Genomic DNA, 132,267 nt, shown 5'->3' with positions numbered 1-132,267 from the left:
TGACATCTTTATTGTACAGAATACCATGTCTACAATATACGATACAGTGTTTTGAGTGATGACTGATATGATGTAGATAATATTGACGTCAAGGCAACCAGTGTAACTCCTGCAGAAGTGGCGTGATATGTGCACGACACTTCAAACACGTCAGATAAGAAACTGTTTATCCCCTGCTTAGCGGACTGCTTGGTTAAAACAAAGCTGAGAATAGATTTCAGCTGGTAGGGTGTCGACGAGAAAAGAAAGACCGTCACATAGTGGGAGAGGGCAATGCTAAAGGGGCTTTTGCAATTACTGAGAGACAGCGGGAAGTTTCTCATGTTTACGGCAGCGGGAGTGCTGGAAACAAGAGAGTCAGTGCAGAGAGATGGTCGCGGCCGGTTTCACAGTTCTCGTAGAATTCTGATTTCTTCCAAAATACCCAAGGAGAGTATATTCATGTCCTTCCACCTCTAGACAATTTGTTTTTAAATCGGGACGCCCTACTCCTACAATACCCATGTACTTTAGGAATCTTCTATGGGAGTCGAACTCGCAGCGCACCGTACCTACTCTTCCCATAAGGAACTCGGCACAATCCTCTTTGGAAACAAGTATCAACTGTTAACAGCCCATTGATGTGAAAACTGTGTCAGGGTAGTAGCAAGGCAGTTTTAACAAACTTTCGTTGGTCTCGTGACAGATCGGGCAATCAGACCATCAGAACATAATTTATGAATATTTGTTTCGTCGGCGGTAACGCACACTATGAAAACATTTGTCAGTTATATCAAATATTGAATGACCAAATATCGTCCCCTCAGATAACAGCCTCGTTGCCAATGAAAACATAGGATTTGGAAAAACATTATCGGTTTTTGTATGGCATCAAAGTCCTAGACAAATACATATGATTGACCTATCTATGGTAGGCATACTGTTAGTAGCACGACAAAAGTTTATGCTTGAGTCTTTCATTGTTGGGACCTGTATTAGCTTTACAGTATATAGCGTCCAAATACTTTCTTGGTTGCTATACCCATACATACAAATATTCAAAATCTGCCAAGGGTTTTAAAAAAATCCCCTTGTATTGTAAAGTGCCGTGTCACTACAACCTAAGGGTCGACAAAATCGCCATGTTCATCTAATTAAAATCGACCAAAGACGCTTGGTTGTAAGTCTATCACAGACAGTAAGTGGTTCCAATGTTTTTGCTAACTTCAGGCCCGGGTCATAATCTATGTCGATGGATGATTTTTTATATACACAGTTCAATTGGTTATCACTCGAGGCCTTTTTCCCTCATAGCGGATTAATATCAACACATCATCTGCATTCTCTATCCTGCACTAGACTGGTCATAACACACGTAAAGTGTCATTCGGTAACAATTTGGTGACTGAAGCGATGTTCATTAGTGAAATGTGAGGGAATCATTTGTTAAGTGTCAGCCCCGAGCCCCATCAGATCAAATTTAAGGTGTATCTATAGGGAAAGCGATTTTTGTGTAGACTTTCCCTAATTGCTAATTGACAGATAAAGAATTGAAAGAGCAAGACGATGGTAACTATAGGTCACAGTCGTAACCTAATATGCCATTCGAAATTGGAATTATGATAGTAGAGTCTTGAGATTCTAAAAGACAAACGACAACGATAATGCATTGAAGTAGCATTTGTGGAGGGTGCACACTTTAGTACAGCTTTTCAGCTTTACAAAATAGGTTAAAAATTTCTCCATCGTTGACAATCAAACACAATCACGGCGTTGATTATTTCGCAATGAAATAAAAATTGTATGGTTTTTATCCAAGTGGTTGCAATGTGGTTCTTCACCATGGTCGGCCTCATATACGAATTGGTCACCTAAAGCTTTTTAAGATTCAATATACTTTGACATGCTAAACATTAAAGACTTCCTAAAATCATCATATCCATTTAGAAAGAGCTTCATATCGGCATCATGATCTTTGGCTTCAGTCTTTCCTTTGTAATGTCTTTTTGTGCAAATGTGATCAACTACAGGAAGTGAAATCGCTAACACCGATGCAAACAACAAGGCTGATCCTGACAGCCAATGTTCTGTCTTTTCCAAGAAAGTGTTTTATCACGACTGACTTCTATATAAAGAACCCTCTGCTACATATAACGTAGAAGTCAGATAAATTACGCTATACATGCAGGAAGGAAACACACATCCGAACGCTCTGGAGACTGCGTGTGCATCCCTCACATGACTGTCTAGCTCGGTGCCACATGGTTTGCCTCTCTGTATGCCTTGCGGGCGTATACATGTGTTTCTCTGTAACCAAACATTCTATTTTAACCTTTGCCTCCTAGGAAATTGAACCCGGGACGCCTGAACGAACGACCATCTTTCTAACCACCACAACATGCGGAATATTCCTGAACTTGACACTGTGTGTCTAACTATGTATTAAACCTGAATACTATAAATGGCATTAAAATAACAACTGTATGGTATTAAATGGTATAGATGTGTACTAGATGTGTTATGAAATATTAGCTAATGCCATTTATCACAAACATATAAAATACACTCACTGAGGCTGACTACTGTGCAGAGAAAAGTTTCAACTGAAGTTTGATATTATTCGTTTGTCATGGTTGTCGGGAAAGGGACTGCGAGATTAGCTCTTCAACTTCTAGGAAACATTTCACATGAAAAGACGATGTCTATGAAGTTTGACAAGATTCGATTGCATGTGATAATTAGCAAAGGCATTGGCAGATGTTTAACAGGTGTTAAAGTGTTGAAAACTGATTTTCAAATACTTTACCGCAAGAATGTGTGACACTGATTCTATTCAAATTTAATGAATGAAACAATAATATCTCCGTGTGACTCTATTGTTCTATGGTTCGATTTTACTCGGTTGCTTACATGCATTCTGTATGGACTTTATGGAGTTTTGAATGTTAGGTTGGTTGATTCAGGTTTCGTTCCTATGTCATTGTCTTCCGCTTTAGACTTTCCCTGACAACATCCGAGTTTGCCAAGTTTATTTATCATTGGAAGGAAAGCTGCTAACATGGATCCGAGCAACCACAATGATCCTGATAACCAATAAAATCCATCGTATATACCTGAAGAATCGCGCATCCAACCTACAGGGAGAAAATATGATACTGTATGGCATGTATATGTCAAAAATTTGTGTCTTTTCTAATTGGCATTACCATTTACTTGTACAATTATTTGCAAAAAGTTTCATTCCCAGACGAAGGCTAACACATTTTTTCATAATGAAAAGACCTGTCCCTTTGCGTATTTTCTGTAAAAAAGGGGATATCTACGACAAATTGAATTACAACAGAAATTTGAATATAATGATTTTTAGTGTTTTGGTTTCTCTGTCAGAAACACGCCAACTGCGGGTTGTCTATTTAGAGCCGCCATAATTACATGACCAGGATGCTTTTAAGAATGCACTAGTACTTTGTCTGGATTAAGGTAGAATGCGCTTCAGGACCAGTTATTCGTACTCTTAGACTTTTACAATATGTTTTTCGTTTGCCACTTGGGGGGCTTATTTCAAAACTTATGGATTAGATATAGCCTTCACTGGCTTCGTTTGCGAAAATCATGGGGAAGATCACTTTTCCCCATCCCACAGAGTTGATACAGGAATAATTGCCTTTTTGAATTCCAAACAAAATCTTATGTATTTCTCTAGGTCCAATCTGCGTTTTATCTTTGATTTCCGAAGAGAATGGTTGAAAGTTCCGTGGAGGAAAGTTTGAGCAAAAGTGTAGTCTTTCACTGTCCTTAATAAAATGTGTTAAAATTGGTCCAGAGAAAGTGATTTATATGGGGCACAGGTTGAACTAGATGATAACTTGCGCCATTACAAAAGAATTTAGTCAAATGTTTACAAACTGGTTTACCCAGCTTAGTGGTAATAAATGGCTACACTATCTCTGGGAAAATGCACCAGTTGCTAAAGCAAGTAAGACTTAAAGCAGTCCTCAAATGTGTTTATAATTTTAAAATAAACGCTACGCATGCATGGCGTCATTCATAGCTTGTTCCATCGTTCGAAATATTGTGCGACTCGTCTGCAAACTTTACCTCCCAACGGCCCGATGAAGAGAGAAAGTATTCCAAGAACATGGACTAGTAAACACATCGCTTGCCCTACTCTCTCATCTCCAAGGAAGTGCTTTATCACAATTGGCCTGAACACAAAGTATCCTCCATTACATATACCGTAAACTGCAAGCAAGATGACTTGTGCTACATTGTGAAGATAAGAAAATAACAAAAAAAACATATAAGTACTGCAAGGTAAAAAGTCAAAGCTGTGCTGTCGTTCCTTTCTGACTACGGCAGAAATGACAACCTTTTTTGGGAAACTCGATGAGAAGACAGGAAATGTAAAATGTGGTTGGGAATTACGCGATGGAGAGTTGCAATCTCTAAGAGTTTGTTGGTAATTAAATACAAGGTAACAAGGCTATTTATTATGTCTTATGATGGTGTAAATAAAAATCACTGAGAATACGTATAGAAGGAATTTGTCTTTTTATTCTTAATTGAAATACATGTAGGCCTATATGTTGACAAAATAGCGCAACATTGGCACTACATTTGCAATACTCTTTTACTTGACAAGAAATAAACAGTTTGCCACTCTTTTTCCCTATCTATTCATTTATATTGGAAAACATGTCATTACCGCTGCTATATTCTATCGGCAAAGCAGTTCGGCCAATAATCCAAAAGATACTGATACTGATATTTAGTACGAATACTTACATGTAAAGGATCTTGCGTATATACTGATAATTAGTGAAACCCCACATGCAAATATGACGACTGCATAAGTTATGGACGGATTAAGACATCATATCTGACCTGCCGCGCCGAAACAAGGTCGCCCAATTAACTGTACCAATCCCATGACGGCCGGTATGTATGCGCCAAAACTGTCTGCTATACCAAAATCACGGGCACGTCTTACCTTCAAGCAAGAACAAATTGCGAGAAGTAATGTGACAAAACAAATTATTTAGGATATTCGGACGATTTGTAGCTGTAATTATTAATCTCTACTTGTGTGAGGGTGTAAGTAACCGTAGGAAACTGCAGTTTAAGAAAAATTTCGCAGCATGAAACAACAGCAAATTTGTTTGTGTAGCTACTACTTACAAGATGCACTGCAGTTGAATTGGTTCCAAAGACTTGTCCTATGCCAATAATGCAAAATGTTATGAAAACGGGTTCTTGAAATAAAGAGATGTCGTATATTGATAAAAAATACGATTTAAAACACCGAGCAAATGTTGTTTTTGGTTTTTGAAGCACGGTCTTGCTCGTCTCTCTTATCATCTCATATGATTCCGTAGAATCTTCATCCTTTGAGTCGTTTTCTTCAGTGATAAAAATCTTCTTGTTGCAAACCTCGTCCTTCTGTGACCTTTGTAAACCCATGTCAGGTGATCTGTGCTTTGCACTTTGCCGATTTGCTCCTAGAGGTCGCATGAGGGCTCCTGCCACGCATAGGTGTAAAGTAAACGCTGACATAATTAGAAGCATTCCTCTCCAGCCATACCGATCCACCATCATTTGAGTAACGACGGATAAAACAAACTGACCTGCACCTGATCCCGCCATGGCCAGTCCAATAGCGATGGGGAATCGCTTCTTGAAATGTATGCTGACGATTTCTATACAGGTCACATAAGCTAGACCCATTCCTGCTCCTAGAGTGTAAAAAGAGAGCTTTGTATACAGTAATTGATTTTCTTATGAGAATTTAAAAAACATAGTTTTATGTATCTTAATTGGTTGAATGTAGGAATCACAGGAGAAAAGGCATGACAAGGTATGACAATTATAGTTATACAGACTTATTGAGAATAATTCGAGAGGTGGATGGCCATTTGTAGTATGGCAAGACAGGAAGTAGTTACTGAATATTATTGAATTTGCTTTTAATGTAATACGCCTCTCTACAGCCTACCTGTACCACTGCGATTGGAAATGTAGTGTCTTGAAAATCTGTGAGACAAATCTTAAACCGTTTAAATAAAAAAATTGAATATTTTTTAAATCAAGCGTTTGTTTTTCATACACTCTATTAAGTACAAGGACGAAGTTGTTCCTTCCCTATAATGAGCTTGCACATTCGTGTAGTGGCCCTACTTAAGTATTGTAGGATTTCATGTTTATGGCTGCATATACTGCACATATCATTTCTTTTTCAATTGTATTTTGCTGATCTATCCAAAGACGATAACTGAGTTTTATCGTATAACCAGCGATATTCATATGTCCATAAAGTGTTGCACTAAATTTAGATTTTTCACTATCAATGGTGCCATTTTTGTGAATTTAACCAGAAAATAAAATATTAAAAGATAAATAGAATGTTGTTTTTTTAATTGAGAGCGACAACCGAATCGTACCATTGCTTTACAGCTGTCCACTACATTTACAGATATATCTCGCGGGCAAGGGATATTTACTTCCTGCACCACAAGTAATCCTAACTTCAGCTATAAATAAATTTGAATTAAAAATGACCAATGCTATTGTATTTCCATTTTCAAACAGGAAATGACTCGTCACTGATCCCGATATGTTCTGGCAAGGCAAGGTAGTAAAGTGCAGAACTATTCCGGCAAACACAATATGTAACCTTTTTGGAGATATGAATATTCAATGTTACCTGTTAAGACTCCGTAAGTGAAGTACAACTGGTATACGTGTATTGTGAACCCACTTGTAAGAATCCCTAGTGATGTTAAAACACCAGCAGCCATAACAGTTTTTCTGTGTCCAAATCTTTTTGAAAAGGCCACTCCATAACTTGTCGATATTACGAAGGCGACATCAAATATCCCTGAGATCCATGCTACAAATGGTTCAAACGTATCGAATAGAAATATTAAAGTGAAATCTGACAACGTGACAACAATACCCAGGTATAGATAATTTTTTACCAACTTTAATGAAGCATTTATCATACATATATACATACATACATACATACATACATACATACTATACATACATACATACATACATACATACATACATACATACATACATACATACATACATACATACATACATACATACATACATACATACATACATACATACATACATACATACATACATGCATACATGCATGCATGCATGCATGCATGCATGCGTGCGTGCATGCATACATACATACATACATACATACATACATACATACGTAATACATACATATATATATATATATATATATATATTGTTATGTAGGTCATTTCCCCACACTCATCATGACCTGAGTTCAATTAGTCTAGAACATTCTCAAGGTCACTGCCCTTGATGACCTCACAACCTTGAATTCAATTAGTCATGTTTGGAATGTTCTGGAAAGTTGATTAGTTGTGTAAGGGAGATAATTTTAGAACTGTAATTAGCATGTCAATAAAAGTTCTAGATTGTTCTTATATGCCTTTATAAAAGGGACGTGCACAGCTTCCAGTCAGACTTTTGGGATCGTGTCTCTTGTGTGTTACTAAACTCCAGCAGTAGTCATTCTCAAGACTTTTCAAGACCTTCACTGTCAACGCTGGATTTATACTGTGGACTTTGTGCAGCTTCAAGCCTGCAAGCCAAAGGACTGTTCATTCATCCGACTGACTGTTACAACTCTGAGACTGGAGCTTTGCCGTCCCAGCTGAGATAAGTAGTCTGTACACTCTTAAAGCTTGTACTCTATCCCTGACTTAGCAATTAGTTTTATTTTTGTAATAAATTTTGCTTAAACGTTAACTGCTGAGTTCACCCTTTTGTTCGTTTTCTCTGCACGTAACAAATTGGGGGCTCGTCCGGGAGACGAATATTTTGAGCCGTTTGACAACATTTTGACATCTTTTCAAAACTACTTTACACTGTGAACTCAGCGAAATTCAATCATGGCGGAATTCAAGCCAGACGAATTTATGGATGACCTTGATCAGGACACATTTAATTCCCTCAGAAAAGACAACCTCATAGCACTGTCAAATTTCCTTAAAGTAGATGTCAAAAGATCTATGCGCAAGCGAGAAATTCAGTTCAAGATTGCAAAACATTTAGTTAATTCTGGCCATTTTGAGGAGTCTGCCTTAAAAGATTATGAGCCTGAGTCTTCCTTCGAACTCAAAAAATTAGAATTAGAAATACAGGCAGATTTGGAGCTTAAGAAATTGGAATTAGAAAAGGAAAAATTGCAAATGGAAGAAAGGGAAAGGCAGGAAAAATTACAAATGAAAGACAAAGAATTACAAATGAAAGACAAAGAATTACAAATGGAAGAAAGACAGAGAGAAAAGGAGAGAGAATTGGAAGAACATCGACTACAGTTAGAAATGAGACGTTTAGAGCTTGGACAATCAGGAAAATTCTTCCCTTCAGACAAGTTTGACATCACTAAGCATTTCAGGTTAGTTCCCCCTTTCCAAGAAAAGGATGTTGATAAATATTTCCTTCATTTTGAGAAAATTGCTCAGAGTCTGAATTGGCCTAAGGAGTCCTGGTCTATGCTTTTGCAGAGTGCTTTGGTGGGTAAAGCCAGGGAAATTTATATTCAGTTGTCAGTAGAGCAGGCTTCAAATTATGATTCTGGGAAGGAATTAATTCTCAAGGGCCATAAGTTGGTGCCTGAAGCTTACCGTCAGAAATTTTGGGATTGTGAGAAGGTGAAGGATCAAACTTATGTTGAATTTGCTCGAACAAATAAACAACAGTTTGATCGTTGGTTTTCTTCCGAGAAGGTCAGTCAGAATTGTGAAAAAAATTAAGACAACTTGTTTTGATTGAGGAATTTAAAAGGTGCATTCGGAGTGACATCAAGACATTTATCAGTGAACAAAAGGCAGATACGTTGGAGGTTGCTGCACGTTTAGGCGATGATTATTCATTGACCCATAAATCTTGATTTCTCAGCAAACCATTCCAGTCCTTTTCATACAGAAACAATGCAGGGAAATTTAACTCCTCCTTTTCATCCAAGAATTTCTCAAAGGAGAGTAGAAAATCAAATGACAACAGTTCACAAAATTCAAGTAACACTCCCACATCATCAGATCCAAGTCTCAATCTCCTTCTGACAAACAGTTCGGTACACTTTCTTGTAATTATTGTAAGAAAGACGGCCATTTAATGTCAGAGTGTTTCAAATTGAAAAGAAAACGTGAAGGTCAAAGTGGTCAAAGTGGATCTAAGCCAACCGGCTTTATTTCTTCATCAACTCAATTAGAGTCTAATAATGTGTGCAACACATTTTCTGAGGTTAAATCCCTCTCATCCCCAATAATGAGGTCAAGGTCAATTCTTCTCAAGATAGCATTATGGGTATTTTCGAACCATTTATTCACGATGGTTTTATATCACTTTCTAGTGATTTTTCTTCCGCTACCCCTGTCAAAATTTTAAGAGATACCGGGGCTTCCCGTCTCTTTTGTTGGCAGATACCCTGCCGTTTTCTGAAAAGTCATTTCAGGTTCTAAAGTTCTTATTAAGGGGGTAGATTGTAATGACTACATTCCTGTTCCTCTCCATAATGTCTATTTGTCTTCGGACTTTGTTCTGGACCTGTGGCTGTAGGTATTAGGCCTTTTTTGCCTTTTGAAGGGATTCACCTTCTTCTTGGAAACGACCTTGCTGGGGACAAGGTCATTACTAATCCACTTGTGACTGATAATCCTAGTTTAGATCAGGATCCAGAGCCAATTGAACAAGAGATACCCGATTTATTTCCTTCATGTGCCATTACTCGAGCCATGTCAAAGAAAACTTCCGAGAATCAAATACTCTCAAAAATAATGTCACAGATGTTGACTTAAAGACACCTTTCTCAGTCAGGTGTTTGACACGGATCATTCCGTTATCCCTCGTGGATTTGAAACTTCCAGTAAAACTTCTGCTGACCAAAGTCAGACATTTTCTAGATCAAATCTCATTGCAGAACAACACAAAGACCCAGATATTTTGTCTTTGTTTGACAGGGTAGATGATGAAGGTAAAACTTCAGATAGCTCTGTTTCCTATTATACAAAATCTGGTATTCTCATGCGTAAATGGAGACCTCCAGATGTCTTGGTTGATGACGATTGGGCTATAAAACATCAAATTGTTGTTCCAAAGCCCTATCGTGCTGAAATATTGCGCCTAGCCCATGAAACCCCCTGGGCTGGTCATTTGGGAGTAAGGAAAACTTATCACAAAATTCTCAGTCACTTTTATTGGCCTAATCTCAGGCAGGATGTAGCACATTTCTGTAAAACCTGTCACACATGTCAAATGGTAGGAAAGCCAAATCAGACCATTCCAAAGGCCCTTTACAGCCAATTCCTGCATTTCAAGAACCATTTAGTAGGATACTAATAGACTGTGTTGGGCCCTACCAAAAACAAGATCAGGAAATGAGTACATGCTGACAATTATGTGTACATCAACTCGGTTCCCAGAAGCCATACCACTGAGAAATATAAAGACAAAGACTATAGTGAGAGCTTTAGTCAAATTTTCACTTTATTCGGCCTCCCTAAATGTGTCCAGTCCGATCAAGGCTCCAACTTTATGTCTGGTATTTTTCAACAAGTAATGGATCAGCTAGGCATTAAACAGTATAGGTCATCCGCCTATCATCCAGAAAGTCAGGGTGCTCTTGAGCGATTTCATCAAACTTTGAAAAACATGGTTAGGACCTACTGTTTTGACACAGAGAAGCAGTGGGATGAAGGAATTCATTTTTTGCTCTTTGCTGTTAGAGAGTCAATTCAAGAGTCTCTTCGTTTTAGCCCATTTGAGCTTGTATTTGGACATACAGTCCGTGGCCCACTTAAGCTCGTTAAAGAGAAATTCCTATCAGACGATGATGATTGTCTGAATATTTTGCAATATGTCTCAGATTTTCGTACGAAACTCTCTAAAGCATGTGAATTAGCCAGAGAAAATCTTGAGTCATCTCAGCAGTCAATGAAAATCAAATTGATAAAAGCACCTCAAAACGGAAGTTTGAACCAGGTCAAAAAGTTCTTGTTCTACTTCCAATTCCTGGCAAACCACTCCATGCTCGTTACTTTGGGCCATATCTAATCGATAAGAAATTGAGTGATTTAAATTACATCATAATAACACCTGACAGGCGAAAACAAAAACAGCTATGTCACATAAATATGCTTAAGCCATATTTGGATAGGGATAATCCTACTAAAACACAGCCTGTCAGTGCAGTCAGTTCAAGACATTATGAAGATAGCGATACTGAAACTGACTTGTGTTAAAATACTCTAAATTCAAAGCAGGGCTCGGTCAAACTTTAGAATTCAGAAATCCTGGAGAATCTGGAGTCTACAAAGTTGGCACACCTCCAGCCGTCACAACTAAACATGTGAAAGAACTGCTCCATGAATATAAACACCTGTTCCAAGATATTCCAACCAGGACAAACGTCATCTATCACGATGTTGATGTTGGGGACAGTAAGCCTGTAAAACAACGTCCATACAGACTGAATCCAACGAAAGCAAAATATCTCCAGGAAGAAGTCAAATACCTGCTGGACAATGACTTTATTGAACCCAGTAAAAGTAACTGGAGTTCGCCGTGCATACTTGTTCCCAAATCAGATCACAGTTATCGTATGTGCACGGACTTTAGGAAGGTCAACACTTTAACAAAGACAGACACTTTCCCAATCCCGAGGATTGATGACTGCATCGACCGAGTGGGAAAAGCCAAGTATGTGACGAAATTTGACCTACTGAAGGGATTTTGGCAAGTCCCTCTGACAGATCGTGCTCGTGAAATATCGCCTTTGTTACGCCAGACGGATTGTTCCAGTACAAGGTGATGCCATTTGGAATGAAGAACTCTCCGGCAACGTTCCAACGGATGATCAACGACGTCATATCCGGGCTAGACGGGTGTGCAGCTTACGTTGACGACGTCATTCTGTATAGTGACACCTGGGAGGAACACATCAAGCTCATGCGGAAGTTCTTTGAGAGACTGAGTAAAGCAATGTTGACTGTCAACCTTGCCAAATCTGAGTTTGTATGGGCAAGGGTAACTTACCTCGGACATACTGTAGGACAGGGTGAGGTAAAACCTGTTGATGCCAAAATCAGTGCCATTTCAAGTTTTCCCATACCAAACTGCAAACGACAACTGATGCGCTTTCTCGGTATGGCTGGTTACTACAGAAAATTCTGTCCAAATTTCTCCACAATTACTGAGCCTTTGACTAACTTACTTAAAAAGAAAGTAAAGTTTGTTTGGTCAGAGCAATGCCAACAGGCATTTGATACACTTAAAGCCATACTGCAAAGTGCCCCAGTGTTGTCTGCACCAGATTTCACTTTGCCATTCAAATTAGCTGTAGATGCTAGTGATACGGCTGCTGGTGCTGTTTTATTGCAAGAGGATAGTCATGGTATAGATCATCCTGTTTGCTATTTTTCACGCAAATTTAACAAATCCCAGAGAAACTACTCTACAATTGAAAAAGAGTGTTTATCTTTGATATTAGCTTTACAGCATTTTGAAGTTTATGTTACTTCTTCAAATCAGCCAATAGTGGTTTATATTGATCACAACCCTCTTGTTTTTCTGCAGAAATTCAAAGGCAAAAATCAGAGATTGCTAAGATGGAGTTTAATGTTACAGGAGTTTAATCTTGATATTAGACATATCAAGGCAGAGACAATTTAATTGCAGACTGTCTCTCTCGTATTTAGAACTTATTGTTGTTCACACTTTTAAGATTACATTTGTAAAAGAAAGATTTTTCATTGAAAAATTTTCTTTTTTTGAAGAGGGGGTGTGTTATGTAGGTCATTTCCCCCACACTCATCATGACCTGAGTTCAATTAGTCTAGAACATTCTCAAGGTCACTGCCCTTGATGACCTCACAACCTTGAATTCAATTAGTCATGTTTGGAATGTTCTGGAAAGTTGATTAGTTGTGTAAGGGAGATAATTTTAGAACAGTAATTAGCATGTCAATAAAAGTTCTAGATTGTTCTTATATGCCTTTATAAAAGGGACGTGCACAGCTTCCAGTCAGACTTTGGGATCGTGTCTCTTGTGTGTTACTAAACTCCAGCAGTAGTCATTCTCAAGACTTTTCAAGACCTTCACTGTCAACGCTGGATTTATACTGTGAACTTTGTGCAGCTTCAAGCCTGCAAGCCAAAGGACTGTTCATTCATCCGACTGACTGTTACAACTCTGAGACTGGAGCTTTGCCGTCCCAGCTGAGATAAGTAGTCTGTACACTCTTAAAGCTTGTACTCTATCCCTGACTTAGCAATTAGTTTTATTTTTGTAATAAATTTTGTTTAAACGTTAACTGCTGAGTTCACCCTTTTGTTCGTTTTCTCTGCACGTAACAATATATATATATATATATATATATATATATATATATATATATATAACACAAAATTACTTCAAGTACAAAGTAATGATATCTGTTACTTAAGTTTCATGCATCCTGCAATCATCAGACAGAAGAATTTCCCACAAGGACATCTGCATAATTCGATATATATATATATATATATATATATATATATATATATATATATATATATATATATATATATATATATATATATATACACCTATTGACAGTATTATGAAATCACACAACAGACGGGTCACCAAGCGCAATGATAACAAACTCATTGACGTATGTAAATGCTGCATCAAGACCAATTGCCCACTCCAGGGGGCTTGCCAGTCTAAACCTATAATCTATAAAGCTAATGTTATAAGCGATGCCAATGAGACGAAACATTACATCGGTCTAACTGACAACACATTTAAAATACGCTACGCAAATCATGTCAAATCTTTCCGAAGTAAGGCATACGCCAACAGCACAGAATTATCAAAATATGGGCAAACCGTTTAATATATCATGGTCAACCATATCGACTGCAAGTAGTTACTCAAATGTGTCAAATCAATGCAAACTTTGTCTTACAGTATTCATAATCAATGCAGATAAGTCCAGCATTTTAAACACGACACGAAAACAAATGTTACGTGTCAAATTTCAATCCAACCCACCACACCAAATGGTTTGACCCAACCTGATATTGTATGTAAGCATCTGAAGCAAATTTCATACAATAAAATCTACCAATCTGACGATCGCGTGTATGCGTAAAACTCGAGTAATTGGTACCAAACATACTTGATATGTTCTCATATTTAATGTATATATATATATAATATGTACGTTTTTTAGCATAATTTTTTAGCATAATTTGATTGTTTTTACATTTTAAGTTTGTCATGTTTTGCTGGTATTTTTATCAATTTTAAATGTGTAAAGCGCACTGAGACGTATGTGTAGTGTGCTTTAAAGAAATAAATATTATTATATATATATATATATATATATATATATATATATATATATATATATATATATATATATATATATATATTATATATATATATATATACCTTCAAAAGCGCTTCTCTACATGCAATCGATCCGTAACAAAATTACGAGAACAGCCTGGAATTTTTAAAGCTTATTTGTCTTTGAAAGACGCGGTCTTTGAAATCGTGGTCAATTATTGACAAAGCATCCGATTCGAGTTACCCTGACATAAGCAAGCGATGGAATTTTTGTACAACAGAAACGCTACATATATCAATGATGACAAATCAACGCTGTTAAACAAATGCCATATATATACATGATGAGCTGTGTCGGTAAAGAGGCTTAAGATAATACCGTTTATATCGGAACCATACCTGTAACAGCTTTTGATTCTCCGAATGCGTCCAAAAACGCTACATACAGCACCGAAAAGGAATTCACTAATCCTGCACTGATGACAAATCCTATGAATGATGCAAAGACAATCACCCATCCCCATCCACCGTCTGGGGGAACTCCTTTGGCCGCTTCCATTTCTTTTAAAAGCTGTGTGACTATAGTAAAACAGAAACATGACACAATAGATGTATCAAGTAAAAGATAAAATAAAGTTTAGAAACAGTGTTTTACTTGTAACATGCAATATCTGGCTAATAGAGTATTTTACGTTCATGTAGATATAGGTTGTGCTCGATATCAAGATATTCAAGCTAACTGAAAGACCAAAAGAGCCCGATTATTGTCGAAGAGGAAAATGTAGAAAGATTGTATATTAGAATCGGTGTGAGATCCATATTGAAGAGAAAAGAAATTAATACAACCTTTGATATAAATATTAAAAATAGGAAATGGATATGCTCACGTGTTTTACAACAGGTTCATTAATAGTAGTACCTTCAAAGAACAATAAGATATATGTTATCACTATATGTAACAGGTTTTTTTTTAACTTCGCACAGTACTCTTAGAATTTAATCACTAATTACAAAACTTTATTTAACATGCAAATGAGCTGTTAATTAACTTGACACTGCTAAATGCTTCATGGGACAATTAGATATCAATCAGATCAACATTTGTAGCACGTTTTATTTAATTTAGTGCTGTAATTTTAGAGTAATGTCACTAATTACAAAGTTCATTAAATATGCAAATAAACCCTAAATTAACTTGACACTGTTCAATGATTCATAGCACAAGTAAATATTTATCAAATCAGTTTCTGCAGCACGTTTCACAAAAATTTGCGCCGTAATTTCAGAATTGTATAACTAATTACAAAGTTTATTAAATATGCAAATGAACCCTTAATTAACTTTACACTACTAAATGCTTTACAACACAGTAAGATATCTGTCAGATCAGTATATGCAGCAGTTTTCATGACGTTTGATGCTGTTATTTCGGAGTTATATGACTAATTATAAGACTTCATGAAATATGCAAATGAGCTAATTATTAACTTGACACTGCTCAATGCTTCTCAGTACAATTGGATATTTATCAGATAAACATCTGTAGCAAGTTTCATCAAATTTAACGCTGTAATTTTGGAGTAATATCACTAATTACAAAGTTCATTAAATATGCAAATGAACCCTTATTAATTTCACACTACTAAATGCTTTACACTACAGTTAGATATCAGTCAGATCAGTATCTGCAGCAGATTTCATCACATTTGGTGAAGTTATATCGGAGTTATATGACTAATTACAAAACTTCATAAAATATGCAAATGAGCTATTTTTTACTTGACACTGCCAAATGCTTCTAAGTATAATTAGATATATATCAGATCAATATTTGTTGCAAGTATCATCAAGTTTCGTGCAGGAATTTCAGAGTTATCTCACTAATAACAAAAGTTCATTAAATATACAAATGAGAAGATAATTGACATGACACTCACACTAACAGTCTCATCATAATGTTCTGAGACTGTCATCTGTGAAAAGTTTCATGAAATTTGGTGCAGTATTTTTTGATATATGTCTACACTGTCATTACCGTCTCCATAGGGAAACCATTGTACGGAAAAAAAAACAATATTGCATAACTTCATTAATATGCAAGCCACACTAACCAAAATCTAATCAGTTCTTGCAAGTAGCATATAGTACCTGGTACCAAATCTGACTTGAATCCGTTTAGCATTTTTGAGTTGTCGTGTAAACAGACAGACAGACAGACAGACAGACAGACAGACAGACAGACAGACAGACAGACACACACACACACACACAGACAGACACACACACACACGGACAGACAGACAAACATCGCTCATCGCTATGACATTAGCCCACGTGTTTACACACGTGAGCTAAAAATAGGAAATGGCTAAACGGCTGCTTGGTAATATTAAGTCACTGCAATTTATTTTTGATAGTCGTTTCAAATCATTTGCAATCTATATGCAAGTGTCTGATTTCACATGAACCCGGTACACATTCGAAACAATATCCTAAAGTTTTCATTACTCATACCGTCGTTGAATCAAGTTATTACGATTATCTGCTATTAACAATTTACAGTGCCCAGAATATATATTCCACTTTTTAGAGTATGAAGACCTGAATCTTAAAGTTTCATTGGATTATTCTATTCACCCGCAAAAATATCTTACGTACGTCATAAAAGTATTATCAACATGGCATACTGGGTTTTCAGTACACACCTACCCAGTCTCTTATCATCTGTTTGAACTCGTACGGAAAAGGTTGGCGTCAACCTATTAAAATCTGGTTTGAAGGATGGCCTACGTATGCGTACAGTGAAGCGACTAACAGGTAATGGGGTAAATGGAGCAAACAAACGATAAGCAGAAGTGAGCATGTCGCCATATCTACACTTTATTTTATTTAGATTAGGTACGCGTGTGACGTCGATTATATTCGCATAATTGTTCAGGAGTAACCTTACTTTATGGCGTGTATATAGGTATATAGATCTGTGAACTTAGCGTAATCCTATGGACTGTACGATGATATGAAAGGTATTTGTTTGATATCAGATTTTGACGTTTCAAATACTAAAGGCTCTACTCGATCGATCAACTCAGTATTTCGTATACTCTGATTTTCTTGGTTCGAAATAGATGTACATACCTGAACGGTCAAATTCATCCTATAAACCGATGGCGGCTGATGCATTGTTTCCAGTGACTCCAGTGACCGTACATGAAATCAACAAGATTTGAGGTTATGCATGCTTTCTTTAAACACAATATAATCAGCCTCTGCTCAGTTGCAGGAACCAGTTAACGTGATATTGATCGTCCTTCTTCCAATCGTCCAAGTGGAATATGTCCCAAAGGTCGAAAGATTAAAATCAAGACCGCATGCTGAGTACAAAAGCTTTATAATGAGGTCATACCATAGAGAGGCACCGCCCCTTTTTAACTTCAATAATACACTGAAAAGATGGAATGATAAGAATAGTGATACACAGAGTATGTCGCTAGCCTGCCATTAATTATTCAGTAGGGAAAAACAGAATATTCAAGCATGCAATACACACACAAAAACACCCCTCCCTTACTTCCTTCCACTCTCTCTCTCTCTCTCTCTCTCTCTCTCTCTCTCTCTCTCTCTCTCTCTCTCTCTCTCTCTCTCTCTCTCTCTCTCTCTCTCTCTGACGTGCAAAGGAGTCAAATAACTTCAGTACACTATGTAACATCAACTACAACTCTTCCAGATTTGTACACATGTGCCTGACAGTACGCATGGTTGCTTCTCGTTAAAGACAGTTGTTTGTACTTTGAAGTTTGAAACCTGAACTGCCACATTGCAAATACCAAGTAACTGTTACTTTACGGGAAAACAAGAGACCTAGGGTCAACTATAAATGTTTACACGCGAAGAGGTATGCATTCTATGCATGTAATTTAAAAAGGCGCTATTCTCTGATCAACTGAGATTGTAACGAAATGTGCCATACACCTTTACCTGGAATTCTTTTTCGATATTAAGTAATTGTTTTTTCTTTCGAAAAACCGTTGAAACACAATTTCATTATTATCACATTATTTACAAAGGTGTTAATTCGAAACGGTTTGACACGTCAGTAATTAAGGCATACAGTTAATAATGTTAGATTATGCGCAAGAATGTGAAATGCTTTGAGTTAATGTCGTAATCGAGTTTTGCTTGATATTAATTCTTTTAAGCCTATCTGTTCGTCAATAAAAGACCTGTTATGTAGTGATGAAAAATACTTCATGTATCAACAATTTTACTTTAATGCCTACTGAAATATATAATGAATCAGCTATGAAGATGGTACAATTCAAAATAAAACACGGACGATTCCCGAAGTAGAGTTAACGTTTCATGCTTATGTGTGATAATTTCCATCATGCACCTGTAGACGTTTACGAAGATTGTTGTCATGACATATCAATTACAATGATTAAAGGACATCATTATTGGTGCATAACATGGTTATGGACACTATTTTCATTACAGAATGAGGTAAATGACCATGCTCAACGACCTTGGTTTATCATATACTTGATCTTTTATTTCAACATGAAACATTATTGAGAAACACATGCCTTACCACGACTAGTTATATGCTTCAAAAAAGGCGCGAATGGTAGATCAATAAGACTACTTCTTGAAAACTACAGACATTGTCTCGAATATGATAAAGTTCTTATATTAACTGCATGAACGCAAACTTAATCAATCGACGATTAGGAATCCCAGAAGAAGTCACATCTTTTTTGTGTAGAATACACTGTCTACAATATTCGATACAGTGTTTTGAGTGATGGCTAACATCATATAAATAATGTCGACGTCAAGGCAGCCAGTGTAACTCCTGCAGAAGTGGCGTGATATGTGCACGACACTTCGAATACGTAAGATAAGAAACTGTCTATCCCCTGCTTAGTGGACTTCTTGCGGACTGAGAATAGATTTCGGCTGTTTGCTGTCGACGAGAAATGAAAAACCACCACATGCAAAGCCATCTACTATCATCTCAGGAAAATTGGTCACATCCGTCAGTATCTCACAAAAGAAACCTGTCAGATAGTTATGCATGCCTTCATCTCATCCAAATTAGACTACTGTAACGCTCTCCTGTTTGGACTACCTTCAAAGGACATCTGACCACAACACCTCTACACTTAAGGAACTTCATTGGTTACCGGTATAATACAGGATCCATTACAAAATTCTTCTGATTACATACAAGGCATTAAATGGCACTGCTCCTGTGTACTTATCAGATCTGCTTCACATCAAACCTTCACCTCGCTTACTTCGATCAAATGAGAAAAGTCTTCTTCATGTGCCACGGTGTAACCTGCAAACGTATGGGAAACGCTCCTTCTCAAGATGTGCTCCCGATTTGTGGAACAGTCTTCCGTTGGAACTTCGCCAGTCGCCTACATTGATCACCTTTAAAAAGGGCTTGAAATCGCATCTCTTTGAGAGAGCTTTTTGATTTTTGTGTTCTTGTTCAGCGCCTTAGAACATTACCTCGTAATGGATTTTGGCGCTATATAAATGCTTTTGATTGATTGATTGATTGATTGATAGTGGAGAGGGCAATGGCAAAGGGGCTTTTGCAATTGCAAAGTGACAAGGGGAGTTTCTCATGTTTACAGGAGTGGGAGAGCTGGAAACAAAAGAGTCAAAGTAGAGAGAATGGTCGAGTACGGTTTCACAGTTCTCGTAGAATTTTGATTTCTTCCAAAATACCCAAGGATAGTGTATTCATGTCTGTCCCTCTATACAGAAACCGGAACACCCTACTCCTACAACATATACGTACATCCTGCAATCGTCTGTGGGATTCGAACTCGCAGCGTGCCTATTCTTCCGATTAGGACCTCGGCACAATCCTCGTGGGAAACAGTCAACTGTTTACAGCCAACGTTTTGATGTGAAAATGTGTCAGAGCAGGCAAGACAGTTTAAACAAACATTCGTTAGTACCATAATGACAGATCGGGCAATTAGGACCATCAGAACATAGGATATGAGTAAAAGTATTTGTTTCGTCGGCGGTAAACGGACACTATGATAACATTTGTCAATTATGTCAAACATTGATTAACCTTATATGGTCCCCTCAGATAACTGCTTCGTTGCAAATAAAAACATAGCATTTGTAAAAACATTCTCGTTGTGTGTATATATATGTATATATATATGACAGTTTTAATATTTGGTAAACAGGTCTCCAGGGATGACCTGACTCTTGTTGGCCTTGTTGATCCGTCTCTTTAACATGCACCTAAGGGTTCTCCTGACAGGACATTTCATTCTCCATTCAGACCTCACACGATCTAGGTTAGTAAAGTCCCTTCTCCATTTTCGCTATGTTGACTTTCATATTATTATATTTATTCCCGTATTTAACATCATCTCAGTTTCTATATTCTGAATACTGCATTTTGTAACCGCCCTTTGACGGTTTTGTCATGATTTTACTTTGTAGTCGTTCCACTTTCCTTTGACACGTTCTATGTTATCCGCTTTTATGTATTGGCTTTTACCCTTAGGAAGGCAATCTGTGCATTACCGAAACCTCGGTTTTATAAATAAAGATCGTTTAAGGTAGTATGCACGTTAAAAGTGAAAGACTTAAACTTTTGCTCTAACTTTCCTCAATGAATCTTTCAATCATTCTCTTTCAAAATCAAGATTAAAAACAGGGGTCACAGTGCAAATTTGGTACTAGAGAAACAAATTGCCCAAGATTTACCGATATTAGAAATTCAAAATGGCCGCCATCCCTGTGTTAACTCTTTGGAGATAAAAAATTGTTTTCGAATTTTGAAAAACTAAGCCGGTTGAAAGTTTTCTTACACAAGAGCTTTAAAATGAACCCCAATATGTGGTATATCAGAAAAGAATTGTAAAAGCTTGAGAGTCTGAATGTCTGTCCCCGAGGTGCGTTCTACCTTAAAGAATTAAAAAATTGGTCGAGTACGCCTTTCATTTCTCCACACTGTGTCAAGACTTTGCTGTACTCCCGCTTCTTCCTATCGACCATAATAGCTGTAGTTGGAATGAGTCTACTTCTTGGAATTCTACACTATGCATTAAACCTAAATACTATAAATGACATGAAAATAACAACTGGTATAAACAGACTAAAACAACGTCCCTATATGAATCATTTTATTGGCTTACCCAAGACCTTTAGTGAACTCTAACACTAAACGACTTTTACAATTTTGCCGTTTTTCGTCAAAACCGGGTTGCATCGAAAGTTACACACATCCTCAATTTCATGTATTACGGGTACAATGTGTTTTAGATGTTACATGAAATATTAACTAATGCCAATTTATCGCCAACATATAAAATACACTCAATAAGGCTGACTACTGTGCATAGCAAAGTTTCAACTGAAGTTTGATATTATTCGTTTTTCATGGCTGTCGGGAAAGGGACTGCGAGATTAGCTCTTCAACTTCTAGGAAACATTTCACATGAAAAGTCTAAGACGATGTCTATGAAGTTTGACAAGATTCGATTGCATGTGATAATTAGCAAAGGCATTGGCAGATGTTTAACATGTGTAAAAGTGTTGAACACTGATTTTCAATTACTTTTATCGCAAGAACGTGTGACACTGAGAGGTTATTACCCTCATATTATCATATACCTATGCCCTGTATTGGGTCTGTACTGAGTTCAGTGACATGATTTATCATGTTGATTTGCATGTCAATACAGTGATACGCCTTGTTGATTTGCATATGAAAGGAATGATCAGCGCGTCTTTCTTTCATTCAATTGAATATTTGCATATGAAAAAGTGATACGACCTGTTGATTTACATAACAAAGCCTGATACGGCCTGTTGATTTGCATACTGGACTACTTACATGGTGGCGCCCTAATCAAAACAAACTATGGTGCCCGTCTATGATTTTGACTACGATATCATGTCCGATCTCCAAAAGTGGCAGGGTTTTGAAGCATAGGGAAATGCGGGGTAACTAAATAAAACATGTGTCGATATCGGATTAACCTGCAAGTAGTGCTACCAATTCGAACAAATTAAAGAGCAGAGCATGCATCACACTGTACGGGCACTGACAGATCGATGACAGACCAGCTGTTCCGTCCGTGCATAAGCACAGACGCGCAGACGACAAGCAAATCGGACATGTCGGAGGACCGTCAAATTCAAAAGCACAACTTTGAAAAATATCGTGTATTCATGGTAAATGCGTTCTGGAAAATAATACCAAACACAACACTTGCATGTACCGTACCGATTCGGTAGATATCCTACATGTTTGATGACAGAGTTCAAGCATTTCTCTGCTCAACCGTAAAATAATTGGCAATGAGCCAGCTGATAGATTACGTCAGACGCTAGTATATCAATCCGCCTTAGCAAGATGACGCAAACAAATGTAGTCCATCAAGAAAAACCACAGTGAAACGTATCACATTTTAATATACGAGATTTATTCATTCAATAACGTGGGCATAGGTATATGATAAAGAGGTTATCCCTCGATATCACCTCTTGGTAGGGTCGTATTGCTGCTCGTGCGGTTGTGGGCCGCATCACACTCGTCTTCGACTCGTGTGATGCGGCCCACAACCGCACTCGCAGCAATACGACCCCACCAAGAGGTGATATCGAGGGATAACCTCATAATATCGCCTGTTCCTATGTCGTATCAGCATGAGTGTCATTTGTGCTGCGTCAGACACGAGACGAAGTCGAGTGTCTGACGCAGCACAAATGACACGAATGCTGATACGACACAAGGAACAGGCGATATTGGGTAATAACCGATTTATCATATACCCATGCCCATAATTTTAGGGAATTTTTACTAATAGAACGAAAAATCTTTACTTTGAGGCTTCACTTTATTACGCCTTGCGCATAAATATCAGAATGTTTACGTGAACAGGCTTCATTCATAAAGTATACGACGAGAATGTCAACATCACGCGCGACATCGCTGCAAGTCGTCCATATCTCAATGAAACCCAAGAAGAAAGACACCGGGATACAAAAATCGTCATACAGAATGCTATTACAACTGTAACCGATCAAAAACTGCTCAGCTTTAAATCTATCCTGATTTCGATCGTCGTACGGCACGGAGCTCGCGCGGAGAGGGGACGCCATTTTGTTAGTTTACCTTTAGAGTTGCCATGTCAACAGTCGTCGCGCGCGCGACATCGCTGTCACGCCACGCGCTCACTACCTGTTCGGTGGAGACCGTGCACAGTGCCGGCGCCGTGCGAACGGCAGAATATTTGCTAGAACTTGACCAAAAAAATACCATGGGAAAATATTTCAAGACTCAACGTGATATTTCCGTATTTTGCAACCAGAAATACCCGTGTTCCTCGAAGCCCTTCAAATTTTTACGTCGGCGACATCGCTTCGCAGGCGGGAAGCGGCCGCCATTTTGTTGTTTACGTGGTTTACCAATAAACTGCTAATGTAGTTGCATATCTCGACGTTTACCGTGAAATATCACCGCTGATATTTTACGTTGAACGTCACTAGGATGTAGCAATATGGGCATGGGTATATGATAATTATTCATATCCAAATTTAAATAAACGTAGCAAAATGAAGACTTACATTGATCCGTGACTTGCGCACAACTGTCGTTTAGATTTTATTCAGTAGACATTTTGTAGTTGTACAACGATAGAGTTTGTCAGAAGTACTAGAGGAAAAAGGCAGCTGATAAACCTGAACACAAAGTATCCTCCATGACACGTACCGTAAACGGCAAGTAAGATGACTTGAGCTACATTAGGAACATAAGAATAATTACATTAGGAACATAAGAATAATTACAAAAAACATGTGAACAATGCAAGGCAAAAATTCAAAGCTGTGTTGTCGTTCCTTTCTTACTACAGCAGAAGTAGGTGCCTTTAGGGAATCTCGATAACGGGACAGGAAATGTAAACTGTTGTTGGGAATGACGTGATGGAAATTTGCAATCTCACTACATGTGCAATTCTCCTTTACTTGACAAGTAATTAATTGTTTGTCACTGTTTCCCCATCCATTGATTTAAATTGGACAACATGTCTTCACCGTTTCATGTATTCTCTCGGCAGGGCAGTTCGGCCAGTTCTTTGAGAGACCGTGATACTGACAATTAGTTAGAAGTTAAGGACCTACGAATACTTACATGTAAATGTTATCGCGTAAATAGAGATAATGAGTGACACCCCACAGACAAACATGGCAACTGCATAAGTTACAGACGGATCAAGACATCGTATCTGACCTGCAGCGCCGAACAACGATCGCCCAATCACCTGTGCCAATCCCATGAAGGCCGGTATGTACGCGCCATAGTTGTCTGATATACCAAAGTCACGAGCACGTCTTACCTAGAAGAAAGTACAAAATTGCAAGAAGTATGATAACACAATTTATATACGATATTCAAACGATTTCTCGCTACAATTTTTCGTCTCTACTTATAGGTAAAGGTAGCAGACTCAAGTTTACGAAATATTTCGCAGCATATACCAACAACAAAAAAGAAATAAGCTTATGTTTGTCCAGTTACTACTTACAAGATGCACTGAAGTTGAAACGGTTCCAAAGGCTTGTCCAATAGCAATGATGCAAAATGTTATGAAAACGGGTTCTTGAAACAAAGAGACGTCGTATATTGATAAAAAATACGATTTTAAACGCCGAGTAAATGTTGTTTTCGGTTTTGGAAGCACAGTCTTGCTCGTCTGACTTATCATCTCATATGATTCCGTAGTATCTTCATCCTTTGAGTAATTTTCTTCACTGTTGTATTTCTCGTCCTTCTGTGGCCTTTGTAAATCCTTGTCAGGTGACCTGTGCTTTGTAGATAGTTGACTCGCTCCTGGAGGTCGCATGAGGGCTCCTGCCACACACAGATGTAAAGTGAACGCTGACATAAATAGAAGCATTCCCCTCCAGCCATATCGATCCACCATCATTTGAGTTAGGATTGATAAAACAAACTGACCTGCACCTGATCCCGCCATGGCCAGTCCGATAGCAATAGGAAATCGCTTCTTGAAATATATGCTAACGATTTCAATACAGGTCACATAAGCTAGACCCATCCCCGCTCCTAGGGAAAAAGAGAGCTGTATACAGTTATTGATTTTCGTAGTTTTTCGTAGTGTTTAAATATGGTTTTACGAAATTAAAGTAGTAGAATATAGGAATCATTGAGAGAAATTATGACTTATAGTTATACAGACTTAATTGGAATAATTTGAGAGGTAGATGACCTTTAGTGGATGGCAAGACACCAAGCAGTCTCCTGACTAAAGGAAAATTACTGACTTTGCTTTTAATAAAATACTTCTCTCTGTGAGACAAAACTTAAACCGTTTAACTCAAAACTTTAATGTTTTGTTAAATCAAATGTGAATGCTTCATATACCGTACTGATTACAAGTACGAAGTTGTTCCTTCCCTAATGAGTGTATATTGCTGCATAAAATGCACAGATCTATTCTTTTTCAAGCGTATTTTGCTGTTCTATTCGAAGAGGATAACCGAATTTATCTTATAACCGTAAGCGTGCTGCATTCATCGCTTGAAGTTCTCAAATGAACGCTCCGCGCAAAATTATACTGTTTCGAGGCCTTAATTACTTTTATACAATGGCTTTGGATAGCTGAAAGTTCATATACGCCTCTCGTGTAAGGGTCGAAATTAAGCTGAAACACATGATAACTTCAGAATCTGCATTTGCTCAAAGGCTCAAAGTATTTGCCAACGTGAATACATTGTGCCTTATGCAGTCTATTGTTACAATAAAGTCGGCATACTGATAAATCAAGATATATGAAAATTTAAGTTGAACAAAGTGTATATATCAATTTCGAAAATGAAGGTAGAAACAGCACTCTGTATGCAATAGAATGTAATTATGCTGTAGCATTTACTTTTCTTCTTGACAGGCAAGAGGCAGAGTATGATATTGTTTTTCTCATGAATTGTAATCTTTTGTGTGTTAATAAATCTACAGTATCTGGCTATAATAAGTAATCGATGTTCATTAAGTGCAATATTCATATGTCCATAAACAGTTGCGCCAAATTTAGAGTTTTCGCTATTAATGGTGTCATTTTACTGAATTTAACCAGGAAATAAAGCATTAATTGATAATAGAACGTTGTGCTTGAAATTGAGAGCGACAACGGTAATTGAACCATTACATTTACGCATATATCTCGCTGGCGAGGGATATTTACCTCCTGCATGACACTTATCCTAACTTCGCTGTAAATAAAATTGAATAAAAATTGACCAATGCCATTTTACTTGTATTTTAATGAGGAATTGAAACCCTTACTGATCCCGATATATTCAAGCAAGGAAAACGTACAAAAGTGCATAACTATTCAAGCAATACCATTTTGGAGACATGAATATTCAATGTTACCTATTACGACTCCGTAAGTGAAGTACAACTGGTATACATGTGTCGTTAACCCACTTGTAAGAATCCCTAGTGATGCTAAAACACCAGCAGCCATAACAGTTTTTCTATGTCCAAATCTTTTTGAAAAGGCCACTCCATAACTTGTCGAAAAAACGAAGACGATATCAAATATCCTGACATATCCATGCTGCAAATGGTTAATAGGTATGAATAATAGTGAGTGTCGGACATAAATCTAAAAGTGAAATCTAACAGCCTTAACGACATTACTCTGGAACTACTGGCATACATACACACATACATACATACATACATAAATACATACATACCGTCATACATACATACATACATACATACATACATACATACATACATACATACATACATACATACATACATACATACATACATACACACACACACACATACATACATACATACATACATACATACATACATACATACATACACATACATACATACATACCAGTGTCTTTTTTGTGGAGCAGCACAACATATATATATATATATATATATATATATATATATATATATATATATATATATATATATATATATATATATATATATATATATATATATATAAAACTTGATTGATACACACTACCACACCCAGTGTTTGGTCCGAACGTATTTAATGAACTTGTGACACAACGTTTCGCTCCAAAACTGGAGCTTCTTCAGGCGTACTGTATAACGGAAAATACAAAGATCGTGCTTATAAATAAATGTTGTACATTAAGAAAACATTGCTTTACGAAACTTTAAACTGGGGAATTGTCTGAGAAAGTCGATCGATTGGAAATGATGTACCCACCTTGCAGTCCGACGCCCAAGGTTGGAATCTGGCGTGCGGATATGCAGGTGAATGGCTATTTATACCTCATTCAAATAAGTTCCCACAGCGCCCTCTCAGTTCGAGGGATTAGAATCATGACTGCATACCAGTACAAAAGTCTTATCATGAGGCCATATAATTGACAGGCACGACCCCTTTCTAAACTTCAATAACACAATGTAAAGATGGAATGATAAGAAAAGTGATACACGGAGTCTGTCGGTAGCCTGCTATTAATTATTCAGTATAGAAAAAACATAATATTAAAGTATGCTTTACACACGCAGTCTCTCTCTCTCTCTCTCTCTCTCTCTCTCTCTCTCTCTCTCTCTCTCTCTCTCTCTCTCTCTCTCTCTCTCTCATATGTGTAAGGAATTAAAGTAACTTCAGCACAAAACTCTTCCAGATTTGTACTCATGTACGTGACTGTACACATGTTTGCTTCTTGTTAAAGACTATTGTTTGTACTTTCAATTGCCATGCTACAGATACAAGCAACTGAGATAGCAACAAAATGTGTATTACTAGAACTGAAATTGTTCTGCAATATGAAGTTAATGGTTTTGTCTCTGGAAAACCCGATGAAAACCAATTTCATTATTTCAACATTATTTTCACAGGTGTTTATTCAAAAACATTTCGAACGTCAGTAGTTTTTTTGCATAAGGTAATTACGCAAGACTATTCAGACAAGAAATGCTAAATGCAATGAGTTTATGTAGTAATCGAGTTTGGTTTGATATTAATTCTTTTAAGCCTATCTATTCGTCAAAAAATACATGTGTGTTCGTAACGAAAAATAATTCATGAATAAAAGTATTTTACTTCAATGTCTACCGAAATAATAAATCGATGAATCAGCTGATAAGATGGTACAAATCAAAATAAAACAAGGACGATTCTTGAAGTTAAGTTACCTTTTCATGCTTATGTGTGATAATTTCCACCATGCATCTGTAGACATCTGACTGCTATCATCATGCCAAATGATGACATGTCAATTAAAAAGATTAAAGGACAACATTATCAGTAAATAATATGGTTTAGGACATTTGTTGCATTATTAAAGAGTGTGGTGAAGGAAAATATTGTCAATATGAAATTGGGTGAAGACAGCATTTTTGCTCGATAATTGGGCTAAGGGAAAGCTATCAGCTCTGCATCTGATGAAGCAAATTAGAGCTTAGCTTAGGACATTGATGTCAGTGCAAAATACAGTGAAAAACAATATTTTCTAACAGAATAGGGTGATGATACTGTCCTGCACTTATATCTTGCACCGAAAATGTTGTCTTTCACCAAATTTCGTGCAGGATATTCGATGCTGAAAAGGTGACTGTCAAGCCAAAAGTGTCGTTTTCATGGCCAAGCTATCAACGAGAGTCAAAAAGGAGTTTTCATCGGCCACTGATAACACCTTAAAGACGCAGTTCGTAAATCAAATGCAACGTTCCGGAAAAAGTATTCTCAAAGTATATTTTGTTCTTAAGAAACAGTACCAAAACTCTTTGACGTGCCATGGTGAAGCATCGACTTACTCTAGCATGAGAACGCGATGTAATCTTTGTGTATCCGAAACGCTACACATTATCAGTGCTGACAATTCTACGCTGTTAAACAAACGCTCTGAAATGGTTTCAAAATGTCGCCACCAAAACAACCCATTTGTTGTAGTGAGTTGGATTAAAATTGGACAAGTAAAATTTGTTTTCGTGTCGGCACTTGGAGACCAGCTCGGTACGTTTGTTTAAAAGGCTGGACTTATCTGCATTTATATGAATAGCTTCTCTGTGAGAGAGGTTACATTTTAGTAACTACTTGCTTTCGACAGGATTGATCGTATACATTAAATGTGTTGTCCTTAGATTTCAAGTGGTAGACATACTTTGATAACTTTGTGCTGTTGGCTTGTGCCTTGCTTCGGAAAGATTGGACATGATCTGCATGGCGTGTTTTTAATGTATTGTCAGTTAGACCGATATACAGTGAATTGCTTTGAAGCATTGGCATTAGACATACTAGTTATATAGTCTAAATCGAGGTGTTGCCAACACTCTCAGTTGCAATTACCAGCTATGCGCTAATATGAGTCGATCACAAAGAAATTAACTCTGCAGATCAAATCAAATACATGAAAACTCTAAATTATTTTCTTGCAATACACTATGGGTTTATCATTAAGGCAGTCCAATGTTTTGTATACTTTGTAGAATTAACTTCTTTACACATTCTCCCGAATAATCAGATGATTCCTCATGTTGATTAGGCAAGTATCCCATTTTTTATCAGGAAATACTGAAAAATCACTCATTTAATAATGATAGTCAATATACAAGGCATACATGCATATCAAATTGTAACATATTTCCATAAAATTGTACTACTTTATAACGTGCTATATTCTTTTCTTCTATTTGTGTACCATCTCATAACTACACTAAATGCTTCAGTACATTTCCCGATATTTGAACAGTCCCTTCTTCCTCTTTAAACTTTAAGCAACCCCATTGTAGCTTGCAACTTTTGAGTAGCCTCTCCCTCAGATTCTTCCTATCCCCAGGCGGTAAATTTAGCTGTCTCCCTTGCAGCTTACGTATCTTGCCATAACTGATTAGTTTCATGCACAAAACCGCAAAACATAGAATACACTTGCAAAATTATCTTTCGAATTAGAATCTTATTGTAGAATGGGCATTTGGGAAAAGTAATCGGACTCTTGAGTGTTTACAATACGGTCAAACACTTAGTCCTAAACTTGTTCCCAAGTTTTTCGCTAATTTCAGGTACGGATCGCAATATGTGTCGATAGACGCGTTGTAATACACAGTACAAGTAGTTCTCACTCACAGTGTTTCTTCTTTAGAGCAAATTATGTTCTACACAGTCACAGGCAAACCATATTTACATTGTCTGTCCTGAACTAGCCTGGTCTTTGCACCTGCAAAGTATCCTTCGGTAGCCATCCCTCTACAGCAACGATATTCATTTGTGCCATAAATGTGAGGAAATGTATGTATAAGATGTATAAGAGTAAGAGACAACCCTTCCCTCCCACCCAATCAAGTTTAAGGTGTCATTTTATCTAGTGAGAATGGTTTTTTCTGCAAGTTGAGTTACAAATCTTTAATTATTGTTGTTGTAGACTGGAGTTACAAGACGATGGTAACTATAGTTCAGAGTCGTAACCTTACACTACTATATGATTTGGAATGGGAATTATGATGGTAGAGTCTTGCGATGCCAAACAACAAACGTTGACGACAAATAATGCATTGGATATAGCATTTCAAAATGACAAATATTGTCATTTGTTATTTGTAATTTTGCTTATATCAAAGAAGTACAGAAATTCAGCCATACAAAACATGATCATAAATGTATACATGGTATACAATTTAACAATCGCGGCGTTGATAATTACGAAAATAGTACGTCTACATACGAAATAGCAAGGCAAAGCTATATGGGATTAGATATACTTTGACCGGTCAAGCCGCAAATCAGGAGTTCTGATAGTAAAGAATTCCCAAAGCACCATCACCTCCATGTTTCTACATCTTCATTAGTAAGAGCTTAATCGGTCGATGAAGGTTTTATATCATCGTCATGTTTGGCTTCAGGCTTTCCTTGGTGGCGTCGTTGCTTGAAAATGCGATCAACCACTGGAAGTAAAATGGCTAACACCGATGTGAGCAACAGGACTGATCCTGAGAGCCAATACAATCCATCGTAATTATTTGAATTATCCCGCATCCACCCTAAAAAGAATAGTCAAAGTATGATGAAATGCAGTTAACATCGTACGTAGCATTCCCGGAACCCAATTTTACATCTTATGCTTCTATAAAACTATTTATTACTGACCCTTAACGATAGAGGGACCAAAGCGTGATGTAGATACTAAGAACCATGATTCCATATCGCTATCACTACGTAGCTCAGGTCACACGATATATCAACACCTACTACGCAGTATTCAGTGTGCAAACCCTACGCTGCAGCCCAGCACTTAAAAAACTTTGTCCGAAAATTCGGGCAAATGTTGTACTTTTAGTACCAATATTACTTATAGTTCTATATAATTAGAGACTTTCTATTACATGTGCCAGGGGAATTTGAACGTTTGTATGCGATATGCAGAAAGTTGAACGTGTCGAGCGGGAACTCTAACACAGGCCAGGTGTACGTAATCGTACAATGGAGGAGAAGGCGAGCACTGTGAGAACAGGTGGAGCACCTGCAGACAGAGAGAACTCAAAAAATGGGAAATCTTCAGCAAAACTGTAACCAAAAAACCTGCTTCAGCAAAACTGTAACAATTCACGGCAACTTACTAAGTTATCTTCAACGACTGAAAGAGTTATGTCAGCGGATACATCAGACTGTATAGCTATTGGCCTGGCGGTGACCGCCCATTGTTCAGACAACCCTTATGTTCAGACAACCGTATGTTCTGACATCCCTTTAAATTTTTTCCAGCACCCCTGTGATCCGACAACGCTATGGAAGGCTTCTGCAGGATCTAGTTTTCCGCTTGTCAAATCTTATCTACAATGAAATAAATGAGTTTTTTTTAAAATTTATATTTTTATGTCACTGTAGACGCCGGACTTCAATACTTGCCGCTGGTTGCTGTTCTCCCATTCAAGAGAGTCAAATGGGCCATGGCAGCTTGTCTGATAGCAGACTCCATTACACAGATTCTGTTGACCAATCACAGAACAGGATGCTGGTCATCTGCTTAATAGGAAAATGACTCTGATGGCTTATCTTGTCTCAGGCTATCATTTACAAATCAAGAACTATCAAGCAATGTTACAAACATCATGCTCAAGTCATGGTCAACTGGGACTAAATCTCAATATAACACATATAATAAGCGATGGGAAACATTTTGTTACAGAGGACTAGTCAATCTCTATATGCTACATGAGCAGACGCTCTGAAGTTCTTTGAGCACTCTATGACTGTAGACTTTGTTATAGTGCTATTATTACGGCACGTTCAGCATTATTGTGTTCGGAAACAACGTTCAGCTCGGCTCTCACTCTCTTGTTTTAAGATTTTAACAGTTTTTTTTAGGAGAGACACGCACTACCAAGATGTAATGGAACTTGGATGTTGGAATTGCATTAAACTTGTTGCGACGTTGGTCGCCAATACTTATCGTTAAAAGGGGTTAACTTTAGAATTAGGGATGATGTTGGTATTGTTATCTGCTAAAAGAAGTCAAACTTTACACTTGCTGGATATACGTAATATGGTTTACATAAAGACGTCTTGAATTTTCGAGATTGCTGATCTGATCAAAAGAACAGTCTAAACCATATTGCCACTTGGGTACATTAACACTTCCTGTTCACACTTCCCCTGACATGCGATTTTGTGTGGTTACAGTACTGAAGGAGTATATGTTTCGCACATCAGCTATGCGTAAAATGAAACTATGTTGTTCATAAGTTATGTTGGGGAAACATGCAAATCTATCAAGTGCCAGAATAGCAAGTTTTACAAAAACTTTTTAGCTGCAGTGGGACTAGATATGAGCATATTTAAAGCTCACAGTACTAGAGATGCAAGTGCTAGCGCCGCAGCAGATTCATTGTCAATCAATTAACTTGGGAAAGAAATACTTGACAACGTCAGGAAATAAGACTATACTTATCTGACATGGAAAGTCAAATCTGTTGCTCAAAAGGTCTTGAGGAAATAACGATTGTTCTATAGACTATCCAATAGTTTCTAATTACCATAATTAACTCTCCTGGATGCAACTGTAAGCATTTCATGTGACCTGCGCCACGTAGTAATAGGGATACGGAATTGAGAAATTAAACGAGACTTACCTTAAGTCGAAGTTTGATTGAAATTCTGTTAAGCTATGATATAGTAGCTCAAGAGGTTAAACGCCCTAAGTGGGAATACGGAATCTCTGATATTCAGAGGGTATAGCAATCCCTATATAGTTGGACATCTTTGTCCATTCTACAGGATGACAACTGAATGCTCTATGAGTAGTCGGTGTTGTGCAATGTGAACTCTTGAGCTACTACATGATAGCTAAACAGAATTACAATCAAACTTCGACTTAAGGTAAGTCTTGTTTAACTTTTTTATTACACTTCAACCCTTACCGCCAAGTGGCCCAATAAAAAGTGTAGCTACTCCTTGAACTTGAAGTACAATACATGTTCCATGGCCTATCTTCTCTCTTCCCAGAAAGCGTTTTATCACGACTGGCCTGTATATAATGAACCCTCCGCTACATGTACCATATAAGGAAAGTAAGACAATTTGCGCTGTACATGCATAAAAGAAACAAAAAAGCAATTATTGGAATAGAATAGAGTCACAGTAGTCGAATCATGTTTATGATAATTGGAAGAAATGTTTCGTCGAAACTCGACTTAAACGACTGGCATGTTCAGCGTGATAGTGTAGCATTCTCTGTAAAAAAGAACTTACAAATAAGCGTATTTCTCTAATCGTCATACTTATAGGTACCAATTTTCAATTTCAATGCCTTTATTTGATCTTTCGAATTTTACCAGACGACCTACGAAAGACATGTTTCCGCTAAAAAGCCATGGGTGTCTATTTTCGATCCAACTAGATACGTCTGAGACACATATTTATTGCAATGCGATGAAAGAAATCAAAACAAAAGACATTAAAGCGAGAAGTTGTTGAAATTAATTTAAAGGTTGATGTATATGCCATTTTGTAATTATTTATATGTACTCTTCATAAATATCTTTCATTCTCAGTTGCTTTGTTGCAGCACTGAAAAATCATACATTTTATATATCAAAACAAAAGACAATTCATTTTCAGAATGAGCTGAAACGATGTAGAGTTTGCATTTAATAGAGTACCTATATTGCTTTGAACGACTTACCCGTCAGGCTTCTCATGTAAATACTAACAATTAGGGAAGTGCCACAGACACAAAAGACAGCAGAATGTATTATCGATGGGTGAAGACCTCGTATATGTCCCAAAGCACCGAATGAAGGCCGTCCAATTAGCTGCACCAATCCCGTCATGGCTGGTATGTATGCACCAAGAGTGTCCGAAATACCGAAGTCACGAGCACGTCTTACCTGGAAGAAAGTACCATCGTTTAAGTTATGTTATTCCTCTGTGCGTAACCGATACGAGTTAGTAGCTAAACTATTCCAGAAATGAATTATTTAAATCTTCCATGTGCTTAAGGTGAATTGTTCTTAAGTACTCTTAAATATGTGTTTCACAACTGACAAGAATATATGATTATATATGACATAATTTCTGTACCGTGGATAATTAAAACGCACGTTTAAAACGAAACCTATTGTTCGTATAAGAAATTTTCAAAAGCTCTAAGTAGTCCAAGGGTCACAATTGTAGCACAGAACACCATAAACTAACACCCACGGTTATAAGGTAAGGGAAAGTAATCCGTCCGATTGGTTTCACTTTATTCTTTGCATGGCTCCAAGTGCTCCTACTTGGGCAGTAAATGGGTAGAAAGTGAGATACAATCTAACAATTTTACGCCATACACGCCTCCAGCCTGCTCAACTTATATGCATTGTTCTGAACCCTGTCAACATTACAGCACTTCAATAGCCTATTGGATGTTTGCACTTTCAATCTGTCGTTCAATGCACCTTGGGGACAGAAGATCGGACCACAAATTTTCACAATTCTTTTCTGATCTACCACCTGTTGGGGCTCATTTAAAGCTCTTCATGTAAGTAAAATTTTCACCCTCTATGATTTTGAATTTCAAATATCTGTCACACGTGTTATTTGTTTGTCAAGTATCACAATTTGCACTGTGACCCAAGATTTTTATTCTTGATTTTGAAAGAGAATAACTGAAAGATACCTTGAGGAAAGTTTGAGCAAAATTTACGTCTTTCATTTTCGAGACGCATACTACCTTCAGAAGGAGATGTTTGAGTTAAAAATCTTTTGACTTTTATTTGCCATGTGTGCGTTGAATTATTGAAGGTCCTTTCTTACCAGATGTACTAAAGTTGCAGTATGTCCGAACGATTCCCCAATACCAATTATGCAAAGTATTATGAAAACAGGATTTTTAAACAATGAAAGGTCATATACAGCTAAACAATGCGACTTCAGGCGTTCTACACATGTTCTGTTCCAGTTCTGAAGAACAGTTTTTCCCTTGTCTCCTATCATATCCTCTGATTCTGTAGAAATGCATCCAATTGACGTTGAGTCGCTATCATCAGTTTTGTAAACCCTGCTTTGAACCACGGTTATTTCCTAAGCTCTGAACGTCCATGGCAGCTGATTTGTCCTTTTCAGGTTTTCTGATTGGTTTTAAAGGTCTCATAAGTGCCCCTGCCACGCACAAGTGTGAACCGATGGCAGACATAATCAGTAACATTCCTCTCCAGCCGTACAGGTCCACCATCAACTGAGTCACAATAGAAAGTACAAACTGACCACCACCAGTTCCCGCCATGGCCAGTCCAATAGCAGGGGTAAATCTTTTCCGGAAGTACATGCTGACGATTTCAATACAGGTTACACATGCAAGGCCAAGTCCAAGTCCTGGATGAAAATAATGATTTATTGACGATTGATTATTTTGTGATATGTTAATGTTGGAAAGGTGAAGACTTTTTTCATGCTATCTTAAATTTATCATGTTTAGCAAGCCTTATATTGAATGCTTCGATTTGGAAGAACCAAATATTCAAGATAGAAAAATATTGCAATGATCCTAGTGTTGGAATTTTATTTGCTGAGGACAGAAGATCATCACAGAAACAACAAAGTCGTCCTCTGAGGCAGGACAAATAAACGTCCACTTTTGGTCTGTAATATTTAGATTTTGTATACCCTCATAGTTTGAATATGTAATGGTTCAAGGAATGAAACACTTGTTGGAAATGATGGCAACTTGACATCTAAACGAATATCTTGCAACACTGATGTACCGGTACACTACCATGTGTAGGCACAAATAACAACGGCCATCTCAGTGTACATACATTATTGTAGCGTAATCCTGCCTCGTTTGTAAAGCATATGGAAATGTAGGCAAAAGAGCTTTTTTCTGAATGTGTTCCGACTGAAGCATGAGGTTCCGTGGACAAGTTCGATGCTTAAGTTAGTAAATAATATCTCAGATTGTAAAACGAAAGCGAAGCTAGTTTTTGTCTTTGTTTTGACAAGTTTGGCACGCCTGTACGAAAGATGCCTATACCCTCCTCGTAAGAGAAGACTTCATACTCCTTTAGCAATACAATATGTAAGCTTACCTGTTAAAACTCCGTAGGTAAAGTACAACTGGTATATATGTGTTGTGAACCCACTTGTAAGAATTCCTAGCGATGTTAAAGCTCCTGCTGCCATTACGGTTCTCCTATGTCCAAATCGTTTAGCCAAAGCAATGCCGTAACTTGTGGACAGTACGAAGACTATATTAAATATCCCATGGACCCAAGCTGTAAAATGTTAACGAAGGGACAAACAAATGATTAATGTACACTGATTGGATGTTTTACTAGTGAAGCACATATCTGACAATAGGCATACAGGACCTGTTTCAAAATGGAGGTAATAAGTAAAATATGTGTCACTGGTTTCTGCTTTAAAAAGGTAATATTCCTAATACTAAGGCTACATTCGCAAACGCCTCTGGATGATAGGGCAGGAGAATCTAAAAAAATCCCTGATTTTTCTGATTTAACTACCTCAAGTCAATTCAAGTTCACACCTTCCACGTCATAATAATTTTGCTGTCTCAACTCTGCCTACCCAATATAGATAACATCTTAGGTGTACAAAGGGCGGTGGTTTGATGCTTATTTCAATGTTTTGGTGGTGTTTTTTGCACGAAAATGTTTCTCTTTTATTGCAAAAGGCAAAATGTATCTCTAAATGAACATTTTAAACAAGCTGACTTTTCTTCACATATCGGAAACTGTAATAAACGAATGCATGCAAAAAATAGATATCAAGCATGGGATGTAAATGTTGTTTCTCTAAAATATTTGGACTTTTGTCATGTAAGCCTACCTGTCACAGCCTTTGATTCTCTAAATGCGTCCAAAAACGCGACATACACTACCGCAAAGGAATTCGAAATTCCTCCAACCATGAAAAATCCAATGAACGATGCCAAGACAACAACCCATCCCCATCCACCGTCTGGAGGATCTACCGTTTCTGCTGTCATTTCTTTTCTTTTCGAGATATATTCTATATTCTATCGATTTAAGAAAGATCCATATTACATCAACGTTATGATGATGATGATGATGATGATGATGATGATGATGAAGGTGATGATGATAAGGGTTGTTATTGTTGTTGTCACTCGATATAGTTATTGGGGCAGTCAGAATTTCAAAAAATTTATTTTACTTTACATTAGAGTTCAACTAAAGAAGTGCAAGGGTTGGATGAAACGTTTCGAACAAGACACCTTTTATCTCAGCTTTCCTCGTCGTGTTTTATAGCCTTCCGTAACTATGAAGGGGCGATGATCGATCAATGAAGCTTTGTTTGCAATAATTTCAACTCTTCAGATGACTAACTGACTGGTTTATTTTCAGTTTGCAGTTTATTTGACTGCTGATACAAGACTTACGGGTGGCTATCATAAAAAGACGAGGACAGTTGAGAAAAAAGGTGTCTTGTTCCATCAGGACATAGTTCAACCACTAAAGTCAGTCATTGCCATGGCAACAGTGTGTGACTGCGGCTTCAAACTTGTTCATGCTCTCCTGACCTAGGACCCTCAGACTTTCATCTCTTCCCCAGCATGAAGAAACAGTTAGCTGGAAAGCATTCTGAGTATGATGATGACGTCATATTCGTTCAGGACTTTTTGACAACCACGATTAAACCTCCTACAAAGTAGGGATCCAATCCCTGGAGCACCGCTGGCAATAGTGTGTGGACCGCAATGGAGACTATTTTGAAAAATAAATAGCATAGAAATTCATTCAGTAAAACTTCATACTTAGGCTCAAAACTTTTCATCCAACCCTGGTATGTTAGGTAATTTGTTTCTCATCAGTAGTACAAAAATTCGCATGCTACTCCTAATGTTTTCCTTGTTGACGTTTTCTTTGAAAAAGTTGGAGCAAAATTGTAAGCCTTTCAGTTTGGAGGCGCATACTACCGTAATTACTGTTCTCTGTTTAACCAGTGCCATGAAAATCAATCTAACTCTTGTCTTTCAAATAAACAACTCTGACCTATCGTACATTAGAAGTGGGCGTCAGTAACGCTTGATTTGATAATCACATTGATAGAATCTGTCAAGGCTAATCTGTCGTACCTGTTCGATATCATCAGTGAAGTTTCATTGTTATTCTTGTCATTCATAATTAGTCTCGATTTTTGTATTGACATTCAAATAGCGCAAACAACGTGCACCAAAGATTATGGATTTGGTTCTGTCAGTTGCTTCTCAGGTAGGTGACTGGCTGCCGTATGTTGTGAGTTCGAACCCGATTGAAAACACCGTATACAGCATGCACAACGAATTACATGTGCTTGAAAAACAGATGGCTAAATGTGACCAAAGGCCAACGGTCATGAGAGTTAATTATTGAAGCGGTGTTGCTCATGATAACGTTTTATCAAAACTTCCATGACAAAATGTATACACTCGTAATGTTTATGTACTTTAAACAAATGAAATTTATTATACTATATTAGCGTGTGCAGCTAAGACAATGCGTCATTTTGCAAGTGCTAAATTGGGCCCCTAAACCATCATTGAAGATTAATACGGAGACATAGCGCTTCGGCAGAGAAGATCGACGTTTGAACTATTGGTAGTTAAATGATTAAATGCATGGAGATAATTAAATGACAAGTTTTAACGTTTGGAATGTTGCCTTTACATCTGCTTTATCAGAACATTTGACTTGTTACGAGTATCAAGAAACCTGTCTGGCACTTGGCAAACGATACAACTACAGATATTGCTACAACTCCGAACAGTCATCCCGACTCGATTGAAGTGCGATTTAAATAATCCGATTGCGGATTGCCTAAGTAAGATGTTGCTTACTTACCACACAGACAAAGAGAAACTGTGTTTCTTTTTGTCTATGCTTACCAGAGTAGACCAGTTGACTCTTCGAAATAGCTGCAGGCGACAGATTGACATCGATCTCTGCAAATGACCCTTGGTGGTGTTATGACAAAATGAGCCAGGTTTGTTTATATTCTTATGGGGGTGCGCTGATAAAACCAGTGGATTGACGAGAACTGCGTGATTGGTTATGTCTCCGCACGGACAGTGACAGCAACGTCTCCACTTTATTCCACAAAGGAAAATATAGGTGGATCGTGAAGAAATCGAATGCTGTGGAAATACACATTCATTATAGATATAGCATATCCAAGTTCCATGACCGTAATAAAAAACAAATGTTTCACATGTCACTGCGAATTCAACAATATCATTATTTAAACAACAGAGCCTTTATTGGTAGCATGATTTGACTCCAAAATGTAAATAGATCGTGAACCTTGAACCTAAGTTGTCCGAATCCCTTTGTTCTTTGTGACTGCGCACCTACCTGACTTGTTCTGCAAACTTTTAAGCCTGACTCGTGCTTCTATCAGGAAATACTCTTAATTTACATTCCGAATGTCTTGTGAACGTTGAACTATGATTTTATTCATATTTTTCATTCAAGTCAGTCTTACTTGTTATTTGTCACTTTGTCAAACATTCTCCAAATATCTCAGGTGTGTTGGCATAGTCCTGGACAAATACACATGGTTGACCTACCAATGGTTAGTACTGCTAGCAAGACAAAGCGTTGTTTACCGTATGATTGAATATTTCAAAAAACTGACCTGTGAAATCTTGAAGCTGGTGCATTCACGTATAAATCACAGTGTGTCAGAACAAAACGCACTAAGTCAGTTGTCTATGTTCGCATGGCATTTGCGAAACCATACTTAGATTTGAGTAACATTCAGAATCTCAACTTAGTGCGTGTATCACCTACAAATGCCACAGTTACTCGTCTAAAAATACCTTGAAGCTTAATGTGGCCTCCAATGTACTTTGGTTGAAAACAGCGCCCCATTTGCGACAACAATATTTTCTTTTGACAATTTTAAAACCCTGATGAAAAGCCATTTTCAACAAAACTCAGCACGAAACAAATAGTTTACATATTTACACACCTTAGGAGTGATGCTAAAAGAACAAAACAGAGCTGCAAGATACATAGTAGCTTTAATCTAGTAAGGTTTAGTCTTAAGTTATCAACAATCATTTAATGTTTTTTCTATTTTCCAGTCAAGGGTTTGCAGATGTAGCATTCCCATTGAGAAAGAGATATTCCGTTGTCGTGACGTTATCTCACTCAAATTAGAATCGTCTTGCAGGATGGGTCTATTAGAAAATAACGATATAATAATTTGTTGTTTAAAGGCCGTTTCATAACCTTCCCAGCGGTCTGTACATTACATTACAGTTACAAATAAAAAAACTCGAAATTATTTCAGCTTAACTTGGTAAAAACAAGAATAACTAAAAACCAATCGAAAAAACAAGCTAGCTAATGAGAAGCCGACCTAAGATCAGCAAATAAAGTATTTAAAAAAAAACTAGCTAAAAAATAATAAACTGAAATAATCCAGGTAAAAATATACCGAATTCAGCAGTAGCAGTAACAAAAATAAAGGTCTTAAGAGTCTTCTAAAAAGAACGAATGTTTCAATTATCTGAAGTTCGGGCGGCAAACTATTCCACAGTTGTGGGGCATAGACGCCAACAGCTCTGTCACCATAAGTTCGAAAAAGTCGTTTCCCATGATCTTTGACAGAAAAGGGATTGAATCTTATACCGAGACTCCCTCTCGTACTGTGTATTGGACGATCAATAGTTACAAGTTCTGATAACTATTTCGGGACAAATTCACCTTGATGGACAATTTTCAAAATCAGACATCATTTTAATTCGTTTTCTAATTCGTTTCTTTGACTGGGAGCTAATGTAACTCCTTGAGTATGGTTGTCATATCAATATGTGTGCCCATTTTCTGTCTGGTTACCAAATGAGCAGCAGAGTTCTGAATATGTTGAATTTCGATCAATTTACATGCAGGCAGACCAAATAGAAGACCATTACAATCGCCAAACTTCTGAGTGAAAAAAGCGTAAACAAATTTTTGGGCACTAGACTAGTCCAATAATTTTCGAATTTGACTTATTCGCCAAAGTGATTGAGAAGCCACCCTACAAACAGCGAATATACTCTTCAATGAGACCGAAAGAGTCGAGCACCTCGCCAAAGTCACGTATGACAGTTTATGGCAAAATAATTTCCTCACCTACTCGTATATTCATAGAACCAAACTGTGTACCAACCGAACAGTTTCAGGGGGATAAACCAGACAACCTCTGTCTTCCCTTCATGAAGTGCAAACATATATTAGATATCATACAATAACGAATTTCATCCAGGCATGTCTCTACGCGAGCAACAACGGTTGAGCTGGCAAGGATACCACAAGCAATGTACAATTCAGAATTATAAGCATATATAACACAAGCAACGTGTATTCAGATTCTTAGGTTTTTAGAGTAAGCTTCTGATACACCGCGGGTATTGGCTCAATTTGAAGCCTGTGTTCAATGAATAAAGTTTCGTCGTATTGTACTGAGAAAATTGAAATTTAAATCTCAAACGTCCGTAAAATTTAAGTATTTGTTCTATATCAAAGTGTGCAAAGGTAATCTTAAATTGTAATCTTTATCTCGAAAGAGAATGATTTACAATGTCAATTAGAGTTTAAGCAAATGTCTAGGCATGACTCTGTCACTTTCGAGGCTCGTAATGCCTTCACGATATATTACGTCTGAAAACTTTCATAGTTGCTATCAGTACATACAAATATTCCTACTTTTCTGATTTTCGCTACGGGTTTGTCAGGGAGAACGATTTTCCTGCATATTGAGTTAGAAATCTGTAATTATTTTTGGTGTAGACTTAATCTAGTGGAGAGACAAATATAAACGTTGCAACAGCATGACGAAGGTAACTGTAGGCTTCTGTAGATCAGAGTTGTAACCTGTGGCTACTACATGATTTTTGAAATCGGAATCATCATGATAGAGTCTTGAGATGTCAAAACAAACCTTGACGATAATGCAGTGAAATAGCAAAATAACAACAATTCAATGAGGCGCACACTTCAGTGTCGTGTTTGAAATCTTGTCATTATCAAAAGATCTTCACCTTTACAAAAAATGCTCACAAATTCTCCATGGTAGACATTCAAACAATGACGGCATCGATTATTCCGAATACAAAGTGGCCATGACAAGTTAATTGGGATTCGATATGCTTTGACCGGTTAAGCTGCAAATCAGGATATCTGGTTACAAAGAATTCCTAAAAACACAATCATCTTCATCTTTCTATGATATCTTATTTAGTAAGAGCTCATCTGTCGATGCGAGTTTCATTTCGGCAGCCTCAACTTTGGCTTCAGGCTTTCCTTTCTGAAAAGGCGATCAACTAGCGGAAGTAAAATCGCCAACACCGATGCGAACAACAAGGCCGATCCTGATAACCAATAAAATCCATTGTAATGATTCGAAGTATCACGCATCCACCCTAAAAAGAAAAAAGACGCAAAGTATGATGAACTGCAGTAAACGACCCTTGATATAATCCTATGTTGTATTCCCGGGAGCTTTTTATAATCTTTCAGCACTTTTAAACTATTCAGAACTGCCCCTTAATATCAAAGGGAACATAGCTTGATGAGTAGGTACATAATATACTAGTAGTATAACCCTTACCTCCAAGTGGCCCAAGGAAGAGTGTAGCTAGTCCTTGAACTTGAAGTATAACACATGTTCCATGGCCTATCCTCTCTTTTCCGAGAAAGTATTTTATCACGACTGACCGGTATACAATGAATCCTCCCGCACATATACCGTAGACGGAAAGCAATACAACTTGCGCTATATGCAGGAAAGAAATATGCAACACAACACAATAATTCAAATACAATCAATTCACGGTCCTATTTATGAGAATTGAGGGAAATATTTGGTCGACAACTCGATAGGAAGGAATGACATGTTCAGCGCGACAGTGTAGCATTCTACTGTGTGAAAGAGGATTTTTACAACTAAGCATATTTCTCCAAGTTGATATTTGGAGGTTTACTCGACGCTCGACGAAAGACATAATGTCTCCGCTTAAATTCCTTTGGCACCCATTCTCGAGACAACCAGATATGTCTTATATAGATTATGCATTACAATAAGATTAAAGATTTAATCCAATACAAGGTACCAATGCGAGAAATTGTGGCAACTGTGCTGCGAGTTGATGGACATGCACTATTCAAAGTTCTTTTAAATATACAATTTATAAATATCTTTCATTCTCAGTTGCTTTGTTGCAGCACTGACATCTCATATTTTATATATACACACACAAAAAGACAATTCATTTTCAGAATGAGCTTAAATGACACACAATATAATTTACATAGAGTGCCTGTTGGCTTTAACAACTTACCAGTTAGGCTTCTCATGTAAATACTGACAATAAGGGAAGTGCCACCGACACCAAAGACAGCAGAATGTATTATAGACGGGTGGAGACCTCGGATATGGCCTATAGCGCCGAATGAAGGCCGGGCAATTAGCTGTACCAATCCCGCCATGGCTGGTATGTACGCACCAAGAGTGTCTGATATGCCGAAGTCACGAGCACGTCTTACCTGGAGGAAAGTACTATTCTTTAAGTAGTGTTATAACTCTGCGGTTAATCAATGTGATTTTGTCGCTTCACCATTGCAGTGATGAATCATTCATTCATTGCATATGCGTAACATAAATGTTGTTTCCCTACTTTTAAAGGTGTCTCTCACAACATTAGATCGCTAAATATGACATTGGTGTCTATCTAGGTTCTGGTAGGTAGCTCATTTTGCTTCCGCTCACTTTCGCACAAAAAATATTCAAAAGCTCCACGTCGACCGAGAGTAATATTTATGGCACAGGGTACAATCAGTACAAGCAGTTATAATTAGTCCACCTAGACAAAATTTAGTAAAACTTCTGATAATCTTTCGATTTGTTTCTCTGTAAATGTCATCCGCTCCGTGTATGGTTTATTTCACTTGATGCTTTGCTTGACGCGAGGTATTTCTTGTTGGGCAGTAAACGGCTAGAAGATTTGATAAAGGCAAACGTTTTTGTGGTGTCTGTGCCTCATGCGCGCTGCTGGAGGCATTCACAGTGTTCTGAAACGTGTCAACAGTGTAGTATTCGAACAGCCAATTGGTTTTTACACTTTCAATCTGTCGTTTAAGGCAGAAGATATTTGAGGTAAAAAGCAACGCCTTTCGTTTGCCATGTGCGTGTTTGATTTATCCATGGTCCTTTCTTACCAGATGTACTGAAGTTGCAGTATATCCAAACGATTCCCCGATACCAATTATGCATAATATCATGAAGGCGGGATTTTTAAACAACGAAAGGTCATATACAGCTGACAAATGCGACTTCAGGCGTCCTACACATGTTCCTTTCGAGTTCTTAAGAATGGTTTTGTCCTTCTCTGCTATCATATCTTCTGATTCTGTAGAAATGCATCCCTTTGACGATGTGTCGCTATCATTAGTTTTGTAAACCCTGCTATTTGAACCACGGTTATTTCCTAGGCTCTTAACCTCCATGACAGCTGATTCGTGCTTTTCAGGTTTCCTACTTGGTTTTAAAGGTCTCATGAGTGCCCCTGCCACACACAAGTGTGAACAGAAGGCAGACATAAACAGTAACATTCCTCTCCAGCCATACATGTCCACCATCAACTGAGTCACGATAGAAAGTACAAACTGACCAGCACCAGTTCCCGCCATGGCCAGTCCAATAGCAGGGGTAAATCTTTTCTGGAAGTATATGCTGACGATTTCAATACAGGTCACATATGCGAGGCCAAGCCCAAGTCCTGGATGCAAAATGATGATTTGTTGACAATTGGTTATATTTGTTACATGTCAATGACAGGAAGCTGAAGAATTTCATTTTTTATGCTACGTTAAATTTAACAAATTAAGCAAGACTGGTACTGAATGCGGTGCTTTGGACGAACCAAATCAAAATGAAAAAGGTTGCAATGATCAGAGTGTTGTAATTTATTTGCTGAGAACAGATGATCTTTTACACCACACACGCAACCAACTCGTCCTCTGAAGCAGTACAAATTAACGTCCACTTTGGGTCTGTAACATTTAACTTTTGTATGCCCCTAATAGCTTGAATATGTAATGGTTCAAGGGAATGAAACAATGGTTGGTGTTTTGGGGAAATGAGAAGTGTGCAAGACAAGTTTGGAAGTGTTGAATTTGTACATCTTTATGAGTATCTTGCACGCTGACGTACACTACCATTTATATGCACAAATAATAACGGTCACCTCACTTTGCATACACTATTGTGGCGTAATCTTGCCTTATTTATGAAGTATATGGAAATGTAAGCAAAGCAGCTTGTTTCGTGATGAGTTCCGATTCAGGCATGATGTTCCATGGAAAAGTTGGATGTTTAAGTCTGTAAATCAGATTGGTAAAACAAAAAATGAAGCTTTTGTTTGTTTTTGTTTTGATAAGTTTGGCAAGCCTGTAGGAAATTTACATATACCGTCTAAAACACTAACCGCCTTCTATGAAAATTACGTCCATGTTTATTTCATCCAAATTCATACGCTTCTGACGTAAAAATGTCTTTCGGTCGACATATCCAAATCCGGTTGATTCGTCTACATCAACTTTGATTTCACTTTTCAGTCTGAGTAATCGTCTTGGACATGGCAATCTTCTAAAACTACGACCGTGGAGTCATAGTTCATTGTTTTAGTATAACATTTGAAACAAATCAGGCACACAGCATGCATTAGTAATGCCCCACATACATGTAAGTTGTAGTAAAATGGTGCTTTGCAGCCATAACTGATCGTATTGTAACAAGTATTTCGATCTTTTAATCGCTTCCGCCTGCAGACGTCGAACAAAACCATTGCGGGCATATCCTACAAGTACTTATACACAAAACCACATTTTAAAAAGAAAGGATGCCTGGCAGCCATGTTTATTGAAAACACATATAGCATTAGAGAACGCCACAGGTGATACCTTATCTCGGACTCCATTTATATGCAAATGTAACATCGAATCAACAGAAAGACATACGGAAAATCGCATGACAATATCTCCCGTTAATAATTTCAACTGAAGGGACAATATTTTGAGGGTCATGCCGTAGATGCACTCCTTTGTTGGTAAAAACTTCACACTTCTTTAGCAATCTTATATGTAAGCTTACCTGTTAAACCTCCGTAGGTAAAGTACAACTGGTATACATGTGTTGTGAACCCACTTGTTAGAATCCCTAGCGTTGTTAAAGCTCCTGCTGCCATTATGGTTTTCCTATGTCCAAATCGTTTAGCCAAAGCGACACCGTAACTTGTGGACAGTACGAAGACTACATTAAATATCCCGTTGACCCAAGCTGTAAAATGTTAACAAAGGGACAAACAAATTATTAAAGCCCCTGTAGCAGTAATTCTTGAAATTTCTCGACCTGAAAAAGGCTTTCTTTTTTCTCTGGTTTACTTTAAATTCTACACATTTAAAAGATATAGTCTTTTACCATTGAAAAATTGGACAAGTAAATTTAAATATTAACAGTTATTTGATTTCCGGCCATTTTTAAAAATTGGTAATATTACAAAGAAAACATAGCATATGGTGTCCAAGTAGAAAACATTCAGCACTATGCATTATACTGAACTACGTTGTTGTTTCTGTGAAGATTCCAAAGCATAATGTACTGCGTACTGTGTTTTTGCTTTATTTGCATGAGGGCGTCATTTTATGTTTGGGCAAACATTTATTATTTATCTCTCTCACAATTACACATGTAGTCCCAGTGGACAGTTTATTCAACCTGTATAAACATCCCTCAATGAGTACATTCCCACGAACTTATTTCAGTTTGGATGTAAAATCACAAAAATAACGCGAAAAAGATACAGCTATCGGGCCTTTAATGTACGCAGATTGGATATTTACGAGTGAAGCTGAAATCTGATATCAAGCATACAGGACCTGTTGCAAAATGGAGTTAACGAGTTCAATATGTGTCAAAAGATTACTGATTTAATAAGGTGTTTTCCACTACTAAGGCAGCATTCAAGACGCCTCTTGATGTTAGGGCAGGAGAATTTAGAAATTATTCTCTAATTTTTCTGATTTAAATGTGTCTCTTTTTCCTGCAAAAAACAAAGCTTAACACTGGGTAAACATTTGAAACAAGGTGACTTTTTTCACATTGTCGAAAGCTGTTCATAACAAATGCATGGAAAACAAAGTACCAAGCACGCTTTTTAAATTTTGTTTCTCAAAAATATTTAGACTTTTGAAGTTCTTTACTTTTAAAAAACACCTTTGCTCAGTTATCAAGCCAGCCTACCTGTCACTGCCTTTGATTCTCCAAATGCGTCCAAAAACGCGACATACATCACCGCAAATGAATCTGAAGTGCCTCCATAAATGAAAAATCCAATGAACGATGCGAAGACAACTACCCATCCCCATCCACCATCTGGAGGGTCTACTGTTTCTGCTTTCATTTCTTTTCAATATCTGTAATGATTTAAGAAAGATACACTTTCCCATCAACATTATGGTTATGATGATGATGATGATGATTCTTGTTGTTGTTGTTGTTGTTGTTGTTGCTGTTGTTATCACTCGATATAGTGATGGAGGGCAGTCAGAATTGCAGAATTATAGTTTACTTTACATAAGAATTCTAATAAAACCAGAAAGTATGCCTGCAATATAAATAAAATGTTCACTACTGAAGTGTTTTCAACACATGTATGAATGGCATAAACCTACCATCTGTTTTAGGAGCCAAAGAATGCAAGGGGTACTGTTAAGAAATCGTTAGTCAAATTTATACAAGCCATATAAACTTCGTATGTATTTTTGTAAAAGCTCCACATTTGTTTGAATAAAATGTGGCGCTTATCTTTTCTTCGACAATTTACGTCATTTTTGTATTAAATTTGGATGTGCTTCAGGGATAGATATTCGGAGTACCTAATATTACGACACTTTTCTGTTCTTACACATGTACTGGCTCATTTTAAAGGTTTCTGTGTAAATAAAGTTTTCTTGGTTTTGTGAAGATCGAAACTGTTACTTTTGCCATTGAGTTAACATAGGGCTGGCTGCCACTTTGAATTTCAAATATCGGTGTATGTTATGTTATGTTTTTTTCAAGTACTTATGTTTTCCTTGCTAAAGTTTTCTTTTGGAAAGTTTGAGCAGAAGAGCAAGCCTTGCAGTTTAGAGGCGTATACTACCGTAGTTACTTTATTCAGTTTAACCAGTGCCATGCAAGCAATCAATCAATCAAACACTTATCTGCCAAGTGAACAACTTTGATTGATCTTTCATTTGAAGTGGACGCCAGTGAAGTTCGATTTCGATAATCGCATTGTTATGTAGGTCATCCCCCATCCATGACCTGAGTCTAATCTGGTAGAATATTCTGAAGGTCATGGATTTAAGGTCACTCTCCTCCATTACCTTGACTTCAATTCGTCAAGTTTAGAATTTTCTAGAAAGTCATGTTTATTACATTTGAAGATATTCTAGAACATTAATTAGCATATCAATAGAAATTCTAGATTTTAAATAAAAGTGCTGAATTCACCGTCTTTTCTGTCGTAACAGAAATTTTGGGCTCGTCCGGGAGTGAACAGTTTTTGAAGTTTGGCGCTGTTTTGCTCGTCTTTACATAATCATTGCAAACGCATTGCCTCTTAGCATCGTGTACTCGGCGATTTTGCATCATGGCAGAATTCAACCAGGAACCATTGTATTCTCTCAGAAAAACGACCACATTTAATTTGCCCAGTCTCTTACAGTAGGGCTTAAAAGATCAATTGCACAAGAGGGAAATTCAGTACAATATTGCAAAACATTGAGTTAGTATAAACGATTTTAAGGAGTCCGCCTTGAAGGATTATGTGCCTGCGTCTGCCTTGGAACTCAAAAAATTAAAATTAGAAATGTAGACAAATTTGGAACAAAAGAAACTGGAATTGGAAATCAAAGAAAAGCAAAGATTGTAAATGGAAGAAAGACAAAGACAGAAAGTGTTACAAATGGAAGAAAGGCAGAGATAGAGAAAGAGAGACAAGAAAATGAAAGGGAACGACAAGACAAAGTCAGATTAGAAGAGCAACGACTACAGACGGAAGTCAAATGATAAGAGCCTGAAAATCCAGCAAATAATTCCACTTCAGACAAGTTTGACATCACTAAACACTTAAGGTTAGTTCCATCTTTTCAAGAAAAGGTTGTTGACAAATATTTCTTTCATTTCGAGAAAATTGCATAGAGTCTGGATTAGCCGAGAAGATTCTGGTCTGTGTTTTTTTTGTTGGGTTAAGCCAGAGAAATTTACATTCAGTTGTCAATAAGACAGGCTTCAGATTATGATTCTGAGAAGGAATTAATACTCAAGGGTTATGAGTTGGTGCTGGAAGCTTATCGTCACAAATTTAGAGACTGAGAAAGTGAAAGATCAAACTTATGTTCAATTTGGGCAACTGTCCAACCGGACAATTATATTCAATTTGAACAACTGTTTGGCTGTTGGTGTTCTTCTTGGAAAGTTTGTCGAGATCATGCAAAATAAGGCTGCTCATTCTGATTGAGGAATACAAAGATGCATCCGAAGTGACATCAAGACATTTATCGATGAACAAAACTGATACGTTAATGGCTGCTGCACGTTTGACTGATGATTATTCATTGACTCATTACTCTTAATTTGTTAGCAAATCATCCCGTTCCTTCTCCTACTATTACAGTGCAGGGAAATTTAACTCCTCCTTTTCATACAAGATTTCTCAAAGAGAGTAGGAAACCAAATGATAACAGTTCACAGAGTTCAAGCAACAATTCTATGTCATCAGATCTCATGTCTGAATCCCCTCCTGGCAAACAAGTCAGTACTTCTTGTCTTTATTGTAAGAAGGCGGTCATTTAATGTCAAATTGTTTCAAATTGAAAAGAAAATCTGAAGGTCGGAGTGGTCAAACTGGATCTAAGCCCACCGGCTTTATTTCTTCATTATCTCAATTAGAGTCTAATAATCATCCCCAATCAATGAGGTCAAGGTCAATTTCTCTCAAGATAGCATTATGGGTACTTTCGAACCATTTATTCATGATGGTTTATTATCACTTTCTAGTGATTTGTCTGCCGCTACCCCTGTCAAAATTCAAAGAGATACTGAGGATTCCCAGTCGCTTTTATTGGCAGATACCCTGCCGTTTCAGAAAAGTCATTTCAGGTTCTAAAGTTCTTATTAAGGGGTAGATTGTAATGACTACATTCCTGTTCCTCTCCATAATGTCTATTTGTCTTCGACTTTGTTTCTGGACCTGTGACTTTAGGTATTAGGCCTTTTGATGCCTTTAGAAGGTTTCACCTTCTTCTTGGAAACGACCTTCAGGACCTTGCTAGGGACAAGGTCATTACAAATCCACTTGTCACCGATAAACCTAGTTTGAATCAGAATCCGGAGCCAATTGATTGGAAAATTCCATAGTGTATCCTGCATGTGCTGTTACTTGAGCCTTGTCAAAGCAAACTTCCAATGATCAAAACATTCTCAAAAATGACATCACAGACATTGGCTTAAATGACACCTTTCCAAGTCAGGTATTTGATACGGACCATTCCTTATCCCCAATTGATTTGAAACCTCCAGTAAACTTTCCTTGGCCAAAGTCAGACATTTTCTAGATCACATCTTATTAAAGAACAACACAAGGACCAAGATATTTTGTGTTTGTTTGACAGGGTTGTTGATAAAGCTAAAACTTCAGATAGTCCTGTTGTTATTATGTAAAGTCTGGTATTCTCAAGCGTAAATGGAGACCTCCAGATGTCTTGGTTGATGACGATTGGGCTATAAAACATCAAATAGTAGTTCAAAAGTCCTATCATGCTGAAATACTGCTATGCTCATGAAACTCCCTGTCTATATGTTTTGCAAGTGTTCAAGGAATCGAGGATCGATATTGAAACTGGTGTACTTTTTATTAATCTATATTTTTTGGGTTCGAAGCAATATCACTCCAGGGCTGAGCCCATAAGCTCGCGCAGATAGGTAATTTCAACAAAGTGACTGTTCACTGTTCGTAATAGATGGTTTGGATTAAGATATTTTGAAGATATTCTTCTTCGTCACATGTGTTGATAGCCTCACAGCCAGCGTGCAGCCAGCTCGCTGAGCTGAGACCGACTACTCAGCGTTACAGCGTACTTTGCGCCACGGCGGTGACCGGGGCACTGATCCTTGACACAGACTCTGCTGATGTGCAGTGTCCCCGAAAGGTTTTATCTGATTGGTCGATTGCCACTATTCGCCGTAACTTAAATTTGTATTATTTAATTATAACGGTAAAATTCAGCCAATCAATTGGATAACAGCTTCCGAAACGCTACACATCAGCCCACCAGACTCTATGATTGCAATGGCGGCGAACATGCCGTCAAGAATGTTAAGTTAATCGTGCTGTACTAATGCATGCGTTCCAGTGAGTCGCTGGCGGCCGCCTGCGCGAACTATTATATTTAAAGAAAATGTATACTTTTGGAAACGTGCAACACCCAAAATGTGGCTGTAAAGTGTCGCGGGTGGCAGAGATTGATGTGGCTACTGCTGAGACTCCCTAGATAGGTTATAATTATCAACGTACGCTACCATCTCTGCGCAGAGATTGGGTCCAACCGTGATCTGGTGATGTAGCTCAGTCGGCATTTCAATCTGAACGGCATTCTGTTATCAATTTTCTTGTACACGTATCTGTTATCATCGAAGATTGTATTATCAAATAAGCTCGGTTTATTCAGACTATTAATTAAGAACAATAGTGCCCGTGCCCTCTGTCGGTATTCGCTACGCGTGCAAATTTAACCTGCCACGGCCTAATGGTCGGTGTCGAATGCTGAATGTCCGTTCCGTTTTCTTTTCCATTCTCTGTATATTTGGGGGTTTTAAAACCTCGGAGAACACTTTTCAACGACAGAAACAAAATGTTGATATAATAAATGTTATATCAATAACCCTTGAAGTGGTGCGATTCGCGACGTAAGGAAAGCCCTTGTGGGTTGTACTATATGTCGCGCATTTCGTACCAAAATCGCATAGATATACCCGTATGCGGCGACGGTCACTGCAGACAAGAGGCAGACAAACCAGTCTCTCGAAGGCAAATCAAATCGTATAAATTTTGTCTATAGTGACCGAACTGAGTGCAACAACACATGTACAGATATAGCTACTCTAAACAGTCATTCCCACTCTATTTGAGTGTGATTTTAATAATCCGATTATGGATTTTCGAAGTAAAATGTTTCTTACTTACCAGAGTAGACCAGCTGACTCTTCGATCAATCTCTGCATCAATCTCTGCAAATGAACCTCGATGATGATATGACGACATGAGTAAGGTTTGTTTATATTCTTAGAGGGATGCACTGGCAAAGCCAGTGGATTGACGAAAACTATGTGATTGCTAAAGTCTCCGCACGGCCAGTTACAGCAACGTCTCCAATTTCCTTAAAAAACAGAAAAAAATAGATGGATCTTAAAGAAATCAAAATCGGTGGCAATACACCACCAAAATAATCCAAGTTTCATGCCGTAACAAAACGCATGTTTGGCATGTCACTGCGAGTTGAACAATATCATTATTCAAACAACAAAACCTTTATTGGTAGCATGATTTGACTGCCAAAGGTAAATTGACCGTGAACCTTAACCCTAGGTTGTCTGAATCATTTTGTCCTTTATCACCACCTACCTAGCTGACCTACTCCACAAACATTTGAGTCTGACTCGTGTTTCTATCAGGAAGTACTCTTTATTCACGTTCCCAATGTCTTGTGGACCCACACCTATTATTTATACATATTTTCCTTGCCTATTACAATTCTTGTTACAGAAAATTTCAAAATAGCTTGGAATTACAACATACTTGGGGGATAAGAGAAACGTTGCCTATTACAATTCTGGCGATAGAAAATAACGCCACCTGAGCTGCATTCATTACAAACGTTCTCCTTCGATAAATTTTGCAACAATTTAACCCAATACGACGTTCACTGTGCTACAGTCAACATCGTTAGTGTTGTAGTGCTCCCATTGAAAAACTCTAACGTACACTTACTATTTGAACATTCTTACATTGCCTTTATCACGTTTCCCGGCGATGAAACTGCACAGAACGCTAACAAAAGTTTTTTTCTCGGTACAGTGTGTACGGGTCGGTACAACGATTGGTGTTTCCTACACTGAACGTGTTCTGTAAGTGAGAATAGTGGACGTCGTATTGGGTTAAATTGTTGGAAAATCCATCAAAGGAGAACTTTGCCAAGGATGCAGTGGCGTATTTTCTATCGCCAGAAACGATTTTTTTCTAATCACCCAAGCACGTTGCCATTCCAAGCTATTTTGAAATTCACCATAAGTCAGTCTTTTCTGTCATTTGTCACTTTCTCCATTAAGTAAGAATCACAAGACCAACTTCTGACACAGTTTAGTAGTCTGAAACTAGTTTCCGACTGTTCATTAATACAATTTCATATTCTTATGTTCATGAATGTGTATCATTGTGTACATTTAGCTTCCGATAAAGGTAGTCCGTCCACATCTAAAACTTTAAGAAGAATAAACAGCTTTTGTCCGATGGGACATTTTATTTTTCTCGCTTTATGCTAGGCAGAGTAGAAACATTGCTTCTCCGAATCAACGCTTCCACTGTAGCCCATTTGGATTTTTTGAAATTTCGGCAAATATATAGTGCCACAAATTGTTTTATATTTGAACTTTCAGTTAGGCTCCACGGTTTTCGCATCAGCGGGGCAGCAAGAGTTATGTAAGGAGTTGGGGCAGAACTTCCATCAACAAGTTGGATAGTGTCAGAACTTTTGTACAACGCCAATGTGAGTCGACTTTCCGCAGTAATATCCCTCAATCGTAAAGACTAAAGCATCATTTAGTATTTTATTCATCGCCAGCATTTGAAGTGACTGTCAGCAATTACTACCTAAGACGCGGTTAAGCGTTATTACGGTTTATGATTTCGGGGATTTGTTCAACAACATGTGATACAAGGTGTATCGCCTCGCATGAGAAGTGCACTGAAAGAATAAAGACTGTACGATAAAAAAAAACATGGCATTGTCATTGTCAAAGTTTGGTTGGAGGTGTCCTTCTTCAACGAATTCAATATGGAGATTTTTGACATTGTTTGTTTCTGAATTTCATACATGTTTAAAGTGTTAACACTTCATGTTTATATTTATGTAACTTCGTTAAAGCACAGCGAAACAATACTTTGAAATCCCTGCGTTAATGTCGACAGACCGAGCGTTAACCTCTTCGACGTATCGCAGACCAATTGTATAATACTGTACATTTGCACGGTGTTTTATCAAGAGCCGGTATCCATGGTGTGGTTGGCAACTGTAACTGATCTTCCTTGGTTAAAATCTTGTCAATGCCTTAATTTGTATAATATGTAACGAAGCTTTTACTTGAAATCGGTGTCAATCCCTTGACAGATGTGCTTGTATTGTAAAATATGGCCATACAACGGTTACACTCTCGTCCTTTCTGAATGTTAGTGATCATATACTGTGCTCTACACATTGTTGTGAGTTATCCTTACAATAGTACTACAACCATGTCCAACCGCACTGATCGAAACGTAAATAGAAAAATGAATATTGATTTGCGATTTCATAATTTGACTACCAGTTGCAAACGTCTTCTCACAATCGTCTGATACGATCCTACGAAAACATATTTGCGAATAATGTGAGTGTTTGATTTTCAACAAGCTATGTGCACATTCCATTCTTGGAGTCATACTGCGCAGTAATACGAACATAGATACGTTTATCTCTATGAAAGTACAAAAAACGCAGTCTATCAATTTAGTCTCTCTGTACAAAACTAATTTTAGAGACCAATTAAAGAAAAAAAAGGGTCTATGATTTTGGAAGAGGGTAATTTTCGTTACTATTTTATGATAAATAAGACCATCAATGTTTACAACACTTCTCCATTTAAACTAATATTAAAAAATGTCCACACCTCAATAATAGGTGACAAACCGGAGTTTAAATCGGAGTTAAATACAGGGTTTTCTTTTCATTTCTCCGATCGCCTGTTTCAAAATTACCGAATAACATTGATGGCGTGGTCGGAATGTAACTTTCGCCATCGCACGCATAATATCATGGTAGGTAAACTTTTACATAACTGACGGTGTAGTTCCGACGTAGAGGGGATTTCGACCTCTCCTCAGCATGTTTTTATGGAACTCTGCTGCACTGTAAAATGTGACTTTATCGGCTTGCAAGGTAATCACAGATGAAGGGATAACACCTCCCATTTAATCCTGCCATAGTCCTTGCTATCTAACGGTCACACCAACACTATGGCTGTGCGATCTTTGTCAAAGCAAGCTCTGTTGCACTAGCTACTTCACAATCAGATGCTAACGATATCGAAGTCTTAACCGTTGAGCTAATATACTTCAACTTTTCTCGGTCTACTCACTGTAAACACAATAAACCACATTTATCGGTGTATCTAAATCCGAAATCTTTAGTCTCATTCATGAGCCTAACCTAACTCTATTTTCCTGCAATGAAATATAGCTCACTTTCTAAATGATCTAGATGTCGAGGTACCCAAAATTAAGCGTGACAAATGTGCGCCTATGCGTTGTAGTATTCTAAAGTTGCTATTGATAATCTTTACAGTAATGATAATTGTAATTTGTGTTTCAATAACACAGTTTCAATTGCTACAGCACCAAATTCAACTCAGACATTATTTTTAAATGTCGATCACCTCTTTTCTAAGGTCTACTGCTGCAATCTATTTACCACGGGATTGGGTATAATGTTATCATGGGTATGCAAATTTCTGTGGCACTAAAACTTCCAAACAATCTCTGCATCTTGTACCCTCCATTAACAATCTCAGCTACAGGTAGTAACAAATACATGGCAACAATGTTCACTTTCACATTTATAGCTTGCGCATAATGAGTACCTGAACTGGACAAGTAAACATATTCGTAATAAAATACATCTTTATACATTTTAATGTGTTTTTAATATTTTATTGTTTATTTTTTGTTATTGTTATATTTCAATTCACCTATTTATTTACATTTGTACATTGTTATCTACTGTTGGATATAACAAAAACATATTGTGCACAATAAACCTATTACATCTCAATACCGCTGGGAAAGTTTTGCTTGGAAAATGCAATGAATTAATGCAATGAGAAGTTGCAGTCCTTGTAGGTAACACGATTTATTGAAATAAATTAAATTGCATAAATAAAATATGATACTTGAATTCAAATTCAGTAGTTGCTCATGAAATTGTGTTGTTTCGATATGATTAGTAAAGCTGGAGGGATAAGAGGAAACATCTCATTACCTGTCATGCTTAAGCTTTCTTTTGTATTATTCAGGCATCAAAATTTTACTTCAGGGATGGCCGTAATACCATATCTTTCATTTGCCTTAATTGTCTATGGGTCACCTACGTTATTTCACACGAAAACAGAGGCACATAATATTGAGTCAAATTTTCCCAAATTTTTCACGCTTCACCATTTACACATTTTTTCTACTGCATTGACAAACTGAACAACCTCCGCAAACAAATCAATGGGCGTCCTAATTTACCTTCACCATAAAACATATTGCTATATAATGTTATCAACATGTTTTTAATAACTCTATATGATCATTTTACACGTACTTCTATATCTCAATTCCACCTTCCGATTCCTGTTTGCCAATTCACATTTCATGGAGTTCGGAATTGTACGTTAAAATTGTTCCAGTTCCAGGTCGACCCCTAAAAAGGTTTGTGTTTCATTTTCAGGTGTTATCGTTGTCGTACCAATGGTGAAAAGAAAAAGAGAGCAAGCTAGATTTAATTCTATGACCCATAATTCTTTTCTGAATATTGCTGTTAATCGATATTTTCGATGTAGTTCAATTGTCTGCTATAAAGCCGTGGAATCTTCTGGAATAGCAACGGCTTCACGTATGGACTCGGCTGCCGTCTTCATATCCGCGCATGCGTTACAACCTTCAGGTTCTTGCTTCCTGTCACCTCTTCGGCCAATCCGGTCCACTATTGGTAAAACAGCACCTAACACAGCGGCAATTAATTCGGCAGCCCCGGCTAACCAAAAATATCCATCGTAACATTTCGAAGTGTCGCGTATCCAACCTATTGCAGGAAGAAATAATGACGTGGTAATATATTTCGTTGAGACACTTTCATGAATAATAGGATGCAACAATAAAAGCCAGTACATGGAAGAAAACCTACGTACATACATGATATCGTGACAATTTGCCAGTAAGCATAAACTAATTCATGCAAATTCACATACAACATTATACATACATACATACATACATACATACATACATACATACATACATACATACATACATACATACATACATACATACATACATACATACATACATATATTTATACACTCATACAGACGTACGAGCATATATTTATATATATATATATATATATATATATATATATATATATATATATATATTATATACATATATATATATATATGTGTGTGTGTGTGTGTGTGTGTGTGTGTGTGTGTGTATATATGTCAACTTTACCTCCTAAAGGACTGAACAGTAACGACCACACTCCTATTATGATGTTGAAAAAGGATATCGTGTGGCCGAGGTTTTCACGTCCAAGGAGCAACTTCACCACGATCGGATTGTGTATAACATATCCGCCAGTAGATACTCCGAATACAGCAATAAAGATTATTTGTCCTATAAGGCAAGAAGAAAACGTTCTTTTAGAACAATAAAATGGTACAAATGGTACATGGAAAATGATGTTCAATAAGTTAGGCATTAGTGAATATTAATAGACAAAGACTATTCCAATCGATACGGAAAAGTTGTTCTCTTTATGTCGTCTGCTAATTTACATGCCAGTATGACAATGCCGATCAGGGCCCTCAATTTTCCTCCTTTGCCAAATGCTTGGATATGCCCGCGTCATAAGACAATGAGAAAATGACATGTCAAAAACTTAGGTCCACGATTTAACCACGTCATGAAATATATCTTTAAAATGAATTGTTGTCATCTATATTTTTACTGCAGATTGAAGCATAGTGAAATCATTGTTCTGTTCACTTTCTTGTAGTGTTCGCAAACGTTTTACATCGGGACATTTGGCAATCTTTGGCAACGGTTAGGTCTTCCTAATATGCTAACACTACTATACATGAAGAATGCGTTTGATCCCAGCTTACAGAGCCAAGCCACCTAAAATATTTCTAGTCAAACTCTAGTGTGTTAGTATCCGAAATTTTGCCTATTGATATCCATTTTTGCTATAATTGTTGAGCGACCAATCGGAAGTTTTTGGATTTTAGTAGAAGTTATGATAACATGATAGCCTAATTAGATATTCTATCCCGAAAGAATCCACGTGTACGATACAATTCATAGTAGCAAGGCTAAAGTAGGCTAAAGTTGCATTGATATCATGACTTGTGCTGTTAAAACAGCGGAAGTCACAATGTGAACTTTAATTAAATTTTAAAACAGCGGTGCCAATCAAGACGACGATGTTTTGACCTAAAGTGAGTAAAATTGCTACAAGAAAGAACTTCTTCACATTTTAATCATCATTTGGTAACATCAGAATTCAATTACGTTTAAGATTTAGAAATAACCAATGAAGGAGATATCAGATTGCTTTCTTTATAGCAAAAAAGTTGCACTGTAGCGTCCATCCCATATCTTTAATGTAATTAATCTGAATATAGCTGTTACTGATCACTTGAAATAAGTCTGCAACTGCTATTATCCTATCCTTTCTTTCTTTTTTTATTTTTCATTAAACAGGCGAACCAAATTACAGGATGAGATACCCATAATTCACTACCTAATTGAGCAATGAAGAGTAAGTACTTTGTTTGGGGGCACAACACCGTACGCAAAAGTCTCGAACTCACCATTTTCGATAGAGAGTCCGGTACAGTAACCATTGCCCCACGGTGCCTCATAAGTATGCACCGGCATCAGGTTATGCCTAAATTAAGGCTACCAACACAAGTACATCCTCAGAGCAAAAGCTGTTTCAAACATTTTATGAGCAAATTATGTGATCATTTGAACAAAGCCTACCAAGATCATTCATAGAAACCTACATACTGAACCATCGGACTAACGTATCGAGATATAAATATTCAGAAAAAATTAATATGCTAATAGTGACTGATAGGTCATTTTGCGGAACCTTAAAATCAACTTTAAACGCTTTCAGATAGGCTGTTTGAGGGACCGAAAGTTTGTAATTTCTCCTCTTAAAAAAACCGGGAAAATGATCAAAACTTACAGTGAAAGTTTATTGTTCATCGGCAAACATTCAAATTAATCTAACCTCTACAACTTTTATGTATTAAGAAATATTTAATTAGCAAATGCAAATTATTCAAGACTGTCAAATGCACTGTCTCGGCAAGGGGACAAACACTACTTGTAGTACCTTATAACTACTGACACACAAAGACTTATGAGTTAAGCATACTTAGATCAATCTGAAACATGATACTTTAACTAACCATGAGAAGATTGCTGTGATCCGTGAAGCTTGGGTAATAAACATTACAATTATACTCTTCAAGTTTTTAGCTTGGTCTTTGGATCGAGCATTAGCCAGTTTGAAGACGTTAACTGCTTACCTGTAAAGTTCCTCATGTAAACACTGAAGATTAATGAAATGCCACCCACAAACATACACAGAGCATAAATGACGCATGGATGGAGTTTTGTCACGTGACCAACAGCACCAACACCTGGTCGTCCAATCATCTGCGCCAGTCCCATGACAGCCGGTACGTATGCACTTTGGATGTTGGATATGCCAAAGTCACGTGCTCGTTTCACCTAAGGAAAAAATCAATTGTCCATAAATGGTATACCGTGCCTTGAACAATATCGTATAATTTAGTAGGCTGTGTAAATTTACTGTTGACATTTACAGAGGGCAGATTCAACGTGCCGCATTTAATTCGCTACAGTTGTTAAGCCTTTCTATCACATTTCGTGCGACTGAGGTTAGAATTGTTGTACAACGCTAGAGTTCTAGAGCTACAACAAAGGAAGAAACAACTATATCAAAAAATTTGATGGATTAATAAAATGTTCCAAAGTTTAATTGGGTGACTTCGAGTTTGGTGGCAAGTCATCGATATACGTGTCAAGCAGATGTTTTTAAATTCTCTGTTCTATGTAATATTCAGGGTAAAATGTTGTGTTCGATAAAATCTAACAAGGTACATTACTTACACTGTGCACGCTACTCGCAACAATTCCACTGGTCTGTCCAACAATAATGAGTAATAACACTACGAAAGTCGGATTCTTGAATAATGAGAAGTCGTACACTGCGAACAAGCATGACTTGAAATTGCCAGGGCAAGTTCCGTTTGACGTCGAAGTTATGGCGTACTTTTTTCTGCCTCGCGATTCACATGATCCCGTAAGCTCACAAGGTCTCAATGGTGTCGTCTTTTCATCTGTATTATTATTCCTGTACTCATGTTCTTCTGCCATTCGTGCCTTGGGACTCCTTCTCCCTTTGCTGTGCTTGTCACTGTAATTTTCGACTCTTAAAGGTCGCAGGAGGGCGCCAACTACACACACGTGTGACACTATCCCGGATAAAATAATCAAGGCCCCTCTCCAGCCATAGCGGTCAACCAGTGTCTGAGTCACAATGCTGAAAAATAACTGCCCAGCACCGGTTCCTGCCATGGCTAATCCAATCGCAACTTTGAAACGTCTATTGAAGTACAAACTTACTATTTCAATGTATACCACGTATGTCAGGCCTAGTCCAATTCCTGTGTATAAAAAAGAAACACATCGAAAGAATGACTATCAACGCATTGAGGCGCCATTTGCTGTTCTACGTGTTATTTTATTTTGAGTAAAGTCCCATGATGTATAATTGCATATCACACGATTGATGTGGGTTCCTATTCGTGCTAAGAGAAACCAAAAATAAACCTGAAGCCCTTACATGTAAATAACCTTGGTGATATTTCAGATGTATTGGTAAAAGATTGAAATCAAGAAATGGCCAGTTCGGCATAAAAGTTACTAAGTCATTTCTATCCGCATAATTTCAAGCAGAGTGACATAATTTTGCTAAAAATTGCGTTTCCTTTACTGATGTGTAATTTGCGTAGCGTTGACACAGATACAGTTAGTATTACTCAATTATAATTTTTACAAAAATCATGCATCGATAAAGATTACATTAATGTCTGTTATGAATGTGCAAAATATGTTCATCGAATACTGAATATGCTCATCGAAAACTCAAATGTAGCTCCAGATTACAACATATTAAGGTTAATTTCTCTTTAGGGATTTTACATACTTAAAACATCTTACAGCAAACGAAAATCACTGTATTTAATCTCAAAGCCCAACCCCTCCAATAGGATAGATCGCTGTCCATGTAGGGCGTCGGTTGTTTACAGTGCTGACAGGTTTCAGAAAGACAAGCATTAAAAAGCAATTCTGAACGGTGTTTTGCAGCTGAATTTGAACAATAATATGTAGAAACATAGAGACTTCCGGTCGTTGAGGTTTTCTCTAGGGACCATGGGTAATTAAAACACATTCTTATCAAAATCTACATAAATCACTTGCCCGGCGGTTCTTGCCATATGTTGCGCATTGTACCAAGATCTCGTGTATACCAGCTTGCGGCGAGGATATTGCTTCATTAATCATATCAAATAATGATAAGCTTAACACTGTCAGTAAATATAGGCAAAAATGTTTAGTATGCATGTCAAGTAGTTTTACTCTGCAAAGTCCTCAACGGTTCTTGCATTCAACAAATTGTTTTGACGCTTTGTACGCCAGCCGACGAAATGCAACCTTACCCGTCAGGATTCCATAGGTAATAAACAAGTGATTTAACCTCGTCGTGAAAGCACTTATGGAAATTCCAATTGACGCCAACACTCCTGCAGCCATCACAGTTTTCCTATGACCAAATCTTTTAGAAAGAGCGACACCATAGTTTGCGGATAGCGCAAAGAAGATGTTGAATATTCCGTTTATCCATGCTGCAAGAAGTAACAGTGATTATTGGACCAAGATGATACAATGGCCTTTGGATATTTTTTGTGATTTGTGCTATCTATATAACTAAGAGAAAAACCAAAGGTGGATGGTACATATTTGACGTAGAGCATTACACGATGAAGATGAAATAATCTTGCAAATAACCACGAAGCAAACAACAATTATAGAGTATATATTACATTACTTAAACTTGCTCTACCAAAATGTCCGGTTACATCCGCGCTTATTCCGTTTCATATCCTTCTTATTTTTAATTTATTTATTGTCTTGTAATCAGGTCAGAGTCTTCAACAGAAAGGCGCTTATCTATAATTTTCACACAATTAAAACAATTGTCCCCTGTATTTTGAGAGAATGTTGGTAGTGTTATGCCCTATATAGTCTTTCTATGTCACGACACTCTTGACCTACAAGGGCCACAACCAACATAGGACACTGAACTCTTGTTTTGAACTCCGACCTCTACAGTCTTGTCTGTAACAAAATACGCCTAAGCTGTGACACCAAGAGAAATCTTGTTTTGGCACTTACCTGTTGCCGTGTTTGATTCACCAAACGCATCTAAAAATGCAACATAGAGTACACCGAATGAATTCAAGCTGCCAGCACTGATCAGAAATCCGGTGAATGCTGCAATGACAATAACCCATCCCCATCCACCCTCTGGAGGATCTAGTGACGTCATTTTCGGCGAGCGAATGCTTGTAACTTTTTTATGACTGAAAATATAACATTTCATGTTAACGGCAGTATAAGTGAGTCAGCATAACCTAATTACATACTTTACTTCACTTAAATTTGCCAACAACGATAACATGTAACCACTGTAAGTTAATAATGCAAATTACTAATTAGCTGACGTGTAAATTATGCATTCTTTCACAACCGTCGTATTAATGAACAATAAATCTATGAAGCAAGTTTCGACAACTCTGGTCGAGTCCTTTAAGATTAACGCGAAAATTCATTAAATATGTTAATGAAATGTCATTGTCATGAAACTGCTGGACTGATATCGCGCAAACTGACAGACACAGTAACTGTGACATTCAGGCAGACTGGCAGTGGTCCTGAGAAACTCAAAGGGGTGAGCATGAGAGTTGAAAAACAGGACTTTGCGAAATGACTCCCTCCTAGACAACTACAGAAGTAGATAATTGCAGGTAGAATAGGTTCCGTACTTTAATTTATTATTATTTAAAACGCTCCTGAAATAAAAGATTTTGTCATTTATTTGTATTTAATTTTCAGAGATGTCTGCAAAAATAATTTTTAGATAGTACTTGTGAAAATGAAATAACTACAGTTTCAAAACGAAATACTGCAATATTTGAATGCCATACGCTTACATCTGTGTTAGGATGGCATTTTAGCACGTTGACATGGCGATATATACTGAATTGCGAATTTAAAGTTTTGCAATTTAATGATGAAATAATCACGCACTCCGGCACGGTGATTATACACTTCGACATGATGATGTGAGAACTTGATAATTCAGTGGCAACATCTGTGGGGAGTGTTGAAGCAGGTTCTTTGATGGCAGTCACGAGTCTCGGACACCGGCGGTAGCAGTAAAGCATATAAAACACTTGAGGTTTTATCGCGTAGAAAAACGACAAACAGAACACTGGTATTCTGAATTCCCCAAAGTTGAGACTTAATTCTCTAAAACTATAGCGCCCGTCAGGCGGGAATATCGTAGCCAAACAACATGAGAAAATTACTACAAAGATTACAGCTTCGCTCTGATCGGTCTCCAAGTGACTACGTAATGTAACCTGATTGGTCTATTTAACTCTAATGTGATTGGTCTGCTCCAGGATCCGCGTTTTGCATCAAGCTCGACATGTATTTCCAACTTATACAATTTGCATACAGAATATACAGAGTCCACTCAGACACGAAAGCATTCAATATAAATGTAGCCGAATTGCTATGGTAAGCTGCTATGCGGTAAATATAAGACAAATTGCAATGTGACTTTCAGGGCATTAATAAGCTTGTCAGAGAGTGCAGCTTTACCACAATTCGCACGCAAAGAATGCGCCTATATAGTAAATCCATGCAGCAATTGTTCGCCACATTGCAAAATCGATCATCTGTGATTTAATGATTGGAATATACTTTAATCAATAAATATGCCGCTAGAAATGATAAGGGCGAAAGCAATATTTGTTGTATATTAAACGATATGACCTGCTAATGAGTTGTTCAGGCGGGTCGATAATCCTCCACGTTGGTGATCGGTAACCGTGACATTGGGAGGTGATTAAGCTTATGTTTCAAAATGACAGATTTGTTTGTTTCCTTAAATTGTGAGGGGCAATAGGCACACACTGACACAGTTCAAGCTGGAGTTAAAGGTATATAATACTTGTTTGAGAATATTAATAAAGTCATGTATACGTAGTGCTAGCTGGACCCTGTGCATGGGCGTACATAAACATTTCAAGCCTAATGGCATTCTAGAACCGAAGTATGGCATTCAACTCATGTTATTTTATAATGAAACAGCAGCAGTATGTTGTTTTCACAATAGGGAGTCCCATAGGTGAAATAGGAAGGTTATCTAAGCTATGTACGTTTGCTAACGCCATAAAAGGAAACAGACGACCATTAAAGGTCAACCTACCCGATAACATTCTCGTCCTGATTCCTGTTAACATAGACAGCCTTAGGGAAGTGGTTCGGTCCCAGAGCTCGCTTGGATGAAAAATGAAGCGTAGATAGCGTTACTGGCTCGCTGCTTTGAAAGACCCCATCTACTCAGCTCTAATGTATTGTTTTAAGAATGCCATTTTTCTTAGCTCGGAGAGAATGTATGTATACATACCGTAACTGTCAGTGAGCAGATCACATAATGAAACAGCTGCAGCCGTTATAATGACTTCAATCCTTCCAAAATGTTTTGATGACATAACGATTTGTCATTTCAACAGTGGGGTTCTGCAAGTAGCAGCCTATGCATGCCTGCTATTCTTTTGAGCACAGTCACTTCATTCTTGTGTGGTGGAGAGAATGTGATTCGTGACATAAAAAGCGTGACCTGATTTCCGGGGTCACCCCTTAGACTTTTGACCCGCGCAGCAGTTATGTGATTCTATAGTGTTGAGTGTGAACAGTAATGAACGCTACTTTTCTATAAAGAACAGATAATATACCACCATAACAAGGATGCGAGAGGCAGAGATTCTCGACGAGAAGAAAAAACTCTAAATGGATATTTATCGCTATTGAAGTCAATTTTCTCTCGTCGAAAAGAACTAAAATGAAAATGATGCATCTTCATATAGCTACAATAAACCTACGCAGCATTGCTTTAGGCTTTTTGTATGCCTGAGACGTTATATAATTAGAGCCGACTTTGCCATGACTTGTCAACTACCAGCTCCAAAAGAATTAAAAACAGTGCGCAATTTACAATGATTTCTCGAGGTGAGAGTTCAAATCCCCAAAATTACTGGATGTTTAAATGGCGCAGAGGTCGTCTCTTTCATGAGCTAAGTATTCTGATTGCAAACAATAGACAAAGACGTATATAATTTTACCATCAACAAGAATGGGTCGTTTATTTCTTCTTGCAGTGCATGCTGCTGATAATTGTAAATGATCGATACTGATAGATGTGGTCCGAATGATGATGTACACTTCTCCTGTTTCTGAAACTTTGCCCAGAGATAGCGTCCTAATACATATGGGCCGCCGCAAGCGAAAAGGGCCCTTATGCAAGGATTTGACGATTTTTATTTTTTGTCGTTTTTTGATAGTTCTTGTGCTGCTCTTCTCATACATGTGCTCCATATTGTGAACCCACACTTTGAAATGCCATTTACAGCCCATTGAATGTGGCATGTGACCTTTGACCTTACAGATCAAGAAACGCATTTTCGATGGTTTTCCGCTTTCAATGAAAAGATTTGAAAAGTTAAAACATTGTATCTCTTTTCAATAACATGAAAGATTTTTGTTGGTTACAGGTTTGGACTTCATAACACATTCTTTCACAAGTAGGGTCGGTCATTCCATTATATTACAGGGGTGGGAAGCATACAAAATGATGCCATTTAAATTAAAAATAGATTTTATTGAACACCACAGGCAATAACACCTTCTTGTACTACACAACGTAGGATGTCCTGTTCGTTTAGAAAATGACACTCACATGATGACATCAAAAACATAACTGTTGCCGTGGTAACCTGCAGTGTCAGAATTCTCATCATGTTAAACACTAGGATTGCTATATACATGTATACATTCACTGCATCATCTCATTGTTTACATCACTTTTTTGAGAAATATTTGCTGTATACAGAATATTTACATCATTATGTAACTATTTTCATGAAAATACAAGTGCAAGAGTATCCAATGCAACTTTCCATTATTTACTCTTCAGGACAAAATACATGTCTATATGGCTGTCTGACAAAAGGAATGATATCCTTATTTAACTCACTCCATCTGGCTAAACTTAAACCACCAGGTGGCAATGAAGAGGGTTTCATCTGCGGTGATGGAGGCCATGTTACATTGCGTTTGACAAGATTGACACGGAGTTCATCATCAGTAACAATCTTTCTGACATAAACAGCACCAGGATCATCCTTGGTGAATCTAAAATGATGATAATAACGAATTCCCTTTAAAGGTTTGAGAAATGTAGAAAAAAAAGTATCCCATTGAAACCATTGAAAATTACGTGCAGAATTCTGACTACCATAACACTTCACCTTGTTCACTCGTGAACTTTTTGACACAATGTCTGCCAACTGTGAAACTGTGTCAACATCGCTTCTACGATACACCTGCCGTATCTTACCGAAGCAGGCATCACAAATACACTTCGTGTGACCTGGTTCAAGAAAATGATAATTAATTTCATCATGTAACCCAGTGCTTGTACGGTAACAAAAATAATGGATAACAGTTTTGTTTTTATTCTGACCCGCACAGTTATCAGCATGACAATGACAACCCCTTTTCACCCAATCCATGCTCATCAAAATAATTATGAAGCATGCTGACTACATTATTAGCACCATGGCACTTCCTGTTATCAATGCCAATGGTCTGAGACTCATCAAACAAATAATTCATTTGAGATTGAGACTATCATTACATACACCAAAGCAATTAACACGAAGTGGATTAAGAAAATAAAGTGGACTAACTTGACGAGACTGAGGTAACAAAAAACTCTGTGCAAAATCAAATGTATAATGAACATTGTGTAAATCAAGTGAGCAAGGACTACATGGAGGTTGAACTGTAATGTCTGTAACTTCACCCTGTGCCCTTTTAATGCATGAGTTCAGAAATTCTCTTTCCTTTTGTGCCTTCAAAATGTGTCCTGAAAAAGCAATACTAGAGTTGAGTTTGTCTTCTTCTGTTGTTGCAAACTGAATTTCATTTCGAAAGTGTTCACATTTGGCGCATACATCTGTGCGTGGTTCCATTCGCTGGATATGAGGTACACACAACTTCCAGATATTTCTGAAAGTTGTCTCTCCCCCACAGACTGCTTTGCTGGCTGACAAACCTTGCAGGCATTCACGTACTTCTTGTACACATCAGCCTTGGTGTCACAGATGGCAGATAAACCGGAGGCCGTCCATCTCTACCATGAGGAGCAGCTGGCATTGGTAGACCATTGTCATCTGCATACCTCAACAGAAATTTAACAGCATCTTGCACTACCTGTATGGGAAAAAAAAATTAATCATTAAAATGGATTAAAACGACCATATGTTAAGCTACCCTTCACAAAGATTTGGTTTAGACCTAATTCTTCATAAAACAAGCCAGCTTGTGGTTTTAGCAGTACAAACATACAAGTATCAGCAACATGTCGAGGTTCAAAATTAGTTTAAAACAAGGTAAGTATATGATTTTGCCAATAATCCATGACTTACACCAAAACTCAAAATACAGCCTAATGAAAGCTTAGAGCTCATACAAAATTTCATATTCCTATTAATATTGTTGGCAATGTTCTGATATTCCTAGGAAAATGTTTAGGAACTTTGATCAGTGTTTTCATTGACCAGCCCCTGCTGTGTTTTGCTCACCGGTATATCAAATCTCCATACAGACTTCTCAGTCCATACAGAAAGGAAATATAGGGAGATTAAGGAAGACAACAAAGGCACTGATCAAAGTTCCTCAGTGTTTCCCTAGGAAAATGGGAACATTGCAAGGAAATTGATAGGAATTTACCAACTTACACAGGTGACCTTCAGAAACTAGTACTAGGATGCTCACAGCCTAGAGTACTACTGAGGATGTGCCAGCAGCCTTATGCTAGGTAAAACATAGGGAACACAGACATCTGGTTGTTGTTGTTTTATTGTTGTTTATGTTTATTAGTCGTTTTGGTTGTTGTTGACCAATAAAATTCAAAACAACAAACTGTTGTGTTGTTGTTAATGCTCAAACGTAACGTAGATGTCATGAGAAACACTACATTTCTTGGCCTGATACAACTCTCTGCTAACGTACATGAAGAGAGTGTACGTTAGCAGAGAGTTGTATCAGGCCAAGAAATGATAGTGTCCTTGTAGTGTTTCTTATGACATCTACGTTACGTTTGAAACATTAACAACATCACAAGTTATGTTCGTTGAATTTTATTGGTCAACAACAAGACTAATAAACATAACAACAATACACACAACAACAACAACAACAACAACAACAACACAGTCTGGGTTCCCTGTGGCTAAAAGAGCACACCCCAGTACCAGCTGTGTTGCTCACATCTCTGTAACAGGGAATTTTTTATTAGAACCATGTTAACTAGTTGTTTGTACAATAGCTGATACAAATAGACATTAGACCCTTTCACTACCATGGTTTGGTCCAGCCCATTTTTTGTTAAAACTGTACCTCCACACAGGGAAAAGGGTTGAATGGGTTAAATGATTACAAGAACTATATAAGGAGTGACCCATTTGATTTTGAGGGGCATAGGAAATGGGCATGGTAACATTTTTCACCAACTTAGGCAGCAAATTTTTAAAGGTTATTTTGAAGCTTTATCTGCAAAGCCTGCACGAACATTTTTTCCTGTAATTGTAACAGGATAACATTTTTGTTCAAAAATCCAACACCCTCAACCCCAAGAAATCAAATGGACCACCATTTCTGACTGAAATTGAGTACTCACTTCAAATGAATAGGCATTGACTGGCCTTTTTCCTCGACGACCATGATCTCTGGGTACCACACCATGGGTTTTGTAGTGGGCCTTTAGATTCTTAAACCTCTTTTCACCTAGAATATTAAAAGAGATACAATTAAAATATCACATTATGTCATAATGTGATATGAAATATGGCAAAAACACGCTATAATAAAGGTCTTAAATGAAGGTTTCATGAGAATGTACATTTATTGCAAATACTGAATAAGCTGCCGGGGTTTTTTTTTCAATAAAACTAAAAAAGATATATGCATGGCAGATAGTACTAAAAAGCTACACAATATTCCCATTAACAAAATCCCCAACAACGCCCATCGTTACCAATAGGGACAGTGTTGGAAATAAGATGAAGTTTATAACCATGCATTTATAATTATAGGCCCGGAGAGGTATGGAATTACCTAATTTCATGGCTTCTGCGACCCATGAGTTTGTTTCATTAACCCTTGATAATCTGCACAAAGGACTGAGGAATATTCCCCAATATTGATTAGTTTTTTATTGGAATTCTCCTGATTGTCACGATGTGTTGCTTTCTAGTATTGTGTTATCTCTATCAAATTAATTTCAACAATCTGATTTACATACATCAATCAATATTTTTTGAACTTATGCTCGCACAGAATGTGACGTACATCAGAAAAAAATCGCATGCAAAAATCACTCACCTAAGTTGTGGATATAACGCCAAACTTTTTCACAGGTACGATGACCATCAAAACGTAGTCAAAGAACTGTCGCTCACGTTTACCACCTCGGATTGGTTCACCCTGTACTTCACACTGCTCTAGCTTTGCTAAGACGAGAACATCGAGTTGGTCTTTCTGGAATTCGGACATGTTTAAACGATATTCCCACACCCTGTCCACAGAAAAGTTAGTGTAGCACTGATGCTTACAACCGCAGCCAGTCCGAAAGACAGCTTCCACCGATGATTTGTCCAGGTCATCATCATCATCTTCACCGTGATCGTCTTCGTGAACCATCTCTGGATGAGTTTGAGAGTAAAGTCTGGCTAATTCGGTCGGATCTGCTTCTGTTAGTGTTAGCGCTCGTCTTCATCACTGTCGTCTTCATCGTCGTTAGCATCGTGACGAATGCAATCTTCGCTGACGTTTTCAGTTGAACCCTGAGAATTCGCTCTCGACTCCGGAGGACTGAAGGTTTCAAACAACTCCTCTTGCCTTTCTTCAAGGAGAGTTCTCAGTTCTTGATTAAACTGCGGATCAATAGGTGCTGAAAAAGCCATGATTCACAACCGCTAACAATTACGCAACACGCAGTGTCATCAAAACTTCTCGCTCGGTACCCCTGACCTCATTAGCACGGAGGTCACGTGTAAAAACGTAAACAAAGTGGCGGGAACAAAATATGCTAGAACGTAATGCCAAGTTTTTTCGGCCAAAAAAATTTAATTTTAAGAACAAATGACATAAGCATGTTGTGTTTTTCACGATGTACTAAATTTCATGCTTTTTGTTCCCGAAAACGCGAGATAGGAGACGATATTTCAATTTTCCCCGTCAGTGTGGGCGACAATATTTGCATGTGAAAGCACACAGTGAACGTCACTTATTCAAATGCAAATTACTGAAAATGACGTAACCTTGCATAAGGGCCCTTTTCGCTTGCGGCGGCCCATTTGTTTTCACCATTGCTCATATAAGATGGCCATTTCGCATTTGATGAAGTTAAGAAAGTACTCTAAATTGCCAGTTCCAAGTTTACCATTAAAGAGATTGATGCTTCATTTCCAAATTTTCACACAGCCATACCGATGATCAAATGAAAATATGAAAGATAGATTCAATATTATGATTCATAAAACCCATATAGATACTGCTCTTAATCCACCTTTCTGAAGCAATTTAATTGTCTGTTATAAAGCCATTTTATCATCGACTTCACTTGTGGGGTCGGGTGCCATCTTCATGTCTGTGCCAGAACCTTCTGATTCTAATTGTTTTCTTTCACAACATCCTCTTCTGCCAATTCGGTCCACTATTGGTAAAATAGCACCTAACACAGCGGCAATTAATTCAGCAATTCCTGCTAACCAGAAATATCCATCGTAACTTTTTGACGTGTCGCGTATCCAACCTATCCCGAGAAGAAAGAATGAAATGACGACATTAATTAATGTTCAAGATGAAATAATAAGTTAGCTGGAACAAACATTACATACATACACTCATGAAGACATGCGAGCAAGCATGAATACATTCATGCTAACACGTACATATCAATGCACACACATAAAAAGACAAGCAGGCATACAGACAGACAGATATCGATACATACATCGATGCATCGATACATATATACATCGATCCATCCATCCATCCATACACACATACATACACGCACGCACATACATACATACATACATACATACATACATACATACATACATACATACATACATACATACATACATACATACATACATACATACATACATACATACATACATACATACATACATCCTGTTCGCGATATGATCGAGGTAAACGCATACATACATACATACATACATACATACATACATACATACATACAATATTCATACATATATACATACATACATACACTCATACATACATACATACATACATACATACATACATACATACATACATACAAACATACATACAAATATTCATACATACATACATACACACATACATACATACATACATACATACATACATACATACATACATACATACATACATACATACATACATACATACATACATACATACATACATACATACATACATACATACATACATACATACATACATACATACATACATACACACACACGCACACACACACACACACACACATACATACATACAACATACATACATACATACATACATACATACATACATACATACATACATACATACATACATACATACATACATACATACATACATACATACGTCCTGTTCGCGATATGATCGGAGGGTAAACGCATACATACATACATACATACATACATACATACATACATACATATATACATACATTCATACACTCATACATACATACATACATACATACATACATACATACATACATACATACATACATACATACATACATACATACATACAAATATTCATACATATATACATACACTCATACATACATACATACATACATACATACATACATACATACATACATACATACATTTTCATACATACATACATACATACATACATACATACATACACACACACGCACACACACACACACACACACATACATACATACATACATACACATACATACATACATACATACATACATACATACAAACAATACTTTCGTAAGGTGTTCTTACGTATGAATGAGATTTGGCGTTCGTATAAAAATCAAATGAAAACAGGGTACCTGAAGGTATACTAGATCGTACGTCGAAATAACGTAAACATTTTTCGATTCGCTCTGATATCAAACTGTACGTTGGCAGGTCCCTTCTCTATCACAAAAAGTATTTGAAAACTTTTAGGCCAAATTTTTGCCAGTTCAGATAGTTCAGTTCAACGTTTGATGTATCGAAAATGTATCTATTTAATCAACCCCTTATTTTCCTCGTCTTCGGGGCCCTCTCTTACTCTTGAAATGGTCATAATCGTTGTTCGAATAGTGTTGTGTGAACCCAATATCTGGAAAATGCCTCGGATAAGAAAATCAAACGAAATTTAATTAGCTGCTCGTACAGATTTCTGCCGTTTGGTAATTTCGTTAGAATAACCCAATATGGACATTTGCATATAGAAGCACTACAATATATGTCTAATATTGAAGTTTACCTCCTAATGGACTGAAAAGTAATGACCATATTCCGATTATGACGTTGAAAAATGATATCGTATGTCCGAGCTTTTCATGTCCTAGAAGAAGCTTCACCACTATCGCATTGTGTATAACATATCCGCCGGTAGATATACCAAATATAGCAATGACCGTGATTTGTGCTATGTGTCAAGAAGGAAACAACGGAATGGTTCAACAGTTAAGTAAAAGTGAAAATAAGTGAATCCAGACTATTTCAAGTACTGTGGCAAGTTTCAGGGGAAAGGGGCTATTTGGTATGTCATACCAAATATACCAAATCCCCCTTTCACCGTGGCGATAGTTTTTTTATGGCTGTCTTCGAGTAAATCTTCAAGAATCGATCTCATTTGAGAAAACACAACATAAAGCAAATATATGGTAGATGTAAATTGTAAGATTTGAAACACTCGCAAGTAGCCGTAGTGACAGAAAAAAAGATTTACACCACTCCCACAGGTAAATAAAGAAATTCACACGACAAAGCATGAATATCCTCGAGTCAAATCACAATGGAATTCGCTACAATGTCCGAATCGTCAGTCATAATTTTGTAATGTCCTCAAATATATCAATCTAACATTTTCGTCATCGATATTCTTTGACAACAGACACAAGCACAGTGATCATGCACATGAAATAGTTGTTCTTCCCTAACATTGTGATGATCATTGTAATACGTAAAACTCGAGTAAAGCAAAGAATAGTCGTACTCCTTCTTTACTTTGCAATTATTCATCAAGCACTTGAAAGATTGGCGTAAATAACATAGCAGTAGCTTAGTCTGTTCGCAGGCGTTCACTTCTTACCTGTGAAGCTCCTCATGTAAACACTGAAGATTAATGAAATGCCGCACACAAACATACAGACAGCATAAATGACACATGGATGGAGTTTTGTCACGTGACCAATAGCACCAACACCTGGTCGACCAATCATCTGCGCCAGTCCCATGACAGCTGGTACATAAGTACTTTGGATATTGGATATGCCGAAATCACGTGCTCGTTTCACCTGTGGATAAAATCATAAGATCATTGAAGGTTTTATGTTTCTTGGTTTCTCATTTGGTATTCTTCGTACTTTATGTTTAAAATACTTGAAAGACAGAGCCAGAGTGCGAATATAATTCTCTACAGTTTTTTCCCTTCCACCTATTATATTATACGTACGACTAAAGTTCGATTTGACGTACTATGCTAAAGTGTTATTCAATAATAAAGAATGCTCTGCATTTTGATTCAGTGATTTAAAGTTTGGTAGCTACTCATCGAATACTAATCGGACATGATATAACTGGCCTTTTAATTATGACATTGTGTTGCATCGAATAAAATATCAAAAACTACATTACTTACAATGTGCACGCTACTCGCAACAATTCCACAGGTCTGTCCAACAATAATGAATAATAACACTACGAAAGTCGGATTCTTGAATAATGAGATATCGTACACCGCAATGAAGCATGACGTGAAATAGCCATGGCATATTCTCTTCCACCTTGAAGGGGTGGCGTGATTTCTTCTACGTTTCGTTTCACTCGATCCAGTAAGCTCACAAGTTTCGAATGGTGTCATCTGTTCATCTGCGTTATTGTTAATGTGCCCGTACTCGTTTGCCATTCCTGCCCGGAAGATCTCGTTTCTCCCTTTGCTGTACTGATCGTGGCGGTGCTTAACTTTTAAAGGTCGCAGGAGGGCGCCAACTACACACACATGTGACGCTATCCCAGATAGAATAATCAAGGCCCCTCTCCAACCATAGCGGTCGACCAGTGTCTGAGTCACAATGCTGAAAAATAACTGCCCGGCACCGGTTCCTGCCAAGGCTAATCCAATCGCAACTTTGAAACGTTTATTAAAGTATAAACTTACTATTTCAATGTACACCACATATGTCAGGCCGTGTCCGATTCCTGTGTGATTAAAAAGAAATCCTATCCGTGATTGCGGCAACTTCATTGTTAGGGAAATACTCTATGATACAAAGTTTGCTATCACTTTTCCATTTGCTGTTTCTATGCCACAGGTGTGACTGAATGGAATGACCATTTAGTGCCAATTTGTCATTTCACTAGAAGTGATTACTTTGAATAAAGTGGCACAAGGTATAATTGCATATAACACAATCCACGTGCATCTGCTTATTCAAACTAGTACAAACATAAACACTTTTACATGTTAATAATCTTGGTGATACAAAAATGTATTCAAAATATTATGATTATAGTTTTCGATGAACACATTTACATACTCATAGCTGACTTGCTGTCGCCTTTATTGTTGCGTGCACGTTTAGGATTGCGTGACACCTATACCAGGCTACCAGATATTAAGGTAGTTCCTTTGCTGACCCTACATAATCAAGACACGAGCATGGTAAACTATTAAAGATTACTGTGTTTGATCTAAAAGCCCATCTCCTCACTTGTTATAGATTGCTGAGATAAGTCGTCAGTAGAGTTATACTGCTATCAGGGTTTAGGAAGACAAATATTTCAAAACAAGTCTTAACTGTAATATTTAGGTTTCCAGATATTAAGGTCTTGTCTTAGGCACCATAGTTATGTAAACCACAATTCGTATCACACGCGGCATAAAACACTGGCCTTGATCTTCACGAGTGATGTATGTTGCGCATTGGATCTATGTCTCCTGTATACCCACTTGCAGCAAGAAATATTGCTTGCTTAGTAAAATTAGTACTGCTAGCTATAACTGTTAATAATAATAAGTAAATAAGTGCGTATGCCCAGTAGCTTTCCCCAGGGGAGCCCTCAACTGTTCCTCATAATGGCGTTCTTTCTCAGTTTCGTACGCCAGCCGAATATGATGTAATCTTACCTGTCAGGATTCCATAGGTAATATACAAGTGATGTAACATTGTCGTAAACGCACTTGTAAAAATTCCAACTGACGCCAACACTCCTGCAGCCATCACAGTTTTCCTGTGACCGAATCTTTTAGACAAAGCAACACCATAGTTTGCGGATAACGCATAAAAAATGTTGAATATTCCGTTTATCCATGCTGCAAATTCAAGAAGAAATATTGGCGACAGTATCAAGATTCTGCAATCGGCATTACGGAAAGATGTTTCTGCTTGTATCATCTACACGACCCTGGATGCAAACTACGCCTACGTGTGGTATGAAAAGTGATCACAAAAGATTATGTATTGATATTGCTGAACAACGAATTTAAAATGTCTGGTTACATCCTCCCCAAACCAGAACTAAACCAAAGTAAACTAAACTGAACCGACCCAATTTATCACAGTTACTATTTTCAGTCATTATTGTCCTATGAATGGCGTCCGAGTCATCATATTTGCACTGTTTACACTAAAACAATTATTTCGTACATTTTGAGAAAATGTTGGGAGTGTTATACCTAATATAGTCTTATTTGTGAACAACATGCTCCATCTTCCGCACCAACTAAGGTCAGTGAAATCCTTTTGTAGATCCTGGCCTTCACAATCTTGTCTATGAAAAAACAAGCCCAAGCTGTCACAGTAACACTTAGGTCAATGAAATCTTATTTGCGCCACTCACCTGTTGCAGTGTTTGATTCACCAAATGCGTCCAAGAATGCGACGTACAGTACACCGAATGAATACCAACTGCCAGCACTAATTACAAGTCCCGTGAATGATGCTGCGACAATAACCCATCCCCAGCCGCCCTCTGGTGGAGCCGATGACGTCATTTTGGTCTTTTGAATGTGACTCATAGTTTCATAACTGAAAACAAGAGCATGTATTACAATGGTTTTATTCCAGGTATTACTTTATTTAAATTCGCCACCAAATATGCCATGCATTTATTAGTGGAATGAAATATGCTAAATGTCTTAAACTCTGTACGTTAATAATGCAAATTGCTAATAATTACTAATATATTATATATAATACTTAATTATCGAAATTATAAAGTAATGTACTGGCCGTCAACCATTTTTCACCCTGAAATCAGAGACTGAAAGTCGAATTTTGGGCAAATTTCATGATTTCATCGGTTCACTTGATCATTTACATTAAATTGGACCAAATTTTGATCTTGAATTTGCTCGGTTAGCATTCTATTTCTGAATTAAGAATGCCACGTTCAGTGCGATATCTTTTGCGGCCAAATTTATTTTTAACCAATAAATGCGAATAGAAATTTCGAATGGGGTAAAATGCTAAATTTTAATTGGTTTTCCCGATTAGGAATAGTGACTTTACAGACAAAACCTCTAGTTGTTCAATGTTAACTGCAAATCGAAATTAAAAATTACAAATTTGCATCACGTGATTCCAACTTAGCGAACTTTCATTTTTGACGCGATGGGGTCGGTAGGTAGCAGGGGATTTAGTTTTACACCACTGTTCGGGGGTTAGACATTAAAAAGACAGTTTGGAGAGTTGTATTTTATAGAAGCTGTTTGTTTAACTACGGTAACACCAACAACATTGAGTGATACGTAATGTACAACCATGAATCGATGTACATTCGATATGAGTATAACCTTAATAGTTTACAATCTCTGTATTGATACAACTGTCATGGATGTCCATTCGATAATCTGCAGCGGGTGTCTACATTAATACAACTGTAGCAGTTTACGAACATTCGATGAATAGAACAACAGTTTAAAACGAACGAGAACAGTAAACTGCCATTTACTGGTATCTACATCTGTAGTTGTGACACTTTTTGTCTGCAATTCAATCGTTTGATTCTAACGAGTTACGTTGAGTGTCAAGTTCACGGATGTCAACTCCTTCTAAAACGGTAGTGAACTTGACATTAAAGTTGCCCCCCTCAGAATCAAATGATCACTTTTACGCGGATGATACATGTTTCTAATTCTGAGGGGGTGCCTAAAATTAATTATTGGCTTTTGAGGGGTCACTTTTAGTGTCAAGTTTACTACTTCCTGTAGGGGGTTTTGACATCCACGAACTTGACATTCAAAGTTACTCGTTAGAATCAAACGATTAATCGTGGGCTAAAGTGTCATATCCAGAAGTGAATATACCGTTCCACTGTTCGTGCTAGTTTCAAAACCGTAGCTGTATTTACAGAAAGTTCGTAAACTGCCACAGTTTTACAGATAACTGCTGCAGTTATATCCATGTACTCATTTCTTTTCGTTTTAAACTACATTGTTGGTTTTACATTTCATTCAATATTGTTGTTATTGCTATAGTCCATAAAAAGCTCATGTAGAATAAGTCCCCCGAACAGTGTTTTGTAATGTCTGACTTCAGCCGTGTCGTAAACCTAAACCCCCTGATTTCCGCCGACACCTCTGTAAAATATGGAGGCTCCCTAAGTTTGTCACGTGGTGCGAATTTCTAGTTTCTAATTTCGATTTGCAGTTAACATTGCACAACTAGCGGTTCACGTCGCTATTCCTACTCGGGAAAACCAATTTCGATTTAATATTCACCCAATTCGTAATTCCCATGTGCATTATTGATTGCCAATAAGGTTGGCCGCAAAAGATACCGCACTGAACGAGTCATTCTTAATTCAGAAATAGAATGCTAACAGAGCAAATTCAAGATTGAAATTTGGTCAAATTTTAATGTAAATGGTCAAATAAACGGAAGGAATCATGAAATTTGTCCATATTTCGACTTTCATTCTCTGATTTCAGGGTGAAAAAACGGTTTGCCGAATAATGTCACGGATTATTCTGACACTGAAGTATGGCATTCAACCATAATTGCATTTTGAAAGTGCAGCATGTCTGTGGCGCGTAAGGCCAACATTCGAACTCCCATTTTGGATTCAAATATCGCATTTTCAACTTTCGTATAATCATTTTTGAGTAACTCCAATTTTTGAATCACTCCCATTTTGCATTCTTATGTCACATTGTCAACTTTCGAACTCCCATTTTGGATTCGTACAAGGCCAACATTCGAACTCCCAGTTTGAATTCGTATATCGCATTTTAAACCTTCGAACTCCAATTTTGGATTCGTATATCGCACTTTCAACTTTCGTACCTACAATTTTCTAACTCCCATTCGAAGTCCTACGACCGACGTTTTTCTAAGCGATCTTCAGTATTTGTGTAGGCATCCCTAAGTTACTTCATTGTTATTAGCTACATTTTTTCCTTCTTGGCCATTCTACTTCAAAACACGTCATAGATACGTCACATGACGTTGTCGGATTTCTCTGGTTATTCCTGTGGGATGCTCTAGAGGTCCACCAAAATGTGAACCGGCGGAGTGCCGTTTTTATCCCCTGCCGATCCTATCCCCGCACATGCTGCGCCGTGATTAGATTGGCAGCTGTCGATCCGGTTCTGTTGCAGATTTTGACCCTCGTCACAAAATCAAAGCGATTGTTACTAATGTATATGCAGTTGTATATAATGTCGAATTCCTAATTTGTATTAAAATATATTATACTTTTCAGGGGTGAAAAATGTGAAGTCTGCCCATGATGACTATCGATTCTTTAATGACTTATTGATTTCCAATGTTCCAACCCTATGTTGCGACACCCCTATGTCCGACACATCGTATATGTCAAAAATATTTAAATATTTAAAATCTTATATGAAACGTCCATGTTTAGAGAGATGGTGTACATTTTTGGTCATATTCAAAAACATTAATGTACAGAAAAATAATACATCAGAGCCATCTTTACAAATCGTGTGCAAAACATGGTGTTAAGAAAAGTTGTATGTGAAATGGAACAAGGCCTTTTCTAAAGAAAACATCGAACCTTAGTAAATGGAATATAAACCATGATTTATCCATGTAAAAAATGTCATTAAGAAATGACATAACATCGGAAACAGATAATTATACTAGATCCCAGTCATCAATTTCGAGATGTAAACGTTTTAACCACTTCTAGACAGAATTTACTTACTCCATGACAACGTGATACATGTATCTAGATTTTGAGTTGAATAATTTTATTTCGAACCCTGAAAAGTCTCCTTGGCATCAGTTTAAGGTAAAAGGACAAGAAATAGCCTCTTTAACTCATAAGAATTATCTGATGAATACTGGGATAGAAATCTCCTTTACGCTATGTCATAGTGACTACATAAAGATGTGGGAATACAGGGGTGTCAGAGCATAGGGTGTCGGAATATTGGGGTGTCGGAACACAGGTTTGTGGGAATATAGGCATATTGAAATATAGGGTCATCATAACATAGGCCCAGGGGTGTATGAATATAGGGGTGTCAGAACATAGAGTGGTCGCCATTTTGGTTCATTGAACCTAGTTGTGCAGGGCATTTACTGTTGACAGTTTGACTTGACGTAGTTATTTACCTCAAGGTCAGCATTTCGGCAAAGTCGCACATTCCGTTTACTTTGTCAGAAATATGTATTTTTACATCAAATATGAAAGACGTAGATATATACAGCATAAAGGACACCCCAAGCTATGATGAGACGCGAGTCATATACAACACAAGAGAATGAAAACACAGCTGTGAGATATCAGAAATTGGTTTCAGGTTCCGGACCAAGTTGGATCGTTTGCACATGCGCGGGGATAAGATCGGCAAGGGATAAAAAAGGCACCGCACAGGAAACACTTGCACGGGCTGAACAGCACGCTCACCAGACATTCCGATAGCATTTAACTGTGACAAAAGTCCAGCAACACTCTCACACCTATGTGACACATCTCCTCATCTGTCAGGCTAGTCAAGGTCATGTAGCATCCTGGACAAACTGCCACTAAAGTGGTCACTAACTCACTCGGCGTTGTCCATGTTCATAACAACTTCAGGGTCACCACATGTGTGGGACTCCCCACTTAATGTAAAATGACACCTTCACATTTTTTACAGTCGCGTTTGACTATTCGTGTGCCCACTTTTAGCTGTGTTTGCTCGCTATTGTTCTGGGAGCCCTCTATGAGTCAGTCAAAAATGAGAGTAAGTTTAAAATGAGATTTCGAAAGTTGAAAATGGGATATACAACCTTTAAAGGTCAACGTACCTGATAAACATTCTCGTCCTGATTCCTGTTTACAAACACAGACTTAGGAACATGGTTCGTTCCCAAGGTCGCGTACATGAAAACTTAAGCGTCATTATAACAACTTGCTCCCTAATTTGACAGACCATATTCACTCAGATCAAATGTGACTGTATGGATGCAATATTTCTGCGTTCGAAGGGTACTTACCGTAACTGAACCGATTGCAGAACTAGACGGCGGTAGCCGTTGTAAGGATTTCAATCAATCCTTCCAAATGGCCTTTGATTGCATAACGATTTGTCATTGAAAAAGATTGTTTCTGCCAGTAACAATCTATGAATGCCTATTATCAATTTGAGCACAGTCAGTCGACTATTGTGTGGTGGATGGAATGTGATTTTGCAGCAGATATTTAATTCTTAGGCAAGAAAAGGTTTCTGGTCCTTTACATTCAGCAAAAGTGATGCGAGGATGCGATTTTTTTAGGGGACCAGGCCCATAGGGGCTCGGGCCGCTATTGTTTTTACAGGAGTTCAGCTTTCTTCTTCTTTTACTTCCGCCGCAATTCTGTGCTCACCTAGATCTCAGAAACCGCTGAGCGCAGAAGATTTTTAAATGATTAAATTGATATCTTTCCATAACTAAATAATTATGCAAAATCAATGTATCTCAGGAACTACAGAGGCTACAGGTTTGGTTTTTGGTTCATATGGGTAGGCTTGGAATCAAAAATATTTTCACAATTTTTGGATGACCTTGAATGACCTTTGACCCACTTTCACATATAATGGCTCCCGTTCAAAAAGCATTGCAGCAAATGACCTGCAATTTAATACATAGGTAAAACTCAAAGACAGTATTAATTTACTTTGTTACCATGCCAACTGGTCACATTACCAAGCAGTTATCTTCAATGGAAACATTTAAATTCATCTCATTTGCATACGAATTAATCAATCAAAGTACTGTTAACAGTATTTGTAGACAATAGGTCAAGACTCCTTATTGCCAAATTTCAAGGTCACAGGCCATTTCGATGTAGAGAAGAAGATTTTTAAAGTATTATTTTTCATATTTTTCGATGACCTTTGACCTGTGCTATACCTATGCAGCTAAGCTATGGCAAGAGCGTATTCTGACCAATGTAAGAGTCCGGGAGGGTTATTGTCTAATTAGCATTGACAAGTAGAGGACCAAATTCTACTCTAAAATTTTGGCATGCCCTCTGACCTTTGACCCTGGCAAAATACTGTACCTCATTACTTATGCATTTATCTAATAATAAAGTTCCCAAAGGAGCTATAGGTCTAATTTTTAGTACATACGGATAACTATGGACCACAATATTTTTGACAAAATGTCACATGACCCCGATGACCTTTGACCTCAAATATACATATATGTCCATAAAACAGTAACCACAAGTGCTATCCACTTCATATTTGGTATGATGGGAGACTTTATGATTGCACATCCTGTACCTCATTAACAAGCACATATCTAATTCTGGGCTGACCAATAGAGATAGATGTCTGATTTTCGGCACATAGGGATAACTGTTGAATACGATATTTTTGACAAAATGTCATATGACGCCAATGACCTTTGACCTCAAATATACATATCTGTCCATAACTCAGTAACCACAAGTGCTACCCGCTTCACATTTGGTATGAGGAGAGAATTTATGATGGCACATTCTGTACCTAATTAAATATGCACATATCTAATGCTAGGCTTACCAATAGAGATAGGGGTCTGATTTTTGGTACGTAGTAATAACTATTGACTGCAATATTTTTGACAAAATGTCACATGACCCTGATGACCTTTGACCTCATATATATCATATATATCCATAACTCAGTGACCACAAGTGCTATGCACTTCATATTTGGTATGATAGGAGACTTTATGATAGCACATCCTGTATTAATTAATTATGCACATATCTAATTCTGGGCTGACCAACAGAGATAGAGGTCTGATTTTTTAAACATCGGGAGAACTATTGAATACAATTTTTTAACAAAATGTCACATGACCCCAATGACCTTTGACCTCAAATATACATATATGTCCATAACACAGTAACCACAAGTGCTACACCCTTTATATTTGGTTTGATTGGAGACCTTATGGCAGCATATGCTGTACCTCATTAAATATGTGCATAGCTAATTCCAGGCTAGCCAATTGAGATCGGGGTCTGATTTTTGGTACATAGCGATAACAGTGGTATATTGACAAAATATGACATGACGTAAATGACCTTTCACCTCAAATAGACATATATCTCCATAACTCAGTAGACAAAATTACTACACCCTTCATATTTGGTGTGATGAGAGACCTTGCGGTGATACATCCTGTGCCTCATCAATTATGTGCATGTCTAATTCTGGGCTAGCCAATACGCTAGATGTCTGATTTTGGTACACAGGTATAAATTTCGGAAAAATATAAATTTTTGCCACAATATCCAACAGGCCAACACTACCTTTCATCATCAATATGCCTGTAAATGCAATAAATAATACATTCGAATAATTATGGTCGGAAATGTTTTAGACAAAATACCAAAAGTGCGACACACTTTTAATATCATTGTTTGTAGTAGCCATCAGCATTGGAGAGTTATCATCGCGTGTTATCATTGGAGTGTAATCATTTTCATTCTGGTACCTTTTGCCAGTGTTTGCAAGTGCTTGGGCCCGACAATGCTGCTTGCAGCTTTAATTTATTTTTCTTTTTTTCTTTCCTTTTTTCTATTCTTAACAATGCTGGTTTTGCACTATTGATGCCAACAATTATTCTTTTATCACTGGCTGCATAATACTTTTTAGCATTTTGGACCGGCAAAACAGGTATATCAATGATAGCTATACTGTGAGTGTGTAACCTTAAAAAAAATACATGAGCGCAGACGTGATGACCAGAAACAGGTTTTTGCCTTATATAGCGTGTATAGAATGAATACTACTTTACTATGAAGAGTGGATACAATACCATTATTATAAGGTAACGGAAGGCATATATTTAGTGATTCTAGGTTCGAAGCTGAGAACCTCTAACGGATTATTTTAAATCGCTATTTAGGTCAATCTTTCTCTCGTCATAAAGTACTAGCACAAAAATGTTACACTTACATGGCTACATATAGTACATTTAAATGGCGTCGAAGTCTTTATTTTTTTCATGAGCTCATTTTCTGATTACAAACAATCTACGTATACGATTCTACCATCAATTCGATTTGAGTTGCTTATTTCTCGCGGGGTGCATGATGTTGATAATGTATACAATAAGTGTTAGGAAATTGAATTTTGGTAGGAGTCGGAATGATGACATTGAATTTCCCCATTTTTTCATGACTTTATGAAATTTAATTCTTCGAAGAGATGGGGTGCGGGAATTTTTTAATGAATAATGACTCCCATTTGAGGTTTCTATAATAAAAAATGGAGACAGTTACCGAGAACGTACTTACGTGTATGTATGTATATGTATGTATGTATGTATGTATGTATGTATGTATGTATGTATGTATGTATGTATGTATGTATGTATGTATGTATGTATGTATGTATATATGTATGTATGTATGTATGTATGTATGTATGTATGTATGTATGTATGTATGTATGTATGTATGTATGTATGTATGTATGTATGTATGCATGCATGCATGTATGCATGGACAAGTTGGACAAGTGGTTGTCATTTTTTGTCTCTTACTATCATAGCGGCTCTTGCTGAGTAATCAATAACATGATTTACAATTCAAATGAAGAAAATTTTCGGCATTTCAAAAATTTTCAAATTTTCAACCCAGTGGTTTGGGTTAGAGTTGGCGGAGACCCCTACATGACTCCCTTTTTCAGTCTGTAGTAGCCCTAATTTACTTTTAAGTCTTCCACATCACCGAAAACTGACGATTTTTCCACCGGTCGCCATAGTAGTCGTGCGCCAAATGACGTCATTTTTAAAATACCTTCTCTTGAGTTATAAAACTGTTATTTTTTATGGTTACAAAAATCGCATCATCTGTATGAAAGAACTTTCTTCAAATTATTGGTTCTGCCTTGGCTAACTGGTTTTATAACATGTCACGGTGTCCTCTCAGCAATGTGGATGTTAAGGACTGCACTTAGTGTAAACTCTTTATTAAGCATGGAACTGTTTGAAAAAACTCAACCTAACATATGTAGCCATTCTCTACTATACATAGAAATAAAAAGCATGAGGATGTCGCAACTAAAAATGGAATTTACTGAATGGGGGCGCTGCACCCAACAAAGCATATTTTGCTCGAAAATAACGTTTTTGCAAATATTCATTCAATTTCAATTAATTTGTTCACCAAAGATTAAAGTATTGGTAGGGCCCACCTTTTCACTTGTCAAGCAGTTGTAAGTTGCGTGATAAAGAAATTTTAATTTATGCAAATGTATGCAAACCACCCGATTTCCTGGCTTTTCTTTTCTCCCAATGTCATGATTTCCAAAGAATTGAACTCCACTCTGGCTGGGTCAAAGTTTCTGAAATTTTCACATTATGTATTTTAAATGCTGTATAACAAAATAACCATAGTTTGTTTGGAATAAAGTTCTTACATTTTGAAAAAGAGGCATTTTAATTTCGCTAATCGTGTTTTAACTCGCTTTTTGTGAGAGTCAGTGTTTCAACCCATGCCATTTTAAAAAGAGGATAAATGATGCAGAATAAATTATTCGGTTTTTTCTACGTATACTCTTCTTTCAAGTTATAAATGACATTTCAGAAACAAATTTCAAATTTTGTCTTAAAATAAATTTTATGATTAATACCAAAATTGAGGTTTTTAAACCCAAATATACATCCCTTTCATCCTTTGAGTAAAGTATTGCTTCCATACTAAACTTTAGAATCTCTGATTTTTGAAAATATATAGTACGAGGGGTTTTTCTTGTCATCTTAGATGAGAAATTTTGCTTTGAAAAATACTGTGTTGGCAACATGCACCTCCACCTTAACCGGGCAACTTCCGGCAATCCATCACCATACAATATCTTTAAAGGCCAGGGACTTGATCACCGGGATCAAGTCCCTGTATTGCTTGGCCGGAGTATAAAAGAGTACTATTATTACCTAACGATCTTCATGCATTGCACATGACTTTCTGCTTTGACTCACTGCCCAAATAAAAATCAAAAGACGCATTGTATTGACTTCTCTTTCCCCAAACATTTCATGCTTGACTCTTCATTATCCTCCTGCAGCATTGACCAACCCAGATACTCACTCCAACAAGCATTTTGACATTCTATTCAATCTCTCCAAACAATCCACCGAATCAAGTTAAGCGTCTCCATATTTCTCAATTACTATTGTAAGTAACTTTGTTTTTCATTTCATGCAGGTGGGAACTTTTCCCAAGTTTTCAGTTTCCCAGGTTGTCCTTTGCGAAAGCCGTGGATAAAACGTCAATATGTTCTCACAGCCATATCGAAGATAAAAAGGAAACATGCCGGATATATATCTCATATCAGATGATTTATTGCTCTTTTTAAAATATTGCAAATTCATCATTCTCAAAGTGCAATTCTTCTACTATACAGCTGTGTTATCATCAGTAATTGTATTGCTTGTGTGCTTGGACACCATCTTCCTGTCTGTACCAGATTCTTGTGATTCTTGCTTTCTCTTACAACATCCTCTTTTACCAACTCTGTTCACTATTGGTAAAATAGCACATAGAATAGATGCAAGTATTTCAGCTGCTCCTGCTAACCAAAAATATCCATCGTAAACTTTTAAGTGTCGCACATCCAACCTGTTGCGGAAGAATAAGATAATGATAAGATAAATTGCCATGCAAAATTGCCTGAACTATTTGGATAACGGACATAAATCTGACATGTATGTTCATTTTAAGTAAATTGGAAATAACATTAACGCATCCACTCATGAAGGCATGCGAAAGAGCATGCACACATGCATGGCAAGAAAGATTAGTCCACACATCCGTCCGTCCGTCCATCCATCCATCTTACGTACATACGTACCTACATACATGTACCTACGTATACATATATTGAAATGCCTTCGAATTGAACGCGTGTTTGGACAAGTGGTTCTTATTTTGTGTCTCTTTCTATCATAGCTGCTCTTGCTGAGTACTCAATGACATGATTTACAATTCAAATGAAGATCTCATATGGGTACGAGAAAATACACTGTGTCCTATATGAAAGGGATAGAGATGTTTTGATATACCTCTCCTAACTTCTCAAAAATTTTCAAGTTCTTCCTCCTTCGCCCCGAATATTTTCGAGTCACATAAATTTCTCCGACCCCTTAACCATTCATTGTGAACGCAGCTGGTGTCCTTGGGCCGCGTTTGTGTCGGGTAAGACGTAAAAACTCTTTGAAGTTTCACTTTCCGGTTCCAGGCAACGTTTAACATCAAACATTTGATATCAAGAAAAAGTATTTAAAAATGAACCCCAAATGTCAGTCGTGAGAACTCCTGCAACTTGTTAATATCGTTGAAATAGTGGTATCAGCGTATTAAATATCACAATAAACATCATATTAAAATTTATGAATTTTACCTTCAAACGGACCGAAAACTAGGGACCACGTTCCTATAACGATGTTTAAAAGAGACACGGCATGTCCTAGTTTTTCATGTCCCAGAAGAAGCTTCACCACTATCGAGTTATGTATTATATATCCGCCAGTAGATATACCAAATGTGGCAATGAAGGTTATTTGTGCTATGTGTCAAGAAGGAAACAACAGTGTCTAAGAACAATGAAATGGTACTTGGGAAAAGGCGTGTCAAACGTTAGGCGAGAGTGAAGAATAGTGGACAATGACTGTTTTACTTAATAAGAAGAAACACAGAAACTGGTTAAGATTAGGGTTGATTCATTATGACGAGCAGAAGTGTCGCTAGAAGAGAAATTTACAACATTGTTCTAGGTAATAACTTGTGTAACAAAGACGACATTAATATTTCCGCTTAACATTACAATCTGATGCTGATCTAAGGTTTACTTATTGATCCGAAACTTCTTCTTATCTATATTCTTTGATTATCGGTACATGCATGATGAAATCATTGTACTTAACATGTTTTCTGTCTTTAGCAAATGTGATAAATCATCATATTTCGGCATATTGTGGCAAAGGTTTTAGTCTTCTTGAACAAAAACACTACAATGAGATAGGGCCACGGTTTATAGCTAGAGGCTTCCCTGAAGAATAATACTTTAGTTCGTATTCAACTTTTTGTGTCCACTAAAATCATATGTGCTGTCGTTATCGATGTGACATGTCTGAAGATTTTTTGGTTGGTAAAAATGATAGAAAACGCATTAAGATAGTAGAAAAGATTAGCATTTTCCTAAAGGAATCTAAACTGTACAAGACGAACAATAAGAGTGGTTTTTAAGCCAAAGTTAAATAGATAACTTGGCCCGAGAGAATTGACATTTAATCTGAACCGATGCAAGTTTTCTATGTAAATTTGAAAGGTATTGCGTCGGTTTCATCGAAGTTGTTTCCAAAACATAAAAAGAAAAATATGACTAAAAATGTCTATCATTTTTAGTCAAATCTTAGTGAGGCCATCCCTTGCCACTTATAACCTGATGTGCAAAGTTGCCAGTTAAAAGCACGTTGAAAAGAAGATGCTTTGACCAAAAATGGCATCTGCAATTTAAATCACTATTTGGAAAAAATTGACATTGCTGCCATTAACTTATCCTATGGAATATAATAAACAAATTTGAAACCTATCAGACGGCTACCGCCAGAGCAACTTTTTACCTTTAACCCCCAAATGAAACCCGAGCAAACTATGCCCCATTAGGCAAATCATTATGCAATTATTCCTAGTAACCCAAATTTTAAAATCAACCATTGGTTCATATTAGAACATTGTTTGGTTCTATGAAATTGGCCGTGTTACTACTCGTCTTCGACTCATGGTGGCACGGTCATTACGTCACTTGTATTTTCGTTCGCTTCAGAAACTGCAAAGGTATCATACGTAATTGTCTGATAGTTGAAGTATTTTTATTTTGCACTTTAGCATCATACACATGTACGTTTGGTGGAAATATACAGCACTAATCTTTCTTTTACTTCTTACCTGTGAAGCTCCTCATGTATATGCTGAAGATTTAGGAAATATCAACGACAAACATACAAAGAGCATATATGATACACGGGTGGAGTTTTGATACTTGACCAATGACACCATCAACTGGTCGTCCAATTAACTGCGCTAGTCCCATGACAGCCGGTACGTACGCACTTAGGGTGTTGGATATACCAAAGTCACGTGCTCGTTTCACCTATGGATGAAACCAAAAGACCCTTACTGGTTTCTGTCTCTTATCATGTGATGTATATTTCAAAATACTATTTGTAACATGGCAGACAGAACAAGAGTGCAACGTTAAATTTACAATGTTGAAAGGTTGTTTTCCCCACGTATCAAATTGGGTGCGACTATAACGTTGCTTGAAAGGTTGTTTCTCCCTCTTATCGTTTTGAGAGCGACTTTTTAGTTAGAATTTTCCTAAAACTCTGGAGTTCTTTATCAATGGGAGAACAATTACGTATTACACAATAAACCTAGCCTACAAAAATTGGAAGACCACGATGTTCTAAATTGATTCACTGATGAAGAGTTTCGTGAATGCTTATCGATGAACCACTCCGGGCACAGCATTTCAGACCTTTTGAGTCTCTGCTTTCAGATAATACCAAGGTCAAGGATACTGTGTTTCTTCAGGTACAATATCAAGAAGACAACGTTACTTACAATATGTACGTTACATGCAACAACTCCACAGGTCTGTCCAATAACAATTAATACAAACACAACAAAGGTTGGTTCTATGAACAATGATAAATCAAACACCGACATAAATAACGACTTTAAGTAGCGACAGCATGCTCCCTTAGGCCTTGAATTGATGGCGTATCTTTTCCTGCTTCGCTCTTGAGCTCGAGATGAGCCATCGAGCTCACAGGTTTTCAGTGGTGTCGTAGTTTCATCTGCGTTAACATCCCTGTTACCGAACTCTTCTGTCATGCCTTCCGTTAGGAACTCCTCTCTCCCATGGCTGTGCTGGTTATCATTATGCTCAACTTTTAAAGGTCGCAGGAGGGCGCCAACTACACACGTTTGACGCTATCCCGGAGAAAATAATCAAGGCCCCTCTCCAACCATAGCGGTCGACCAGTGTCTTGGTCACGATGCTGAAAAACAACTGCCTAGCACCGGCTCCCGCCATGGCTAATCCAATCGCAACTTTGAAACGTCTATTAAAGTACAAACTTACTATTTCAATTTGTACCACGTATGTCAGGCCTAATCCGATTCCTGTGTTATAAAAACATAAATTTATTCGGAATGGCGGCAATTTTTTTAGGGTAAATATCCTCTCATCACGACATTTTTATCCTTATGTCTTTGCTATTTTAAATGACAAAACTTGGACATGGAAAGAATGACAGTCTACGCATGTACACACCATTTTTTTCAGTCTGAGTCATTTTGAGTTTTCTCACGAATTACAATTATACATCGAACAATGTATGTATGTATGTATGTATGTATGTATGTATGTATGTATGTATGTATGTATGTATGTATGTATGTATGTACGTACGTATGTATGTATGTATGTATGTATGTATGTATGTAGTATGTATGTATGTGTGTGTGTGTGTGTATGTATGTATGTACGTACGTACGTACGTACGTACGTACGTACGTGTACGTACGTATGTATGTATGTAGGTATGTACGTACGTACGTAGGAAAGTATGTATGTGTGTGTATGTATGTATGTATGTATGTATGTATGTATGTATGTATGTATGTATGTATGTATGTATGTATGTATGTATGTATGTATTGTATTGTATTGTATTGTATTGTATTGTATTGTATTGTATTGCATATGCATGCATACGTGCACGCATGCATACATGTGCAACCCTCAAATAATTTATTTGATGAACTTAATGGGGCGATTTCGACATAAGAATGATGTACACATCGCTGAAATCTGACGTCACACCGACAATCACAATCGCAGTGAAATGGATGTGTTTGGCGATCCGCCTTCTGGTTTGAAAGCTCTGATCTTGTCTAGTTCTCCATACAATATGATTTCTCGCAAACAAAAGAGATGCAATTTCCCCTAGAATCCAACCTTCTAAATTTTACAGCAACGATAACATCGCAATATGTTTTTATGGCTGCAGACATCGCAAATGCAAATTTCGCTCGCACTTTGTCAGAAAAATGGTTAGTGTGCCGGAAACGTAGTTGCTAGTAATGCGGGTACCTTAAAGCGGAGTGTGCAAGCAATATTAGTTACATTTGTATAGTTTCAAATTAACTCTTTGAGCGTCAAAGTCATTTTTTCACCCTTATAAAATATAAGTCAGTCAATTTTTGTCAGATTTTTGCCAAACTTTTGATAAAAAACTGTGGCTGATGAAATATTATGTGGTCCAAAATTATCAGAAAAATTACAGAAAAGTGCATAAAAATTGGTTAAATGTTGCACTAAAATTTTGGTGGGAAAAAATACAGCACTCAAAGGGTTAAGTACATGTAAGTGTGCTTCATGCACAGGCTAAGCACTTTCCCTCGAGATATCCTCAGCTGTTCTTCAAAGTCATGCTAATTTTCGACTACGAAGGTCATGCGACCTTACCTGTCATGCTTCCGTAGGTGATGTACAAGTGATGTAATTTCGTTGTAAATGCACTCGCGAAAATTCCAGTTGATGCCAAAATGCCTGCTGCCATAACAGTTTTCCTATGATCGAATCTTCTTGACAAGGCTACACCAAAGGTTGAGGATAACGCAAACAAAATGCTGAATATTCCATAAATCCATGCTGCAAATCTTAAAAGCAACAGTGACGTATATTTCAACTAAAATACTGAGACGTCCCTTCAAAGGTTTTCGCCATATCCCATTTATGTGAAAGAAAATAAAAAGGGCCAAAAATAGTTGTACATACAGATTATTCCATAGTTAACAGGAAATAAGTGATGAGAACCACACAAGTATAATTTCTGCATCAGAATATCTCATTACATTCACTCAAAACTAAACTAAACCCATTTATCACAAAGATTTTTTTTAATTTATTGTCTCACTATTATAAATATCAGAGTATTAAGATGAAAGGCGTTTATTTTTAAACCCCTACTGGGTGTCACGGAAACAATAGTTTCGCAAGCTTTGAGACAAAAGTGGGAGCTTATACCTTTATTTATAGTCTTATCTGTTACTCGTCACGTTTCATTATGACATTGATTAGGGTCAAGAACGATCAAACTAACCTGCTGCTGTGTTTGATCCACCAGACGCATCTAAAAATGCGACATAGAGTACACCGAATGAATACCAGGTACCAGCACTGATTAGAAATCCGGTGAATGCTGCCATGACAACGACCCATCCCCATCCTCCCTCCGGAGGATCCAGTGACCTCTCTTCTTTCATCTTATGTGTGCAGATTACTTTTCATGACTAAAAGATAACATTTTATATCAATACATAAAAATATGACACTTAAAAGAACATACAAATACAAACACAAGTCATATTTTTTTCTTTTGCAGGTCAGTTTATCGCGAATGCAAATGTAATAATTTATATTAATCTATTCGAACACGTCGTTCATCGAGAATGTGCAAATTTAGAACGAGCATGATCAGATGATATACAGCTTTTACATGTAAGACTAATCGTGACAGATTCATTTTTATATAATAGTTTTTCTAGACTCGCCGACTCATTGACTATAAATTTGCCAAATGTTTCGAAATGCCTAAACGTACATTATTCTTGGACATTGAATATAAGCAATCCGCGGCATATTCAGGTCATCAAGGTTTTTACATATAAATCAAAGAAATGTAGAGAAAATCGTTTCTTTGACCTGCTATTTAGGTCTTACATATCGAACGTTAAATATCACACGAATGTTCATTCAAACCATTGGTGTTGAAATAATAAAAGTCATAAAACGATTTTTTCTAACGATGAAAACCTTCTCTGTCTATACGTTCATGCAAGATATGTACATGTACACTGTTCGTTAATTCATCCGGTGTAGGAAAAGTCTTCATACTTTTTAAAACAGAAATTGAATAATGTTTATCAAAGATGTATCGAAAGAAAGAAACATTATGTTTTTCACAAATCTTATTAACACGTTAGAGTAAATCCGTGTGACCGTTCAGATTACCACAAAAATTCATGTTCAAAAGATGCAAATAAAAACAAAGAGCACGTGAATTGTCAGCGAAGATTGATTTCAGTAGTTCAAGAGAACTTATCTCTAATGATTTTTCAATAGTCATAACATTGAGCGCTTTCAGGAACTGAGTGCTTCTACAAAATTTGTGAATACCAAAACTAGCTTTGAGCAACTTAGCTTGAGTCCTTTCAATCTCACTCAGAGAAGATTTGGAAACATGTACACAGTTAATACCGTACGTCAGAACTGGCCGAATGGCAATATTCTATACATAGGCAAGCATATAGTATTTACTATTACCATTATGGAAGCCAGCACCTTGAAAACCATAAAATGCCTTTCTGCATGCATTAATTCTATTCAAAATATGTACATTGGTATTAATTTGGTACATCCTTAAGAGATGACAAAGTAACGCCAAGATAATTCACACTTTCACACGCGATTCTAATTACAGTGTGATTTTTTTATATATGACAACTGTTAATGTTTGTTAGTCATGTATATTATATTTTTTCTTTCTGAATGTAACATTGGGATATCAGTTGTGTACGGCATTATTCGTAATTTTTACAGGTGTTTATACTGTACAGTGACAAAACATGTAATCTGTCATGTGTCGTTTAAAAAGGCATATACAATGTATTTAGTATTTAGCTAAGATTGAACCCCACAAGTAATTATGAACGAGTGCATCTTCAGTGCACCCACCTAGATGATAGGCAAGAAGTCATCACACGTAACATCAAAAATACAACAAACACAACAAAACTAACAAAAACGTAGAAACAAGAAACCCAACAATATAGCATGACCACAGTAACAAAATGCCCATTATACAAAAATTAAAACTTAACAATGTTGCAAACAAGGTCAGATTCATAAGATCCTTATCAATAAGGTGACACAAACTCACAAAAACAGAAATCGGATAATACCAATGGTTTGAAATTCATTCAAACATCTGGTGTTCATTCAAACACCTATTGCTGTACATGACATTTTATCGAATTGCCGGCAGCCATAATAGATTATGCAAATTATCAAAGTGCAACATAACACACAACGGCTCCAAAAGTAATCAATAATTTTCGACTTTTAAACCTGTCACAACAATTTTAAACATGTCATATATTTACCAAATATGTATGTTGGACTGCTTGCTGCCATATTTGATTTATGCAAATTTGACACATTTCCCTTAGGTGGATTTCGGTAAACTTTTAATATTATATTTTGGGTACCTCTCAAGAATTCTTTTTGAAAAAAAAATTATTATGTTGCAAATCTAACCCAATTTTGTCTGAACTAAAACCCAAATTCGAACTGATAACGCGTAATGCGACGCCACAACAGCATCACCAGACAGAATGTAGCAAGTATTATAGCAAGCTGTATGGTTGGCTATAGTCGCGGTTTCGGCGCGTATACAGCTGTGAGCTGACTCAGGTGAGTGTATCGATACCTTGTGTGTTTTAGAATTATGTTATTCTCTTAGTGGCTGTCCGTAAAGGTTCCCCGGGTTTTTCTGAATCCCTCTCTACAGTAGAGAAAATACCTTCAATGATGACCCTCCAGATATCTTTTGAAGTCAGCGTCAGACATCAAGCGCCCTCACTGTCCGTGTGAAGAACTTTAAAATCTATGCCCGTGAATGACCGAGTGTTTAGTCGTAGAGTATCGATTCGATTAATTCGTGACAAGTTACGTTATTCAGACGGTAAAACTGTCGATGTTTCTCTTGAAAGTTGACTTTGGTGGGGCCATGCTGTGTTTTCGATCTCGGTGCATCAACAACGTAAGTGTGTACACCAAAAGACTTTTCCAGTATAAGTACATGCTAAGAAATTCCTCCTCAAACATTGATACTATAGATAATCGTATAAACTAACATAGGCAATTAGTCCTTTGTGTTCCAAACTGAGAAAATCAAGGAGGTTTTCCCTGAACTGTTCATTCCCGTGACAAAACTCAGGCTTGGTGCAAGTGTTCAGAACACGCTGCTATATTCTCCTTTCTCTGAAACTCTTCCACTTGATAATTAGTAATCTCCTTGGTGCAGGAAATACTGCGATCCAGAAACAGTTGTTGTGACCATAGAGGGACTGTGTTGAAACCCTTTAGATACAAAAAGTGTTTGTTGTATATCGGTTTTCAAATACATTTTAACGCCATACAAAAAATAAAACATACAACCTGGAGGTCAACTTATAAAACATTCTTGCCCCAACACCCCTTCAGAATCACAACCTTTGGACCGTCGTTTAGGGGAAAACTTAACTCCCTACTGTCAACACCTGTACCTACTCTCATCAAACGCAATCTTAAACAGTGCGATTTTCTACGTTTTTTGAGAATCTATGTACATACCTTTGCTCAGATCCCAGAAGAAAAAAAACAGCTGCAGCCTTCGTCATAGCCGCAACCTGTAGAGTTTGCACCGATTCAAAGGCAAGTTGTACGGATGTAGTACCACAGAATGAAGCTTGGGTGTTCGGTCGCTCTCTGACCAAGTTCACTGCTTGATCTACCATTAATATAACGACATTTGGACGTTGTACGAATGGAGCTATGATACGTACTATACTTTGTTTGTTCTTTGGCTTCAACAGTATTCTTCTTTCAACGTGGCTTTCTGCTTCTTTTAACAATCTTGTTATGGCTGCTATCCACAACCCACTCTGTCTGGTTGAGACATGTGACGTATTTCGACAAACAAAGCGTGTTCTCGTTTCAGGGGTCACCCTTTGACATTTGTGAAGATATATAGTTCCCGAGTATACGTAATAGTAGTGGTGTTTGCGAACAGAATGCCACGTTGCTACAAATAATGACCGCAATGCCATCATTATTAGCTAAAACCACATGAACTATCGATAAAGTACATGATCACAAAACCATTTTGCTCAAATAGATCGACTGCATCAATATTGCCGATAAAACCCACACTAAGCTCCTATGACCCGTTTAATACCGCAGGGTGATACGTTGCCAGAAATCTTTATTCCCTAGGCCGTAGTACGAGGGTTGTGGCGATGTGTTTCTGGTAACCCAAGGCCACAAGGGGTAACAAACGGGCGATATAGTCCGAATAGAGACCAGCTTATAGGTGTTTCATAACACACCATATGCTCAGGCAGTTCTATATTATTGCTTCGAGGCACTGCAACAAAAAGCTTACATTTTGGAAAGTTTACTTGGAGACTCTCAGCAACGGTATCCAAGTTGGTTGACGTAGTGCTTTACACACTGTCTTATGTTAATCTCAGAACAATCATCTGCTCCAACTTTATTCGCACCGGCAAGATATATTTTAAATTATATCATACCGGTATATTGATGGCGCAAATACAGTGATCTGATTGGTCGAGGCGCGAAAAGAACCGTGGTATGTTGGCGATATACCACGGCTGGCATACGCCCGTGCTCTCAGCTTTAGTAAAAATCTGTTTTTGTCGTTCCTCGCCAGAATTTCAATATACTGTTATGATATAATATCAATAAATCACACCCAGCAACGGTATACCACTCGATTTTGATCAGTTCACTTCATATATGCACTCGCTATCGCTCGTGCATATATGTCGTAAACTGGTCAAAATCTCGTGGTATACCGTCGCTGGGTGTGATGTATTGCTTAAACATATCGGGAAGGGAAAGTCTTAGCCGGTTTCCATTTTCCTCGTGTAACCGTCAAAACTCGTCGTCAGTTTCCATTTTCCGTATGTTCCCTCAAACGTCAATGTCAAGCGTGTTCTTCTGAGAATATCAGGGATGAATACAATGAAATAAATTCAATATCTATGCTATTCTCTTTTTTATTTTCATTTTAACAACTACTCCTCACATGGTTATTCTATATATTGAGTCTTTTTTAAAGTAATTTACTGAACAGTTTTGGTAGTAATTGTTTCAAACGTAAACTTCAGTCTCATCTTCACTTCATTTCATAACCTCTTGGTACTTGCTTTCTTTTACAGCAACCGTGTTTGCCAACTCGGTCCACTTTTGGCAACATGGCACCCAGAAAAGACGCAAGTATTTCGGCAGCTCCTGCTAACAAGAAATATCCATCGTAAGTTTTTAAAGTGTCCCGCATCCAACCTACAGAGGGAAAAATATAGTTTGACGATCATTTAATTTGTGAGCAAAGGTAAGCAACTGGTCGTAAACTTTGAAGAAACTTGGTCATCTAGTCTCCCATACAATGAATTAACCCTACTTTTTAGCAATCGCAGTATCTCCAGTCTAAGTTTCCCTTGATCTATCTAGTTTATGTGGCACGACAATGAATTCCGCTCCACTGCCCATACATAGGCCTACATACATACATCCATACATACATGCATGCATGCATGCGTGCGTGCGTGCGTGCGTGCGTACGTACGTACGTACGTACGTACATACATACATACATACATACATACATACATACATACATACATACATACATACATACATACATACATACATACATACATACATACATACATACATACATACATACATACATACATACATACATACATACATACATACATACATACATACATACATACATACATACATACATACATACATACATACATACATACATACATACATACATACATACATACATACATACATACATACATACACACACACACACACACATACATACATACATACATAGGCAAGCTTTTGTTGACACTGTATGGAAAGCAGTCGTCATAAGATGTTTATGCTAGTGTCAGTCTGTGTGTTTGTTAACATGTAGTTTTCGTAAAATAATAATCAGAAAGTTACCTCCTAATGGTCCAACAACTAATGATAGCATTCCTTCCTGGACGACAAATAACGACATAACATGCCCTATATTTTCACTTCCGAGAAGAAACTTCGATACTATCGAATTGTGTATAACGTATCCGGCTGTACTTATTCCAAAGAGGGAAATCAGCACGATTTGAGCTAAGTGTAAAGACAGAAACAACAGCCAATAAGAACAATTAAATGTATTTAATAACCAGAAACCAGCGCTAGCGATAGTACGAGGAAGGATAACTCTTTTGTGGTTTGTATTAGAGATGACTAATGAATGAATATATGTTGAATGACTCCTTTTTGAGCAAAGCTTAGGACAAAAGACAGCATGCGAGTCATTGGTGTGAAAACGAATTCGGTTTGACGTAAGTATTCTCATGATGTTAATATACGATGGTGCCAACTTTTGCAACTTTACCCTAAAAATAGTCAACGATATTTTCTGTGGAGAAATGCACCATATTAATTCCTACTTTGAGGACCAAATGATATACTGAAATAATATATAGAAAACTTGCCTTTGTGTGTCTTAATATTCAGCACATACATACATACATATATACATACATACATACATACATACATACATACATACATACATACATACATACATACATACATACATACATACATACATATATGTCTGTGAATGTTAGTCTGCGTCTTTTATCTGTAAGCTTAATATATTTATCTACAAATCTATAAATCTGTCTATCGATCGATCGATCGCTCTATTCAGTTGTCTTTCTTTCTGTCTGTCAGTCATTACATGTCTTGTGTGTCTAATTGTATGTTTGTGTACACTAAACATTGCAAAGGGCATTATCTGTTTACCTGTGAAACTTTTCATGTAAATACTTAGGATCAGAAAAATGCCGCCAAGAAACATGCAAATAGAATAAATGACACACGGATGAAGTTTTGTCACGTGACCTAAAGCCCCGATAGCTGGTCGACCAATCACCTGCGCCAATCCCATGACAGCCGGCACATACGCACTTTCTGTGTTTGATATACCAAAGTCACGTGCACGTTTCACCTAAAGGGTAATGTATCAAGATACAAGTAAACCAATAAGACTATAGATCATGTTCTATATCTTTTCTAGACATATCAATGACAATTTCTCATGAAAATTTATAATATAACTCACATGCTGTAAAGTTTGAAGATGTTGGTCTTAGTTATTGCATCTCTCTATACATAGCGCGCAGATCCAGAAGACGGCTATTAAATCACGGCCATCTATTTTATCGATCCCTCCAAACGCATTGTATTTGATGTAACTAAGATCAGAACTTCCAAACAAAGAACAAGTGACATTGTAGAAGAGAACTGTATGGTCAATGAGCTCGGACGATCGCCGTATTGTTTCCCGTTCCAGGGATAACCCTTTTCGAAGACAAAATTGTGTGGCTCCAGTTTCTATGTTCTCGCGTTTTACAAGAAAATAAAGCGGTATGGCCTGATTGATTACATATCAAAAGGATAGCACTTTCAAGATGTACGCTACTTCCTTTAATTCCAATGGTCTGTCCGATAATGATGATCGACAACACCAAGAACGTTGGATTCTTGAATAATGAGAAATCGTACGCTGCGCTCAAACATGACTTCAGATGGCGTGCGCATTTTCTGTTACATCTTGAATTAACTGCGTCACTTGCACCAACTGTCGGGTCACGTGATGCATCCACCTCAACGTTAACAGTGTTCAATTCTGACGTGTTCGCATCTGAATAGTCGTATTGGATTCCCACCCTCAGCGCCTCCTCCTGTACTTCCCTCTGTGGTTCATATGCATGTCCACCTTTTACAGGTCGCAGGAGGGCGCCAACTACACACACGTGCGACGCTATCCCGGATAGAATAATTAAGGATCCTCTCCAACCATAGTGGTCTACTAACAGCTGTGTCGTGACACTGAACACAAACAGTCCAGCACCGGTTCCCGCCATGGCTAAGCCAATAGCGATGGTGAAACGCCTGCTAAAATATGCGCTTACCATTACAATGTATAGCGCATAAGTGAGGCCCAGTCCGATCGCTGTAAGATGAAGAAGAATTCGTCGAGAGATGAAAATAACTATAAATTTCAATAGATACGCTAGGGAACAGCTTTTGAACACTCCATGTTTACGATGCTTTCTTTTCTACTGTTTGATGTGTTGACTGACAATTATATACAATTTTACAATGATTTGGGGGGGTCAAATTTTACAAAGGCTTGTATGGAGTTATGGCAAAAATCAGCGGAATTGACCAAGCGTTGGTGTTAAAAACATTCTGCGTCTAGGCGCGTTTACCTTAAGATGTAAAATATAGTATTCTTAGGCAGGTTCTATCATCCTTTGTTATGTAAAGTGTAAACACTGGGAGAACAAATACACCTTCGCAGATTCCTATGATCGCAATCTGGCATACACACAATCTTACCCGTCAGGATTCCATAGGTAATGTACAAGTGATGCAACTTTGTCGCGAAAGCACTTGCAAAGATTCCCGACGACGCCAAGACGCCTGCTGCCATGACAGTTTTCCTGTGACCGAATCTTTTAGACAAGGCCACGCCATAGCTTGTAGATAACGCGTAGACAATGCTAAATATGCCATGTATCCAAGCTGTAAGTAGTCATGACAACATAATAGAAGAAACTGTTATGGATTATTTCAAGCAGAGTAGTCGTTGACTATTTAGTTTCTCTTGGAAAAAATCTATACTATGTACGATTTACGTTTTGAAAAAAAAAGATAACTGCGTGCGCAGTATTTTATCTTGAAAGCTGGAAGAGGGCTTGTATGGCCTTCACAGTATTTGCGAAAATTTGACGTAGATTTTACGATATCTTTGCTTGTTCCCTCCAAGTCTTTCCAATTGTTTCTGTAATATTTCTTGCCTTGTGTATCAGTATAAGATTAGTTCAAATATACAAAGCGAGTAAAAAAGAAAGAAAAAACAAAGAAAAAACCGTTTTGTTCGTTTTCTTGTCAGGTTAATGGATATACTCCACGCTGAACTCGATGATATTGATGCTTTTCGCCATTATGTTCACGTTGCGATAGTACCCAAGTTTGAATATCACATTTAATGGCCTGTAATGTCCTGGTTTTGCCTGACCTCTGACCTACACTCACCTGTTGCTACATTTGATTCACCAAATGCGTCCAAGAATGCGACAAAGAGAACTCCGAATGACAGCCGACTACCGGCACCGATTAAGAATCCAAAGAATGCTGCCATGACAACCATCCATCCCCATCCACCGTCCGGAGGGTCCCCTGGCGTCGCTCCTTTCATTTTTGTCTCTTGAAATATAAGGGATCAGCTGAAATGGAGGAAAATATGCTGTCGCATCTGTCTTCACCGTCACCTTGGATTTTACTGGGAATAGCTTAAACCTGTCTGTTGCGAACGGTAGTCGTACGTTGTCCAGTCCTCTTCAGATATCGGAGGCACCATGTGACCGTACTATTGTGTGATTGAAGATGAACACGCTGGCAGAATTGAGATTTGTGGCTTTGCAAGCACGGGAACTCAGCGCCGAGTTATAATTTATTCTCTCTGATAATCGTCTCTGCTGTCTGAATAAATTTCATTTCTCATTTATTACAATTCAGGTTTACTTTCTTACGTAATCTACCTTTACTCTATTGGTAATACACATTGTATTCAAATGACACACCATCTCGAGATGCAAAGAATCATAACTTCTTGATTCTGCAAACTTATATTCGTTGTCGGCACTTTTATTGCCATCTCTACGCGATTTGTTCACCATTCTCACTATGTTTTAAAGCAGAACATGCCTCGCAACAGATTCCAGAATTATTTCAATGTTTTTCTGATATGCCACGTGTGTGAGCTCATTTTGTAGCTCCCCGGGTAAGTAAGGTTTTCACCGTCTTATTTTTGCGACATTGAAAATTTGATTTTTCCAATAGAGGTAACACAGGCATGGCGGCCATTTTGAATTTCAATATGGGTAAATTTAATTTGCACGGTGATCCCCGAACTTTTTTATCGATGTCTAAAGAGAATGTGGGAAGGTTTCAAGCAAAAGTTTAAGTATTTAGATTTCGAGGCTAGATAAAAGCTTCAAACTTTGGAATACATTATAAACGATGGAAAAATGAAATGGTACGGTCATAGTGTCGCCTTGATATTTCCGGACTGGGGAAATATCGAACAGGTTTAGAAAGGAAAGTGAAAATATGGTGATACTAAGAAATTCGGAGCTAGAAAAAAGTCTTCCGGGGGTCCGAACATGAAAGAATAAACACCTACCGTGCGATTGGTTGATTTATTTGTTTTATGGGCATTAGATCATGATGCATTTCGGCGAGATGTGGACAAATTGCGAGTACTTATATAAGAAGACTTGGTGACCCGATGCGTAAAACATTTGATGTGAAGCCCTGTAACATGATTATCAGTGCAATGTGAAAAGTATGCTGTAGTCTATAGAGAGAGTTTTAGAAAGGGTTTGGTGAAACTGCAGCGATTGTTGAAGATTTACTAGTCTAGAGCTCGGCATGGAACGATGTATAGTGGCCCTACATGCTAGTGGAATTATATCACTGACAAATACAAGCTCTTATTTTTCAAGACAATAACTTTAATATTTATGAGATTTTATTTTCCTAAAACAAACTTAAATTTTTGTTTGATGTAACTGTCATTATGAGGGACAAAACTATCTTTGTCACTGACAAAACTTTTTAATTTTGACAGTACAACTTTACTTTTAATGGGCACGACTCATAACGAGAACAGAACTCTATTTCTGGTGGACGCAACTCTAATTGCGGCATACAAACCCTTTGATTTTTTTAGTACAACTTTAACATACTATGCCTAATTTTATTTTCAAGTTAAGCACTTTAAATTCTCAAAAATATTCTATTCTTTTGTGAGTATAACTTTTAATGTTTTGTAAAAAGTTAAGCTTTACAATGATTAATGTTTAGTATTTAAAGTAATATTTCCTTTCGCATTTTACGAGAGTAAATTTTAAATACTGAAAAAACACATTTCTGAAGACTGACGGGCCTTTTTGTGTTTTATGACGAGTAAACTTTTAAAAGCTATGTTAATAGCAGTGATTTATTCAGAACACACTCCTAATATTTTTAAAATATTGATTTCAGAGAAGGAAAGGTTTAACTTAATTTTCACAAGGCAACTTTGGTTTTTCCAAGACAAAAAATTTCAATTTTTTTGCATGAATCTTTTTCTACCAGAAAGAAATTTTTAATACTCTGAAGAGATCTGATAGTTTTTCGAGATAAAAAAATTGTTTATTTCTTTTATTTCAAAAGAAAATGAAAATTTTCTTTTATACTGGTAAATTTTAGTACTCTATGATACGGTATATCTCCGTAGCAGATGTCATGAAGTGACATGAACAGCTTCTTTTTTGACCTTTTCTATTCTCCTTGTCCTTTGACCTATGCCCTCCTACATCATACTTGAATAACCGATGCAATTACCTCATGACGATGCCAATAAATCTTTCCGATTTCTGATTTGATAAAAGGTTGTCGGACTAGCTATCAACCCAGCCTGACATACGGCCTTGCATACGTAACTCCTTTGAAAGTTTCACGGTTTTACGATCAAGACATTGTGCGTCATCTTCTGTTTTGCTGACGTAAACAATGGCAACATTCCTGTTTGTTTCTCGTACTGGGCCCTGACAGATACTTACCAAAGCCGCCTTTCGTACTTCGCGACTACTTTTTAAGAGCTAATAACGAAGTAAAAGTAGGTATGAAATGGAATAGTGACGATGTTTGTACATGTAGTCTGTGCTCGCCTGGTGAAGGGACGTCGCGAAGTACGAAAGGCGGCCGTGGCAAGTATATGTTACAGAGTTAGGGCCCAGTGAAATGATAACTGTCATGCCCTTATTGGAGGGGCAGCTATACGTGTACTTTTACGCCTCCTAGGGAGGTCCAAGGACTGACCAGCTGGGATTTGCCGTATGAAAAGGTTTAGACACTCACCTGGTGAAGGGAGGATATTTATACTGTAAAACAAGCAGCGGTCACAAAAAGCAGACATCATTGCTGTGAGGTTTACTTCAATCTGCACGCTACATGGATCTGTGGTCAGCTTATCGATAAGCTTATCCTGACCTTCAAACATTTCTCTTGATATTTGATTCACCAATCGTGCAAGCTCGACTTTTGTCTAATATTTGTTTAGCAGCAGAAGTGAGATTACAAACACCATAGGAATCGATGACCTTAGCCTTTCAGCTTGGGGTCAATCAACAAGATATAATGCGGCAGTCGAGCATAGTGGTTGAGCTTTAAAGTCAGTGGCAGTCCCCAATCCCTGATTATCGCATTAGTGCTGGTCGACATTGACAGTCAATGTGATTTTTCTCCTATGCTTTCCTTCAAACTCGTTCAGTGTATCAATTTGTTCAGTAAGGCTGATAAAACGCCTGATCATTTCAATACAGCAAATTAATGGAAACACCGGCTCTGTATTTGCCGAACTTTCCTTTTTTCCAAGTCTTTGTACCGTGGAATCGAATTCTGAATCCAACATAAGACTGAAACTCATGAAAGTTTAAACGCAAAGTTCTTCATGATAATAATTACCGTACAGACACAGATTTCAGGGGAATATTTCTGGCTCCGAATTTCAAGCATCGTGGGAAGAGATATAGAAACGTTTGGTCACACGTAACAAGTTTGAGCTTATCCGAGAGTAAGGTTTTAAAATGATTTATTTTCTAGCATTGTGATGTTGAATTACCAGTGCGCTCAAAAAGGCTTCTGAATCAGTTGAATTATTGGCAATGATCATTTCCATTGTAAATACCATAACACTTTACACATACAGATAGTATCATAGCTGAAATAAGTTGAATTTCCGAAGCAATTCAGTACATGGTGTGCGGCATGGCTCATCTTACCGACATCATCGTGAAATTTCGGTGGAATAGCTATTCTTGTTCCTGTCACATTATTTCGCTTTTCACTGCACTGTTCATTACAAAATTCTGATAGAAATCCCCAGTAAAAACCGAAAGTACTCGACAATAGATAAACGATAAAATTAGTATATTCTGATTTTCATATTTCAAAATGTCTAGTCTACATCTCCCCTAAAGTAGATTATTTGAAAAATCAACAAATTCACTAAAATTGTCCATCTTAGAGTAAATACAAAGCTTAGGCATGAGTTCTTCGATATATTCAAGAAATAGTGATTCTTTGGTGAGTATGGCAGTACGTTCAGCACAAAGGCTAAATGTATGTAAATTTACAGGTGATATCTACCAAAGAGTTCTGGCATTTGACGTTTACTCCAGCGCATGGCAATGCAAAAGTACTGCAGCCTTCAGTGAACTTTTGCCGCCTCTTGGTGTCTATCATTGTATCAAACTCCACCGACACAAAACTTTCACTGTTCGTTAAATTTGACGCGAAGGTAGCTGAGTTAATGCTCCACGTTTAGAAATGTCAGGCACCCACAGATACACTATCTGGGGCAAAGTTTAGACTTCTGGACATCAGACTCCCGGGGAAGTGGGGAAAACTACGAGCCCTGCTCGCTCGCGTTTTGTTGTCCATTTTGGGGGGACTCCGGGTTCACTTTCTTCAATCTTTTTTGAGCCACGGTAAGCTCAGCCAGTAATTGAGACATACTTGGGCCTTGTTCGACGGTGTCCTTTGAATCTTTCGCCGACGAATTTCTTGATGGGCTAGGGTGTCTTTCAGAATTAACAGGTGGGGGCGGTACCAGATATCCTGCCCCTTCACTGTCCTGCTTTTCAACTTGGCCGGACGTCGTTGAGTTGATCTTTCTTCCATCGATGGCGTCCATGTCGTAATCTGGAGCCGGTTGCCTTTCCATGGAGTTCATATCGTAATCCGGTGGTGGGATGTCGACCGGAAAACTCTGTCGCAATGTCTCGTACTCGTTTGATTCTATCTGTGGAATATCATCCAGAAAGAAGGACACTTTCTTGCGAACTCGTAGGCTTTGTACTGGTCGTATATTCCTGTTCTCATCGTCCGTTCTCGTTCGTCTCTGCTTGTGTTTTCTTTCCAAGTTCCCGTCGATTTTTACCGCCTTGAATTTACCAGGAGTTAAGCCACTCGATGCCGCTGTCGCCGCCGAAAACGTAGAAGGTCGGCCGTCGTGTCGACGAAACGGGGAGGAATTGTACAAGTTATATCGCCCAACTTTCATTTCTTCGACCCTAGAGGGCGACAGACTCGGTACGTATACCGGTGATGGCGCTGTTGCACGAAAGCCATCGGGCGATCTCTTGATGCTTGCGGGCCTTTCTGGCAACTTCGGAGGGTTCGTTTGAGCATCTCTTGAAGTCCTTGATCCTCCCGACCTCGGCGTGATTGTCAGAGTCCCGTACGGTTCAAGTTCTTCGTAGAAATTCTGCTCGAGTGTATTCAGATTGCCTTGCGAAAACAGCGAGATATCTGAAAATGTGGGAAAAGGATTAACGGAAACTATGGGAAAAGGATTAACGGAAACTATTATCAAACCCACACCTACAGCAAAGTGATAAGTGTATGAGTGAGGTAGGTTGAAGAAAGTATGTACTTTTATACAACTGAATTTTCTACAACATCAATGCTGCCGGCAATATACAGGCTTCCTGTCTTTTAACTATTTTACACCAGCACTAGAAGGATGGTTTCATCAATCACGTTCTGCCACAGAGTAATATCATAGACAGAGTGGCAACACTTGCATGCCTTTTGTTCCATGGTCGTCTCGGTAGACTATTGGCTTTTCATATTAAAATGAGCTTAAAAGGTGTTAAACTTTTCGGAGGCTTCGTTTGCGGTTGATAATTACACGAGATTATGCGAAACATGCGACGAGATGGCATCGTACTGCCAGTCGCGTAGCAACCATAGTTACTTTGTGAGCTCATAGGCCAGAAACACCTGCCTCACGCCAATCAAAACATAACACGCCAGCAGTTTCATAAACATGTCCTTTCTTGGCGCACGTGTAAAAGACGGTATGACTGACTGTAAACCATTGAGTAAAACCAGACAGTATCGATAAAAGACTTTCAAATTTGGTTCAAACACACTCATTATATATTCATAAAAATATGAGAGGAATTTTTAAAACGGTAAAACCCACTTTCCTGAAGCTCAAAACACTCCCGTTTTCGCCAGCACATCAATTCCGATCAGCACCACACGACAACAACAACACAAGCTTTGTCGAACATACTTTCGCTTAACAATTGGTGAAAATCCGGAAATTACCGAAGGGTGCATGGTCGGCACTCTTTGGAAAAGAGAGCCAAGAGCTTCGTGAGGCGAGGCAACATGGATTGCTTACGTAACCGCTTCACGCCTTAAACAATGGCTGTTGCCACTCTGTCTATGATATTACTCTGTGGTTCTGCCAAGTCTTTCCTAAGTTACTAATTGTACGAGTAAATTTCGCCTTTGTGCTGTCCATTAAACAAAATTTGTTCATACACGTGGTCATCCTATACGACACAAAACTTCTTTTAGAAGCATGTACAGTATGTTCTCTCACCAAGATTTCCGGGCGACTTGTCGAAGTTGACCTTCTTCTTCACGGCGTTGTCAAAGATAGCACACATTTTCTTCCACTTGTCTCGGTTACCACTTCGTAAGCCTTGACCGGTGACTACACAGAGCTTTGAGTACATCGGTATGTTGATGACAGTCTTGTCGAGAGTACCTGCATGTTGAAAGAAAAATGTTCAATGGTAGACGGTAAATCTCGCGTCTACTGTCTATGGCTAACGGATGAAATAATGTCAAGCTTTGAGTTTTCAGCCTGAGACGTACATATGCTATAGGGCCTACTACGATCACACTACAGAGTTTAGGTTGCCTCTGAGTCAGCCTTGGTTTTCCATGACAATTTTTTTTTGTAATACACCGACTCCTTTCTCTTGTAAGCAACAGTGACAAGTTTATAATCATGTTGCAATATATCTCTATCACCACACAGTGATGGCGGAGATTGAAGTTTGGAACGTGGGACAGTAGGAGGGTCACATTTTAGAGAGCAGAGAAGGGCAGACTCACATTTTAGAGAACAAGGTTTACCTAAATTCCCCCTGTCCATCCCCTTATAATTACCGAAGACTCCCGTATCACAATCTTGCGCCAGGCCAGGGGACGGCCTTGGGCCTGAATGTGAACCTAGTGGGCGAAATGTTAATTGTTTGACCTCAAAGCAGTCCAATCTGTTTGGAGCACAGAACGTACTTGTTGAGTAGTAAGGGCATTCAAACCCATGCCAGTGGCAATGTGCATGGATTTCAACCCCCCCCCCCCAAAAAAAAACCAAAACGATTAGGGCGATCGTTTCCTTTCCAGCAATTAAAGCTGGCGTTGTTCAAAGTCAGTCGATAGGGTTTATCTCGCTAGGCGTTCAAAAGTAAGCAAATGGTTAGACAAACGCCGATATGGTTTCCGCCAGAAATCAAGTTACAAGTCTTGAGTCAAAAATGTGACAACGAAAAAAGTAACCCAAACTATCAAACATCTTCAAACGGGGAGGGGGCGCTCAGACCCACTGGTAGGGTCTGAAGTGAAGGTCAACGACACGTTTGCTTGCTACGAAACGCTCTTGGACCGTGTCGGACAAAATGCATGATAAGCAACTGTATGACCTTAGACATACGCACTTTATTTCATTTGTCCAGTTTCTCTTCAAAAGGTGGTAAGGTGAAATAAGAATCGGTTACTCTCAGGCTTCTTTTATGGCAAAACACAGAAAACTTACCGTCATTAATCGCATTGCTTTGTAAATAGTGTTCCTCATACATTTTGATCAGTGTCAGTTTACCAAAATTGTCGCCAAGTCTGACGCTGTCGTCTATATACTTCAAACCAAAGACCAGCTCGTTTTGAGAAGCAAATCGCACGTCCAACGGAAGCGCATTCCCTTCGACAATTTCCCACAAGTGCCTGGAGGCGCCCTCTGTAGGTTAATTAGAAATATCAGCGTCATGGAGCAAAGCTGGAGCAAGCAAACAGCTTTTTGTTCGTACACGTACGGCTCACAGTCTCCGAAAGGCAGCTTATTATGTACAGATAAAAAAACCGAATCGGATATGCGAAAGAACAGGCGAGGAGACGGAGTACAAAACATACACATTAGATAATGTTGAATTGCATTATTGCTAAAACATCCTCCGAGTATTTTTCAGTTTTTGACATACTTTTGAATACCAAATTTACTAAATAATATACATTATTGAAACAATGTGGCAACTATGTGGTTGTGCAGGTAACTTACCGGGATAACCATTTCTGAGTAAGTCAAATTTGCTGAATCTGTACTGGACCGGTATGCTGAAGTAGCGCCCTCTCTTGTCCATTGCGATGACTCTCTGTTGTCGTTGGAGCCGATGAATCCGTAGAATCTGGACGAGAAAAAGGCATTATGGGGTGGAGACAGTGGGAATTTAATGAATTTTTAAGAATAATGGCAACATGCTGGAAAACTTAGTGTCAAACTTGTACCGCTCGACAAGGTAAGGTCAATTCAGGAATGAGGGGTGTAGTTAGCAACGTTACGTAAAAAAGGCTGGGTGGATGGTAGACTTTTCTGCCATTGCCTTGCTTGTTCAATGTACGTCATCCGCGAAGATAGATATAGTCAAGACCGAAATCTTACACATGTTTAAAACATGGATGCTTTAAGCGTTCACAGCGCAAACCACTACATCGCTTTAATATGAAAGTGCAACAACAGCAGAACAAGTCTGTTGATGATAAAAAGTAGAATTTGGAAGTAAAGAAGTTAGGGTCCATTGCGATTCTCCTGTTTGTGACACACTTTGTGATTGGATTATTTTATAATTCACACTTTCATATGAAAGCGATGTAGTGTTGCTAAGTATCCCGCTCATTCCTACGTTTATATACATCTGTAAAATTTCGGTCTTATTTGTATAACCTTCCCTCCAAAATGTGTATGACGTACATTGAACACAAAGTACAATGACTGCTTTCATTTGCCGGAATACTGGTGTTCATTCTCGTACATGTTGTCGTTGTGAACTGCGAGTAGCACTGACAAGCCGGAATATATCAAAATATAACATTCACCGTTTCTTTGGAGACTGATAATTGAGATTCAGTCACTCTTTTTTCCTTTGATGTGTATAGTATCGATATTTGACTAGTTGGCGGGTCATATCAAATTTTTTGCAGAATCATCTCACCAGCAACAATACCCTTCAACGTATGTTGGATATATTTGTATATCCCCAGACAACTTTCTCGAAACAGAGCACTGACTGTTTGAAAGCATTTCCGCGTTTCATATTATCAAAGCGCCAAAACATTTATTGATAGATTAAACAAATATCATTATTTCTAAATTTATTTTAGCTGAAATTTGTGGTGAAATAGACTGTAAAGCTAGGCATGCTTTCTTGTAATGTCTCGGAATGTCAAAAATTAATCCAAAGTATTTTCTTTGTATGGCAGAATACGATAACTCGTCAGCGCCATGATTTTACCACCCATGGATTTTTACGTATATTGTGTGTATGCATATCTGTGTGCGTAGAACCATGGGTGTAAATTTTACATCCATGGTAGAACTATGCAAGATTTCCAACTTTCCAAGCTAATGCATTTCACAGAAAAGACCCGTTTTATGGTTACAAGCAAGACAGTTAACATGAAACAAATCTGAAGTAACCGACTGCATGATAATTCCAAGTAACCAATGCTAGAGGTATTCATGTTATTTGTAGCCAAGACAATAAGTATGTCTCTCATTAAGGGTATGAGTGCTCCCGTAATGCATATGAGGTAGGTCCATGCACAGCACAACTTCAACAGGTTTATAGACTAGGAAGTATAGTTACGTAATAAAACATTGTCTAACTTTATTACAGTCAACGTAACATGCTCATGAGACCCATTTCCTACCGAAATGTGTCAACCAAGTATTGCTTTTATGTTGCCCGTAGATATCCCAACTAGCTGACTTAATTTCGTAAAACAAGACTTGTGTAAACTTGTTAGTATAAAGTAAAAGTGTGAAAGGACGAACGCCGTTTCGATAGGGCGAACGAAGAGAATAGAATAATCGAAAGTTGAAATGCAACTACAATACAACTGACCTGTTCATTTGCAATGCTGTCTATTTCATTTGAAGCGTAAAATCCTGTGGTCACTTTCACCAGGACAGGAAATCTACACTCACGTATGACTTCCTTTAACTCATACGTCCGGGGTGACCAGGCAATGTCCTGGATTTTTGCCATTGTGCTCATCCGAATTAGGCCGGTCAAGGGGTTACGTAATCACACAACTGGATACCCTGAAAAATAAATCTCGTCAGAATGAAATGGTTTTGTTTTCTCAGAACGATTGTGATGGGATTCAATAGGATTATGGGTCCGGCACGGCAGTCGTGATCTTCTGTTATATGAAGCCATTCATGTACAAAAAAATACTACATGGGGATTACATTTTGAATGAATCTCTTAAATGGGTATGTATTTGTGATTTAATACTGGTCGTTTTGGTTCAGCTATGGAGAGCAATAACCTCCATGGTAGAGGAATTGTGTGTTGCTTGCAGTGCTTCAAACCTCAATGCTCGTTAAGATATTCTGAAGGTTCCATTTTCGGCATTCTAATACAAGATAAATCTATCTGGTACGGTTGAATGCTTCAGCCTGCCATGAAGTATTACACTTATTATATGACTATTCTTCCAACTGTTCTGTGGGTCAGGAATGTTCAACATATTGCACAAAATGACTATACACATTCCGGTATATTTGTTCACACACAGTCCCCGTGGTTCACAAACGAGCCTCCCGTTTTTTCACCTCACTCCTTCCCGTGCATACATAACCCTTCTTCCTACAAATAATGCATAAAAGGCCGCCATACACCGCATGGTAAATATAATTCAAACCAAAAGAGCGAGAAATATAAACATGTAAACGATAAAAAGCACAAAGCAAAAATTTGACAATATTGACAAATGTCAGTTTGAGCATACAGGGTTCCACCTGTTGCACATGGTGTTTCTTATTTGCTGTCCATAGAAAATGTTTTACTGTTGAGATAGCAGAGCCAGCACTCCTATCAACTATGCCTAATGCAAGGCCAAGTTTATATGTCTTCTTGCAATCAATTCCTTTCTGACCATAAACAAACGATGGAGAGGAACCTTAGATGGTTCTTGGTTCTAACAAATCAATCAAAATAAATTTCCTTATACTAACAGTGTACTGTTTGACGCAGGCTATATTGACAATGTGCACAGTGTAATGTCAAATATTATTGCACAGTGTAGTGTCAAATACTACTGCATAGTGTAATATCAAATATTAGTGCATAGCGTAGTGTCAAATATATTTTATTGTTCACTGCAATGTCAAATATCATTGCTATTGACTGAATGTTAGGTCTGGGATTGAATTCATTTGTAAAATAACGTTACAAAATGAACCCAATGCATTGTCTTTGCAAGACTGGTCGTTTTGTATTTGAACAGATGTTCACGAGAAGTATGAGAATTCGATTTTTCGTATAATGAAAATATTATAAAAAGCTACACTTATTTCCAGCTTTACGTCGGAGTGCTCATGTGAACCTCAAAATAAAGTGTTTTGGGCTTCCAGATCCGTTTTCAAAGATTTTTTCTTGAAAAATGAACGAATAGTTTAGAATGCAAACCCCGAGGCAGATTGTAGAATTTGCGACATGATGTACTATTAGGGATGAAGCTATATTGTGGGTGGAACCCAAATAATTGCGCAAGGATGGTAAATATTGACAGTGACTCTGTGATGTCTCGTACAGCGCCAAGGGTATTGTGTAAGGACCCTGGGGGTCGTCTAAATCAGGAGCTGCGTTCTACGTTATTGGTTTGTCAGAAATGTTTCAAAATTTAATACTTTCACTCGTGAACATGGTCCTTATTTGCCCGTCATCGTCTGACCCACGCTCGAATGCCAGTACAGCTTGTTGAATGTCAAACACAACGCTTTACGCCTTCAAAGCGAAGTCATACAGCTCACAACGAAACGTTATTCGGGTATTCTAAAGAGTTTATGACGCACGCTGCCTATGCTATATGCTGTTCTCTGTGTGAGAGAACGGTGCGGCGTTAAACTAGGCAAACCGCTTGACCTGCATAACATTGTCAGAAAGCGACTCTGACGTCAGGTATATTTGTCACAAACACCAACTATATGCGACGTTATGAAAGGCACAGAGGCCATTAGCTATCTTACGTCACTTGATACAAAAAGTGAATAATCCTGTGATTTGCTCGTATTTCGGGACTTATGTCGGGATCAGTCACAAATACGGGAAGTGACAATGTAAAACTGGAATAGGTACTGTAAAAAAAACTCCAGTCCCAAGATAATGTGTTTAGCTTTCTTAATACGTCTCACTCCACCCAAGCAAAGGCAAATCCATCCGTCGATAAGTGCCTCTCTATAATGACTGTGACAGAAACTTACCATTGGATGTCAAAGCTTGGCCTTCAAATCCACTCGCGCGGTATCGAAGTTACCATGACAACAGGTGGTGAGCCAGGTAGGTGCAAATTCCGCCGACGTTCACAGTTGCACTGGGGATGGGCTGGCCTGGTGAGTGGTGTCGATGACGAGCAATGACCGAGGTTATTGTTAAATCCCCGCGATTGGCATTCAAATGATGTGTGTGTGAGTCCCGAGTAAATGAAAGGAATGACCAACGCCTTCGCTCTTTTGTATGGTGACGTATGCACAACAATGGACGGCATGTCATTGCACGTCGGCGTAACGGAAATCGATATGGAGCCATCTGCAGGCGAGGATTGGCAAGGCCAAAAAAAAAAAAAGAAATGTTTCTGGTCAGGCCTTTCTTTAAAAAATGGTGCGGCGACGCGGCTTTTTTTTTTTTTTTTTTTTTTTTCCTCCTCAAGGGAGGGAGCAGGGTCAGTTAAAGCACCAAAACTTAGCGGCTAATTTTCATAATCATTTGCATATAATTATTTATATTTGCATATGGATGTAAGCTTGCACATGCATCCACACATACATGTACACTCACAACAAAATGCAATGGTAACACACAAGTGTGCAGTTTGAACATCATGGAAACTCTTTATTACACTTAAATAAATCATCACAGTATTGTAATTACAATTGCAATTAAAACAGAAGATTCAGATTGAAACTTTGAGAGCAGAAATGGTTCGTCTGATTGGAGTTTCATTAATACATATATTGCTAATAAATTGTCAAAACTTGCCAACAAGAGGAAAATTCATAAGTTTAAGCTTTACACAATTCAAATGCAATTGAGTTTTATATCATTTTTGAACGACAAACACCGCGAATAATTTTTCAACACGGGGATAGATTTCAACCAGCGGCGGCCCCCCCCCCCCCCCCCCCCCCCCCCCCCCGCATAACTTCTACTTCCACTGAACATCGTCGTTCGATTCTTGATTTTAAAAATACCACCAAGATGATCACAAGACATGAACTAAGTACAACTAGAAACCCTCGAAAATCAGGTGTAAAATCTTTCAGAGAACGTGTCAGAGTGGAACCACACGCGACGCCAGGATCAATGTCAACACGTTATAAACCTGTCGACCAACATGGCCGCCGCCATATTGAAATTTATGCAATGTGATCGTGATCGTACTCAGACAAAACTCATCGTTGTACAATGATAATCAACCTCACCAGTCAACTCTTGTTTCTTTTGCGGTCCATTTCGTTGATCAAAGCATGGGAATGTGATCAAAGGCCCTGCTAGTGCTACACCGCCTACCTCTGTGAACACTTGTCCGCGATGTATACTGTCTTTGTTGGTCGTAATAGTCGTTCTCTGGAATGAAAATTTGTGAACAACCCAGCCGATTCTTCTATTGTTTTAACGTTCCTCTCAACACTTCCGGACAACTTATCTGATGCATATCATACTTCACACCTTCCACTCTTTCACCAGGTTAAAAGTTGCAGTGAGCGCTTATGTGTAGACAACGCATGCATCAGCTGGTAGCTACGCAGAGCGTATGAACTAAAGGATGGCGGGAATATTTTAAAGCGCAGCGGGGAGAATCAAAGCGTAGCGGGGGGGGGGGGAGGCGAAAGCGTAGCGGGACCGCTATGGCCTGGGGATAACACTGAGTTTTGTAGTTTTATCAATATAGTAACATTTAAACTGTTCATGCAGTCACTGATCATGTGCCCCAAAGAATTTTCTTTCTCTTCAGCCGTTTTGGTTTGGTGTTATAGTAATCAGTATGTAGTTTGCCACAGCCGCCGGCCTCAAACCAGAAAAAAAAAGGGTGACGCGCTGTTGTTCAAGTGACGCGCGCGCTGACCAGAAACATTTCATTTTTCTTTTTTGGCCTAATGCTGCAACGATACATGCTGTTCAATAGGAACAGTTGCTAACAACATCGCTAACATTTCAATTCTAACCGTATTAAATATCGGATTATTAGGATATACCACAGTCCCCCCTTTGTGGAGGGACAGTGGTTATAGTACATCTACAGGTTGGGTGACTACTGTATTTAGGCCTTGCCAGAAGAACATGGGGAGGTTGGTGTCGACACTTTGCCAGCTTGCGAAAACATTTCTCTCCCTATTTCTGTTGACCTGCCAAAATAGTCCGAAGAAGGCTTAGTTTCGTTAGTGTTTTGTGACAGTTTCTTTATGAATGCAAATAAATTGGTAACTTCGAAATATCAGACAAATCCACCCTTTTAAACAGTTGAGATATCATAAAAAAATAGCAGACATGGAAAGTCTCTTTCTAATCTACTGGTAGAAAGCTTCGCCAATTCTTAGCAGTCGGTTTTCCAGACATAGTCTCACCAGGAACACTCAAATTAAGCATAATGTCTAAAAATAAGACACAGTTATCGTTTTTGGATAACATTGATTAAAGCTGAAATTTGATCATCTGAATTCAATTCATTTATCTATTCCCTCCCTCCCTCCCTCCCTCCCTCCCCAATTTTAACTCTTCTAGTTCGACTTCCAGTTCACACAACAGTCGGAAATCCCTCAATCTCTATCCTGGCGAAGTTGTACAATTACACCCCGAGAGATCGTTGGATACATGGGGTCTCAAATTTCGCATCGTGACCTAATTTTAATCAGTGAACCTTCCGACTGACCTGAAACCCCACGGGGGTCAAAGGTCACACTAGTATATCAGACTAAGATCATTTTCCCCTTCAAGTTATCCATAACGAGTACAAAGTGATCATCTCCCTGGCTTTTTTACTATAACATCTGAATTATATCAGAGAATTAAATCACTCACAAATATTTTTACTCGTATCTCTGATCATTTAATGTTTCAATATATCAATATACATTTTTTTATATAAAAAACATGTACAAATTTTATACAGGAAATTGTAAAATTACGTACGGTTTTCGAAATTGTAATGGTCTACAGGTACAATACTGAAATACTGCACTATACACTGTGCCGTTTGGCTGATACATGCACACTTTTACGTAGACTTGACCATCTTTGGTTTATGACGTAATTTACACAATGGATGATTTGATAGTTTGACCCGGTCTCCCCTTTACGCACCACAGAAATCCTTGATTACAAATGAGGTTGTGCGCAAACAAATGCATAGTAGGAAGTTCAGCCATTCGAAATTGGTATCGGAAAAAAGAGTATAACTTTGTCTGTTTAAACTGGTTTAATGCTGTGTTAACAATCAGACGTATGGGTGAATTGCTCCTATTAGTATTATCTAGAAACTGGCCATGGTGACACAGAATCTTAAATTTCAACCAAGAAGACAAATAAAAACATGAACATTAAATGTCTTTTGTCTTTGATGTCAGCTTAAGGCAGAATGCGCCTCGGGGACACTTATTGGGACTCTCAAACTTTTACAATTCTTTTCTGATCTACCACTTGTGGGAAAACTTTTCAACGGCTTAGTTTTTCGGAATTCAATTTTTTTTTTCTATAGAGTGAACACAGGGATGGCGGCCATTTTGATTTTAAATATCGGTAAATCTTGCGGGTATTTGTTTCTGTAGTACCAAAGCACGATAACCCCCGATTATTATTCTTGATTTTGAAAGAGAATGGTTGAAAGATACTTTAAGGAAAGTTTGAGCAAAAGTTTAAATCGTTCACTTTGAGGCGCATACTACCTTAATAATGCACAAATACCAACCCAAAAGCACACATGCACCTGTTTAACACTATACAACGAATAGCGTCCTCTGAAGCTGAGTTATTGACCCATACATCTAGCGTAAAAGAATACAGTAAATATCACAACTATTTTTTAACATCAAATAATTTCACTTTTGGCCTGGAATTCAGTAAATTGCACTTTGAGAATCAAGGGATAAGAATGAGAAATGTGTTCATCTGAGAAGTTCATCTGTGAAGTCAAGTCGCTAGTGTTTGGCAGCTTAACTCAAGGATACACGCGTGATTTCCGTTATTTCATAATTGATTTTATCGGATTGCAATCAAATCTAAAGCCAATGAATCACGTGACTTCTCCAGTAAGGGATGGACCATTATGTCTTGGGGTGGTGGTCAAAAACAGAAAAAAATCAAAGCAAAAAATTAGGGGAAAAATCTTCAGACTTGTTTGCAAAATAAAAAAAAAATCAGAAATGATAAATCTGACAGTTTACTTGGAAAAAAATTAGCAAATCATGATTCACTTGGAAAAAAATCAAAAATTTACAATTGTAAAACAATTATTCACAATGTGATTGTTCCCACCCTCACCTCCCAAGATATAATGGTCCGTCCTTAAGTTATTAAAGATTGACTATACGTGGGTAATACAAATATAAAACAGCAGAAAATGCAGGTCTGCAAGACACCAAGAATGAGATGGTTCCATTGAATAACTGTAGCAAAACGAGAAAAATGCCAGCTAATAACGAACCATGAATATCATAGCAACCGACAAGAACTATGTTTTACATATTTATCCTAAATTAATATCCTGAATAAATATATTGCTTATGACGTTCAAAAAATAACCATTTATAGCCTCTTAACTGTTAATCATCATCATAATTAACATAAAAGGCCTTTCTTCTTGATAACCTTCAGTTAAACTCTGATAAGTTTCGGATTTCTCTTTAAATACAAATACTGATTGTTCCATCATACTGATTAATAATATGTAGCATTGCACGATCTGGCAAGTCTGTGACGCAAAAGGTGTGAGGTCAAAGGTTAATGCGGACAAATCAACATTATAATACTGAAGCTATACTTACGCCACGCAACAAGGTATAATGCTAAATCGGTCTTGAGGAATATCCATTTGTCTTTTGAAATTATTTCTCCGATAAATCTCCACTTGTTGATAATACGTTAATTCTTTACTAAACCTTTTTACTGTCTTGAATCTGATAATCTTCATCCTCCCCCTAGCCTATGTTTAAATAAACGATCCTATCCCTTAACGTGAGTTCATTTAAGAAATTTTCTCGTCGTTTTCAAGATATGCAGTATGACGGGGCTGTTGGCGGAGACAGTATATTTTCCAAGTTCAAGAGTGCATTGGTCACCACTTACACTTGCTCCAAGTCTGTCGTAATATAAATATCAAAAAATAATAAACTGAAGGAATAAACTTCCGAAGACTGCCGCGTTCGCGGTAGGTTGTTCCGTAGATCTTCGGGTTAAAGCGTTGGTCAGCCAGTAACTGCTACCGAGAAAAGTAGAGCGACTGGGGGGCCAGTCTAGCCAGCACTGCTGATCGAAAATAAATATGGTAAGTCATATTAAAAGACAGCAATCTTCATCCTTTCACAGAAACAGATAATAATACTTGTTGTCGGCAGCTCTTGATATTGTGGGATGAGTTTGTTCTCATTCGCGTCGGAACATACGGCAAGTGCTCCCTCTTTAGAAGAAAGAAAACTTTTTCTTCTTTTGTTTATGGTTTTCCATGACGAATACTGTAAGGTTCAAGGCATCTACTTTAGCCACGCCCATTTTATCGGTCAGATGATTGACAGTGAGTTGCTTCAATGCAAACCCGTCTATTTCCCGTTCTTCGAAAACACTCACTAGTGATTCCAAGTCCAGCAACTGGAGTAGATTCCCTACTTGGACGACCGAGAGCTTTGTCAAATCCGACGGCACTTCATCCAGAGATTTGAATTTTTTGTCTGATTTGCTACCTTTCTTAGGTCCTAGCCTATTCTTTTCGGCCTTTTGAGTTGTTTTCGTCGCTTTTTTCTTCTTTTCGAAGTCATTCTTCGGGATTTCCTTCCGCGGTTCCCGTTTCACAAGCGTGACTCCGTCGTCTGTGTCCGAGAGTGGCCGTATAGGCTGCCGCGTGGGGGCGCCTTTGACCGGTGAGGGCGGCAGAGGCCTCTGCGCCAGTTTCGGATCAACCTTTTTTTGTTCCATAGCAGGTTTCTCGCTTCCAGTATTTAGGTTGTTCTCGTAAAGGCGAGACTTGCGTGATCTTACCCGTATGTGTTGGCTGGGTTCGATGTTAGCGTAGTCTTGTCGGTTTCCTTCTGTGCTACCAGGTCGGTACACTGAAATATCTGGACATAATAAAACAAAATAACACGCTGTGATATATTGTAATATTTTCATTCTATTCTTCGGTCGCATTCCATAAAGCATTTTTTCTTTCTCTTTCTTTAGTGTTGTGAAATACGAGCCCTGACCTTTTAAAGGTAGTTCGCAACTCGAAAATGAAAAACTTTTGCCTGAAACTTTCCTCAAGCAAGCGTTCGACCATCCTCTTTCTCCTCTTTGAAAAGTCAAGAATAATAATCCGGGGTCACCATGCAAAGTTTGGTACATACTAGTAAAACAAATCGCCCGATATTTACCAATACAATGTATTTAATTTAAAATAGCCGCCATCTCGGGGAAGGAGGATAAAAGTCCTGATTTTCAAAAATAATTAGCTGTTGAAAACTTTATTTAGTGAATATGATCTTCAAAAAATGAGCCTCCACGAGACGTAGGGCAAAAGAATATTGTAAACAGTACATTGGGTATTGACACCATTGCAGACTGTGCTGACAAGTATAAACACTGGAGCGGTCTTCCCCTCTACCGTCTATGTGACAAGTTGAACATGCATTTGGCTATATTCTCGTGAGTTGGGAAAAGTAAAAGAAATGTGTTTTACCAACAAAACAACATAGCAAATACATCACAGGTTATAGGAAATTGAGCTTCAATCGTTCATTATTGAATTTTGTGGCATTTAGCAATATATCATCGATAATTACGGGAACGTGATTGCGCATGCGTGATCAACATTGCATGTCTACACAGTTTACGTTTAGGCTTACATGTAAATGGAATTCACAAGTCTACAAATATGTACATACCATCACAAAGAAAATATGTTTTGACAGGTTTAATGAAAGGGAACGTTATCCAACTCATTTTATCGGTCGCCGGAGTTGAAGTATTTCCACATACGAATAATACATTATTGAAAATCTTTTCACAAGTTAGGCCTAAAGCCCCTGACTAAATCATCGGTATTACCTCACCAATTGGCTGACCGATTAAAAGCATCCATTCAAGTATGGCGGAATATTATACAAAATCCTTACCCGTGTTTCCTGTTTTTGAGCCGAAATCCACTTTCTGTTCCGCTATGGCGTTGTACCGTTCTACGATTTCGGCCCACTGTTTGTCGTCGCCGCTCCGTAGCCCCTCGGCAACACAAAAATGTGATTTGGTGAACGCCGGAATCAAGATGATCTCCACGTCCAGGTCACCTGTTGATGCAAAACGATGCGAATTATCCCCGTGTTAAAGCATTGGTGTCGCACCACTGTTAAGCTGCTTGCGAGTCAGATCCGAAAGTTAACAGTTCTGTACATTTGAAAACAACAGTTCTTTCCAACACTAAAGGATACTCGATTTTCGAAATCAAGCGCTGCCTAATAAAGGAGATGTATGCATTATTTCTGTTTTGTGTTCCACAAAAAGGATGAGTATTTTCGGTAATACTCTTTGAAATGACTTTCTTTTGTTCACACCCAAATTCGGCGATTGAAGTGAACAAGACTCGTACATCAAAACACGAACATAAATCAAGCATCGGCCCTCTGATCAACAATGTAATTTACATTTCTGACAGTTTTTCCTATTTCCCTGTGAATGTGGCGAGGACGCGGCCATTTTGAAGAGTTTGTTAAACTTATATTCTATTGGCTGGAGGTGAAAGTTGAATTGCTTCAACCTTGACAACGTGTACACGGCCATTTAAACAGGGCATTCTAAATGTGACCTACCGTCGTTAATGGCGTTGGTGTGCAGGTACGATTCCTCGTAAACCTTTGTCAAGGTCAATGTGCCGAAATTGGAGTCCACTTTGACGTTGCTGTCGATGAACCATGCGTCCAGTTGCATCTGATTCGAAAACTGGACTTTCTTCGGCAGGTTGTTGTCGCGAAGTATCTCGGAGAGGTACTGAGGCTCCGGCCCTGCTGGTGAAAACCAGACGAAAATGACGTCACAATGTAGCGTTCGATGCCAGTTCAACAAAAGAAATAATTAATACGCGTATTTGCGAAACAAAAAATCGGTTAAACGTGTCTGCTCTCAGAAATAAGAGGATTGTGGTTTCCTCAGATAACCGCAGGAACGTGTTTTTAGGAGCACGGTTTACCCGTGAACCTTTCACAAACATATATGTATACAAGCACGTCGCATTTGATTTGCAATGTTTATTGGAACTTCAGTATAACTCGTAAACGGGGCCCTGTTGATCATACATCATCGCTGAACTGCAAAAAAATATTGAATAACATGACTATGTCCGAAAATTATAATGTAACTACACTTTATGATTCAAATTATTGCATTAAATGTAACCCTTTGTTCAAAAATATGTGAGCGAACAATCTCGCATACATATAATATTGTACGCCACGTTCATGTGCTGTAAATGTCGTCCAAGTCAGTACTTTTTGGCGGTGGATACACTAAAACATATATTTGCGTACACGCATGAGCCGTCGCTTGCCGAACCTGACCTCAAATAACACACAACTCAGGGTTCTGTATGGCCGCTAATTTTCCGGACCACGGCGGACGCTTTCACACACACACACACTCCTTATGTATAATATTGAAGAGCTAATGAATCAATTGCTACAACAAAGTTTGTGAAGTCGAAGACAAAGGCTTCAAAGTCGATGACTTACGGCCGGTCCTTTCGAGTTTAAACCATTCCTTCTTGTCCTAGCGACAGATCTCTTAATTTCAACAGCAGGAGAATAACACTCTCACATTTTACCAGTTTTATGTTCTTTGAAGTGTTGACAGAAACTGGACTCTGGGATTCCGAGTTGTGTGTTCTGTCATACCAGAAGCATGTCAAGTATTTTTACGTATTCAATACCTAAGCCGTTTTACAGACTCTATTGTTCCGAGTTGGACCCACTCAGCATCGCCGCTCGATCATCCATGACTGCAACCTCGCCAGCCAGACCCTCGATGCACCATCTCACCGAATACAGTCTCTTACAGTATAATGGGAACATTTCAATTACAAGTCTAAAAGACCTAACCTGCTGCAATTAAGATTTTTCTATTGAAGTGAACTTGGTGTTCTTTCTCATTTATACCACAGCCCCTCTATCTAACATCATGTGGTGTGAAGCGATATATAATCGAGCATCCATTGACGTCAACGGTAAATTAAACTATCCCTTAAAATTAATTAAAATATTCCCGTATGTCTAAATGATTTTCTTCGTGTCATGGACGCATTCAAAACAAAACGTCTCGGCCTCCAAATCTCGTTTTATCAATCCATCTTGTTCTGAATTATGTATACGTTTTTTTCAGTGCTGAATGAAAGAGGTGTGTCTATTGAAGGTTTCAAGTTCAAATTATGATTCAAAGGGGTGGAAGGATCGACCTTTTTGCTCAAAACGTACGGGTCCGGTAGCTTTGCAGTTTCTGTTTTTCGATTTTACAAACGCGGGGAAGGGGGGGGGGTTCCCCTTCAAGACGACGACCCCTAGCGTACCGGTATATTTGACCCAAGTTTGGCTTGAGTCTTCTAGTTTCCTAAAATGAGACATAATTTCCGACAAATTCACACTGTTTTTAAGGCGTAAGTAGACTTTACGCACTGTTGATCGTAGATATAACATTGGCAGTGGTGTGATGATGAAAGTCCTGCTCTTTCAGTAAATTTGCAACGAGAATACTACGCACCATGAAAGAAACACTTTTGCTGAATAACTTGACATACTTTGTTCAAAATTTGGTACATTTTCTATTATTCGTGAAAAATCGTTTCCCGATAACGGTTTGTCAGTTTTCTAATTCCCGTTTGAACACATATTGTGCGAAAAGAGTCAAAAAGTGACGGAGACGATAAGACGACACACAGACAAGGAGAATGTGGACGACACTATCGAAATTTTCAGGCCTGAAATGTGGTTGGAAGAGTTACCTTGTACTACTGAAAATTTGACGATGTCAAATCTTATTATAGATTTTAAGACACCGATGTGATGGAAATGCCGAGTACCGGAATGAAAGCCGCTTTTAATTTTTATCTTATGACGATGTTATCTGAAATAGAAATGATTTATATCAATAAATGATGAACATACTTGATGAGTTGACTGGCAAAGTCTCAAAGGGAATATCGTAGTCCACTGGGATGCTGTAATGGCGACCTCTCTCGTCCGTTGCTATCGCTCTCCTCTGCTTATAAACTTGGTGAATTCTAATGACCTGAAAAGTTGAGATTAGAACCAATTAGTGATCACTCAGGGGAAAGTAGTCAATAGTTGATTAAATATTACAGTCTTTTGGGAAATCTTCACTAGAAACTATGTTTGTCCTTTTGTTTATATTGACTCAAATCGGCTACGGGTGGGCAGCAAAAAAGACTGTTCGATGGCGAGTTCTTCGCGACCAGTAATTATTTCTTCGTATGAACTTGTGGGGAATGGGTCGACGGGCAAGTTTTCCACATTAGTTGGCGAAGATTTTCACAGACTCTTGGAAGAGACCTCACTGAAGGCGAAAGGGATAGCGGCGGTGACTTTTGTAGTGGGGAGGGGGGAATCAGGGAGATTTCTCGGTGGTCAGTTGGGGGAGAGGCGTAACGGATGGGGGTGATTTTCAAATCATGATGGGTAAGCATTTACGAATAGACATTATTTGCCCCTGCAATCAGAATAATACATAAGCATGTTAAAATACCTCTGGGTACATTTTCTCAGAATTCGCTGGTTGGCAGTCCCTGGGATGGATGTGTGTGTTGTATGACTAAAACCTGCCTAAAGTAAGATACCTATTGGGCAATTTACAGAAGATGTCTGATGCCAGTCCAAGTTGTATGGCTTATTTCACTTCTGATTTTTAAAGGGAGTCTTTAATATTGGTGAGATATCTGGACATTGTTCACTGAGCTGCATCAACTTTGTTCGTACTAGAATAGTCACATGTTATGTCATGAATAAATTCACCGCTGTTGTCGCACAGAACCAGAGATGAATTCAGCGTCGACTGTTGGCCAATACGGAGTCTGTTAAATTCCAAAGGCTCTGTTGCTTTTCCAAAGTGACAGGGTCAATTTTCTAGTAGGTCACATCTTTGTACGACATGCAAAAACACCCAGGCCCTAATCGTTCCCACAAAACTTGATATTGCTATTGATACCGGCATAAAATACATGCCAAAACAAGTTGAAACAGGGCTCGAAATTAACTTTTTACCTTGGTAGTCCACTTGGGCTACCATTTTCTGAAGTTGGTAGCCCAGTGACAATGGCTGGTAGTCCATGAATATTTTAGTTTAGGGATACTGTGCTCGTCCCAGTATAAGCCCCCGGTTCAGCAACACAAAACAGCAGTAAAACTTCTACTCGAGAAACCCAATGTTATGTGTCACGAACGCTTAATTTATGCTAATTTATGTACATTTGTAACACTTTCTATCACTTTCTAAATCGGCTTATACATCCAAAGAAATTGTAACTTTAGTAAAGAAAAACAGAAAAAATATTCTCATGATCTTTATGAACTGGCATGCCTTGTTACACCCGAGTCTCTCTGTACAGAACGTAATACATTGATACTGATCGACAACCATAGATAAAATACAGCGAAACTCAGCCACGATTTCCAAGCACAGTGTTTTATATTACAAATCAAACTGACTACACAATCTCTTGATATAGAAGTGAAAGTTTTGTGAAATGTCAGCATCAAAACCCCAAAACTTGACACAAGTACGTCATGTATGCTGCCGATCAACAGCATAGTGTGAACTGGCATGCAAAGACTGCACACGGAAAAGCAACTCAACATTCTAGTATCAAACGCTCTGCATCTTATGAAAAGTACAGCATAGTACTGAAAATTGTAATAGTAACCAGAAAAAACTCTTCACAGATGAAAGGATAATTGCTTCAAACAAATGAAACTACATGTTGACTGCATTTAGATCGTCCAAAAGTGACGGAAATCGCACGCCAAGTATTTTATGTCAGAGGCTTTAGTAGTCCGTGTGGGCTACCATTTCATGGACTTTGGTAGCCCCAGGGAAAAGTTGGTAGTCAGTGGACGCGGGACTACCGCTAATTTCGAGCCCTGTCTAAAACATTATAAGTGTACTAACACTGAGCACTGTACAGGAAAGTCGTGACGATAGCTCACAAGATCTCTTCCACGGACTTTATTCCGGTGGAAGGAATCATTGTAAGCATGAACGGTAATGAAATTACCACGTCTTCAAGAAAGTGAACGTATCTCAGATAATGGACACACAAAGCGTCTTGCCGTTCGATAGGACTAGCCAGTAACCCGTAAACTAATTATGTCTGCTTTGTCGACGATCTAATAATGTTCCCGCGTACTTGCATGCCATCTTCTGTCTCTACGGTATATAGAATAGAGTTACTGTGTGTATACACAGTATACATGTAAACCATGGTTGCTGGCGAGCAAGTTGTCTATAAACGTAAACACAAGATTGCCTGTCTGCATGACATGAGGTACTGCTTAAATCGTTTCCAGGACGGGGACAGATATTTGGACTCTCAAATTTGTCAAATACTTATAATCTACCACTTGTGGGCCTCATTTTGAGCTTGAAAACTTTTCCCCGTCTTAGATTTTCAATCGTAAATTTTGTCCCATAAAGTTAACACAGGGTGGTGGCCACTTTGATTTCAAAAATTTGATAAATGTCACCCCTGTCTGTGTCTGTCTATATATATATATATATATATATATATATATATATATATATATATATATATATATATATATATATATATATGTGTGTGTGTGTGTGTGTGTGTGTGTGTATATATATATATATATATATATATATATATATATATATATATATATATATATATATATATATATAATGACCCCAGATTTTTATTCTTAGTTTGGAAAGAGAATGGTTGCAAGTATAATTTAGGAAAGCTTGAGCAAATTTTAATTCTTTCATCTTCGAGGCGTACACCACCTTAATTAAAGGTTTAGCAGCTGTAACTGATTTTTTCACAGTTTTTACTTTTGATGTCTACTGCATTTTTCTGTACTACCAAAAAAGCATGTTTAAATACGTAGTAGTCAGTTATCAACAATAAACATGAGCTCAGGTCATTTCGACACGATTTTATGAGAATAACGATAAGTGTGATACAACAACGAGTGATACAACATCGATAATTCTTAGGGGGACATAAAACGTGTCTACTGATGGGAGCTCTAAGCGAAAAATTGTCCGACACCACCGTCGTTTGCGCGCAATATTCAAACAAGAGCTAAAATAGAGTCGTTGAAAGACCGACAATTAAACCTCTCAATAACGTAATGAAGCCATGACTGGTGGAAATAGGGAGAGGGGGAGCTTATGTGAAGCGCGCTTTCCCTGTCCAATTTATGTATGCAATCGAATAATGCAATAATATGTAGGTCAGTGTCATAAATAAATGTATTCTATTGAATGAGTGAATGCTGTCATGGCGACGCTTTCTTATGACGTCAATAATCTGTTCACAATGTGTATTAGATACATGGGAGCAATCAATAATTTTATTTGTATTTTATTTGTCTACTTCAGGGCCGCTGGCATTATTGTGCCTTATGGTGGCTATTACTACCGTGTCAACCGTTGGTAAATCTAAGTGGTACATTGGTGTGTCCCTCCCGTCTTATTGAGAATTAAGTTAGTAAATTATATAAATTGCTGTGTCTTTACGGGAGGACTGCTAAAATGACCTCGCATGTTTGACCTCCAAACAATGATCCAATTTGAGGTTTAAACTGTTTTTGTCATGAAAGGTAGCAGGTCGCATCCTGGTAGCCATTAATCACTTGTTGCCGCAGGGCATGTATATTCAGATATTCAGATTGTAAAAACTGCGCAGATCACGAGTACTTGCCTCGGCGTTGAGTCATATGTGTAAATAGTAAATAGTAGTGCAGCCTGTCGAAATTAGGGCGTTGCTTTCCAACCGTGACAAACATTCTATATACCCTCTCTCCGATATATTTCTTTATGTTTATTAGGGCGTGTGATAATATTAGCTCTACAGTGTCAGTGGCGAGTGCAAGGTCGACAATGTGACATTGCTTATTTTTTAAGAGACGCGCGACTGGACAACCGAGCGACGGCAGTCACGTGACTAGCAAAAATAGCCCCTCTCCACCTTGAAATATATAATTTAGCTGTTTGGATTAGCATACAATTATGAAAATATGTCAATTAATGCCACTCTTTAACGTCAATGCCATTTTTCTCAAAGTAATTTTTCTCAAATCTTTCCTTGATCGGCTGCTTTGACGTGTTTGTTGGAGGGGAGGTGTTTTCTCACTGGCAGTACCACAGCTATTGGTTCCATACTGACTGACTCCCAGAGGGACTTGGCGATGACAAGACTATCATAGAACAAACTCACATGACAATGTATTCAGATCATTTGGCTGCTGATTGTTTGCAAGAGACTATTTTTAGCACCACCGCACGAAAGTAGATGTAGCCTCAAGCGGAAAAGAACACAAACGCGTACGATCCTTGACCATTTCACATCGGTGATCAGGTCTAGGCTGATTACGAAACGAACTGAATGCATTGCATTTTCACATTTTAGGTGGGGAGCATTTTCGCATCAGTATATTCGACGAGTGCCATTTTTACCAATGCGGCGCATCTTCAAGAAGGTAGCTGGGGCTCTAGACGGGATGATGGGGACATAAGTTCACGACATATTTTTAATCAATTACTCAATTCTATTAGGAAGCCACTCGGTGCACGTTTGCTGTCAATTGCACACAACATGTATTTGTAAATACCGTATCGCCTGTTGGTATTCTCAATCACCCTTGAAGTGATTCGTTGTATCATCACGCTGTACGCTGCGTGTTTCCCCGTTAGTTTCAATACTATATGCTGATAAAAGTGTAACAATAGAAACACAGTTCACCGCGTCAGGATAAAAAAGGAACCATAATAAATACAGAAGTCCCATCGTTACATCACGGAACTGGCCAGCGGCAGCGAAGCTAGGGTTTCTGTCTGTTCTGACAGGACGTTGCATTATGCAGTACGATAAAGTATTAGTTCTCACGAAGGAAGCACACCTGCATCTGTGATTCACATCATTGGAGAATGACTCGAGCGTGAGGCAGAATGCTCTTCAGGCTCGGGAACTGATATTCGGAATCTCAATTTTTTCAGTTCCTTTCTGGTCTACCCTTTTAGAGGCTCATTTTTAAGATCTTGATAGAAGAAATATTTTCACATGCTTACTTTTTCGAAAATCGAACATTTTATTTTCAACAGCGGGTTAACAGTGTCAGGTGTAGCGCCCTTTTTGATCTGCAAATATCGGTAAATATAAGGTAATGTTTCTTTACTTGTAATATTTGCACGGTGATCCCCGATTTTAACGCTTGATATGGTGATAGAATGGTTGAAAGTTTCACTTAGAAAAGTTAGAGCAAACATTTAAGTCTTTCACCTTCGAGAAACGTACTACCTTAAAACAACGGTGTACACATCCGGGACTAATATGGAAGAAATTCGAACTTTTTGTCATATTTTAAAGAATACTGCATGACTGCAAATTGCTGAAATATTGGATGTCGTGAAATAAATACTGAGAGGGCGATTTTATGTTAGCCGACTTAATATATTCATCCTATTGGTGGATCCTGTTGAAAGTATTGGAAATCAACATGTGATATAACATGCATATTACATCTCCTGGTTGACCTATGGATATTGTTGGCTTGTTTAGTTAAGCGCAACGTCGTACGTAAGAATTACAACCTCTATTGCCAAATTACCTAACGAATCGAAATGGCTATTATGGTTTGACCTTCCAGAACAAATGATTTACAGAAATGCCAACGGTGACTTTTGTGGCACACTTAAAATCTCAAAGCTATGGAGCAAGTTTTCGTCACGTCAAGTCACAAGACAGTGTATAATTAAGGATCAAGTGGTGCACTGCGATGTTTTGTTCGTGTAATTGCCCCCCCCCCCCTCCAGTGACTCATTTTTTGGGTGGAGTAAAGTTTATTGAATAATACTTGAAAATAAACCGTGGCTGATTAAATATTCTTTTCTTTGCCCCGCAGACAAGCATTCCCGACATACTTACTTACATGCAAAGAATAACAAGCTAATGAATTTTGTCCCACCGTGGATTGACAGTGGTTCCACCCACATACTGTAGAGTCTCTCTCCACTATCCATGCTTTTGCGTGATTGGTACGCTTTGTGCGCTTTCGTCCAACTAACAGTTCACTTTGTTGAACATAGCAAGGGCCACATTCCCGTGAGTTAGCAGAAGATTTATTGTTTTCTAAATAATGCGCCTAACCATAGACAGTAGAGAAACTGTCCGTGGCCCAACATACCTGGAGGTTTTCAAGCGTGTCCCTGTCGTCCGTTTCGTGCGCTCCTCGGGTCACTTTGAAAATTTTCGGGAGACGGAAATGCTCGACGATTTGTTTTGTTGTGTAGTGGGCTTCCGACCACTGGACGTCTTCGGGCAATGCCATTTGCGCTTGTTCCGCTGAAGACCAACCAGGAAATGAATCTAAAACTAAGATTCAGTAACATGAAGGATAATAAAATATGAGTCTTATATGATTTAGGTTTATTTCTACAATAATCATTTTTAGCCCTGTTTGAACCACTGTACGTGTACACGTAGCCATTGTTTTTACTACCAGCATACCGATGACACTTGTTGATTTGGCGTCGGAAACATAAAATTAAACGATCTAAAACAATATCCATTGAGAGCGCTTTCCCGTTTGTCGAAACTACGTATGCGAGCACACTGTTTTCCTACACGGATGTGTAATTGGGTAAATTTGTCGCCGCTGGGCACCGAAATAGGTTTAAGCACATACGTTGCTTCCCTGTGATAGCCTTACGGTCATTTCATGAAACGAAACTGACAACTAAAAAGAACTTGAATTTGGCGTCTCACCGATTCTATACTCACCTACTAAGCTGGATCTCTAAGTCCTTAAATGATGACGGCGATGGCAGCTGGTGTTGATTGTAATTAAACTATATTCTACAACAAAGGCGTCGTCCCGTCGACAGTGAGAGTGACTGGCTCGTCGTGTGCGTGTGTAAATCAGGCAGCTGACACGCCTCTCCCTGGGTCATACCACTATTTCGTGGGAGTGTGAAGCACTTTCGGTTCAACAATTGCTGGGGCAGGAAAACACAATCCAGGGTAGGAGGGGATGGTTATTTTACATTGGAAAACTGCAGGGGGTCATATTTCCCAATCAGCGCTAGGTGGGGGAGGCCCGGGGAAGTCACTCGATTTTCATGTATGTTCCCCTGTCGAATAGTCATTTCAGCGAACAAAAATATTCCGAGAAATAGAGGTGATTCTCCGCATGTTTCATTTCACTATACAGGGAGAAAACTGTGTACATTATTTATATATCTTTGACGCTTTAGTGAAATAGGTACACGTGTGTTCAAGAAATTTGATTTTGTATTTCACACAAAAGTATCATTTCATTGTAAATGAAGAGTCTATCGGGGCAAACTTCAACAATTTCCTTCGTATACAGCACCAGTCAACTGGTCCTGTTGTTCCTCATGTCCGCACTC

At 38.0% G+C, this 132,267-nt stretch overlaps 8 protein-coding genes and 2 long non-coding RNA genes across 15 annotated transcripts; all 10 read right to left on the bottom strand.

Annotated features, from left to right (window-relative positions):
- Positions 1–1,647: 1,647 nt before the first annotated feature.
- On the bottom strand, positions 1,648–14,947 carry LOC139116516 (monocarboxylate transporter 12-like). Its single transcript, XM_070679130.1, has 6 exons — positions 14,774–14,947; positions 6,680–6,865; positions 5,158–5,711; positions 4,765–4,969; positions 4,078–4,242; positions 1,648–3,113 (listed from the first exon to the last, which is right to left on the bottom strand). The coding sequence occupies exons 1-4, from the start codon at positions 14,931–14,933 to the stop codon at positions 4,853–4,855; spliced, it is 1,017 nt and encodes a 338-aa protein (XP_070535231.1). The 5' UTR covers positions 14,934–14,947; the 3' UTR covers positions 1,648–3,113; positions 4,078–4,242; positions 4,765–4,852.
- A 9,154-nt stretch (positions 14,948–24,101) lies between these two features.
- Positions 24,102–25,483, bottom strand: LOC139116514 (uncharacterized). The gene is made up of 3 exons (XR_011548322.1): positions 24,949–25,483; positions 24,555–24,759; positions 24,102–24,161 (listed from the first exon to the last, which is right to left on the bottom strand). It is a non-coding gene; the product is annotated as an uncharacterized lncRNA (long non-coding RNA).
- A 5,765-nt stretch (positions 25,484–31,248) lies between these two features.
- LOC139116513 (monocarboxylate transporter 13-like) lies at positions 31,249–37,883 on the bottom strand. Its single transcript, XM_070679129.1, has 6 exons — positions 37,714–37,883; positions 36,954–37,139; positions 35,683–36,240; positions 34,571–34,775; positions 33,807–33,971; positions 31,249–31,430 (listed from the first exon to the last, which is right to left on the bottom strand). Exons 1-3 carry the CDS (start codon positions 37,871–37,873, stop codon positions 35,912–35,914), a joined length of 675 nt encoding a protein of 224 aa, XP_070535230.1. The 5' UTR covers positions 37,874–37,883; the 3' UTR covers positions 31,249–31,430; positions 33,807–33,971; positions 34,571–34,775; positions 35,683–35,911.
- Positions 37,884–57,490: 19,607 nt separating this feature from the next.
- LOC139115938 (monocarboxylate transporter 12-like) lies at positions 57,491–63,800 on the bottom strand. Its single transcript, XM_070678374.1, has 6 exons — positions 63,548–63,800; positions 62,812–62,997; positions 61,199–61,755; positions 60,592–60,796; positions 58,499–58,663; positions 57,491–58,070 (listed from the first exon to the last, which is right to left on the bottom strand). The coding sequence occupies exons 1-6, from the start codon at positions 63,753–63,755 to the stop codon at positions 57,841–57,843; spliced, it is 1,551 nt and encodes a 516-aa protein (XP_070534475.1). The 5' UTR covers positions 63,756–63,800; the 3' UTR covers positions 57,491–57,840.
- Positions 63,801–68,212: 4,412 nt separating this feature from the next.
- LOC139115937 (uncharacterized) lies at positions 68,213–71,601 on the bottom strand. The gene is made up of 3 exons (XR_011548206.1): positions 70,892–71,601; positions 70,188–70,294; positions 68,213–68,719 (listed from the first exon to the last, which is right to left on the bottom strand). It is a non-coding gene; the product is annotated as an uncharacterized lncRNA (long non-coding RNA).
- Positions 71,602–71,676: 75 nt separating this feature from the next.
- LOC139116512 (monocarboxylate transporter 12-like) lies at positions 71,677–82,391 on the bottom strand. The gene is made up of 7 exons (XM_070679128.1): positions 82,248–82,391; positions 77,638–77,825; positions 76,925–77,110; positions 75,437–75,996; positions 74,888–75,092; positions 74,057–74,221; positions 71,677–72,323 (listed from the first exon to the last, which is right to left on the bottom strand). The coding sequence occupies exons 2-7, from the start codon at positions 77,813–77,815 to the stop codon at positions 72,103–72,105; spliced, it is 1,515 nt and encodes a 504-aa protein (XP_070535229.1). The 5' UTR covers positions 77,816–77,825; positions 82,248–82,391; the 3' UTR covers positions 71,677–72,102.
- Positions 82,392–86,834: 4,443 nt separating this feature from the next.
- Positions 86,835–96,835, bottom strand: LOC139115936 (monocarboxylate transporter 13-like). The gene is made up of 6 exons (XM_070678372.1): positions 96,704–96,835; positions 93,411–93,600; positions 92,774–92,959; positions 90,184–90,388; positions 88,637–88,801; positions 86,835–87,855 (listed from the first exon to the last, which is right to left on the bottom strand). The coding sequence occupies exons 2-4, from the start codon at positions 93,571–93,573 to the stop codon at positions 90,372–90,374; spliced, it is 366 nt and encodes a 121-aa protein (XP_070534473.1). The 5' UTR covers positions 93,574–93,600; positions 96,704–96,835; the 3' UTR covers positions 86,835–87,855; positions 88,637–88,801; positions 90,184–90,371.
- Positions 96,836–98,137: 1,302 nt separating this feature from the next.
- On the bottom strand, positions 98,138–105,397 carry LOC139115934 (monocarboxylate transporter 12-like). Of its 4 annotated transcripts, none has more exons than XM_070678371.1 (7): positions 105,146–105,395; positions 102,275–102,465; positions 101,576–101,761; positions 100,653–101,186; positions 99,974–100,178; positions 99,122–99,286; positions 98,138–98,437 (listed from the first exon to the last, which is right to left on the bottom strand). In XM_070678371.1, exons 2-5 carry the CDS (start codon positions 102,435–102,437, stop codon positions 100,162–100,164), a joined length of 900 nt encoding a protein of 299 aa, XP_070534472.1. In that variant the 5' UTR covers positions 102,438–102,465; positions 105,146–105,395; the 3' UTR covers positions 98,138–98,437; positions 99,122–99,286; positions 99,974–100,161. The 4 variants fall into 4 exon arrangements, with proteins under 4 accessions (XP_070534472.1, XP_070534471.1, XP_070534469.1 ...); XM_070678370.1 differs by having other exon boundaries at positions 100,293–101,186; positions 105,146–105,315; XM_070678368.1 differs by having other exon boundaries at positions 99,974–101,186; positions 105,146–105,397.
- A 464-nt stretch (positions 105,398–105,861) lies between these two features.
- On the bottom strand, positions 105,862–116,212 carry LOC139115933 (uncharacterized). 2 transcript variants are annotated; one of them, XM_070678366.1, is made up of 7 exons: positions 115,854–116,212; positions 114,636–114,960; positions 112,270–112,469; positions 110,427–110,553; positions 109,911–110,108; positions 108,687–108,854; positions 105,862–107,599 (listed from the first exon to the last, which is right to left on the bottom strand). In XM_070678366.1, the coding sequence occupies exons 3-7, from the start codon at positions 112,420–112,422 to the stop codon at positions 106,695–106,697; spliced, it is 1,551 nt and encodes a 516-aa protein (XP_070534467.1). In that variant the 5' UTR covers positions 112,423–112,469; positions 114,636–114,960; positions 115,854–116,212; the 3' UTR covers positions 105,862–106,694. The 2 variants fall into 2 exon arrangements, with proteins under 2 accessions (XP_070534467.1, XP_070534468.1); XM_070678367.1 differs by lacking the exon at positions 109,911–110,108 and having other exon boundaries at positions 115,854–116,211.
- A 1,203-nt stretch (positions 116,213–117,415) lies between these two features.
- LOC139115932 (uncharacterized) lies at positions 117,416–131,778 on the bottom strand. Of its 2 annotated transcripts, none has more exons than XM_070678364.1 (6): positions 131,639–131,778; positions 131,043–131,230; positions 124,761–124,884; positions 122,421–122,615; positions 121,734–121,901; positions 117,416–120,698 (listed from the first exon to the last, which is right to left on the bottom strand). In XM_070678364.1, the coding sequence occupies exons 2-6, from the start codon at positions 131,184–131,186 to the stop codon at positions 120,046–120,048; spliced, it is 1,284 nt and encodes a 427-aa protein (XP_070534465.1). In that variant the 5' UTR covers positions 131,187–131,230; positions 131,639–131,778; the 3' UTR covers positions 117,416–120,045. The 2 variants fall into 2 exon arrangements, with proteins under 2 accessions (XP_070534465.1, XP_070534466.1); XM_070678365.1 differs by having other exon boundaries at positions 122,421–122,612.
- Positions 131,779–132,267: the final 489 nt, after the last annotated feature.

This window comes from Ptychodera flava, chromosome 17 (assembly GCF_041260155.1).
Source record: "Ptychodera flava strain L36383 chromosome 17, AS_Pfla_20210202, whole genome shotgun sequence".
NCBI lineage: Eukaryota > Metazoa > Hemichordata > Enteropneusta > Ptychoderidae > Ptychodera > Ptychodera flava.
Note: the sequence above shows the minus strand (reverse complement) of the source record. Positions and strands in the feature narration are given on the sequence as shown.

Coding starts and splice junctions, on each gene's coding strand:
- LOC139116516 (XM_070679130.1), bottom strand. CDS start 14,933: ATGGAAGCGGCCAAAGGAGTTCCCCCAGACGGTGGATGGGGATGGGTG. Junction 5,712..6,679: donor CACTTACGGAGTCTTAACAG/GTAACATTGAAT, acceptor TTTACACTCTAG/GAGCAGGAATGGGTCTAGCT. Junction 4,970..5,157: donor ATTCAACTGCAGTGCATCTT/GTAAGTAGTAGC, acceptor TCTTGCTTGAAG/GTAAGACGTGCCCGTGATTT.
- LOC139116513 (XM_070679129.1), bottom strand. CDS start 37,873: ATGACAGCAGAAACGGTAGATCCTCCAGACGGTGGATGGGGATGGGTT. Junction 37,140..37,713: donor AGAATCAAAGGCTGTGACAG/GTAGGCTTACAT, acceptor AACATTTTACAG/CTTGGGTCCATGGGATATTT. Junction 36,241..36,953: donor TACCTACGGAGTTTTAACAG/GTAAGCTTACAT, acceptor ATTTTCATCCAG/GACTTGGACTTGGCCTTGCA.
- LOC139115938 (XM_070678374.1), bottom strand. CDS start 63,755: ATGAAATGTTATATTTTCAGTCATAAAAAAGTTACAAGCATTCGCTCG. Junction 58,664..60,591: donor TTACATGAGGAACTTTACAG/GTAAGCAGTTAA, acceptor CTTGCCTTATAG/GACAAATAATCTTTATTGCT. Junction 58,071..58,498: donor ACTGTTCAGTCCTTTAGGAG/GTAAAGTTGACA, acceptor TTCCTGCAATAG/GTTGGATACGCGACACTTCG.
- LOC139116512 (XM_070679128.1), bottom strand. CDS start 77,815: ATGAGTCACATTCAAAAGACCAAAATGACGTCATCGGCTCCACCAGAG. Junction 74,222..74,887: donor TTACATGAGGAGCTTCACAG/GTAAGAAGTGAA, acceptor CTTGACACATAG/CACAAATCACGGTCATTGCT. Junction 72,324..74,056: donor ACTTTTCAGTCCATTAGGAG/GTAAACTTCAAT, acceptor TTCTCGGGATAG/GTTGGATACGCGACACGTCA.
- LOC139115936 (XM_070678372.1), bottom strand. CDS start 93,573: ATGAAAGAAGAGAGGTCACTGGATCCTCCGGAGGGAGGATGGGGATGG. Junction 92,960..93,410: donor TGGATCAAACACAGCAGCAG/GTTAGTTTGATC, acceptor TAAGATTTGCAG/CATGGATTTATGGAATATTC.
- LOC139115934 (XM_070678368.1), bottom strand. CDS start 102,437: ATGAAAGGAGCGACGCCAGGGGACCCTCCGGACGGTGGATGGGGATGG. Junction 101,762..102,274: donor TGAATCAAATGTAGCAACAG/GTGAGTGTAGGT, acceptor GACTACTTACAG/CTTGGATACATGGCATATTT. Junction 101,187..101,575: donor TACCTATGGAATCCTGACGG/GTAAGATTGTGT, acceptor TTCATCTTACAG/CGATCGGACTGGGCCTCACT.
- LOC139115933 (XM_070678366.1), bottom strand. CDS start 112,422: ATGAGCACAATGGCAAAAATCCAGGACATTGCCTGGTCACCCCGGACG. Junction 108,855..109,910: donor AAGCAATGCGATTAATGACG/GTAAGTTTTCTG, acceptor TTCAACATGCAG/GTACTCTCGACAAGACTGTC. Junction 107,600..108,686: donor CAAGTCGCCCGGAAATCTTG/GTGAGAGAACAT, acceptor CCACATTTTCAG/ATATCTCGCTGTTTTCGCAA.
- LOC139115932 (XM_070678364.1), bottom strand. CDS start 131,186: ATGGCATTGCCCGAAGACGTCCAGTGGTCGGAAGCCCACTACACAACA. Junction 124,885..131,042: donor ACACGCTTGAAAACCTCCAG/GTATGTTGGGCC, acceptor TCAACTTTTCAG/GTCATTAGAATTCACCAAGT. Junction 121,902..122,420: donor CACCAACGCCATTAACGACG/GTAGGTCACATT, acceptor TTGCATCAACAG/GTGACCTGGACGTGGAGATC.